Source organism: Schistocerca americana, chromosome 5 (genome assembly GCF_021461395.2).
Source record: "Schistocerca americana isolate TAMUIC-IGC-003095 chromosome 5, iqSchAmer2.1, whole genome shotgun sequence".
Classification (NCBI taxonomy): domain Eukaryota; kingdom Metazoa; phylum Arthropoda; class Insecta; order Orthoptera; family Acrididae; genus Schistocerca; species Schistocerca americana.
The window spans coordinates 158327265-158449160 of NC_060123.1; the positions used below are offsets into that span (position 1 = coordinate 158327265).

General features: G+C 41.3%; 1 protein-coding gene across 1 annotated transcript; it reads left to right on the forward strand.

Annotated features, from left to right (window-relative positions):
* The first annotated feature begins 28799 nt into the window (after positions 1 to 28799).
* LOC124615759 (E3 ubiquitin-protein ligase MIB1-like) lies at positions 28800 to 121434 on the forward strand. The gene is made up of 9 exons (XM_047143849.1): positions 28800 to 28924; positions 75872 to 76091; positions 85866 to 85994; positions 92614 to 92795; positions 95872 to 96067; positions 103339 to 103504; positions 106729 to 106782; positions 106888 to 107003; positions 119706 to 121434. The coding sequence occupies exons 2-9, from the start codon at positions 75876 to 75878 to the stop codon at positions 119844 to 119846; spliced, it is 1200 nt and encodes a 399-aa protein (XP_046999805.1). The 5' UTR covers positions 28800 to 28924; positions 75872 to 75875; the 3' UTR covers positions 119847 to 121434.
* Positions 121435 to 121896: the final 462 nt, after the last annotated feature.

The window sequence follows — 121896 nt, forward strand, 5'->3', positions numbered from 1 at the left end:
CCACGTACTAGTAGTTGAGTGTAATTTATTTCAAAGGACAAATGTGCAGATATGTGATGAAAAGAAAGTGAGGCAGATTTGGTCTTGATGAAGAGAACAGTGTCTAAAAAAAGCACCAGACAAATTGAATCACTAGAGCAATCTTTGGAATGGGCACTAATAAAAGGTTCCTCCTGCCATACGTGGGCATGATAACAGATCCCGTGTTCCTTTCTAGGTAGGCGACATAGACAACTGCAAAAAAGATTTGCGCAGAACTTCACATAAACGCCAAAAGCAGAAACGAGTTCTCTTATTTTACTCTTTTTTTAAGTTGATAAATGAATAGCTTCGTACCGAGACGCCAGTCAGAAAAATAGGAAGAGAGGTTAGGGTTTTCCGTATTGTCGTTCATAGCTTCATTAGAGACTGACCGCGAACCTGGATTAGACCAGAATTAATGAAGGTGTCGACCTAGCCTTTTTAAGGAATTCGACTAAGTGGTTTAGAAAAAGTACAAAATTTCGAAATTTGGATAGTCTGAAGCGAATAGGAACGCCGCTCCACCCGATGGATCCCTTGCCTCAATCACCTCGTCAACTCTCCCTCGGTGGACATCGCCACAGTGACGCAGTTCTTATAGCACAATGGACCCGCGCGCGGGAATACTGCACTACAAAATCCCAGTCTGGGCATTTAGATTTTACGATAAATTGTTTAGGGCAAGAATGGTTCCTTTGAAAAGCACACGAACGGTTTCCTTCTCTGTTATTCCCCAGCCCGAGCTTGTTGTCGCCTCTAATGACTCCTTTCATCCTTTCATATCTCCAAATGAGTAGCTGATAAATAAAATAATGTAATGTTGCTGGGGAGAGGTAATTGAAGTTAACAGATTACTTTTAGGTGAATGAGCAAAATCCAGCAGCATACACTGTACGACAAAAGCGGTTACAAATGCGTGAGCTATGTTCTTGAAGATTGAAGATCTTTTGCAACCGGGCAATTACTTTCATGTTTATAGTTCAAAAATCCTCACACACACACACACACACACACACACACACACACACACACAGAGAGAGAGAGAGAGAGAGAGAGAGAGAGAGAGAGAGAGAGAGAGGCAGACAGTAGCGTACGCGAATATTAACTGTTGAAAGATGTTGCTGTATTGATATCAAATAATGTGGATCATTTACATAGATCACTTCATCAATTTAATAAAACAGCTAAGCAGTACAACATGGGAACCTCATCTAAAAAGACTAAAAATATGCTAACATCAAAAACACTTGTACGATGTTAATGAAAGTAGATGGTGTATCAGTTGAACAAGTAATGAGCTTTAATTATCTAGAGACTCTTTTATCAGCAGCTATAAAGATTTAACTATGGAAGTTAAAAATTAAGGGACAAGGCAGTAAAGGTAGCCGCGTGCCTGCAAAATAAAACAAGTTTATAACAGATGAGAGGAAAATGAAAATATATAAAACGATGGTGCGTCTACTTAAACCGTTTAGGAGACAATCTGAGCACCCCTCGTAGATGGCAGATGATGCTGTCGTCTGCTGTCTTGTAAAGTTATCAGAAGATCAAAGCTAGTTGCAAAATGATTTCGACACGATATCTGTATGGTACAAGAAGTGGCAATTGATTCTAAAAACTAAAAAGTGGGAAGTCATCCACATGAGTACTAAAAGGAATGCTTTAAATTTTGGATGCATGATAAATCATACAAACTTAAAGGCTTTAAATACAACAAAATATCGAGGGATTGCCATTATGAACATCTTATGACAGCTTATGAGACGATCACATAGGTAATGTTGTGGGGGAAGACGAACCAATGACTGTGTTTTATTAAGAGAGCACTTAGAACAGACTTATTAGAGGGAATTCGGAAACTGTGCTTGGCCATCCTCTTCTGGAATATTGCTGCATGGTATGGAATCCTTACCAGATAAAATTGACAGAGGACTTAAATAAAATTCAGAGAAGTGCAGCTCGATTTGTGTTATTGCCACACAGGAGAGAACGATGTCAAGTTGGCGTGGCAGTCATTAAAGCAATGGGCTTTTTATTGCGGTGAAATTTCAGTCTCCAACTTCTTCCTCCAAATATGAAGATATTTTGTTAAGAGCAACCTATACAGGAAGAAATGATCGTTGTGATAAGAGAAATCGGAGCTCGTATGGAAAAATGTAAGTGTTCGTTTTTCCTGTGTGCCTTTTGGGCGTGGAGCGATAGAGAAATAGCGTCAAATTGGTTCGATGAACCCTCTGCCAGGCGCTTAAGTGTGAATTGCAGAGTATTCATGTAGATGTAGATGCGTTCTATTAGGGCATACGCAGTACAAACGGTAAAGATAAAATGAAAGTTACGGCAATGGGAATGAAGGTATCAAGACAGATCTGTAACCCTGTGGGACAAAAAATGTATGATAAGGTAATAGTGTGGAATACGAGATATAAATAAAAGGATGAAGACAAGAAAAAGAAACTGAAAGGATCCTGTCGAAAGGATGGGCCCCACAAGACTAGCTAAAATTTGTAGACATGGACGACCGATCGGAAAACTACTATCTTGACGACCACGGAAGAGATACGACTGCAGTTGCTCCAGTAATTACACTGAGTGAGGCAGACAAACAGGAGCAGCCCTAGTCAGCAGAAGGAGAAGAAGAAATATTTGGTCCTGGAGTAAATTGAGCTGTCAAATAGTAAAAATTTGTACTTGTTTTTTCAGTTGTTGTTGTTTGTTACCAGTTACATGTATTCCACTGTCAGACATGAAAGATGGTCAGGTATTTTTATCGCTGCGTAAATTCATTTTTTCTTTGCCGGGCTCAGGTTAAATAGCAAACAACGGAGATCATAAGTTTTGTCAGTGTAAGAACATAATTGTTTTCAGATATTGGAGGTTGCTGAATAGAAAATTAGTAATTGTGTCGTGAACCTGTTGTTAATATGCGTATTTGCGTAAATTATTGTCTACAGGAGGCTGAAGTGTGTGCCGCAGATTACGGTTGTAGCGTCTACTATACAGGGTGTTCGGAAATTACCGGTAGAAACGTCTAGGATTGTAGAGGGGAGTGAGTGAATAATATTTTGAATATGAACATATGTCCTGAAACGTCACCCAACGATGTTGCAGGCGCCGGCGCCTGTAAATGTATGTATATACAGGGTGATTTCGTGATGATGTTACAAATTCTCTCTAATGATGGAGAAGGATAGATGTATCAATTAAACGTAAGAATCCGTGGTTCGGTAACGAACGAGTCGAAAGTTACAAGCGATAATTATCCTGAAACCTCTGACAGTGGAACACATGTACCGGTACTGTTGTTGCTAAGAATGTAGGGTATGCAACTTTCAGAGACGCTAGTATGGACCAAAACAAGAAAAATGTCTAGTAAACAAGAGCTCTAAAATGCATACCTGAGGAGCTATGAGCCCTTGTTGAATAGAGGAGGTGTGTTTCACACTAGCGAAGATGAGGAAGTGCTCACAGCTCCTCAGGTATGCATTTTGGAACCCTTGTTTTAAAAAATGGCTCTGAGCACTATGTGACTTAACTGCTGTGGTCATTAGTCCCCTAGAACTTAGAACTACTTAAACCTAACTAACCTAAGGACATCACACACATCCATGCCCGAGGCAGGATTCGAACCTGCGATCGTAGCGGTTGCGCGGTACCAGACTGAAGCGCCTAGAACCGCTTGGCTACACCGACCGGCCACTGAACCAGGGACCCTTACTTCTAGTTTATACATTTATCATCTTGTATATACACACATTTACAGACGCCGGTGTCTGTAACTTCGACGCTCTGTCGCATCGTTGGATGACGTTTCCGCACATGTGTTCCTTTTCAAAAGTCCTAGAAGTCAATAACGTGAATTTCGGAACGCTAGGTATTTTTTGTCTGTCTGAACTGAACTGGAAAGAAAGGGAAGCAGACCACAGAAGGTAGCAGTCGTTCTATTTTCATTCTTCACTCTGGAAGACATTGTCCGCAAACTTTGGACTAGTTGCAGGGTATCCGTGCCCTGATACTGAACAGGACAGTACTTTTGGCCCTGTTCTTCAGCTCGAGTATTGTAACGTTATAGTCGAGCGAATAGGCTGGTTCCGGACGGACGTTCTTTGTGGAATTCATAAGGAACGCTGGAGCAGAGCATTGCGACGCAGGAGGGCTGGAGCGGTGATTGGTGGGAGACAGGTGCCAGATAGGAGGCGCGAGGGGGCAGGAAACGCGATCCGCGGCGGGGTGCCCGTGGATTCGCCAGCTGCCTGCCCGCCGCCCTCTCTTCCTCCTCCTCCTCCTCCGCACCTCCTCTCCCTCTCCCCAACCCCCACCCCTCCCCACCGCGGCGTTGGCCGGTCTATTTCTGCGCCGCATATGGCAGGCGCGTAAATAGCGCCACCTCCCGCGGCTGCCGCCCTCCGCCCACGCCGCACACCGCCGCAGCTAATTCACATCGGATATTCTCCAGCTGGCCGCAGGGGAGGCCAGGAATGCAGCTACAAGTCAGACCTCTTATATGTTACGGAGAGGTGACACACTGGCTTGCGTGTCAAATCCGAAGCACGATCGTACCATTTCTGTTCTGGCGGTTAACGATGCTTTGACTGGCGCGTATGGACAACTTGCGCCGTGGTGCTACAATGGTGTGATGTCCGCCTCTTGGCAGGACTTTTTCCACTTTTCCCCGGCGAAGACAACGTGACAGAGAGTTCATATTTTTGATTTAGGTTCCCTCCTTAATCTTACCGGGCCACCCTTTTTTGGGACTGTACATTGCTGAGTTTGTCTTGGGTAGGTCGGAGGACTGGTGATGGATAGAATGGAGGACTTGAAATCGCTAACATTGTTCACGACACCCAGAGGAATCGAATGCACCTCCTACAACCGGTAACTTTTACGAGGTACGGCCTAGCTGCCTGGGGCACCGTAACCTTCATTAACACAGCCTCCTGTATCCGCAGAGTTCCTGTGCCTGTGTCCATAAATCAGTATGTAAAATCATGTCTTGCGGATCTGAGAAATTAATTTTGCTTGAATCAAACGAAGCTGCATACGTTTCTGAAGTCAGTTTTCCAGATGACATTTTACTTTTTGCATAAGGATTAAAAGGTACTCTGTTTTTGGATTAGAGTGTTTTGTTTGCTTTTCATGTATCCTAATTTTAAGGAACTATTATTTCACTTATTACCGTATGAAATCACCGCTGGCTATATTTTCGTTATGGCCATAGTTATTACGAAGCTCCGAAATTAAACATTCTACCGCAAACGGCAACAAATACACGGCCGACTACCGATAACTTTCGCGAGAACAACCAACCAACAATAACTCTTATCTGCTCTCAAGGGCTGTTAACACGAGGTTTGATGAAGTACGGATTAAATAAAGAACACGTGTGCTGTTGGCCTTCCAACTTGTGGAAGGGCTATAGATTATAGTATAACGTTTCGCAGAAATACAGGTAATTAAGTTCGAAGAAATATGAACCAACGATCGGCCATTTCATTTTTAAAAGAACTGTTCTGTAATTAAACATTGGAAATGTTGAAGAGGTGGGTGACTTGAACGGCACTCTTAGGGGTGACGTGTTTAGAGCCTTAACAACTGTGACACCCCGTTCGCAATCAGTTTCCTCAGTTGGTAAATTGCACCAGAAACTCTGTGTTATGTGTCGTCCAGACGAGCGAAAGTGTTGGTGGAGATGAAATTTGACTCCTTCCTCTCTGTCAAGAGGTCTGAAAATCTACTTGCGATTAACAGACGATACCTGTTGTAGCAAGCCTAAGGTGGTGCTAAGGGTTTTTATTCCGGGAACGTCTGGAAGAATTCATTATTTTGTCGACCAAGGGGCAGTTGCAAATTACTGTCGTATGAGGTTGGATTTTTGTGTGCCCACAGAAAAAATAAACAACAACAAAGCGCTTAATGCGAAAGGTTGCCTACGAACCCTAACTTACGTCGTTTTAATTGGTATCAAATATCCGCTGAATTGTATTTCAGACCACGAAATGTTAGTAACTGACATAGCGTATATTCCAAAGACCGTAGCTAGTTCACTTTCTGCATGAAAATGACATATAGCATAACTTCTGTTTAATGCCCTCGGGCCCACATTTCGTCAAATCCAATTGTAATGCATCGTAAATTTACGGTAAACTGATCTAAGTTCTGTTGCAGATGCGCGTTGCTTACAAAGTCACTGACTCCTAAACGGGAGACAAGAGCGTGGTAACAGAAGACTTCGCCATTCGTTAGTTGGCCACCGTCCACGAACAGACAGCTAACTCAGTTTGCTGACATCATCGATGCCCACTCGATTACGAAACTGCGGTCTCTTAACAAATTTACGAACTCCGTCTTCTCGTTGGAAAGTAAACTTAAATGACTGCGCCTGTTAAAGACTAATAGGAATGTAATTTCAAAATTGCTTGGAACCACAAAATTATGTTTGACAAGAGACCACCGTGGAACTGTTTTATTGCTAGATGCTGTAATTGTATGAAAAGTAGGTTATCATTATATTTCCGTATAAAGACTACATTAAACAGAGCTAGACATAGACACACTCTCATGTGAGCATATCATCATTCAGTGATGTGTAACGTGTCGATGTGCAGTATGCGAAGTTGCCTCTTGCGGCTTTCATTTTCGATCTACATCGTCTTGATCTCTTGGCTAGTGCTTTGTGACGTATTTCAGAATCCTTCCATGGTTATTTTGCTAGCAAAACTGTTCCTTTTTGCCTTGTATTTTTTTCCTTGTTGCTGACGTACTTTGAAAGTACTTCCGGACATTATCACTGACAGTGAGGTGCCGCAGTGGTTTTGATTCTTCATGCTCACCGTACTGTTAACTTTACATTCTATCTCAGCTATTGAAACAAATACTATCGAGACTTCGCCTCTGATGCATTTCATGCTGCTGTATGAGTGACTGGTGATGCAGTAGAGAAATATTGCGGGGGACAGATTTTAAACATTGGATAGTCGAGGTTTCCAGAAATGACTAAAAGCGGTTGCGGAGACGATTTCTTCAGTAAGACCCCACCAAAGCATTGCCAGTGCTTCGTTTGAAATGAAATCGCCGCCCACATAACGCTCACTCCTGCCTTTAATAAACAAATAAACAAGTAAATTTTGTATCTGATGTAGTGTTGTTGGGTTTATATGAATAGCACGACAAAATACGTACGACAACCGAGAGATGTTCCACATCTAGCAATTATTTCGCACAGTTCTTTGAATGATCCACCAAGAAGGATTCGTACCTGGAGGTTAAACTGCCTGGTTGTTGCTCCACTGTAACGGGCATATTGAGCGTCCTAGTTTGTATCATATCTGCTGTTAGTAACTGTTACACACGAACAAAGCTCGTGGATACGAGGAGTCCGGGAAGACGATTCTTCCCAAAATTAGAACTAATACTGCACCAACACTTTAAGGGTCATATACTTTCCAGCTGTACCAAATTCCATTACACATTGCCGATATACGCTCATAACTGTCAATTTTAGCTTTGTGAGGGCACAGTACATTTTTACCTGTGTACGAACTGGAAGAAAAGAAGCATACTACAGCCTGAGCGACGACTACGTAGTGAATAGCACTTCAGTGAAACTACTTGATTCTGGTATCTGCAAAATACCGTATACATCGATCAGTTTTCTGCGGAACAATTGAGGACTGCATAGTCCTTTATTATTTCTTCTCTCTCTCTCTCTCTCTCTCTCTCTCTCTCTCTCACTCTCTGCAGCAAGTGATGCGCTGTACCGATACTACTGAGAGTGAAGGTCCAGTCAATCCTGCCCAGTCTGTTCTGGCACCCTATCTCTAATGACGTCGACGTAGGCAGAACATTCAATCTTCCTACTTTAATTTCGTAGGAATGCTATCAAGAAATTCCAAATACATAGGCTGGCAATCAGTTGACTCACATTCCCTTGTTAAGTAAAGAATCGTGAAAAATTGTCCACCTATTGTGGAAATGCAAGGTGAGGTACATACCTATACGCAAAACGTTTGCTATAAAGAACTATATAGATCTCTGACTTTAAAAATTTATAATGGTGTCATACGCACATGCCTCAATAAAGCGCCGAATCGGCGTAACGTGCAATCAAAGCCGGCCTGAATATGTTCCTAGGGAGTCTCCCTCCATACTGTTTGTACACGACTCCACAGAGCAGCATTTGTGTATGTTGCAAGGTCGTAGCGATCGAGTTACTGCATTTCTGGCATGTTCAACGGATGGCTAACGAAAGTGTAGGCGAGCGAAACAAATAGTACACATATTTCCTCCAAGAAATCTTTTACGTTTCACGTCACAAGGGGCTCGATTTGGCTGCTGGAGTATGGTATGCGCAGTTGTCTGAAAGCCTTCCCCATGCAGCGGCGCCCTTTTCGAAGCAATCAGCCCGCCATTTGCCTTAGGAAACTGCCGAGGTCATTTTATGCATGCTTGTTTGGCTGCTGTACAGTTTGGCCTCTAACGAATGAGTCGAGATTGTCTGTTGTATCCAGCGATACTTCCAAACACCACACTTTATGTTCGCCCACGATACCATTCCAGAATGCCGGCTGCCAGACAACAGTAGGGTCAGACACACATGCAGCTGAGTAGGACGCGCTGAGCCGGGGTTCATCTACTCAGCACGCCGCGGATGACTTTTAAGTGTTCAATGCAGTCTCTTGCGTCAATGCAGTCTCGTGCGTTTTGGGTTTCAGGATACGGAGAGCGGAGGCAGTGGCACACATGTCACGTGTGCCGTCCGTGGAAGGTGGCGCCGAAGTGTCGACGCGCTGCCACGTTCACATTTGTTGCAGAGCGTCGCTTCGTCCAGCCCAGGCTGTGGACGAATTGTGCAGTCCGTTGCGGCCACGCGGATGTGATCCATGGTGTGGTCACAGTACACTGGCCAGTACCCTCCAGTAATTTTGTACCACCCTCGTGTGTCCACTGGCTGCACACACTTCATCACTGCCGTAGCAGCACGAGCTGAAATATTTTTGTATGACAGACCGTTTCCTGGAGACCGATCATTCCACCTCCGTTTGAACTCACTGACGTGTTGACACCGAGCCTACCGGTATTTGCTTTCACACTCGACGGTTGTTCATTGAATGTCCTTGTCATTGCATGGACTTCAAAGAACTTACAAGTAACGTTAACGTCATGTGTTTGCAGTCTTAACCACTTAATGTTTGTATGCTGCTCTACACAAACTTACTGTTTGGTTTCATTCGGGCAACTGTTTCTGGATGATGAATCATTGTAAGTGCCCGACCACTACAAAATTTTTCGCCATTGAGCACAAAATGGTTCAAATGGCTCTGAGTACTATGGGACTCAACTGCTGTGGTCATCAGTCCCCTAGAACTTAGAACTACTTAAACCTAACTAACCTAAGGACATCACACACACCCATGCCCGAGGCAGGATTCGAACCTGCGACCGTAGCAGCAGCGCGGCTCCGGACTGGAGCGCCTAGAACCGCACGGCCACCGCGGCCGGCCATTGAGCACATTTCTGGCCGAATCATGCCAAATAAAAGGCCTCAATCAGGAGGAATACCAAGACAGACATTTTGCGCAAGGGTGATCATACATCACAATTTGAAAGCTATGGATCGAGACAAGTAAGTGGGTGCAGTATTTCTTGGTTTTCGAAAAGGTCTTGACTCATTGCCACATGAAATCTTACTAACAATAGCAAGATAATACGCGGTATCATACGAAATTTGTGACTAGATTTATGGTTTCTTGGAAGGACGCAGCACATTATCTTGGTTGGAGAATCATCAAGGGTGCCACAGGGAAGTGGTTTAAGACCCTTATTGTTGGTACTACACATTAGTGACCCAGAAAACACTACTTACTTTTTTAAGTGTCGCCGTTATCTATAATGAAGAATTATCTGAAAAAAGTTAGCTAAGTGTCCATTCAGATTTTGATAACATTTTCAAGTAGGTCAAGGATTAGCAATTTGCTTCAAATATTAAAAAATGTGAAATTGTGCACGTCACAAAATGCAAAAACATAAAATCCTCGGACTACAATATCACTGTAATATACTTGGAAAATACACGTAGTCTATAAAGTGGATTGCTTACAAACCATTCGTGCAATCCGTTCTACAACACTGATCAATTGTCTGGTACCCGTACAAGACAGAACCGACAGGGGATATTGAAGAGAAGGACAGCACAAATGGTCAGAGATTTGTTTGACTGACGGGAGGGCGTCACGCAAGTGAGGAAAGTCCTAAAGTAGCAAACGCTTAAAGGAGACGCCGAAAATCCCGCTAATGCTTACTTACCAGGCATTAAGTGAGAAACCAAGCAACACACTGTAGCCTCCCTGGTATCGCTGCGAAGACAAGATCAGATTAGTTACAGCGCTCACAGAGGTATTTGAGCAATGCAACGGTAACTAGAGCCCAGGGCAAACGTTGAATTTGCACCTCTTGTCTCTCCCCCACCACTTCCCTACCGACAGCTGCCCACGTTTTGTTTCATCCTCGTCGCTGCTTAGCGTGTTCCTTAGTTTATTGAGATCAACAGAACTTTACAGTGAAGTAATTCTTTTTTTGTATTATTCAAATTCAAATCGTGGAAAAAACACGATACATCGTCACAGTACTTGCGACAATAGCACGATTCCGTCTTCGTTGTTTCATTGCCGATCAATGGAAAGGCGCTGCAAAGAAAACACAGGCAAGCAAAATATAGTCTTAGCGCATAATGATTTCCTTTCATTCTTTTCCAACCCATTCTCATTTTACTGCCCCTCGAGTCCTTTCGCGTCTTCTTCTTCTTCTTCTTCTTCTTGCTTCGCCCTCCGTTTGTCCTTCCTCTTCTTTTTTTCGCCCACAGGGAAACCGTTCCCAGAGTACTTTAGTTACGGCACTACATTTTTAACAGTCATTCTTTCCACGCGAATGGAACGGGAAGAAACGTTAAAGCCGGATTTTGACATGCATCTAAAGTGGCCTAACGGCTGTCGGCAGTGGTGTCGCGCGCTGTTGTCTCCACGAACTCCTGTGAAACTTCTAGTGGGCCGCGCGGGATTAGCCGATCGGTCTCGGGCGCTGCAGTCATGGACTGTGCGGCTGGTCCCGGCGGAGGTTCGAGTCATCCCTCGGGCATGGTGTGTGTGTTTGTTCTTAGGATAATTTATGTTAAGTAGTGTGTAAGCTTAGGGACTGATGACCTTAGCAGTAAAGTCCCATAGGATTTCACACACATTTTTTGAACTTCTAGTGGCGCCGTTCTCAGTATAGCGTCAAATGAGGTTATTCAGTTATTGGTGTTATCATTCAGGTTATGGCGTTAGAATTGATCCAGCAGTCGAATAAGAAGAAAAGAAAGCCTAACTCTTGGATTTAGAAGTGGATTTTGCGCAATAATAACACGGGGGCATCAAACACACTTGAAGTAGTACTGGTAAACGAAGATCTATTCGTGAACCACTTTCGGATAACAAAAGCAAATTTTGAGTACTGATTGAGCTACGTATCTAGCTTTGTGCATTAGAGATGCAGTACTGGCTTGAGTGAAACATTAAGTGACACCTTGGTATTTGACATTTGGCGATCACGTCATCTTGCAAGTTTATATACCACGTCCCCAAAAGTAAAGTTTGAAAGTTCTTGTGTGATGTACTGGATGTTAGTTACGATGACCTGAGGACTCATTAGAAAACTAATATTTTCACTCTTGCACCCTTCATCAGTTAATTAAATAAGATACCACGGTATTGTATTATTCTGCCGTATACTAAGTTTTGGATCTAAGCCTTGTGCAAATGCAGTAAAAGGCACTGTAATGCAGTCGGTGATTGGATATTGATGTGCTTTTCGTAAAATGTACAGTCTAGCTGAAATTATACTGCCACCAGTAACAATGCTACTTCCTTTCTAAAATTGGCTTGACGGGTGTTTAACTGACACGGAAACAAGAATACAGTTATGCTGCTTCGAAATTCGACTACGAGATAGGAATAGAATGAGACTAATCGGTGGCGGATGAAGGAAAGTGACGTTAGTAAAACGACTTTAACCTTTAGTACTAGTGGATAACGCCACAGGAATATGCGTATTTCCAGATGCAACTTCCGTGGCGCCACTCGAGTGGCGGTCGAGAGGTGTCGCTTTAGTTGTTTGTGCAAACCCAGCTGTAATGGGTGGGCTGGTGGGAAGTCTCGTCTGCCATGCACATCGCGCTGGTTTTAAGGCGTTTAGAAGCAGATCGTCCGTAAAAACATTTGCGGTACTGGTAATTTTTCCCCAAAAGAAGATCGATTCCATTGATAAAAGTAGGGGGAAGACTACGTTTGAGAAAGGCACGGGAAGACCGTGGCGTGGCGCAGCGCGGCGGAGTGCGGAGGAGTCGGAGCTTCGCTAATGGGCGCCACGGGACACGCGAACCGACGGCGGGCGCAGGGCGCGGGGCGCTGGCCGCTGGCTTGCCAGATCGCCCGCGGCGCAGCGCTGCCCGCCGCCGCCGCTGTAATTGACGGAGTTTAACATTCGTCAGCCTCGGCCTCAGCAGCCGCGTCCGCCGGCCCGGCCTGCGCCTCCATTCACCCGCTGTGCCATTCCTGCCCTCCCTTCTCACCTCTGGTTCACTAAGCTGAAAAGTCTTCTCTGTATGCATTACGACAAAGCCGTCACTAAATGACGTGCTACTTATCACCGTCTGACTCTTGAGGGATAATTATTCGACCCGGCTTGTAGCCCAGAGAGTAATTTTAGGTGCTGTAATTGCAGTCCTCAGACTACTGCGATCTTTGAGACGGAAGAGCTTCGGCGGGGCTTTAGGAAGACGTTGCCAGCTGCATGGAAGCTGGAATTCTGCGTGTGTGGGCAGCCTTAGGGCTTTCGGGCAAGGGGAGGAGGGCAGAGGGATTTTCACCAAATCCGAGAATAATGTGACACCTGGGAATGCTTTCACTGCACAGAGTGGTTCTCTTGACGTAGCGGGAACTTTCCTGATCGGTAAGTTCCCAAATATGGTTACGAATTTAATGTTAATAGCTTAGAGAGAGCTGAACAAGTGATAAAGCCTCTGAACGAGACAGTCCGAGCACTGTGCAAGGATGGTGCTGATTGACTCAAAAGCCTAAATGTTTATCTTATATCGGGAATTGCTCTGATCTCGCGAAATAGAAGAGGCTGACGCGGTCCCTAGTGGACTGATAAAGCAGGTCAAACATGACCTCAACAAAAAGCATGAAAGGCGCTCCTGAGTTTCGCAGACCGTCTAAAACCATTTTAGCACAGGCACTAGTTTTAGGAGCAGCAACTTTTCTGTCGGTAGTAGTGGATGGGCACTTGTGATTATCAAAGTCGAGTTTACGGTGATGTATCTGTTGTTGTTCGCTGAGAGCTGTATGTAGATCAGGGAGTTTGCAGTTAGCTGGAGATGTACTGGACGACCAAACAAACTCGATAAGGTTTATTAAACAAAAGTAAACTTTTTTCTGGTGTGACTCTTTGTGATCTTGGCATCTTCGGAGTATATTCCGAAACTCCTCTTTTCTGAGATTGTCGAGGATTTGGCGAGGTGGTAGAGTTGGAGATTGAATGGAGATTGTTAGCGCTATTTTCCGAGTGGTCAGATATCGGAATTTATCTGAGAGCCGACACGTTGCCACAGGGCAGCGATACGTTTTGTAGAAGTTGTGCAATTTTAAGCTTGTCTCGCTGGTTAAGGAAATGATGGCTGCTTCAGCAGCGTAGAGAAGTGATTGGGGTCCGCTGGTTTAAGTTCCTCGGGCAACAGTGGTGCAATTTCGTCACGTAGCAGAGTTCCACGTGTCGTAAAGGGCTGCAAAGCGCGAGAGTGCTCTTTTTTTATTTTTGGGACTGTGCACTGCTAGCAAAGAGGAGAAGAGGTTCTCGCGGCGCGGTTGATTAAAAGTGTGCTTATGGGTGTTCCGAAGAGTTGTTGTTACCGTTTTATCCACAGTATTTCCACGATGAACCAAGCCGGAATCACGTTATTAAGGAGAAGACAATACTGCTACATTACTGCAATGTCGATGACAGCTTCGTTTCTTCACATTAGACGCTAGTGACGTGCTACCTGTAGAGAGATATTTCACAAGCCAAATTTAGAGTAAGACAAGTAATTTTGAACAAAGATAATGCTGTAAAGCTAGAAACGTTATCTTTTTTACTGTACACTGATTGTGGAAAGCATGTAGCTAGTTAAATAATTTTGATTCATTAATTCTTGGAAGACGAATCATACATTTGTTAGGAGCTGCAGAGTGAAGATTTCGTGTAGTGTTTTAATTATCTATTACTAAAGATGAATAAAATGGAAAAAAAAGAATTTGTAGTGTACAATTATTTATTCGTAAAGCCGGCCGCGGTGGTCTAGCGGTTCTAGGCGATCAGTCCGGTCGCAGGTTCGAATCCTGCCTCGGGCATGGATGTGTGTGATGTCCTTAGGTTAGTTAGGTTTAAGTAGTTCTAAGTTCTAGGGGACTGATGACCACAGATGTTAAGTCCCATAGTGCTCAGAGTCATTTGAACCATTTATTCGTAAAATGAATCCAAAACAACAGTTTCCTCAAATAAAATTCAATTACAAATAACGTCTACTTTTAGTGTAAGTAACGATACACATGAATTAGATGCAAATATAGAATCACAATATTTTTAAAGAGTTGCACGACTCTTCACGCTAGTCACACCCGAGTTGTAACCGTTCAGTCATTAACTCTAACAAGAGTTTCATCCATCCGAAATTGTGCAGCGAGTAAAACACTGGATTGCACATGCGACAAGCAAGATTGAAATCCTCATTCGACAGTCTAGGAATGTCGGGATTATTCCTTAAACAGATAGCGGCTACTTCCTTGTTCTCACCCTTCTCCGTCCGGGCCACAGATCCGTCATTAGTGGCCTTGAAATCGACGAGACGTTAAACTCTAACCTTCCTGCTTTCTGCGCATATCGGTATCATGGTAGAAAATATGTTTCCCCATTCATCTTAAAGTGGCTCTTTTCGTTCGTTTGTTAATTGGAATCGATCTTTTGGAGCTCTTAAATAATCCAGAAAATTCTGATTACTCCTAAATCAGTTGATAATAACGTATCTCCGTAAGTCTTGGGCAGTTGTGAAGAAAGACGCAGTAGACCTTTACTGAATCTTCAGCTTTTTTTGTGGGAAGGGGGTGGGGGATGGGGGTCTTTGGACATTATCCACTCAGCCACCCTCTAATACATGATATGTTATAATTTAAAAGGCACATACAGTCGTATTCATCACACATATACAGCCATTACTGACACAAAATATTTATATTGGTGTAGTCAAAATAGTTAAATCGTGATGCGTTAAGATGCCAAAAAGTAATATAAGCGAGTAGGCCTGTACAATACAATGATACATTTTTTGTCATTGTTTTCGAATCTTTTAAAATTTATGTTCGAACATGAATTTCCTCCACTTAACTATAGCAGTGCCATCACATTCATTATCTTTATGTTCCATTAATGGTACTTTGCTACCTACATCCCGGAGTTAACTGTGACGGCCTGCTACCTATTCATTTTCTATCGGACTGTGTGTAGAGCCAAATTTTACATTTTCTTCCGTCATTCAAACAGAATCTTCTTTTCTTCTTCATGAACAACAGTTCTGCCGCTTTTTGATATACGTCTGTGCAACAGTTCTGCCATCTTTATGAGACACATCAGATAGAAATAATGAGAATGATATAAGTAAGGTTAGCACTTCTCCTGAGGAACGTAGTTGTTTTTCCCTCCCATCACACACAAATGGGATAGGAAAGAAGGACGCAGTGTACTCCACAATGCTCTATACAGTTGTTTTTGCAGGAGATATACGTTATGTAGTTGACTGCCTACAATTTGTGAAATCACTGCAATACACTTCTATTCTCCCGAAATCCTGTATTTTATTTTCTTATAGTAAAGGAAATTCAGCACATCCATAATACTGTATTTACATTGAAGAGCGAAAGAAACTGGTACATCTGCCTAATATTGTGTACGGCCCCCGCGAGCACGCAGAAGTGCCGCAACACGACGTGGCATGGACTCGACTAACGTAGTGTTGGAGGGAATTGATACCATGAATCCTGCAGGGGTGCCCATAAATCCGTGAGAGTACGAGGGCGTGGAGATCTCTTTTGAACAACACGTTGCAAGGCATCAAAAATATTCTCAGTAATGTTCACATCTGGGTAGTTTGATGGCCAGCGGAAGTGTTTAACTCAGGAGTGTTCCTGGAGCCGCTCTGTTGCAATTCTGGACGTGTGGGGTGTCGCATTGTCGTGCTGGAATTGCCGAAGTCCATCGGAGTGCACAGTGGAATGAATGGATGCAGGTGATCAGATAGGATGCTTACCTACGTGTCAACTGGCAGAGCCGTATCTAGACGGATCAAGGATCCCATATCACTCCAACTGCACACGGCACCCGTCGTTAGAGCGCCTCCACCAGCTTGAAAATGCCCTGCTGACATGCAGGGTCCATGGATTTATGAGGTTATCTTCGTAACCGTACACGTCCATCCGGTCGATACAATTTGAAACGAGACTCCTCCGACCAGGCAACATGTTTCCATTCATCAACAGTTCATTGCCGGTGTTGACGAGCTCAGGCGAGGCCTAAAATGTTGTGTCGTGGAATCATCAAGGGTAGAGTGGGCCTTCGACTCCGAAAGCCCATATCGATGATGTTTCGTGGAATGGATCGCACGCTGACACTTGTTGATGGCCCAGCATTGAAATCTGCAGCAATTTGCACTTCTGTCACGTTGGACAATTCTCTTCAGTCGTCAGTGGTCCCGTTCTTGCAGGATCTTTTTCCAGTCGCAGCGAAGTCGGAGATTTGATGTTTTACCGGATTCCTGATATTGACGGTGCATTTGTGAAATGGTTACACGGGAAAAGCCCCACTTCATCGCTACCTTGGAGATGCTGTGTCCCATCGCTCATGCGCCGACTATAACACCATGTTCAAACTCACTTAAATCGTGATAACCTGCCATTGTAGCAGCAATAACCGATCTAACAACTGCGCCACACACTTTTTGTCTTTATAGGCGTTGCCGTCCGTAGCGCCGTATTCTGCCTGTTTACATATTTCTGTATTGAAATACGCATACCTATACCAGTTTCTTTGGCGCTTCAGTGTATTTTAGTCTTTATCCGAATACTTATTAAATATTAGTAAAAAAATCGTTGATGGAATGTATGTTTTTCGTGCTTTTACTTACCTCTAAAAGGAAATACCTTGTCTTATCTAAATGTAAGTTAATCCATTCGTCAACCACAAAATAGTGACTCTCAGACATTATTTTGAAACATCCGAATAGCTTTTGGTCACATTGTTTGGATTCCTCTGGCGTTCCAGAGTGAACGATGAGTTGTCGTTTTCGTGGATTTCGCTTTGTTTATTTTTTTTAATTTTAGTGAAAGATACCCGTAACTCAGGGTCACAAGTACGTAATTCCTGAGATTAATTGAAAAATTAAGTCAGCTGCTTGAAGTCAGATTTTGTCAGTAATAGTTCTGTTCCCTGTTAGATTCACTATTCTGATGTATTGGAAGGTTGAGAAACCACGTTCGCCAATAAGAGAAAAACAAGCAAATTTCATTAGGTACGCGACTTGAAACCAGTACCAGTATTCTAAAGTGAAAAGAAGTGTGTGCCTGACAAGTGGTGTACATTTCGGCAAATATGAGTTCTACGTCACTGAGCTGACCAGCGTCATAGTATTTACACCAACATATTTATTTCTCCAGTTATGTAACATACAGAAAATTGTAAAATTTGTCTCTCGAAGTACCTTGAAAATTACACATCGGAGGAAGCTCGATGTCACACCGTGCCGAACGAGAATCGTGTTTGATAACTGCTGCAGTCCGTTTACACCCAGATAAATGGTTCAAATGGCTCTGAGCACTATGGGACTTAACATCTATGGTCATCAGTCCCCTAGAACTTAGAACTACTTAAACCTAACTAACCTAAGGACAGCACACAACACCCAGCCATCACGAGGCAGAGAAAATCCCTGACCCCGCCGGGAATCGAACCCGGGAACCCGAGCGTGGGAAGCGAGAACGCTACCGCACGACCACGAGATGCGGGCACACCCAGAGAAGTATGTATGACTGCATATTGGAGGTATTGCAAATCCTGGGAGTGTGAGTTTATTTTTCTTTTGTATTCCTTTTACATGGAGGAGAACAGTATGGCCGGCAAACGTTTGAAGTTACTGTTGTATGGTGGAACTGTAAGTGCACCTGAACTTCAAATTAGTTGTATGTCCTGTTGTAGATAATGACTGTGGCCACGGTTTTGAAGCCCCAGCATTATAATTCAACTCAGATGACCCAACTACAAACATAACTGAAAAGTTTAAGACATTAACATACACCTGTGGAGTGTTTTGATGTATTTTAAGACATTTTTGTTACTCGTTGTACGAGTCCACAACACAAAGAAAACATTTTCTGTACATTGTCACTCGCAGGTATCGTACTACGTTTTGGTTGCGTCGTTCGTTTGGACCCCACACGAGGTCGTTACTGCGCTGCTCTTCAACCGTTGCAGAGCTTTTGCTCTCGTCTTCACGACGATGGGTGTGGCATAATAGCGCTTCGTGACTGCCTCGAGTTCAATGACCGGAAACGCGATGATACGGACACAGCCCCCGTTAGCTCAGCAGATAAAAGCACGCTACCAAACGGCCTTCCTCGCTCTGATGACACACACTGCCTCAACGATCCAAGTAATTGGCCTTCCCATTCGTTTCCGCTGCCACGGTGGGCGAAGTACTTTTTATCGCAACCGTAATGTAGCCACACGCCTTGTAGAGCACTCGACCAATCTCCACAGTGTGGAGACGACACGTAACGTTTTAGTTTTCGGCCCTTTTAGTAACGGCAAAGGACTTTGTTACGCATTTGAATAGAATGGACTGTGTTTGGAAGGAGGATATAAGATGAACACCAACAAAAACAAAACAAGGAAATGTAGTCAAATTAAATCAGCCGAAAGTGAGGGAATTATATTATAAAATGTGACATTAAAACTAGTAGATCAATTTTGCTATTTGAGCAATAAAATAACTGATTATGGCCGAAGCAGAGAGAGAGGATATAAAATGCACACTAGCATTGGCTAGAAAAGCGTTTCTGAAAAGAAGTAGAGTGGTGAAATGTGGACGGTAAGCAAGTTCAAACAAAAAGAGAACGCAAGTTTTGAAATGTGGCGCTACAGAAGGATACTGAAGTTTAGGTGGGTAGATCGCGTAAGTAATGAGGTGGTACTGAACAGAATAGGACAGAAAGGGAATCTGAGGCACAACTTGGTTAAAGGGATCGGTTGATAGGAGACATCCTGAGACGTCAAGGAACCATCAGTTTAGTTTTGGAGGGAAGTGTGTGGGATAAACATTGTAGATCGAGACCAAGAGATGAATATAGTAAGCATGTTTCAACGGATGTCGGATGCAGTATTTTTTCGGAGATGAAGAGGCTTGCACATAATGGAGTAGCATGAAGAGCTGTATTATGCCAGTCTTCGGACTGAAGACAATAACAACAACAACAGTATCAGCTGTAGTACGGCTCGTTCCCGTTACGTAAGTTTATTTTAAAGGTCACGTGATCTCTGGATAGTGCCGCTGGCTGGTAAAGCGAGGTCGCGGGTTCGAATTTCGCCTCGGCTGACGAGTGGGTTTTAAATGCTCCGTTACTTTATGCGTAATCTGTAGCTGCAGGGACGCGAACATAAGTGATGAATGGAAAATAAATAAGAAAAATGCTTTGATATCATTTAAAGTTACTGTGCGACGTGTAAATATGAGTGGAGGTCAGAGTTTTGTCGACTGGGGATCCCGAGTCGACTGCGCATTCTTAGATTCTCAGGAGGCCTCTGACACTGTTACCCACCAGCTGCTTCTAATCAAAATTTTAGAAAGCATTCTTTAATTGGAGCAAGGCATGCTAACTAAATCGTGTGCCTGTTAAATGAAGTATCAGTTATGTGAATGGATTCGTGATATGCTGTCAAAAAGGTCACACTGTGGAGTAAATTGCTGCAATAAACAATCTGAGCAGTTCTCGTGAATTATTGACAAATGATGCCGTTGTTTGCCTTCTTTCTAGCGGTGTCCAACAGAAAACAAAAACAATAAATTAGAGAATGATTCAGACGAGATATGTGAGTGTTTTAAGAAGTGGCACTAGAATTTGAACAACGAAAAAACGTGCGATCCTCCACTCAAGTACTAAGAAAATTCCATTAAATATCAGTTACATGATAAATAACACAGATTTAGAGGTTGTCGAGTGAAGTAAATAGAGTATATGCGTTACAGATACGAACAACTACATTGGAAAGACTACGTAGAAGATGTGGTAGAAAAGGCGAGCCAAAGACTGTGTTTCGTTGGCAAAACTCATAGAATGTGGAACAAAAGCAATAAACAAGTTACTTACACTATGCTTGTCCGCCGTGTATGAGAGTGTTGCTCTCATACCACAAGCAACCAAAATTTTGTTGTACGTCTTGAACCACCGTCTGCAGCCATACACTCAGTCTCACACATCCACAGGAAAATGTACTGAACATACGACAAGTAATCGAGAAATCGCGAGAGTTCTGTGTTCCTTGACTATAGAAAAGGCTTTGGCTGTGTTGTCTGGAAAATGTTGCGGTAGTTGTTTCCAGAGTTTGGTGTCCCACCAAACTTAACAGCACTGATCGGAAGTCTATACAGTAATTGCCTCGCAGCTATGACGACGAGTGCAGGCACCTCTGATATATCAAAAGATGTCAGACAGGGTTGTGTTCTATCCTCCCAGCTGTACAACATCTATACAGTACATGTCATTACGAACGTTCTTGATGTTTGGACTAAAGGCGTCTCAGTTAGTGGTGGAACTATTAAGAACCTCCGATTTGCTGATGACACCGTGCTTTTAGCCAGCAGCGAAGGTGAACTTGATGAGTTGTTAACAAAAGTAAAAGACATTAGTCTATCATATGGATTGGACCTCAATCTTAGTAAGTCCAAATTCATGATAATTAATGGAGGAGTACTGGTTCAACTCATATTTCGATTAAAGGAACTGGAAGTCGTACAGTCTTTCACCCATTTCAGATCAACTGTCTGTAACACGGAAAGCTATGAAGATGAGATAAGAAGACTGATCACGCCGTTTGAAAGTGGTATTTTGCGCCCTCTGCCAAGCACGTAAGTATATCTTTCATAGTAATTGCGTAGATTTAGCTGTAGAGAAAAAGATGGCTTCAAAATAAATGCGATAGATGTGTGGATTAGAGGACAAAGAAGAAGAAAGTATTAGTTCATCTGTAGACCCTCTCGTATAGGGTGCTGCACAGCGGGCTAAACTTGCGAGATAGGGAGAGGAGCCAGGCCCAGATGGAGGGAGGGTAGCCGGGCCCAGATGGAATCCGCCCAGCGTATTAACGACGAGGGCCGGTGTGCCAGACAGCCTGGATGAGGATTTCAGGCGGTTTCCCACATCCGACTAGGTGAAAGCCGGGCTGGTACCCACTTCCTGCCTCTGTTACACGATTCGCAAACATTTCGAAAATGAATGCACTTCTTTAGATGGGATAACAATGGGCGCAGACAGTTGGGGTACACAAATTCCTTCTCAAGGGGAGGGGAGGGGAAGGGATGGCAAAAGGCTGATGACAAGTGTCAGCATTCTAGATGCGGGATAAACGCTAGGGAAAAGAAAGATAGGTACTTGATATTGTATGGTATATGTAATGAGCGTACCATTTGGTCCTCGCTAACCCGATCTCGAATGGTCCGACTCCCCGCTTAGTCCAACCATCTCACTGCCAAAGATAGAATAACTGTTGCTGTCTGTAGTGACGCTAATGGTAGTCACAGTAGTGTTCTCATGTTACGGGTCAATAAAAGAGTTCCTCTGATAGTCCGACCTTTTTTGCATACCGACCATGCTTCCGGTCCCGTAGGTGGTGACTGACTAGCGAGGACCTACTTATCATCTGGCTAGAATATCACCTATCAATATCAGACGGAGAATAAACGATTCTCATCAAACAAAGGATATGTTTTGATTGAAGCTTGCCTTTCGGAGACAAAGTCTTATCAATTAACCTTCCTAATACGCCTCACACCCCAATGTGACTTGCTTGGACACTTTGCTAATGGTTTGGCAACTCTGAGAGTCAGCTTGACAATTAAAGAAAACCTGTTACCGTCACAGTCTGTGATGTGGCTGCTACGCACAGGACGTAGTACTTACTGCCAGGGTTTTTTGAATGATGGCATGACAGGTACGGTGCCAGCAGAAGAACTACTTGAGTGACCAGTAGCGGCTGCAAGGTATACAAAGCCGACAAGGCCGGAAGAAATGTTTGCTGATCCTACGCCCTTCCATAACGCATTCGAATGACGCCAGAACGCGGAGCTTTGCTTTAAATTGTGCAAGAAGAATCGACCCTATGTTTTGAGTCTGTAGTAAAATAGAAAAATCGTTGTTTAAACCAGCCATAAATGTGTTCACTTTAATTCTTAGTGTTCCTAAGGAATACAAGGTCTGAAACACCACTTGCTGTCGAGACTAGAAGGATTACACAATAATTAGGAAAGTTACCGGCTGTGGGATTATTTAAGGAACCATCTTGGCGTTTGTCTCAAATTGTATAGGAATACTACTGACAGGGCTCGAACCCCATTCCTGTAGAATGTGAGCCCATCATCTCACCCACATTATCGCTCCGTCTGGTGTATCCCTTGAAATTATGGGTGTCTAGTGGCATCTGGTCCTCTATTTAACATCTGTAAAGATGTGTTTGCTGCTGCGTATCAAGCACAGATTACCAGTACCGTATAACATGGCCTGTTGTTCCACAAGTGACCTTCAAGTCGGGAAACCCAGATTCTTACTTTGGTAAGACCGTTAATTCCCGGAGAAGGGAAAGTTACCTATCCGGCATATAGTTCTAATGTTCTCCGAAATATTATTTATTTGGTCATGAATGCCTTCATGTTCTTAGGCCATCATCGGGACACAACTGACAAAATACTTAAATAATAATTTTCAAAATGATATTTTGCAGAGTACCACTAATTTATATTGTTGTCTTGTTCTGTCAAGCGCCAACAGAAAAATCCAGTTTTAAATTGTCAGCAACTTTCATTACCGCAAAAAGCGAGATTCCTAAAGGGTAGCAACGACAGCGCAAAATCGGCGGTTTTGTCGACGTATCGCAAATCAGCAGTTCGACAAAATAAGGCAAAATGACGGTTTTTACGAAATGTGGCGTAATTTTGGCATTTCCGCTGTGCCCGTGTCTTAAATCCGAGGATAGCAGGTTTCTGGTGTTGTTAACTGATAGCTATTGAATGTTGAAAGTGGATTTTGACTTTTTCCTAAATAATCTAAAAATGTTAGTTCATTCTCCACCTAAAAAGCTATGGTTCTAGATGTGACGTCGAACGAAAATACCTTACTTTCAACGATCTCTATCCTTGGAACAATTTTAGTCGCCGACGGTTCTTCTTCCTACACTTTTGCACAAGTCCATGTTTTGTAGTTCATAAGTGTGAAAGCCACCAAATAATGCACCTTAGCTTTGGAAACACCTAAATCAACATGGCGTCTCTCAGTTTCTTTCCATCACTCAATCACAGTGTTCTGTTTGACAATCAGGAATTCATTTGTCTGATGGCGGGTGCCTTGTCCTGTGACTGGCCGATAAAAGCAAACCGTACAGACGCGTTAATAACGCTTAAGTGCCGAGGTGAGTTGTTTTCGTATTTGTAATTGCGTAAACAAAAATATGCAATTTAATTGATGCATCGCTTTAATAACCTTTCAAAAACACGTCGATACTGGTAAAATTTGTTGCCTAAAATGTGGTGAATTGTGACGTCGACGGATAAAACTGTTACTTCTGTTTAAAAAGTTTGAAGGGTACTTCGTTATTGAGGGAATAGGAACTTCTGGTGATGAAAGCCACCAAGCTTTTGAGATATACGAAAGGGAAACGTTTCAACCTTAACAGGAGAATGTTGTTGTTGATGATGATAATGATGATGAACTCTATTAATACTGACGAGTTAAATTGTTATGTATACCTGCGGCAGCCGTGTAGATATTCTGAAGGAATACCAATCCCTTCATGATTCAGTGGAAAAGCAATTTCTCCATGCCAGCAGGCAATGTAGACATTCACTATACCCACAGGGATGGCCTATTGCAACTGCCGTTTAAATTGGCAGTTTATGTGGCTATAATGTACAACCAGTTGTTTCTTATTGTTGTGTTAACTAAGTTTTCAAGTCACTGCAGGCTGACCATCAGATGAAGATGTAACAGGAACATTACCTGGTCCCTAGGATCGGAGTGCTGTCTTAAATAGCGGATACTTAATTAAAGAAAATTTTTTGAAACGAAAACATGGTTGCATTTTAGGGTACCTACTTTGCATTGCCTCGTGGTATCCGTGCACATGATCCAGATAATGTTCCTGTAACATCTCCATCTGATGATGAGGCAGCAATGGCTTCAGATCTAATTAACAGTGCAGAAAATATTCTTAGCAAAATTTAAAAAAGAGAACCACTGGTTCCGTATTATATCCAAATAAATCGCCAATTTAGACAATGTCAAATGTCTGTTGTTGCTTAGTAGTAAAAGCAGTAGTAGTGGTTGTAGTATATAGATTTATTTATCCGTAGATCACTTATACAAGGATATCGGACATGCCAGGGATTTACAATTCGAGAACAACAAAAATAATGCAATTCATATGTGCAGACATGTACATACTTCCAGGTGTAATTTGACAAGGATGGGGCAGGTAGTCGACCGTGGCCATACAGTAGGATCCATCACGGCATTTGCTTCACGTAATTTAGGGAAACCACAGGAAACCTAAATAACTATGGCTGAAGACAGTGTTACCTCATTCGACTTATCCGTAGTGTACTATACCGCTTTGCAAAGAAATTATTTAATAATGTGAAAGGCTAGTGCTACTCTGTTAATTCATTTCTCACACCCACTGCTCCACTCATTGCACACATTGTTTGATAATGTAACCCTACGCACACTGTCAGCTGACGTCAGAACGATAGTGACCTTGTTTTGTTTCCATTTTGTGCGCTTCATCTTCCCATCTGCTAGCGTGAGAAACTGACTCACCATCCATCTTTAGTGAGCGAGATGTTGAGTTCAAAAAGAGGAAAAGGTGTTAGTATTATACATTACGTATCTTGGGCAGTAAGTTTTTAGAGAAAATAAGAAAAAGGAGGAAAAAATATGACGTGAAAGAGTGATGTGGAAGGACAAGTGTTTTATTATTTATTTGAGTTACATTTTTATCAAACACCCACTCTGTGTTATCTAAATAATCATTCAATGTACAGAATGTTTGAGTTAACATATATTTTCTAACTGCCTTTTTAAATAAGTTTGTTCTAGCAGTTTCTTTACTCTCTTTGGGCAGTTTATTGTGCAATGTTATTACTTGGTAGAAAATACCGTTTTGTGTTACATGTTTATTCTTTCTTGGTAAATGTAAGTTCAGCCTAGATCATGTTCCATGGCCACGGACAGAGCTGTTTGTGAATAATTATCAATGTTATTTCTTATGTGTACAGCTAACTGGTAAATATACTCACATGGTGTAATTAAAATCGTCAGTGTTTTGAACAACTCTTTGTAATGGGAGCGACTGCTGTTTTTGGTTATTTTTCTTATGGCCCTTTTCTTTAGTTGGAAAACTGTGCTTTTCTTTCCTAGGAAAGAACTCCATAGCTAAGAGCTGAGTGTACAAATGAATGGTATGTAATGAAGTGACACTGGCTGTTACACGCTGATAACAGGACTAACAGCATGACATGCTGATTATGTTGAGTGTGTTCACACCACTTCAACTGAGAATCAATACTGATTCCTAGAAAATTTGTATTTCGTACACAGTCTATAAAGATGCTATCTATATTTAATTTAACACTGTCATTGTCCCTCTTCAAATTATAATACATAGTATTTGATTTCTTCGCTCAGTGTCGCTTTAATGCATATTTACCAGCTGTGTGCTTCCTTGAGGGCTTAATTTACTTTCTCTTCGAGGAGTTCTCTTGTTTTCTCAGTGACTATAATACTGCTGTCATTAGCAAAGAGGATTTTTTCCCCATGACTAATACTATTGGCAAAGTCACCGATGTATATCAGAACAGTATTGGTCCTAATATACCACCCTGAAAAAATCCTGTTTAATGTATTTTAGTTCTGGTAAGTGTTTTACTAAAATTTTAGATTTATTGAGGTATGTGTTATCTCTAATCTTTGTGCCCTGTCCGCTAGGGACCAGTTATTTAGTTGTTCCTCTTATTGCAAACGCTTCCAGCTTTTTCTCTGTCTTCTGCCTTACCTTTCTTTGGCAGAGGTACAACTCTATCGAATTTTCCATGATGTGACTGACTCTTTATGCATTGTTTCAGCACACACATTGGTACCTCATCTAAACTTACTGCCTTTTTATTTTTTACTGACGTCATGCTCTGCGGTTGGTAGTAACATCATTGTAATTAGTGCATATTTTTATATTTGTTTTTGGGATTTCTTTTTTTTGTTAATTCTCTGCAGTGCTTGAAAAAATCCTCATTTGCATAGTTTGCTAGGTGGTGTTGATCACTTATTACTGTATCCCTTCCCCTTATGGTCATGTAATTATGCTCTTGTTTGTCTCTCCCTGTATCCTTTTTAACGACATCCCTGTCTGCTTTACTTTTACTCTCTGCCTTGTATCTTATTTTGTCATTAAATGACTTTTTGTGGTAATGAGCACCTTTCTATGAATCTTTTTCTACCTATGATAGAAATTTGAGAACTCTGGTTCAATATGACTGTTTTTCATGGAAGTGACACGCTTTAGCGGACTTCCTAATACCTATTTTTGTGAAACGTCGATACTGATGTGGTTGCTTTTGTAAATGTCTTTTCAAAATTCAATTTATATAATGTTATGAATTTAGAGAATTTCTCATATTCAAGGATTTCTCTTCACATTTCATTCCAGCTATATTGTGCTAGTTATCTTTAAAAATATTTTAATTTTTCATTTTTGATAAATCTTCTTTGTAGGACTGCAGTTTAGGCATTTTTCCTTACCCAGTTTTACTGTTATTATTTATCAGAAATAGCCTGAGAGTCCAAGATCTTTAAACAGTCACATCACACCTTTCCTGTTCATATTTGTGGCCACTTGGTCGATTATTGATGGATCATTGTAGTAACCCTGGTTGCACTATTGACCGACAGGGACATGCCAAAACTCTGAAGAATATTTATGAGGATGCTACTACTTTCATGTGTGATATTTGTGTTTATATCTCCATACACAATTATGTTGCCTTTTGTGCTCGAGGCTTTATATAGAACTCCCGCTAATTTAATGAAAAAAGTGTCCGCACTGTCAGTGGGTGATCGATACACACAAAATGACTAGTTTCTTGATGATGTCAAGCCATCTTAATTCAGTAGCTGATATTTCAGAGTGTTTGTCCTCACTTACTGTGCCAAGTTCATGTTTTGATCTGAATTGTGTTCCTCTTCTGATATAAATGCATGATCCTCCACCCTTTGAGGTAGTCCTACAGTAAAAGTCTGTCGTTTCATACACAGATGTTACTGCATGTTGTACATCTGTGTGTCTGTGCCATTGCTCTGTGACACGAACTATTGTGCAGTTTAAAGATTGGAGCTCAGCTTCAGATTGCTGAATTTAATTTTTTATAGGCTACATAGTTTGGTGAAGGATTGTTCAGTGGTTTCTTTTACTTTATAACGTGTAATACGTGTGTCACGTGGTGTATTAGAATCTGTCTTGTGAGTGGTCATTGCCGTATTTTTAAATCTTCTAGAGATAATGTTTAGGTAGGGGAACCTATTGTGTGGATTTATTCTAGAAAAGACCCATCCCCTGTACTTCCACGAATTAGCTGTACTACTCATCCCTTTCCAATACTAATCAGGTGTAAGACATACCTATAGAGGTACCATCTATGAATAGACTCGACTGGTGGCAGAGAGACAATCGCAAAGTCGGCTGCCATCACCACCATCTGTATCCCCAGACGAACTCGCATCACAGGGTCATTAAAGCATGGCCAATCATGACGTCGGAACAGCACGACAAAGTGTATATCAGTGCCAAGATTCAGGGAAGCTATTTTGTCCAGGTCACCACCTATATGCCCTATCCCTGTCCAAAGTGTTTCCCGCTTCATCCACTATCCCTGCACGAACCTCTTTTGAAAAATCGTGACATAAAGACCCTTAGTAATTTTTCACTTAACTTACACTAGACTTCTTAAGTCAGGATATTGGCACAACTCGATGAGGACCCTTGGCAGCTTAACCTGATGATGTTCTTCTGAATGAAACTGATCGTGACACTTTAAATGTGTGTGAATGCAGCTGTAGTGGTTTCTTATTAATATTAACAAGAATCAGCTGTGGAGCTCGAGAAAGTCAGTATCATTGACGAAAGCTTGTCGCATGCATACGGAACTGAGACGACCGGTAGGACGCAGTGTGGCGTGACACGTTTTCGGCTGCCGCGGCATGCACGGCACGGCGGCAGGGTAGGGTGGTGGCTGCGGCCGTGCCGTCTGGCAATTGAGTCGACGCGGAGGCCGGGCCAGAAAAAGTCGAGCGAGGCGGGCCGCCCCTCCTCTCCCCTCCCCAGCTGCCGCCCACGCATGCCGCCAGACTCTGTGCCCATCTGCATCTCGGCGTGTGGTTCGGCACCGACGCGACTCAGCGTGTGCTGTACTCATTGCGGTAGGCTGCCCCCTGGCGTTAATCTCTCCTGCCATGCAACCAACGTAAAGGTTAATAAGTCGCCAGTAAGTAAGCAACTACGTACATCAACTACTTGCCTTAAAATACAACGTCTCAGGATGTTTTTTGTACAGTAACTGTCTGTTAACTGATAGGAATACTTGGAGAAATACAGCAACCAGACACTTTTTATATGGCTTTAGTTATGCCAAGACGCGTTTCGGGCTTTCACTCTTCTTCAGTTGGCGTAACATATTTGAAATGCTTCAAATGGCTCGTAGCACTATGGGCCTTAACATCTGAGGCCATCAGTCCCCTAGATCTTAAAACTACTTAAACCTAACTAACCTAAGGACATCACACACATCCATCCCCGAGGCAGGATTCGAACCTGCGACCGTAGCGGTTGCTCGGTTCCAGACTGAAGCGCTAGAACCGCTCGGCCACTCTGTCCGGCTAACACATTTATGTGTTCGTCTGTGTAATGTCTTTATCGACCATATTTTGAACACTGCAGCTGCTTTTTAATTCCTTTTCCCTCCACTGTATGCGATCGCAAATACTTCTAGGTTCATTGATGCATACTGACGAATTTACATATGTATTACGCTAACTGAAAGCGAGTGACAGCCCAAACTCGCCTTAGCATAACACGCAGTCGAAGTTTTTTCAACATTTCGCTATTTAAAACATCTGCAGAAAGATAAACAATTTCATTTGATGACGGAAGAGTTAGTAATTGCAGGGTGCGTTGTCAAGGCTGTTTTTTAAGATGAGGAGGACAGATGGTAGTTCGAAAACTGTCACCCGCATTTCGTATTCCGGATAGATAGGGGTGGGGGGGGGGGGGGCGGTGCATCGCATTATCTTGATTCAAGGAGTATTAGTAAATCTTACGTTTCCGTGTATCAGATCTAAATGGCACATCCTGCGCATACAGGTGCCAACGAGGAGAAGAAGTCCGGTGTGTGCTCTCTGTGTGCGTACCGGTGAGAGTCATCCCGGATGAGGGACGGGTCCTTCCGGAAGCCACGAAGAGCACAGGCAGCAGCCAGCTGCAGGCATCATGTCGGCACTAATGGCGTGTTTCTCCCTGGACCAGAAGAGATTCTCCCTGATTTCTGGCTACTGTGAGAAGTGGTAAAGACGATTTTCTTGCGGGATGAAGGCAGAGCTCAGCGTGGACAGGACCGATTACGGACTTTTGGTAGAGAGCTGGGGGACGGACTGAATCAGAGGCACAGACGGTTCTGCGACCGCGTATGCTGCAGATTCCTGACATGACAACCGAAATAAATTAATAATTGGTTCCTTTTTCCGATCCCCGACTCAGGTGATACAGTTGCTAAACAGTAAAAAGAAAACTTGTGTCTCGTAAAATTATAGTTGGCGGCGACTTCAGTCTTTCCTCGACATATTGGCGAAAATACATGTTTAAAGTCATTGGTAGGCATAAAATATCGTTCGAAATCGTACGAAATGCTTTCTCTGAAAATTATTTTCAGCAGTTAGCCTAAGAGCCCACTCGAAGTGTAAATGACAACGAAAGCATACTTGACCTGTTAGCAAAAACTAATGAACAAGTTGGGATGTACGTAAGGGTTGCATGGTCGTTTTAGGCTGACTGAATACCGTATCAACCGAACGCAGTAAATGTATATATTTAGAAAAGCAGAGTTAGATTCGCTTCACGCCTTTTTAAGAGGCAGTCTCCAATCCTCACAAACTAATTATGTAAGCGTAAAGCAGGTGTGGCTTGAATTCGAAGAAATAGTTTTTACGGTAATTGGGAGATTTATACCAAATAAATTAATAAAAGGCAGAACTGATGCCCCATGGTGCACAAAACAGAACGCTGTTGCAAAAGCAAGAAAAAAAGCATGCCAAACGTAAAAGAGGACAAAACTCCAAGATGTCGATATTTTTACTGAAGTTCGAAATTTAGTGCGGACTTCAACGCGAGGTACTTTTAATAGTTTTCACAACGGGGTCCCAAATGTTGCTAAGAGTTTCGACTAAGCTGTAGAAATTTCGATGAGAAGCCCTTAACACATTCTCCGTACAGTTCCGATCCCTCCCCATGAGATTTTCATATTTTTGGTGCCCTGGAGAAGGACATTCGTGGCCCTCGAATTGCTTTGGACGAAGAGGTGCACGCCAAGATACAATCATTGTTCCGTAGACAACCGTAAATATTTTTCCATGAAGGCTATGGCCGTCTTATCTCACAGACGGATAAATGTATACACAGTTATGGCAATTACTTTTGGAATAATAAGCCTATTTCTTACTTTTCCCCTTCTGTCTCGTTTTCATTTGGCTACCACCTAGAAATGTAGTCTCAGTTGGCAACCACTCTCTGTGTGTAGCAATTGTGTTCAAAGTCACTGCCTGTAAGGTCCATTGAAAAGAAAGTTGCATTTGTACATATTAAGGGGCTATAATGAAGTGCTCCTCTGTCGTGTCTGAAACTTCCTCCTAGATTATTTCTGCTGAACACAATTCTTAGCAACAGCCCACGATTAAACACGTCCGGTACATTAAATCTTTTGTATTCTGAAGTCCCCTTGCAGTACCGAAGTCACAGTAACGAAGAAATTAGTTACAAGCAGTGGTTTGGACATTCCTGATGCAAGGCTGTCAGAAGCAGACGAGTTCCAAGAACACAGTTGACTCCCTACAGTGATGCACGGACGCCGGTCGTATTGCCCGTGATTCACGCCTATTGTGGTATGCCAGCTATTTCATACAGCACGCGGTGCGATCCCACGCAGGATACTGTCAGTTCACTGCAGCGCTTTTTATAGAAAGTTTCTCGCCATGCCCGCATCTCGTGGTCGTGCGGTAGCGTTCTCGCTTCCCACGCCCGGGTTCCCGGGTTCGATTCCCGGCGGGGTCAGGGATTTTCTCTGCCTCGTGATGGCTGGGTGTTGTGTGCTGTCCTTAGGTTAGTTAGGTTTAAGTAGTTCTAAGTTCTAGGGGACTGATGACCATAGATGTTAAGTCCCATAGTGCTCAGAGCCATTTGAACCATTTTTTCTCGCCGTGTTCGCCGTCTTGTTGATGACTGTAATAATACATTCACAAGCCTGATCTTTATTAATTGCTTTCTGAAGAACGTTGTTATTTTCGCTTCACACATCACCGTTCACTCGCTGTTGTATATCAGTAATTGCAAAGTTGTTAGCAGCCGGGCTCGAGGATGGCTAGACTGATGAGCCTGACTGCCTTGAATGGGACAAGGGAGACGAGAACGACTCTTACCAGCGAGATACATGAAAGTGACTGTGCTCGAGAAAAAAAGAAAAGAAGGAAGATTAGGGTTTAACGTCCCGTCGACAGGATTGGTCATTAGAGACGGAGCACAAGCTCGGATTAGGAAAGTAATGGGAAGGAAACGAGCCGCACCCTTTTCGAAGGAAGCATCCCGGTATTTGCGTGAAGCGATTTAGGGAAATCACGGAAAACCTAAATCAGTAAGGCCGGACGGGGATTTCAACCGTCCTCCTCACGAATGCGAGTCTGGTGGACTACCCGCTGCGCCAACTCGCTCGGTAGCTGAATTTCAGGTAGATAATAAAACAACTAAAGAGATAAACGAAGCAACAAGCTCTGATTGATCGCAGCTGCAAATACTGCGCCAACTCGCTCGCTCTGAGGCTCGCTCTAATTTTCACAGAAATGTCGTTGCGCGGACGCTGGCGGCGGTGAGTCAGGGACGTGGTGTGGGCGGGGCGTGAGCAGTTCACAGTGAAGTGGCGCTGCCAGAGAGGCGCGGACCGGTCGTGCTGCGAATGGATTAGAAAATGATGCGCTGGAGATTTTGTAACTCACAAATGTTGAGCAGCGAAAAACATAAGCCTATTGTGCACATCCGTTATTATTGAAAAAAGAGGAAAGATATGGCATCTTAGATGTATTAAAAGAACTGAACATATATTCTGAACGTTTCCAGATTGACTAACATAATATGGAAGTACTTCTGACACAAAGTGAAGGACAGTATTTAGACAAAAAACAACGAAACTGGAATGTTTTGATCATAATCCTTATTTTTCATATGATTTCCATTTGAACGTAAGCCTAAACAATGCTGATTTTGTGAGATGTGTTCAAAATATTAGGATACTATTCCAAAATTTCATAATCCGTAAATATGTACTGCGGAAGACCAGATGTTCGTCATTACAGGGCATAGTTTACGACCATATGAAAGAGATTTTGCCCTTATAGAGAGAAACAAAATATTCTTTCATTCACACGCCAGGATTCCAGTCACTGTCAACGACAAAAACAACGGATGTCGTTTGCGCAGATGGAACCAGAGAATTTCAGGGATCTTAGCGCACTAGATCACGGTTGCACAGAGACTCATTCAAAATAACTGAGTATGTCTGGTTACAGATTTCATCTGACGACCGAACTACACTAAGGGGAAAGAAAACATCCAGCAACTGTGAATTTGTCAAAACATTGCAGGGAAGCCGAGAGGTACTGGGAAAAGAAACCTGCAGTCAGATAACATTACAGTTTTTCATATTCTGCAAGCAAAATGTGTTAAGAAGAAACCCTTACTTGATATGTGGCAGTGTTCCCAGCGGAAAAACGGAATTTCTATGAACAAGAACCAAGTGAACACAGGATTTGCACGTCTTGTCTGACAACACTCATGTTTAGTGTAACTGCAACAGGAACAGTGTTACGTTTTTCCCTTTCCTCTGCTGTTGCTTGCACAGATTTTGACCTTTTTTATTGTACTTCTTCAAAATAAGGTTTCTTTTTCTGCAGTTAGTAGCATATAAAAACCAGAGATTTTCAGCAGCACAACGTTGTAACTGCACAGCTTCAACATTGTCATGGAAAATAAATGGGATGGTACTATTTCTCATTAATTGTGTAATGCTATCAAGCTGCCATGTCGACTATAACATGTGGAAGATCTTTTTTTTTTCATTTTTTTCTGCCGAATAGTTTCCTCCAAACCGAATGAGGAAGGCTGTAGAGCGCAACATGCGCGGTTCCTAAAACAGTGGTTTTTAATTTTTTACGCGGAAAGGCCCAGTTCACACACCAATGACGTGGCGCAAAAGTCATGCGGGCACGTGGCGGTGCTTGGCGCTACTAACCCTTTCGGTCATGGGATCCTTATTATAAGGACATACACTCCTGGAAATGGAAAAAAGAACACATTGACACCGGTGTGTCAGACCCACCATACTTGCTCCGGACACTGCGAGAGGGCTGTACAAGCAATGATCACACGCACGGCACAGCGGACACACCAGGAACCGCGGTGTTGGCCGTCGAATGGCGCTAGCTGCGCAGCATTTGTGCACCGCCGCCGTCAGTGTCAGCCAGTTTGCCGTGGCATACGGAGCTCCATCGCAGTCTTTAACACTGGTAGCATGCCGCAACAGCGTGGACGTGAACCGTATGTGCAGTTGACGGACTTTGAGCGAGGGCGTATAGTGGGCATGCGGGAGGCCGGGTGGACGTACCGCCGAATTGCTCAACACGTGGGGCGTGAGGTCTCCACAGTACATCGATGTTGTCGCCAGTGGTCGGCGGAAGGTGCACGTGCCCGTCGACCTGGGACCGGACCGTAGCGACGCACGGATGCACGCCAAGACCGTAGGATCCTACGCAGTGCCGTAGGGGACCGCACCGCCACTTCCCAGCAAATTAGGGACATTGTTGCTCCTGGGGTATCGGCGAGGACCATTCGCAACCGTCTCCATGAAGCTGGGCTACGGTCCCGCACACCGTTAGGCCGTCTTCCGCTCACGCCCCAACATCGTGCAGCCCGCCTCCAGTGGTGTCGCGAGAGGCGTGAATGGAGGGACGAATAGAGACGTGTCGTCTTCAGCGATGAGAGTCGCTTCTGCCTTGGTGCCAATGATGGTCGTATGCGTGTTTGGCGCCGTGCAGGTGAGCGCCACAATCAGGACTGCATACGACCGAGGCACACAGGGCCAACACCCGGCATCATGGTGTGGGGAGCGATCTCCTACACTGGCCGTACACCACTGGTGATCGTCGAGGGGACACTGAATAGTGCACGGTACATCCAAACCGTCATCGAACCCATCGTTCTACCATTCCTAGACCGGCAAGGGAACTTGCTGTTCCAACAGGACAATGCACGTCCGCATGTATCCCGTGCCACCCAACGTGCTCTAGAAGGTGTAAGTCAACTACCCTGGCCAGCAAGATCTCCGAATCTGTCCCCCATTGAGCATGTTTGGGACTGGATGAAGCGTCGTCTCACGCGGTCTGCACGTCCAGCACGAACGCTGATCCAACTGAGGCGCCAGGTGGAAATGGCATGGCAAGCCGTTCCACAGGACTACATCCAGCATCTCTACGATCGTCTCCATGGGAGAATAGCAGCCTGCATTGCTGCGAAAGGTGGATATACACTGTACTAGTGCCGACATTGTGCATGCTCTGTTGCCTGTGTCTATGTGCCTGTGGTTCTGTCAGTGTGATCATGTGATGTATCTGACCGCAGGAATGTGTCAATAAAGTTTCCCCTTCCTGGGACAATGAATTCACGGTGTTCTTATTTCAATTTCCAGGAGTGTACTAAAGAAATGCTTAGTATATTAAAATTCGTTAAATTTTACCATTTGTGATTTTTGTCCTTATATTGTCACAAGCAGAGAGTTTATTTGATAACTGTGTCGACATCTCCAGTCAATCTGTGGTAGCACAAAACAAAACTGAATGTGCACAGTCACATGGATGCTTCCCAATAATCTTTGTACCTCCCATCAGCCTGTTAATATCTTCTGAGTTTACGTTAAACAAAATTATTTGTGCGTAGAAAGATGCATTCTTGAAGGTGAAAACTAAACGTGTCTTTCAGAACGAAACGCAAGTGGTATATTTATAACTTTATACATGACTCCAAATGAGAACATATTGATTGAAAGGCTGTAATAGCGTAGAAATTTAGGACATTATTTCGCTGTCTTTTTAGTCATCTTGCGGTGATTTCACATTGCCCCCCAGTCCAAGATAGACGAAGAAGTTATAGAGCTCCTTAATTCATCAGAAATTCACGGGCTACCAGATGATCCTGGCGACAGTTTTGAACAAGAGGATAATGATGGAGGTAATATTAGACGTTTTATATCATACGATTTATTGTAAGGTGAGTAACCTAGACGCAAGACCGTCAGTTACATGATGAGTGACAGTGAGATAATCACGAAACACTCGTCCCATTCAAACGACAATGCACTGGCAGCGAGAATGTTAGTGTTGCGTACGAATTTGTTACAGCGCAGCCAACCTAAAGCTCAATAAGAAAAAATCTATTCTAATAGTAACAGACTGATAGATAGCTTTGAATGTCCAGATTGGTAAGTCTGATGTCTGTTCACGTGCGTGGCAGGACGTGACAGGGCGACAGCCACGTCTATTGGGCATTTAGCGGGCTTTGCACCCGAAGACAATATGCAGTTAGCTCCTTTTGAAACCAAACACGGTTTACGACGACCATTTTCGACGGTTTATAGCCGGTTTTGCAACCTGAAACATATTCCACCATGTAAGCGCTGAAAAAACCCATACGGCCGTGAGCCCACCTCGAAATCGACATAAAATGAATTTTTCTATGTCAATAAACTTCACCAACAGCCGTACACTTTAAGATATTTTATTTTATTGTGAAAGCAACCAGTTTCGACAATTCATTTTGCCATCTTCAGGCCCCATACGTTTTTATCCAAATAAAGTAACATCGTATAGCGCTATAAAACACTGGATATCGTGAATTCCAATCGATATGCAAATGCTTCATTTGTGTAATTTAAGTATTTCGGTGAAATAAAATCAAATAAAATACTTTGGCTTTTAGACTTATTCTGCACCCACTTGAACACAATGTCCTCATTTGGGGATGCGTTGTATCTCCCCTTGGAGGCACCTCGGAATATTTTATACATCTGAAAAATCATAATTTAATTCGAATAACTGTATAGCAAAGGCTTGAATTTTTTAAAGAAAAAAATAATTCGTGACCGAAAGGGTTAACAAATGAAGCGATTCACACAGAGACTGCGTCGCTGGGACGCGTCGCTCCGTGGTCCGCGACACTTCCGTTTGTCATCATGAGTGGCGCACCGAAGGGACTGCTGCCATCATCGATTTGGAGTCATCCGATGTGCCTCAAAAAAGTGTTTTATTTACTCATTAACACTATAATTCGCGTAATTAATTACAAACCACTGTTTTTCGGATCCACACATGTGCTCAGCTATGCAGTCTTTGTCATTCGGTTTTTAGGAATCAATTCGCTGAAAAAATTGTTTTCCGCATCTTATAGTCTGATATTACAGCTTGATAATGAACTACTTTTGTCTTCTTTACTGTGATACTTCCCAAATAAGTAAAACTCCGGACATATTTTAAAAAGTTTGCTGTGAAGAATGTAGTCGCTGGCCAGTTTATGTTTGGTGGCTTTGAGGACATAGATTGCTACATATGAAATATAGCTAACATATTAAAATTATTTTTAACGGTGGAAGGAAAACGATACCCCTTCCCTGTCCCGAGTAAATAAGTGACAAACTCTGATGTTTGGTCGACTTTATGGCCGAGTTTATTCGATTGTGATTTATGAAGACAGTCACAATGACATTTTAAATTTACATTGCGTTAATATCTATTCTCATTTTAAAACTAGAGGCAGACAACCGCAGATCTAACGGCAGAGTTAGCTGTATACTGTGTACATAAATTTATCTTGTCTGCACTAAAAGTTTTGTTCAGCAAACACTGAATAACTGTTTTCGTTCACGTATTGTCGTACAAATGGCGTGTGTTACAGCGAGTAATGAATGAGAAATGGGATCTTGCTCTCTGTATAACTGAAGTATTCTGTGTTCTGGATGTTTTATGCTTACCTATTTTATTTATGCTTATACATTTGCGCTTCCTTGATGTAGACATTGTATGTGGTGTAAAACACCATTTTGCATATTTTTGCAACGGTTATTACACAATTACGGATGTTACTTTCAAAAAATGGCACTGTCTTTTTCACTTTCCAGGGCGGACAACGTTATGCTGTTGAACGCTCTGCTTTTCCTGTGTTATTTTTTGCAGAAATTATTTTAAGGAGGTGAAAACATTTACTGTAATACAAATGTGCACAGGCAGCAGCAGCAGAGGATACGAACGAATTTAACACTATTCCTCGTGCAATTAGGCTAAACACGTACGAATTCCAAAAAAATGATTCAAATGGCTCTAAGCACTACGGGACTTAACATCGGAGGTCATCAGTCCCCTAAACTTGTTGTTGTTGTGGTCTTCAGTCCTGAGACTGGTTTGCTGCAGCTCTCCATGCTACTCTATCCTGTGCAAGCTTCTTCATCTCCCAATACGTACTGCAGACTACATCCTTCTGAATCTGTTTAGTGTATTCATCTCTTGGTCTCCCTCTACGATTTTTACCCTCCACGCAGCCCTCTAATACTAAATTGGTGACCCCTTGATGCCTCAGAACAAAAAAATGGCTCTGAGCACTATGGGACTTCACATCTATGGTCATCAGTCCCCTAGAACTTAGAACTACTTAAACCTAACTAACCGAAGGACATCACACAACACCCAGCCATCACGAGGCAGAGAAAATCCCTGACCCCGCCGGGAATCGAACCCGGGAACCCGGGCGTGGGAAGCGAGAACGCTACCGCACGACCACGAGATGCGGGCGCCTCAGAACATGTCCTGCCAACCGATCCCTTCTTCTTGTCAAGCTGTGCCACAAACTCCTCTTCTCCCCAATCCTATTCAATACTTCCTCATTAGTTACGTGATCTACCCATCTATTCTTCAGCATTCTTCTGTAGCACCACATTTCAAAGGCTTCTATTCTCTTCTTGTCCAAACTATTTATCGTCCAAGTCTCACTCCCGTACATGGCTAGACTCCATACAAATACGTTCAGAAACTACTTCCTGACATTTAAATCTATACTCGATGTTAACAAATTTCTCTTCTTCAGAAACACTTTCCTTGCCATTGCCAGTCTGCATTTTATATCCTCTCTACTTCGACCATCATCAGTTACTTTGCTCCCCAAATAGCAAAATTCCTTTACTACTTTAAGTGTCTCATTTCCTAATCTAATTCCCTCAGCATCACCCGACTTAATTCCATTATCCTCGTTTTGCTCTTCTTGATGTTCATCTTATATCCTCCCTTCAAGACACTGTCCATTCCGTTCAACTGCTCTTGCAAGTCATCTGCTATCTCTGACAGAATTACAATGTCATCGGCGAACCTCAAAGTTTTTATTTCTTCTCCACGGATTTTAATACCTACTCAGAATTTTTCTTTTGTTTCTTTTACTGCTTGCTCAATATACAGACTGCATAACATCGGGGAGAGGCTACAACCCTGTCTCACTCCCTTACCAACCATGCTTCCCTTTCATGCCCCTCAACTCTTATAACTGCCATCTGGTTTCTGTAAAAATTGTAAATAGCCTTTCGCTCCCTGTATTTTAGCCCTGCCACCTTAAGAATTTGAAAGACATTATTCCAGTCAACATTGTCAAAAGCTTTCTCCAAGTCTACAAATGCTAGAAACGTAGGTTTGCCTTTTCTTATTCTAGCTTCTAAGATAAGTCGTAGGGTCAGTAATGCCTCACGTGTTCCCATATTTCTGCGGAATCCAAACTGATCTTCCCCGAGGTCGGCTTCTACCAGTTTTTCCATTCGTCTGTACAGAATTCGCGTTAGTATTTTGCAGCCGTGACTTATTAAACTGATAATTCGGTAATTTTCACATCTGTTAATGCCTGCTTTCTTTGGGATTGGAATTATTATATTCTTATTTCGCCTGTCTCAAAGATCTTGCTCACCAGATGGTAGAGTTTTGTCAGGACTTACTCTCCCAAGGCTGTCAGTAGTTCTAATGGAATGTTGTCTACTCCTGGGGCCTTGTTTCGACTTAGGTCTTTCAGTGCTCTATCAAATTCTTCACGCAGTATCATATCTCCCATTTCATCTTCGTCTAAATCCTCTTCCATTTCCATAATATTGTCCTCAAGAACATCGCCCTTGTATAGACCCTCTATATACTCCTTCCACCTTTCTGCTTTCCCTTCTTTGCTTAGAACTGGGTTTCCATCTGAGCCCTTGATATTCATACAAGTGGTTCTCTTTTCTCCAAAGGTCTCTTTAAATTTCCTGTAGGCAGTATCTATCTTACCCCTAGTGAAAAAAGCCTCTACATCCTTACTTTTGTCCTCTAGCCATCCCTGCTTAGCCATTTTGCACTTCCTGTCGATCTCATTTTTGAGACGTTTGTATTCCTTTTCGCCTGCTTCATTTACTGCATTTTTATATTTTCTCCTTTCATCAATTAAATTCAGTATTTCTTCTGTCACCCAAGGATTTCTACTAGCCCTCGTCTTTTTACCTACTTTATCCTCTGCTGCCTTCACCACTTCATCCCTCAAAGGTACCCATTCTTCTTCTACTGTATTTCTTTCCCCCCATTCTTGTCAATTGTTCCTTTATGCTCTTCCTGAAACTCTCTACCACCTCTGGTTCTTTCAGTTTATCCAGGTCCCATCTCCTCAAATTCGCACCTTTTTGCAGTTTCTTCAGTTTTAATCTACAGTTCATAACCAATAGATTGTGGTCAGAGTTCACATCTGCCCCTGGAAATGTCTTACAATGTAAAACCTGGTACCTAAATCTCTGTTTTACCATTATATAATCTATCTGAAACCTGTCAGTATCTCCAGGCTTCTTCCATGTATACAACTTCCTTTTGTGATTCTTGAACCAAGTGTTAGCTATGATTAAGTTGTGCTCTGTGCAAAATTCTACCAGGCGGCTTCCTCTTTCATTTTTTACCCCCAATCCATGTTCACCTACTACGTTTCCTCCTCTTCCTTTTCGTACTATCGAATTCCAGTCACCCATGACTATTAAATTTTCATCTCCCTTCACTATCTGAATAATTTCTTTTATCTCATCATACATTTCTTCAATTTCTTCGTCATCTGCAGAGCTAGTTGGCATATAGACTTATACTACTGTTGTAGGCGAGGGCTTCTTGTCTATCTTGGCCACAATAATGCGTTCACTATGTTGTTTGTAGTTGCTTACCCGAACTCCTATTTTTTTATTCATTATTAAACCTACTCCTGCATTACCCCTATTTGATTTTGTATTTATAACCCTGTATTCACCTGACCAAAAGTCTTGTTCCTCCTGCCACCGAACTTCGCTAATCCCACTATATCTAACTTTAACCTATCCATTACCCTTTTTAAATTTTCTAATCTACCTGCCCGATTAAGGGATCTGACATTCCACGCCCCTAAACTTAGAACTACTTAAACCTAACTAAGCTAAGGACATCACACACATCCATGCCCGAGGCAGGATTCGAACCTGCGACCGTAGCAGCAGCGCGGTTCCGGACGAAGCGCCTAGAACGCTCGGCCACAACGACCGGCAGTCAGTATTCCATTTTCTGTGCTCAGTCAATTGGTTTTGCCAGACAGACGTCCAAATTCACTATTCACGTTGTGCTAGCTCGATTGGAGCAAGCTGTCTGTGACGGACCAACATAATTATTTTACATAACACCCATGTTGCTGTCTATAATTCGTTGCCCTGTAGCAGTATAGGGTTGCAACTTGCATCAGCGAAGTTGGAAGTCTACCGAATAATATACATGACACATAATACCCCAACCGATAATGGGAACAGTATAAAAAAAATCTGAGGCGCTACTTTTCAGCACGCCTCCGTATTGCTTACCATAAACAGAAATTTGCCAGACTTTTTAGATGCATTGTACAACCTTCTGGGCGCACGACATCGAACTTCAGCACTCACACTGTAGTTTAGTGAGACGAATGTGTTAAAACATGTGAGAACGTTAAGAAATTACACACACACACACACACACACACACACACACACACACACACACACACACACACGAAATCATATTTTATAGCAATTTGAAACTACAGTACATTTCATTTGTTGTGCGACAAGGTAAATAAGTAACTGAATGACGTTTATATTCTGAAACCTAGATGTTAAGGGACCTTTTGGTAATGGAATGTAGTCGTGCGTGAAAGGATCTCTTGTTCCTCACTATAACGGCAAAATCTGTTCCACGTTGTAGGAAAATGTGTCCTGTAACGAGGAATTTTTGGTCAGTTACGACTAGATGTTACACTACTGCATCACAACTCTCAGATATTTAATATACAACTACAACTTTTTGGCTAAGCGAATGATGAGAGAAGTTTATTACGTTGCGAGTTGCAGTTACAGAGTTGTTTCATTCACACCGTCAAGTGACAATTTTGCAGCATCGGGACTATTTCCCCTCGATATATAAAGACATGCAGTGTCCCTCGGTGTCTGCGTTTATTGCCCTTCCACTCAAAACAAAGAATTTTGTGGTTGGACAGTGGTAGCGCGACGGTGCAGCTGCGTTCCTACTGCAGCTGCGCCCCCGCGTGCGTTGTTCACGTCCCGCCCGCGCCACGTCCCTGCCTCGTCTGCGTCACGCCACCCCATTTGTATGTGTACTGGGCCTAACGACTCCGTGTCGACGGGAGATTAAGCTCCACACTGCGCTTTGGCAGACTTCTTACAAACTGCTCCTTGTCACCTATACTGAAGTATTTCTGCGTCGTGTGGCATGTGTACTTGTTAGGTCATATAATGGATATTAGTCTTTCCATTTCATGTGGGAATGTTACAGAAATGTGGATGATTTGAACTGGGTAACACGCAAGGAACCTTCTTATTAGTTGCATAAAATTTATTTTCAAGTCCCTTACCGCCTCATATATACCAGTCTCGTACCAAACGAGGAATTGTGGCGAGTAGAATTACCGTCCATGTGCAGGCATGTAAAAAATTATTCCTGTGGCGTCACAACCTGCCACCCCTAGTGCGGTTTGTATTAAGAGTGACGACTTGCCGACCATGGTGGCCGAGCGGTTCTAGGCGCTTCAAATGGTTCAAATGGCTCTGAGCACTATGGGACTTAACTTCTGAGGTCATCTGGCCCCTAGAACTTAGAACTACTTAAACCGAACTAACCTAAGGACATCACACACATCCATGCCCGAGGTAGGATTCGAACCTGCGACCGTAGCGGTCGCGCGGTTCCAGACTGAAGCGCCTAGAACCGCTCGGTCACTTCGGCCGGCCTTAGGCGCTTCAGTCCGGAATCGCGCGACTGCTACGGTCGCAGGTTCGATTCCTGCCTCGGGCATGGATGTGTGTTATGTCCTTAGGTTAGTTAGGTTTAAGTAGTTCTAAGTTCTAGGGGAGTGATGGCCTCATATGTTAAGTCCCATAGTGCTCAGATCCATTTGTTACGACTTGTTAAAACAGCAGTTGAGACAACCACATTATTGATGTTCTAAATCTCAATTCGAATCACAGACAGCTCTGCATGTTTATTCACGCCATCAGCTGTACAAGCACAGACCTAATATAGTGTTGCGTGATACTGAAAAATATGTAGTCTGCTAACTGTGTGAGGAATAGTTTCTCTACTTGATTAATTAGGGAACAAATATCTAGCAAAGCATAAATTGTGTAGGCTTATCAGTATGTTATGTAGGATATTGATGAGGAAAAATGTGTCACATTTAGTCATATATAGTCCTGTATTGGAACATGCAATAACGTCAATTATGAACAGAACACTTTCAGAATAGTGGTAGACATCTTTCCAGCGATAACAGACGCCTTGACTGAGTGGCGTTTTGAGTTTACCCTGTCATCAGAAATAAACTCAAATTATAACAGTCGGGAGAACTGTGCGTCTTTGCATTTCACAAGACGTCAGCGATCCCTCTTGTCTTGCTCGTAATTGTTCGCAGAAAGATGTCAAATCAACGTTAGTTTGAGTGTAACAGCATGAACAGCTATACCTAGTTATATGTAACTTCAGAATAATTGTACATCGTCTACTGGGAATTTACAGCCGCCGGCCAGGGTGGCCGAGCGGTTCTAGGCGCTACAGTTTGGAACCGCGCAACCGCGACGGTGGCAGGTTCGAATCCTGCCTCGGGCATGGATGTGTGTGATGTCCTTAGGTTAGTTAGGTTTAAGTAGTTCTAAGTTTTAGGGGACTGATGACCTCAGAAGTTAAGTCCCATAGTGCTCAGAGCCATTTAAACCATTTTGAATTTACAGCCTTAGTCATCATTCACAAGAGAGCTAAAACAAAACGGTTACTGAGTCGAAGAAATCAGGAGAGAGTTTACATGAGAAAAAGTACGTGCGGCTTAATTTGTGACAGTGTATAACACGGAAAAATAGCGAAGTACGACCACTTTCAGTTTGTCCAAGAATTTCCATGGGTACAGTGCACTAACAGACGATTCACAGATGATGCGGTTATCCATGAGGAAGTGTTATCTAATGAAAATTGTAGTACTCTCCAGTAAGACAACAAAAAGTGCTAAACAAGTGTAAAGACTGGAAAGTAGCTATTAATATAAATAAATGTAAAACAGTGTATATTCTGAAGCGTTGAAATAGTTTTCTTCAACTAACCAACTGTTAAATCGCAGCTGGAATCAGCTATTTCATATAAATACCCTGACAGTGAGCGATAATAAATGCCGAGCTATTTGTAAAACATTAGGCTTACAACTTTGACAGTATTTTGGAACTCTGTTGTCTACGAGAGAGATCGCATATCAAATATTTACTCAGAACAAAGCTAAACTGCCTGAATGTGTGCCAGGTTGGACTAATAGGGACATTGAGATGAAAAACATGGAAGTCCCAAGTTTGACTGAGAGCGGCGTGTAATAGAAGTACTGAAAATTCTGAAATGACAAAAATATGAAGAGGGACGGCTACTATTTCGCGAAAAGCTACGTAGAGAAACCCAGGAATTGTTTTGGGGATAAAATCTTAAAGGTTTTGTAAACTTCTCACAGTTGGAGCGGACTGTAGCACGACGAAAAGTGAGACTAATGGAAGCTTGCAGAAAGATACACGAGCAGCTCTTCCCAAGGCCCATATGCACGAGCAGTTCTTCCCACGGCCCATCGTTGAATAAAGTGGAGAAGATTTAAATACGTGGTACAATGGTTTTTTTATATGAAAAAGTTACTGCAGACGTTGAGCGTTACCTACGGAACAATGGTTCCACTTGTCAGACTCGCACGACGGTTGCATACTTTACAGTCGGCGGAGTTATTTTTCGTGCCACATCGGACGGGAAGTATTATCGGTACTAGGAATGACGGGTAGTGTTTTAGCAGAATGCGCTTCGAGATCTGTGGGATGGCAGTCGCGATTGCGGAGGGCGTGTTTACAAACGCGGAGTGCCAAGTAACCCAAGGCGCAGTGTGTCGGCTACGCTTTTAGCCCGCTGGCCACGTGACGCCGTGGGCGCGGGCGCTGACGTCAGCGTAGGCGCGTGTCGCCATGTTTACACTGACCGGCTACCTGCCGACGTCCGCCGGCTCACGCCTTAAAGCCGAACTTCCTCTGCCGTGCCGCCTTCGCCAGTGCGTGTTTCCAATTTCTTTAGCGTTGTCAATTCGTATCCGGGAGATATCCTCTTTGATCACCCCGCAATTGTCGTCTAGGGAAAGCCGAGATGGTTGTTACAGTAAGACCCCTCCTTGTCTAAATCAGTTTTTGCTCTTTGTTTACTGACGTCGATATTGCATTTAAACTTTACAGATTACTGTAATGTGCGTTGCAATAGCCTCTTTCCATCACACCGTATACTACGAAGTTTTTATCGCCCATTTCCCGGGTGACGCTTGGTAACAAGTACGAGAAGTAATTCGCCTAATATTATTTATGCCGTCTTTAAAATGTAAAATATTATGTATTGTTTCTGGAGCCCTCGCTAGATACTGATTCCAGCAATTCGATTTCGCAGACTAGGCGCCTGTCGATTGATACTTTCGGCATTTCTGTTACTCCCACAAGTAAAGAAACTTGCGACATTTCACACCACACTTATTCACATACGCGTAGTGTCTGCTGTTCAACCAGCCTGGTACCGTCATTTATTATTGGCTTTTCCATCCTAAGCTTACTGCAATTTAATTGAAGAGAATTTTGCATCGGACGTCGTTTCGCTTTTATTTATTAAGCGGCTTCCGTGGTTATTCTGCAAAAGGAGAAACATACGTATCCAATTTGTAGTATAACCACGGAAGGTGCTTTGTAAATAAAAGCGTAACGCGTATAGTGTAAAATTTTCATCAGTTGAATTGCTGTAAGCGTAAGACGGAAAAACCAATAACGACTGATTTTAACAGCTGCTGCGGGGAAATGGTCGTGCAAACAAACATAGCCTGATACAGGCTCCACCGCGCTCGAACGGTATCCTAGTATGGGCCGAGCAGTTTATGTCTCCAACCGACGAACGGAAATTTGTCTACACGTTTCGCTTCTACTAACCGTGCGTGATCGATCCTTCGCGGTACGCAAAACGTCGAATTTCTTTTAAATTCTGGGTAGTTCGAGCCTTTAGTAAAATGAGCTACTGACTAAAAGTTGGTTGCCCTCGGGAAGAATCTCGAACAAAGCAAACTTCTCGGCTGTTTGCATCGCAATGTACTGATTAAGTGAATGCGATTCGTATTTAAAACGAAGCATACGGACGGTGACGCTTTTGCTGCTGGCAGTCGGAAATGTGGGTCGTGAATGCACCTCTAAAAACACGCACGACACCTGTTGTTTGCGGTGAGTGTCGGGAAGGGCGACTGTCGCTCGCCGCTTCCGGAAGTGGCTGCAGGTACTCACCGCGCGTGCGTCGGCGTCGGCGTCGGCGTCGCGGTCGCCGCTGCGTCGCCGGCGGCCGCCCGCGGGGAATGGCGGCGCTGGCGGCGGCCGCGTGGCGCCGCTGGCCCCGCCTCCCCCCACCACCGCGCCGGCCCGGCCCACATGTGCCGCACAAAAAGCCGCCGCCGCCGCTTCCGGGCAACGCCACCGCCTTGGCTCGCCTCCTAGGCAACGCCGCCGCGCCGGTACGTGCTGACACGTTCTGCCCGTAGGCGCAACATTCAGCTCTGGCCCTCACTAGGGGTCCGCGCGGATTATCCAGTTGGTCCGAGAAGTCCCCGTAGCACTGTATACTCCAGCATATAGGTACACATCGTGACCTTTGCCTACCGCCAGAATGTATGCCGCTCGGTGGTGTTGCGGCGACGTCACGCGGTAAAGAAAGTAGTATACAGCGTGATTCACCTAAAACTTGCACCGCAAACATTGCGGAAATCGAAAGTGCTATTGATGTGCGGTTTTCACACAGTTTTCATTACCACACACACACACACACACACACACACACACACACACACACACGGCTGTCTGTTATAAAATGCAGTTAAATGTATTTTTACCACTGTTGACTTCTAAATTATGGATCACATTTTTTTTTTTCTGATGATGAAACGTTCATATACGAAAATTATGTGAATACCTTACATCAGTGGCACCGCAATGTTTGCGGTGCAAGTTTTAGGTGAATCACCCTGTAAAAGCGGAGCAGAGGCGAATGGAGAATCATTCGAGCGACGATACGGGCACAAATGGAGAAGTTTACTGACCAAGGGTAATTTATCACGGTCCGGCGCATCTAGAAAATGGCAAAGCTGATCTGGTGTTCGCTTGCTACTGTTGTGAGCATCAGTGGAAAGTGGTCGAGGGACGGTGAACCCACGAAGAGGCAACGAGGTGATGGAAGACTGCGCCTCAAGTCGGAGGGTTGCCTACTCTAAACAGCTAGCCAGAGGGGCGATCCGTGGCAGATAGGGTGACAGCTAGTGCAGGTATTGGTGAAGCACCAGCTCGCCATTCGGCGCACATTGTAGAACAAGGGGTTCCGCAGCAGACGACAGTTACCGTGGTGACCCAACGATATCGCCATTTGCGATTGCAGTGGGCACGCGTCGATGATTGTGTGCAGTTTCTCCTTAAAATCAGCGGCGATAGCGGCTTCATCCCCGGGTAATGATTCGCCGCTGATGGCGATTTCACGAATGCCGTGCCGCTTATTGAACCGACCCTGCCCGCCATCACTTCCGAGGAATTCTTGCTCCTTTCCTTCAATCAGCTCATAAAAAGTCATCGCTTTTTGACGAAGTAGAGGATCTGAAACTGGCACACCTTTGGCTCTTATTTGTTCGTGCCACAAAAGTAAAGCCTCTTCTAACTGAGGATATGCACCTTTTCTCATTGTTTTTCGAGATTTCACTGCGCTGCCTGACGCTTGGATGGAACAACATTTTTCAATTTCTGATCTATTTGTCTCCCAATAATTAATCGTACTCCTACCGACGTTCAAATCCGCAACAACTTTCGCGGGTGGCTCTGCAAAGCGCGAAGCTTTTGCTCCATCGAGATTACACTCTTTTTTTCGTTTCGCCTCCGTAGTCACGTTCAGCGCTTTTCGTACCGACACTGAACTGATTCTTTTTTGGCTTTTCGCCACTTTTATCTCTGGACATTTTAAAGCAGGTAGCGCAAAAACGAAGCGTTTAATCGAAAACACATAGACGCACTAGACAAAGGTTTTGACTTTTGAAACCAGGCTGTGACAGCCATCGAATGAAAACATTCGACACATCTATCCCGCCTCCCCTGTCCTACCCAAGCACCCTCGGCAACACGACAGTGCGTTGTACGTTTACTGTTAAATTGCTTCGTCTGATGTACCGACAACAGGCGGAAAGTAGCGCCGCACTCCCATTGTCGGTTTCGACAGGGCTGAGTCGCGCAGCATAGAGCAATACTGTACGTTCTGTTCTTTCGAGGAGTTCCAATAGATAGCAGTGGCATGAAAGCACCCAATACGAACAAGAAAAACGCTAAAACTTCAACCAACACACACACAAATTGGCGACACTCTGACTTCTGACCGCACCAGTGCACTGATTAGCAGTAGACTGCCGAAAAAGACCAGCGAATGCATGGCTCTAGGCGCAGACAAGTTTCAAGTTGTCAAGTATCTAGCTACCCAAAAGCGTAGCTGCGCGGTACGTCAGACAGCTCCAATGTGAGCCGCGAAAATCGGAAACATTTGTTCGGATTAAGCGGATTTCGGATAAACGGGAGTTTATTGTACTCTTAAAAAAATTGCTCGAGCGGATATTGTGATGACATCCCTGCCGATATCATAAGATGAGGTGGATTCCGGCAGTTATTGAGAAAACTGGTGTAATCAAAAATGGTTCAAATGGCTCTGAGCACTATGGGACACAACATCTGGGGTCATCAGTCCCCCAGAACTTAGAACTACTTAAACCTAACTAACCTAAGGACATCACACACATCCATGCCCGAGGCAGGATTCGAACCTGCGACCGTAGCGGTCGCGCGGCTCCAGACTGAAGCGCCTAGAACCGCTCGGTCACTTCGGCCGGCACTGGTGTAATCCCCTGCCGATTTTGGGACGTGTTGGAACAAACTATGCTTGTCATCTAGCCTCTCAGGTCTGGTACATCATTCCAGAGACTGGCAGGAAAGGTTGAGAACACCAGCTTCGTTCACGGAGTTTCGACGAAACACACCATCTGCAGCAGAACAGATTGTGCCCCCCTGGTTCTTAGTCGAGTAGGACGCTTGTACAGAGACTGCGAAGGTTCTCTGAAAAACTCGGCCGTGACTTCTAGGGCTTAAGCCAAAAACTGTCGCGTCCCCCTAAATGGGTCAGGTGTTCACTACACATCAGGAAAAAAGTGTATCGATTACTACATTTTCGTTGTTCTCGCAGTAAAACTGCCACATCAGGTATGGCGTTTTAATGTATTGCTTCTTCACTACTAACTGTATTCGCAACGTATACCAATGAATGTCCCTGCAAAATTTATCATTCTGCGGCACATATTTAGGAGATACGACGTTATAAACATTGGGATGCGTTAAAGCTAGCTATTGCTTAAAACGGTGCGCGAATTACCTAAAGTATACTCAGGCAGTGTTCGATAGTGAGAGCACTCAGCGACTTAAAACAAACTTTAAACGTAATTTAGAATATTTTATAATTTTTTTCTCACTTACATGCTTAACGTCAAATATTTAACGCATTAACTCATTTGTAAAGTAATCAGAAGGTTTAAGCTGATTCATACATGGGAGTTCTAGTCATCAAAGAATCGGGTGTCTACTGATGTTGTAAGATTGTACAACAAATGGATGTCAAGAATATTGGAAGGTAGCGTTGTAGCCCACTGCTGCTACCCTTCTTCTACACGGGTGTCTTACAACTACTGGGCCGGTTTTTTATCCTACGGATCTGCGGTAGATTATTGTTAAAAGGGGCTAACTCAGCCGCAAATTCAGTAAACAATCTGATAATGATTCAGTCGGGCCCTTGAATTTTGTTCAGTTTTAAATATTTTAGCTATTTCTCAATGGCACTGAATTTAACTTTACTCACCTTTTCATTGGTAACTGGCGCAATACTCCTGGCTCGCCCTTTGTGAAAGAAAATTTGAAAATGGAGATAAGCGTTTCCGCTTTTGCTTTGCTACCCTCACTTTCAGTTCCCTTTCTCTTCCGTGCTTGTCTGGACACCAGCTTTGGTGCCGCAACAGCCTTTACATACGTCCAGAATTTTAGCAAAAGATCTTCCGCTACGGCAGTCGCTGAAGCCTTTGCGCATTGCTCTCTTGACAACCAGATGCGTCTCATCCAACATATGTCAGTCTACAACACTGTATTTGTTTCACACTTATTATGCAGTAGTCTCTGTTTCTTTAGGAATTTCCTTACCCTGACTTTACACCATGGAGCCTCCTCCCATCACGAACTGCCTTTTGCGCACACATGTATCCGGTGCAAGGTCAACTATTCTTTTAAACTTGAGCCAAAGTTCCCATTTTTTTTTTTTTTTTTTTTTTTTTTTTTTTTTTTTTTTTGCAGATTTGTGGTAAGGTCTTATGGGACCAAACTGCTGCGATCATCGGTCCCAAAGCTTACGCACTACTTAATCTAACTTAAACTAATTTACGCTAAGGACAACACACACTCCCATGCCCGAGGGAGGACGCGAACCTCCGATGTGGGGAGCCGCGAGAGCCGTGACAAGGCGCCTAAGACCGCGCGGCTATCCCGCGCGGCCGGAAGTTCCTATAACGCTCCTGTCATGCGCTAAGAGTTTCTAGTTCTAACGTCACCACCCTTTAATTAGCATTTAACTATTTTACTTGTAATTAATGTGAAAGGCAATAACGGGTTATGAACTATTTTTATATTAAAATGAAAAGCAGTGGCGGCAACGTTAAAGGAGATTGGAGCCTCTTTCACTTAAATGACTGACTTAATTCAGAACTTTTACGAAAGTTAATGCAATTTCTTCTGAACGTAGCAGCGGCCCACAGTTGTGGCTTGGAGAGCAAATCTTTTGGTAAAATTCGTTACTGACTGTGAATTTAAATGTTTCCATGCGGAAGTTAGTATTAAACTGATTATCGGATTTCGTAACATTAAAATAATTGCAGATTCTATCGTATTTAACAAGTAAAATACTACGGCGCATGAAATGGTGCACACAAACTATATAATCAAAAGAAATGCTTCCGTATTTAAGAAAGCACACAAAATGATGACTCTGTAAAAGAGGAACAGGTTTGTAAATGAAATATAGTTAAACTTTAAAAGTGTATTTTAAAGAAATAAAATTCAACTTACACTATTCCACACAGCTTAATATGCAAAACAAAAGATCCTCTACATTAAACGCGCGATATTCAAATGCATGCACTTGGTAGTCTGATTTGTAATAACAGTTACAGTTGCAAATAGTTAAGTAACAGTCCAGGAAAGATCTCCTATGACAATTTCATCGAATCGCAGAATTAATTGCGTAACATGAATCACGCTAACCGAGAGAGACAAACACAATGGCAAAAAGAAAAGAGCAAAACATAAAAGAAAAAAGGGTGGTGCCCTCGTTTCACAAGTATTTATACTAATTACACATCATGATCTTTGTATGCTTATCGTGCTTATCGATATATTATTCAGAGGTGCCTGACATAGTTACATTACTTTGGGTAAATTTCGTGTAAAAGTTTGGGACGTTATAAAGTTCCTCACTGAGATATGACACCACTTCTTGTCTATCTATTATATTGAGTATATGAATCTTTCCATTTGTTTTAGTTGCCCTTTTTACTTTGTTAATCATTGTTGCTACAACTGCCAAATAGTCACTGATATTAATTTCGATGTGGACATCCACAATGAGACCAGGTCTGTTTGTTTCGATTAGATCCAATATATTTCCATCGTGAGTGGGGTTCCGAACTATGTGTTCTAGGTAGTTTTCAGAGAAGATATTGAGGAATGTCTCACAGGATGTGTTGTCCCTCCCACCACTGACAAAAATATAACTATCCCAATTAGTTGTTGGACGATTTAAGTTTCTTCCAATGATTACACTGTGAATAGGAAACTTACATACAAGCGAAATGAGTTTTTCTCTCACGTTTTCGGTTGCATCAAGAAGTAAGACTGGCAGCAGCAGATAGAAGGGTCTAATTATAGTCATATGCCGGAATACTGTTTCTTGCCCAGACAATTTCACGTGAAGCTTCAATTAATATCTCGGTAGATGTCAGTTTTTTATCTACTGCGACACATACACCACCTCCATTTCCCATTAACCTGTCTTCAATTTTGCCCCAAAATCTCACTGCTGTCAGTTTCGGAATTCAATCAGGTGTCTTTTTTTTTTTTTTTTTTTTTTTTTTTTTTTTTTTTTTTTTTTTTTTTTTTTTTTTACATACTGCTATTATGAGTGCTTCACTGATTTTTAGGAGTGCTTCAAACTCTGCTAATTTGTAGCGCATGCTTCAGCAGTTAACTGCCAGGATTTTAATACTCTCGTATGTGGGGGGCAATTCTTTGGATCTTTGGGTCTCCTGCAGCTATTTTCTGCATTGGATAGATCGTCGCTAATCTAAAAAACCTTTGTCTGCACCCCACATACAATCAGCCATCTGGATAGCAGCCTCTGAAAGCAAAAATGTTTCAGCATGGCTTGCAATTATGTATAAAGTTGGCTGCAAGTCACTAAGTGCTTTCTCATTCTCAAATACTGGGTGAATACAGTCTGGATATTTGCACGCGGGGAGTTACGCTACCACATGACTTACAGTCAGCTAGTAACTTAACATTTTTGTTACTGTACTGAATCCGTCACAGCATTTAGGAAAAAAATGGTTCAAATGGCTCTGAGCACTATGGGACTTAACATCTATGGTCATCAGTCCCCTAGAACTTAGAACTACTTAAACCTAACTAACCTAAGGACATCAGAGAAAATCCCTGACCCCGCCGGGAATCGAACCCGGGAACCGGGGCGTGGGAAGCGAGAACGCTACCGCACGACCACGAGATGCGGGCAGCATTTAGAATCTTGTAGTTCAATGAACGAAGAAAAGTCACTGTTGAATGAAGTGGGTTAATAACAAACATGTGTACCACTTCTAAGTGCAGTAAAACCCCGTATTCAGGGATAAACTGTGTTCTGTGGGTGTGATGGGCTGGAGGTGATGGTGGAGAGAGGGAGGGGGGGGGGGGAGGAGGAGGAGTTCGAAGTTAGATTCCCTCATTCGTATGTCACAAACAGAACAGCGAGCAGGCGATTCCCCACATTCTCTACTACAGGCAAGAAGCAACTAAAGGCTGTTTCGCAATAATATACCGACCCTCTGCTTGAATACCTGGACAAGCAGTGCACAGACATGCCCTGAGGTGTGTTTATACAGATACAAGTTACTAACAATACTACTGCAAGTAGTATATCGTGGAAAGTGGATGTGAATATTCCAGACGAAATATAACTGATCATGCTCATGTCAAGAACAGTAATCTGCTGTAATGTATTGCTTATGTTGAAATATCTCAAGTTCTGTTGCAGAGGGCTTCAGTTTAAGTTTCTGACACTCTTCAGATGCTGGAAGAGCTGAGGGTGGGGTGAAGTATTTTGTATTCCTCATTCTGTGAAAAGTATTCCAGCCATTGATAATACATATTGGCAGCAACCTCTTCAGTGTGATAGACAGTTCACGGCTCCAGCAATTGAGCTTTGTTAGGTAACTCACTTAACAACTGCAAATAAGTACTCACTTAATAATCTTAAAATAACTCCACTATATAAACACGGGTTCAGTGAAGTCGTTTTGGCTACCCACGTAAGAAAAGTAGAGAACTGGATAGGAAATCTGGGGAGACATAGCCTGCAAACTGAAAAACCAGCAGCGCTCGTGGTGGAGGATGTTACCTTTCGAGGAAGAATGCTACAACTATCGTGCAGGGTGACTTACAGATGCACCCACACCCCACCTGTCAGGATTTCAGTATACTGTATTATCCATGGCATTCCCCCATACCGCTGTGTAAAAATTTGCCACTACATGAATTTCTTCACCTAGTTGACCTTTTTTGTTCTCCGTTGACTGGGTACTATCTGTATCATCTACATCTACATTGATACTCTGCAAGCCACCCAACGGTGTGTGGCGGAGGGCACTTTACGTGCCACTGTCATTACCTCCCTTTCCTGTTCCAGTCGCGTATGGTTCGCGGGAAGAACGACTGTCTGAAAGCCTCCGTGCGCGCTCTAATCTCTCTAATTTTACATTCGTGATCTCCTCGGGAGGTATAAGTAGGGGGAAGCAATATATTCGATACCTCATCCAGAAACGCACCCTCTCGAAACCTGGACAGCAAGCTACACCGCGATGCAGAGCGCCTCTCTTGCAGAGTCTGCCACTTGAGTTTATTAAACATCTCCGTAACGCTATCACGGTTACCAAATAACCCTGTGACGAAACGCGCCGCTCTTCTTTGGATCTTTTCTATCTCCTCCGTCAACCCGACCTGGTACGGATCCCACACTGATGAGCAACACTCAAGTATAGGTCGAACGAGTGTTTTGTAAGCCACCTCCTTTGTTGATGGACTACATTTTCTAAGCACTCTCCCAATGAATCTCAACCTGGTACCCGCCTTACCAACAATTAATTTTATATGATCATTCCACTTCAAATCGTTCCGTACGCATACTCCCAGATATTTTACAGAAGTAACTGCTACCAGTGTTTGTTCCGCTATCATATAATCATACAATAAAGGAGTGTATTACGTCAGTATTTTAAAGTTTTTAAATTCGATCACCATGTATATAGAAATATTGAAAATCAAATTTTTGTTGCCCATGGAAGCCGTTAGATAGTAGACAGTAGATACTCTGATCTCAAACGTAATGAGGTACCTGGAACAGAATGGGGATTCCGAAGACACAGATCATATGAAATTCAACTCGCATTTTTCAAGACATGACATACAAAAATCGTGGATGAAGGCAGTGAGGTAGATGCAGTATTTCTCAATTTCCTAAAAGCATTTGACTCAGTATCACGTCTACGCTTGTTATCAAAAGTACGGTCACAAGATGGGATATCAAGCGAAAATTGTGATGGGATTGAGGAGGCAGCAAGTTATCTTGGATGAAGAGTCATCGAAATATGTGAAATATGTCAAAGCAACTTCCAGTGTGCTCCAAGGAAGTGTGGTGGGACCTTTGCTGATACTGAACATATATTAATGACCTTGCGGACAACATTAATAGTAATCTTAAACTGTTTGCAGATGATGCAGTTATCTGTAATGAAGGACCGTCTAACAGAAGCTGCTGCACAAATATTCAGTAAGATCTTGATAACATTTCTACGTGGTGCAAAGATTGACAGCTTGTTTTAAATGTTCACAAATATAAAATAATGGACTCACAAAACGAAACCACGTAGTGTTGTATCTGTAATATCTATGAGTCACTGTTTTAATCTGTAAACACGTGCAAATACCTGGGTGTAACAGTATGTAGGGACGTGAAATGGAACGATCACGGTCTCACATGTAGGTAAAGTAGGTGGGAGACCGCGGTTCATTAGTAGAATTCTAGGGAAATGCAATTCGTCTACTGAGGGGACAGCATACAAAACACTCGTGCGACCGAGCCTAGAATATTGTTCAAGTGTGTAGGATCCGTACCATATACGACTAACACAGCATGCTGAACGGACACAAAGGAGAGAAGCACGAATGGTCACTGGTTTGTTCGGCCCATGGGAGGGCGTCACGGAGATGCTGCTTACTGAACTGGCGGAAGGTTGAAGACAGACGCAGGCTATCCTGTGAAAACCTACTTGGAAAATTTAACTGGTGAATCTGGGAATATATTACAGCATCCTCCGGATCGTTTTCAGAGATATCGCGAAAACAAGATGAGACTGATTATAGCATGCACAAAGACATTTAAACAATCAGTCTTTCCGCGCTCCGTACATAAATGGAATAGAAGAGACCCTGATAACTGGTGCAAAGATACGTACGCTATGCCATGCATTTCACAGTGATTTACGGAGTATGAATGTAGATGTAGATGATGAAAGTGGACAAACATGTTACTTATATATATTGCTAAAATGGCAGTAATAGGAAATTTAGGGAACAGTTTTTCCTGACTAGAACATTAAAAACGTTTTTTAAGTACATCCGTTGTTTTACAGACTTTCTGATGTACATTATTTATTTCGTTGACAGTGTTATCGATTCGGCTAAGAACTGTGTTCAACTTACTAGTTATGTACTGAAGCTGACTTCGCTTCCTTCCTTGTACAGCACATTCCAGGCAATGTGAGGTACTGTATGTCATTCAGTTCGTTCTTAGAGGTTCGCCTGCAATGAAATAAGGCTGTTGCGATTGGTACGTACAGACCCAAACGAACAATTCAAGACTAGCAGAAGAACCTTTTTAACTTCCATGCACTTTCTTTTGTGGTATTTTAGCCTACCACTCATTGCAGGACCGCAGCTCGTGGTCGTGCGGTAGCGTTCTCGCTTCCCACGCCCGGGATCCCGGGTTCGATTCCCGGCGGGGTCAGGGATTTTCTCTGCCTCGTGATGACTGGGTGTTGTGTGATGTCCTTAGGTTAGTTAGGTTTAAGTAGTTCTAAGTTCTAGGGGACTGATGACCATAGATGTTAAGTCCCATAGTGCTCAGAGCCATTTGAACTCATTGCAGTTAATACCTTCATAATCAGGCTATACATTTTTTTTCATTGTTTCCTATCTGCGAAGGAGACCGAATTTTTCACTCCGGCCGAAGTTGTTTGAAACTTCCGGATGAACATATGCTCCGATCATGGCTCGACCAGCTCTTCGCCTCAAAACCATCTGCGTTATACAGTCGCGGAACGGAAAAGTTCCCCCAGCGTTGGCAGACTCTTGTAAGTAGTGAAGTAGAATATGTTACTGATGACTGAAGTCTCTGTTATGTGCAGCTGTTGTGTTTATTAAACGTAAGGAAAAATTCTACGAACTTACGCGCCAACTCAATAAAAATGGGATATTGAAAACTTTGGTGGAACACCAGTTTCAAGTCCCACCAGCTGCCACTGGTATTTCAAAACAGTTTCTACAGCTACATCTACGTGATTATTCTGCTGTTCACAATAAAGTGCCTGGCAGCGGGTGAACCACCTTCAAGCTGTCTCTCTACTGTTCCACTCTCGAACGGCACGCAGGAAAAACGAGCACTTAAATTTTTCTGTGCGAGCCCTGATTTATCTTATCTTATTGTGATGATCATTTCTCCCTATGTAGGTGGGTGCCAACAGAATGTTTTCGCAATCGGAGGAAAAAACTGGCGATTGAAATTTCATAAGAAGATCCCGTCGCAACGAAAAACACCTTTGTTTTAATGATTGCCACTCCAATTCACGTATCATGTCCATGACACTATCTCCCCTATTTTGTGATAATACAAAACGAGCTACCCTTCTTTGTACTTTTTCGATGTCATCCGTCAGTCCCACTTGATGCCCCACACCGCACTGCATAGTTTCGTAATAGAATTACAAACAGTGCTTAATACACTACTGGCCATTAAAATTGCTATACCAAGAAGAAATGCAGATGATAAACGGGTATTCATTGCACAAATATATTATACTAGAACTGACATGTGATTACATTTTCACGCAATTTTGGTGCATAGATCCTGAGAAATCAGTACCAAGAACAACCACCTCTGGCCGTAATAACAGCCTTGATACGCCTGGGCATTGAGTCAAACAGAGCTTGGACGGCGTGTATAGGTACAGCTGCCCATGCAGCTTCAGCACGATACCACAGTTCATCAAGAGCAGTGACTGGCGTATTGTGACGCACCACTTGCTCGACCACCATTGACCAGACGTTTTCAATTGGTGAAAGATCTGGAGAATGAGGTGGCCAGGGCACCAATCGAACATTTTCTGTATCCAGAAAGGCCCGTACAGGACCTGCAACATGCGGCCGTTCATTATCCTGCTGAAATGTAGGGTTTCGCAGGGATCGAATGAAGGGTAGAGCCAGGGGTCGTAACACATCTGAAATGTAACATCCACTGTTCAAAGTGTCGTCAGTGCGAACAAGAGGTGACCGAGACGTGTAACCAATGGCACCGCATACCATCACGCCGGGTGATACGCCAGTACGGCGATGACGAATACACGCTTCCAATGTGCGTTCACCGCGATGTCGCCAAACACGGGTGCGACCATCATGACGCTGTAAACAGAACCTGGATTCACCCGAAAAAATGACGTTTTGCCATTCGTGCACCCAGGTTCGTCGTTGAGTACACCATCGCAGGCGCTCCTGTCTGTCAAGGGTAAAGGGTAAAGGCAGCCGTGGTCTCTGAGCTGATGGTCCATGCTGCTGCAAACGTCGTCGAACTGTCCGTACAGATGGTTGTTGTCTTGCAAACGTCCCCATCTGCTGACTCAGGGATCGAGTCGTGGCTGAACCCACCGATTCCATATTCTGCTAACAGTCATTGGATCTCGACCAATGCGAGGAGCAATGTCGCGATACGATAAACCGCAATCGCGATAGGCTACAACCCGACCTTTATCAAAGTCGGAAACATGATGGTACGCATTTCTCCTCCTTACACTAGTCATCACAACAACGTTTCACCAGGCGACGCCGGTCAACTGCTGTTTGTGTATGACAAATCGGTTGGAAACCGCATTCGCGATAGGCTACAATCCGACCTTTATCAAAGTCGGAAACGTGATGGTACGCATTTCTCCTCCTTACGCGAGGCATCACAACAACGTTTCACCAGGCAACGCCGGTCAACTGCTGTTTGTGTATGAGAAATCGGTTGGAAACTTTCCTCATGTCAGCAAGTTGTAGGTGTCGCCATCGGCGCCAACCTTGTGTGAATGCTCTGAAAAGCTAATCATTTGCATATCACAGTATCTTCTTCCTGTCTGTTAAATTTCGCGTCTGTAGCACGTCATCTTCGTGGTGTAGCAATTTTAATGGCCAGTAGTGTATTACTGCGACCCGTGGAGGCAGCATGGAGACGGGTAGAGCAATATCATCGGCGAACCTCAAAGTTTTAATTCTTCTACATGGATTTTAATTCCTACTACGATTTTTTCTTTTGTTTCCTTTACTGCTTGCTCAATATACAGATTGAATAACATATCGGGGGTAGGCTACAACCCCGTCTCACTCCCTTCTCAACCACTGCGCCGGCCGGAGTGGCCGTGCGGCTCTAGGCGCTACAGTCTGGACCTGAGCGACCGCTACGGTCGCAGGTTCGAATCCTGCCTCGGGCATGGATGTGTGTGATGTCATTAGGATAGTTAGGTTTAATTAGTTCTAAGTTCTAGGCGACTGATGACCTCAGACGTTAAGTCGCATAGTGCTCACAGCCATTTGAGCCATTCAACCACTGCTTCCCTTTCATGCCCCTCGACTCTTATAACTGCCATCTGGTTTCTGTACAAATTGTAAATAGCCTTTCGCTCCCTGTATGTTACACCTGCCACCTTCAGAATTTGAAAGAGAGTATTCCAGTCAACATTGTCAAAAACTTTCTCTAAGTCTACAAATGCTAGAAAGTACGTTTGCCATTCCTTAATCTATCTTCTAATATAAGTCGTATGGTCAGTATTGCCTCACCGTGTTCCAATATTTCTACGGAATCCAAACTGATCTTCCGCGAGGTCGGCTTCTACCAGTTTATCCATTCGTGTATTCGTCTGTAAAGAATTCGCGTTAGTATTTTGCAGCCGTGACTTATTAAGCTGCTAGTTTCGTAATTGTCACATCTGTCAACACCTGCTTTCTTAGGGATTGGAATTACTATATTCTTCTTGAAGTCTGAGGGTATTTTGCCTGTCTCATACATCTTGCTCACCAGATGGTAGAGTTTTGTCAGGGCTGTCTCTCCCAAGGCTATCAGTAGTTCTAATGGAATGTTGTCTACTCCCGGGGCCTTGTTTTGACTCAGGTCTTTCAGTGCTCTGTCAAAATCTTCACTCAGTATCGTATCTCCCATTTCATCTTCATGTACACGCTCTTCCATTTCCATAATATTGTCCTCAAATACATCGCCCTTGTATAGACCCTCTATATACTACTTCCACCTTTCTGCTTTTCCTTCTTTGCTTAGAACTGGGTTTCCATCTGAGCTCTTAATATTCATACAAGTGGTTCTCTCTTCTCCAAAGTTCTCTTTAATTTCCCTGTAGGCAGTATCTATCTTACCCCTATTGAGATATGCCTCTACTTCCTTACATTTGTCCTCTAGCCATCTCTGCTTAGCCATTTTGCACTTCCTGTCGATCTCATTTTTGAGACGTTTGAATTCCTCTTTGCCTGCTTCATTTACAAATCTCATTACCCCAGAAATCTTAACAAGATACTGGTGCCCTACCATAGGTCTGTTTGTGTGATGGTTTAAGTGTGGTGTGTGGTGTGTGCTCTGTACGTAGCAGATTCAGAGAGGGCGGCGTAATCTAAATTAGACACCACTCCAGCAACACTGGCTGGTGAACTTATTAGAATGACATAAATCCTAACATAAATATGGCTAGGGTCACTTTACGTTTTATTGACAAAAGCTGGAGTCAGACAGATCTTCAAAACATCCTGGAAAGTACCCCAGGGCATAATTCGCAGTAGGCGGTAGGAAAAAATCTCGTAATAACCTCAACAGGGCGCTCTGTGACCTCACGAAAGATAAAAACGATAAATATTCCCCTTGCCATACAGGAAAGTCACCTCTCACATCACAATACAATTGGCTACATCCTTCCAAACTCTTAATTTAAGTGATAGAAACTAATGGTTTCTCCAAAGAAGCATTTACGATCTCATAACATACACCACATGGCCGGATGTTCAAAGAAACTGAGGTGAGGCACCGGAAAATAATACACGTTCAAATGAATGACACATCACATTTTGCTACCTTACATGTCCTTGACGCTCTGAAGAGAACAGATAATACGTATCGTCAGGATCCACTGGCGCTTCATGCTGTTCATAGCTGCACTTCAGTATCTGAAACATTTGCGAAACACGCAGTACGCTCATGTAATAAGCGATTGTCGCGCCATATGATCGAGAGACCAGCAAACTTGGACTAGCAGACACTCATTTTCAACAACAAAAATATGATTTGCAAGGCGGATCTAGCTCCAGCGCTCTACGTAACATTCTACCCCAGACTCACGCTCAAAAGATGCAAACATGTGCAAACTGTAAGAACATCAAAATAATCTCGAAACAGAAATTATATGAAATCTTATTGCTAAATACCAAAAAATATCACAACCAGTTTCATAGGCTATGCGGAACACCCTGCTTCTTTGGTGTTACCCATTTTGGTCAACAGGTCGTCTCCGACCTAATCATACTTCAGGATGTGAAGGCTGTTGACTGCAGTCCGGCGCTGGGTTCCATATTTCAACTATTCCCACTGCTCCGTTTACCCGCTCCCTCGGCTGTCCTTGCATGCCATTTCATGGACAGGGTCTCTCCTCATAATGTCTGAGTCTCTGACGTCTCCAATTATTCCTCTGATTTTGAGACTGGCTGCCATTGCTGCTCTCACTTGCGTTGCCACTTGTACACTCATTCTGCTATGAATTTCCAAACTGGTTCATACAGTTACAGAACTCACTTTCCTATCTTCCCGTCGTACTCATCGAGGTCTATTATGATTAATCTAAATGTCTTCAGATTACTCTTTTAAAAACAGGGGAGAGATGTCTTGCATTTTGATGACATAGTATTAGCCATTTGACTGCTCTGTACGCGTTACATGTGCCTTTGATCCTTCCAACAGGTGCTCTATGCGCCGCGTGGGATTAGGCGAGTGGTCTTGGGCGCTGCAGTCATGGACTGTGAGGCTGGTCCCGGCTTCTTTATTTTTTTTTTTTTTTTTTTTTTTTTTTGCGCCCCCTTGCTGACGCCATTGTGCTCCCGACGTATTAACAAGGCCGGACTGCTCTGGACGTATTAACGCGCAAGCCACTTAGCGGGCAGGTAGAGCGCTCAAGCAGCTGCAGTTCTGCCCAGAGTGGTCAGCGACCTTTGTGTGTTTGCTGCTGTGAAAGTATTTGTGTTTTCATCTTCATCTTGGACTGTAATGGCATGCTATTGTGGTTTAGATCAAGAAATCATGAAGATGGTGACAGGCAATTACACCTGGTACTTGGCATCATATGATAAAAGAAACTGAAGTAGAGTATCAGACGCCTCCATTTATAGGCCATTGCAGTAGTATTGCTGGAAAAAATAGTTGGCAAGCTGATCTCATTACATGAAGCTATAGTGCATTCTAAAGGCCCCTATGCAAACAGAGATAATTAAACATTTAGTTACTTAGCGATTACTTCTTGTGGCGTAACAGCAAACAGGTTTCGATTAAAGTTGAGTATCCCACATAGAATATCGTAAATAATAATGTGTATAGTGCCACAGCATTCTTTTTTGATGAGATATTAAATGCTGTTAAAAGAAGTACATCATTCCATCGAAAAAAATTATAGGTACTTCTGTATCTTGATAGACAAAAAAAAGATTCAAATGTTAATCATATGGCAGTATACACATCTCTTTGCATGCTGTCAATTGCAAAAACCTCTTTTCTATATCTTGAACCATTTATGAAATACGGTATGTGTTATAACCACATGATTCACGTTGCGCATGGACGTAACACTGGGCGTAATAAATGCAACCCTCCCGTAGGAAATATATTGATGGCGAGAATAGCGATACATATCATTATCCTCTTAGCGTTAAATAAAATTTCGATAGGTTGCCTACATTTTGTTCTCAGCGATCAGTGGCCTAAAATGAACCATACACAATGCGTTTTTATCTCTTCAAAAATCTTAAAATTTCGTGCAAAGGTTTATTTAACTGGATGCAGTGCAGTAACTAAGACAAATAACGAAAATAAATTGTGTCGTTTATCGAGCGAAGGTATCATAGTGTAAGATGTGAAAGAATCAAATTTCCTTGCCAAATAGTTTCCTTAGAATTGGATGATATGTATTTTGTAGTGGCCGGCATGTTCACTCAAGGGCATTGCCGCCAATTCACGTAGCCCCCCTGTAGCTGTAAAAAAACTAGTATCTCAAAAAAGGTGATAGACATCGTTCTGCTATATATTTAAATACAATTTCGAAATGTTGACTACATTTCATACGCAGCAATCAACGTCCTAAAACGAACCGTACACAAAGTCTAAGCACTGTGCTTTTAGCGTTGCAAAAATCTTAAAATTTCGTGAAGTGTTGTATGCAACTCGAGCACAGTAACTAAGATGAATAACGAAAAGAAATTCGGTCCTTTATCGACAGAAGATATATTGTAAGATGTGAAAGAATCCAATTTTTTCACTAAATAATATTCTTAAAATCGTGTGACAGGTATTCCATCAGCAGCCCTCATGTCCGCTCAACTGAGTCACTGACAGTTCGTGAACGGAATCAACAAACGTGGAACCAAAAAAGTTATTACAAGCAGTCCTGTTGGGAGAATATCCGTAACTGAGTATTATAGCAGAGGTTGAAAATACCGCTTCAGTTGTAAATCTCTTTATTTTCACACGACCGGTTTCGGACTGTTATAAGCCCATCTTCAGGTATCGTAGCTGTTCTGTGGTCCCCGAGCGCCGCGTATACCAGGCGCGGTGTGCTGTCTGGTACACGCGGCGCTCGGGGACCACAGAACAGCTACGATACGTGAAGATGGGCTTATAACAGTCCGAAACCGGTCGTGTGAAAATAAAGAGATTTACAACTGAACCGGTATTTTCAACCTCTGCCAAAAAAGTTATTACTGTGGTTCCCAACGACTGCCACTGTATTAGAGCGATATTACTTATATATCCATTCTTTCTTTTGAGTCTCTACAGTTTTGAATATATGTGAGAGAACAGGTTTATGAAAAAGTAACTGTAAAAGAATACTAATTTACTGAGATGGATCCAAACTGACATGTCTCTTTCGTCATAGGCTTCTAACATCCTATTAAAATCAACAGGAAAGATGCAATTCTTAGGTGTGAAAGAATATTGACATATCCTTGTGTCTGTCTATGCAGTCATTTATTCCTAGAGGAGTTTCAAAGTGAAAAGCTTAAGTTGTTAGAATAACTGTATTTATTTTGTACTGAGAGCGGCGAAACCCAGAGCAGCAGATGAAATCGTCACGCCCAGCGCTCCAGAAATATTCAGCGCAGGCGAGCTGGACCGTACAATAAAGCCAGTGCACAGAATAGCGGTTTAGGGCGACGACAAAGCTGCGCTCACCACAGCGAGCGCGTCTGTAGCAGTCAAAGGCTTGGTGGACAATTGAATCATCTCATCACCACTGTGTGGATCGTCGACATGCTGATTCCATTTTAGGATCTCGTCGAAATACTTTGAGTGTGACTGAAAGCGCGTACCTGCCACTGGTAGAGTTTTTATGATACCTAGTCGCACCCTATTTCGTTCCACAGTGGACCAGTACAGCTTCTTAATTTCGGATACAGAATTTACGAAAGTTGTCCGGTTTCCTGTGGCTGATAGAATTTTCATTATTATATCTCCACTTATGTGGCAACGCATGAACACTCTCTTCAGATTGGCAGACAGACCAATCCACGTTTCAACATGCAGGTCTCCGCCTGCGGCATAAGTGATAAATTTCCTTAGGGATGAGTAGTCCTTGTCATCGAAGTCCTGTCCGTTGGCAGACGCAGACCTAGACGCCGCACGACTCCTTCGCAGTAGCTCTATTTTGCATCACTGACGGCAAGCCACTAGGCTCCGACGCTGCCAGTTATGCCACTCATTATTGACCCTTAGCCTACTCTCTGCTAGGGGCATTACTGGCTCTACGACTCACGGTCGCTTAGTCTTTCTCTTTCTTCTCTAGATCTCGTTTGACCGAGGCAAATTACTCAGTTTCCAAGAATTGAACGTCCTCCATAGCGTCAGATTCCGTTCGCTCCTCCAGAGTCTTCATTCTCTGGGATACTGACGTATTTGTTTCTTCTATAATCTGCATTCTTTGAGAAACTGAGGTGTTAATGTTACTCTCCCTTCATAAATTCGACTCAGCCTCGGCCAACCTGGAGACGTTGGTTTGTACTTCTATTGAAACCTCGTCCAGCTTTTCATCCATTGATTTCAATCGGGAAACGAATTTTTTGTGTGGCACTGTCGTCTCTTCCTATCTCTCTCCTCTGCTCGTTTCCTATCTACTTTGGCCTTTCTTGCTCTCTTCCGTGCTTCTTTCCTACCTGCCTCGGCTTTCCTGTCTCTCTCCTGCATTTCTTTCCTCTCAGTTTCTGCTTGGTTCCTATCTACATCGGAATGTCCATGCCATAACCCGGAATTTGGCGATCTGTGCCAAGGTCGACTTCATTTCACAAGTCGCGATGGTTTCACTCTGTTCAGTTTGTCAGTGTGGCTGGGTTTCGGGCAACACTATTGCTGCGGAGACTTCCCCATCATAGAATTCCAAATGACTTCATACGATTCCATTGATTCCTCGTGGCTAGAAATTATCCTTGTGTCTCTAGATCACACTCGACTAGTCCTATCCATGTATAAGAGAAACGAAGTCAAAATCTACTACACAGTAACTAACGCTATCAAAAATGTAATATGAGTGAATATCTTCATATATGATTGAAAAATCTTCACATGAAATGAAATTGTACTCGTTAAAATCTTCTAAAATACAGGTGGAGACGCAAGAATGAAATTATAGTAAAGCTTGATCAAAGCTGAACTTGTATAATTAGGAGATCTGGCCAAACTGCACAAATACACTCCTGGAAATGGAAAAAAGAACACATTGACACCGGTGTGTCAGACGCACCATACTTGCTCCGGACACTGCGAGAGGGCTGTACAAGCAATGATCACACGCACGGCACAGCGGAGACACCAGGAACCGCGGTGTTGGCCGTCGAATGGCGCTAGCTGCGCAGCATTTGTGCACCGCCGCCGTCAGTGTCAGCCCGTTTGCCGTGGCATACGGAGCTCCATCGCAGTCTTTAACACTGGTAGCATGCCGCGACAGCGTGGACGTGAACCGTATGTGTAGTTGACGGACTTTGAGCGAGGGCGTATAGTGGGCGTGCGGGAGGCCGGGTGGACGTACCGCCGAATTGCTCAACACGTGGGGCGTGAGGTCTCCACAGTACATCGATGTTGTCGCCAGTGGTCGGCGGAAGGTGCACGTGCCCGTCGACCTAGGACCGGACCGCAGCGACGCACGGATGCACGCCAAGACCGTAGGATCCTACGCAGTGCCGTAGGGGACCGCACCGCCACTTCCCAGCAAATTAGGGACACTGTTGCTCCTGGGGTATCGGCGAGGACCATTCGCAACCGTCTCCATGAAGCTGGGCTACGGTCCCGCACACCGTTAGGCCGTCTTCCGCTCACGCCCCAACATCGTGCAGCCCGCCTCCAGTGGTGTCGCGACAGGCGTGAATGGAGGGACGAATGGAGACGTGTCGTCTTCAGCGATGAGAGTCGCTTCTGCCTTGGTGCCAATGATGGTCGTATGCGTGTTTGGCGCCGTGCAGGTGAGCACCACAATCAGGACTGCATACGACCGAGGCGCACAGGGCCAACACCCGGCATCATGGTGTGGGGAGCGATCTCCTACACTGGCCGTACACCACTGGTGATCGTCGAGGGGACACTGAATAGCGCACGGTACATCCAAACCGTCATCGAACCCATCGTTCTACCATTCCTAGACCGGCAAGGGAACTTGCTGTTCCAACAGGACAATGCACGTCCGCATGTATCCCGTGCCACCCAACGTGTTCTAGAAGGTGTAAGTCAACTACCCTGGCCAGCAAGATCTCCGGATCTGTCCCCCATTGAGCATGTTTGGGACTGGATGAAGCGTCGTCTCACGCGGTCTGCACGTCCAGCACGAACGCTGGTCCAACTGAGGCGCCAGGTGGAAATGGCATGCCAAGCCGTTCCACAGGACTACATCCAGCATCTCTACGATCGTCTCCATGGGAGAATAGCAGCCTGCATTGCTGCGAAAGGTGGATATACACTGTACTAGTGCCGACATTGTGCATGCTCTGTTGCCTGTGTCTATGTGCCTGTGGTTCTGTCAGTGTGATCATGTGATGTATCTGACCCCAGGAATGTGTCAATAAAGTTTCCCCTTCCTGGGACAATGAATTCACGGTGTTCTTATTTCAATTTCCAGGAGTGTATTTCAGTTCCGACGCAGACAATACACTTCTGTATGCTAATTTTTGTGTAAAGCGGAGTGTGCCTGAGTGGAAACGGAATGCAGATTTTAAGATTAATTAATAATTCATTATATAACGCGGAATAAAAGCTTATACAGTACTACTGTATTAAAGTAAACACTATTTATTCACACACATACACACACACACACACATATATATATGTGTGTGTGTGTGTGTGTGTGTGTGTGTGTGTGTTTCAGTTGACTTGTAGTACTTGTCGCTAACAGTTAACGAAAAGATTAATGTAATCGAGAAGATTAACAAACACTCTGTGTGCAAAATGATGTTGCGTCTGAAATGCGGTAAAACACAAATAAATGAAACTTTCAGAAACAAGGCTAGGATACGGGATGAGTGGATGAAAGGGAATGGTCAAATGAAAAGAAAGTCGAAGAAGACGCGAAATGAAGAAACTAACGAGATAGTGTGGGAATAATTTATAAGTACGCGGGCAAAAACTTATCTTTGTCTGGATCCATGTTGCAGAGTGCGCTTCAGAAAGTCGCTGGAGGCTAGATAGGAGTATTGGAATAGCTGTTCTGGACGCTATGATAATAGTAAAATAGCCACCGGTATTTTTGTGACTACTCTTTTTAATGACGCGTTTCGAAAATATCATCGTCAGATTCAGTTAACGGAACAGACACCGTACAATGTACTGAGTCAGCTTAGCTTGCCATATCGAATAGGAGTTCCTGTTTCATATGACACAATGATGGACCAAAACATTGTGCACACTGCCCAGCGCGTGATTGAATGCTACCTCGTGGCGTTGCGACCACATGATGCGGTCAGTATAGAAGCGGGAAGGAACATTTGGAGAATTATTCAAGCGACGATACGCTGACATAAGCGACTCTGGCGAATGTCAGATTATTAAAGCTCAACGCCTGAGAACGAGCAGCTCGGAAACGGCGCCCTACTGCCGTGAGCATATATGGGAAGCGGAGGGAAGACAATGGAAGGAGGGCGATGCAGCCACGAGTAGACGTCAAGGTGTTGGACTCACAGAACATGAAGGCTGGAGCACTTGCTCTCTCTGTGAACCAGGGTACATGGCAACTCTGACAACGGAATACGATTCTGGTGCAGCACAAGTGTTTCAGAGCACACCGTCTAGTGCACATTGTTAAACATGGGTGTTAAACATGGGTTTCTGCAGCAGACGTCCCATGCGTGTTACCATTTGGTCCAACAACATCGTCAGTTACGATTGCAGTGGATCCCAGATCATTGGATCGTGAATCATTTGAAAAAACGTGTCAGTTGGTCGGATAAAACACATTTCTTGTTACACCAGGTCGACAACTGGCGAACGGCTCTGGAAGCATACACTGCTGCACAGACGCAGGTCGGTGGAGGCAGTATTACGCTGTGGGGGATATTCACCTGGCCTTTCGTGGGATCTGTGGTAGCAGTCAAAGGGACGATGACGGCTGTGAACAACAGAACATTATTGATCACGTGAATCCCTTCATTTCTTCTCCGAGGCCGTTGGGACCTTCCAGTAGGATAAATGTCTTGTGAGTCGTAAGGCCACAATCGGGCTGCTGTGGTTTCTGGAGCATGAGACTGAGCTCACGTTGATGTCTTTGCCACAACAAAGTTCGCCTAATCTGAATACGATGGAACAGGTTGGCAGCCGTGCACCAGGCGAGACTTCAGAGTTTTTGCGCTCTCGTAAAGATAAGTTTAGATTGTAATGACTATTAGTTTATTAAAAATTACTCATTGAATACGAGTATGAGTGCTTTTTCAAGGTTACGATTAAAGATATCACTGTCCTGTACATATTAGTCCAGAAAACGCTAAAAGAGCGCGAGGTCGGACTTTAATAGCATATTTGTTTAAGTTGTGGCACAATTAAGTTAGAGAATCTCATTTTAATTGTTCTGTTTTCCTTTCAAACAATTTAATTTGAGTGTGTCCATTCACTGTTAAGTTCGTATTTGCGGAAAGTAGCATAAATCTTAATTTGTTTGATTCTTTCGCACCTGTCGGTTCTTTACGTACTGTTTTGGTACAATAAAGTTACATTCTTTTGTGATTAAGATAATTCACCGAGAACTGCAGTTGAGTGAATGCTAGGTTCTTATAGTAAGCGGAAATAAATAACTTTTTACGTTTTATCATACATCCGAAGCGCTAACCTGTAGGCCTAATATTTGCTGCTCATAAGTAACGACAATTCTTGTAAAGTAAGGTGTGTTAAGTGATTTATTTCTATTTTTAAGCGTGTAATCTGTGTTGCAGTTCGTGATAAGTGTGGATGTTGCCGTAGGATGTAGTAGTGGAGAACTAAATGGGGAACTCAACAAGGCTCTCCCATGGGACTGTAGGCTTTGTAAAAAGACAAGAGAATCGTTGAGCAGGAGGCAAAGATTTGTGCCATTCAGGCAGAATTAGATCACGCGAAATTTGAAATAGATGAACTGAAGGAGGAAAAAGATCTCGGGAAGTGGGTAAAGGTAACAAGCAATGGGCAAAAGAGGAGCAGCTTTTCAACTTCGTCTGCACTTGGGCTAACAGTATCCGATAAATTTGACTTGTTACCTGAAGTAAGAGGGAAATAGCCTCTTCCAGCTATAGGTGACAGTAGCGTGCAACAGGCTTCTAGCAAAGAAAGTCAATATAGGTCGGTATCGAAGAAGAGTAGGAAGAAAAGGGTCTTGCTGCTAGGTAGCAGCCATGGGAAGGGTGTAGGCCAGTTGGTGCAGGACAAATTAGGGACAGGGCACCAGGCCACAAGTATTGCGAAGCACGGTACTAGCCTTAGCCAGGTGACAGAGGGTGTGGGAATTTGTGTAAAGGTTTTGGCGAGGGGGATGAGGTTATTATAGTTGGTGAAGCAGGGAACAGCCTGGCTAATACTAGTAATTACTACATTAGGGGTGGCACGGATGAAATAGCAATAGCAACAGCAACAGCACACACAAATGTGAAGGTCCTGCAGCCCCATGACCGGCCCTGGGTAAATGCTGCTCTGAGCCGTGTGAACACAGAGTTGAGCAGGATGCTGTTAACTGAAACAAAATCTCATATGAGTGCAGCGCCTGTTGTTACAATTAGGACATGGGGATATACTAGACATGGCCTACACCTGAATAGGAGAGGGAAAGATAGGTTGGCTGAGCTCCTTGGAGGTAACATACGAGAGCATCTATTTTAGGTTAGAATCAGGATTCAGGCACCCTGTTTCGAAAGAACTGAAAATAACAGAAGAGCCTGACAAAATTCTTAATAATGCACAGAAAAGTATCGTTAGCTCATTTCATCAAAGTATTAGAGGATTGACTTGTAAGGTAGAAGTGCTTCTTGTCTGTTTGGGAAATTTAGAGAGCTCTGAAAAGATAGACATATCGTGCCTGCCTGAGCACCACATAACTACAGGGTTAGATAAACTGCATTACACTGTTGCAGCTTACTTACACAGAAATAACATAGGAAAAGGAGGAGTTGTTGCATACATTAAGACAGAACACAAGTTCGAAAACAATGGGACAAGTGATCAGCACATAGAAGTGTGTGCATGCTGAAAAACAGTTCACTTTTAACGGCAACTGTATATACACCCCACTGGGAAATTTTGAGCTGTTTATGAGTAATCTTGATTCCTTACTGTGCTATCTGTCAGACAGCAGCAAGTATTTCATAGTCTGTGATGACTTCAGTGTAGATTTTCTAAAGAATTCTGATAGCAAAAATGATATGGAAACCTTATTTGGATCCTACAATTTGGTCTCAGTAAATAACTTTCCAAAACGGGTGGATAAAGACAGTTGGACTCTAATTGATAGTGTTTTCTTTGATGAAGCTCAAAGTAAGAAAATAACTGTTGATCCAGTAACAAATGGTCTCTCTGATAATCAGGCACAGTTAGTTAAGATAAATAACGTAGCATCCCTACAGTATGGATACTTCTTAGTGGAAATCAGTTAGAATAATTAATGACTCCAGGACAAATGTTTTTAGGAATACTTTACAAGCGATGACATGGGATGTAGTTTACAATGAACCAAATGCTAACAAAAAATTTAATCTACTCCATGATAAATTCATTTCATTATTTGAAAAAAGGTTTCCGCATAAGCTAGTCAGAAAGGACACTAAACTACCATTTAAAAAACCATGGATCACTGGAGGGTTTAAAGTATCTTGTGAAAGGAAAAGGGAAATTTATCTTTTGGCAAGAACAAGCAGGGATCCTGCAGTACTTGCACACTACAAAAAATACTTAAAATTACTAAGAAAGGTTATTAAAAAATCATAGAACTTACACCTAATGTCAGAAACCAGTACTTCCGACAACAGACTGAAGGCGATATGGAATGTAGTGAAGCGAGAGACAGGAGAACCAGCCACAGAACAAGACAACAGCACTATTGAACTGAATGGAAGGTACATTTAACAATCATTTCTTAAATATAGTAGAAAGTATAGGGACAATCAGCTCAAGAGCAAAATCACGGCATTACGTTGAAATGTAACAGCCATGAAATTCAATCATATGAGTGTATTACCAAGTTCTGCTTCAGAGATTAAGAAAATTATGCATTCTCTCAAAAATATCTCATGTGGCTTTGAGGGTGTTTTCAAGAGAGTACTAAATATTTTGTGCCATATAATAAGCCTAGTCTTATCTGAAATATGTAATGCATCACTATCTCAAGGCATTTTTCCAGAGTGACTGAAATATGCCGTTGTTAAGCCCCTCTTTAAGAAAGGTGATAAGAGAGATGTCAATAATTACTGACCTCTTTCACAGCTGACATCACTCTCCAAAATTTTTGAGAAGGTGATGTGTTCTTGAATAGTATCTCACCTTAACAACAATAGTACCCTTAGCAATCACAGTTAGGGTTTCAGAAGTGTTGCTCGACTGAGAATGCCATTTATGTATTCACTAACCAGATTTTAAAAGCATTAAGTAATAAAATAGCATCGATTGGTGTTTTCTGCGTCCTCTCTAAGGCATTTGAATGTGTGAATCACAGTATGCACTGATGGTATGGCCAACCAATGGATAATGTCATATTTGACAAAAAGATCACAGAAAGTTGTACTTAGTGATTCAAGGAATATAATCCAGGCACATAATTCTGACTGGGGAGAAATCACATATGGGGTAACACAAGGTTCAATCTTAGGTACACTACTGTTCCTCGCATATGTAAACGATCTTCCATCTAGTATACAACTAGCAGAATTAGTTCTTTTTGCAGATGACACTAGTATTCTAATCAATTCAAGTATACAAACAGAAACAGAAGAAATGTAAACAGAGTTCTTAAAAGTATCATTGACTGGTTCTCTGCATGTGGTCTCACCCTCAATTTTAAAAATAAGGCCTAGCAGTAATCCTTGGATACCACATGAGATATTAAATTTATTTGATCAAAGAAGAAAATATAAAAATGCAGCAAATGAAGTAGGCGAAAGGGAATGCAAAAGTTTAAAAAATGAGATTGACGAGAAGTGCAGAATGGCTAAGCAGGCAGAATATAGGACAAATATAAGAATTTAGGAACATATTTCATAGGGGAAAGATAGATGTCGCCTGCAGGAAAATTAAAGAGGCCCTTGGGGGAAAGAGAAGCAGTTATGGGATACCAAGAGCTCAGATATAAAACCAGCCTTAAGCAAAGAATTTCCAAGCTAAAAGGTGGAAGGACTATATAGACAGTTTATACAAGGGAAATAACTTGAGAGCAATATTATAGAAAGAGAAGAGGGCGTAGATGGAGATGAGATGAGGGAGATATGACACTGCGAGAACGATTCGACAGAGCACTGAAAGAGAACGATTCGACAGAACATTGAAAGACCTAAGTCGAAAAAAAAGGCCACTGGAGTAGACGACATGCAGCCGAACCACTGGTAGATCTGGCGTGTAATATGTGTGAGACAGACGAAATACTCTTACGGTTCAAGAAAAAAGTAATAATTCCAACAGAAAAATGCTGAAGATTAGATAGGTAGATCGCATAACCATGAGTAATGAGGATGTAGTGAATAGAACTGGGGAGAAAAGAAATTTTTGGCACAGCATGACTAAAAGAAGGGATTGGTTAGCCGGGCACATTCTGAGACATCAAAGGGTCATCTATCTGGTATTGGAGGTAAGTAGGGGTTGGGAGTAGGGGGGGGGGGGGGGGGGGGAGGGAGGGCTAGAAATCGTAGAGGGAGACCAAGAGGTGACTACAGTAAACAGGTTCAGAAGGATGTAGATTGCAGCAGTTATTCGGAGGCTTGTACGAGATAGAGTAGCATGGACAGCTGCATCAGACCAGTCTTCGGACTGATGACCACAACGAAAACAGCAACAGTAAGCCTACACGGAGAGTGCTGGATTCATTGCGTACGTTTTCTGTGCGGCCGTAGCTCACAGGGAAGCAAGGTAACTTGGTCTAGAGGTATTCTAATAGGCGCGTCCCACAGGGTGACAAGCAAACACGCCCTCCACAGAGAGAAGTGGCGCAGCCACACGAAATAAATTTTGACGTGTTATCTGACAAACTCACTGCCGATTATTTTCCTCGTGTGCATCTGCTATCTTATTGTACCAACTCTAATCGTGCCAATGCGTTAAGCTAAAGAATAATAATAATGAGGGATGTGAGTAACACGGATGGCATGAACTGCAGACACTGCTCTTTACGGCAAGCAGTGACAGTGGACTGTGCCGGTGGCGAGTCAAGGCCGGTGGCCCAGCTGGGCGCGCCCCTTATTTAGCACAGGCGGCGGGCACCGAAATACCGCCTCAGAAAATACAGGCGGCGCTGGCCGGGCCTAGTATGGCTGCGAGCCAAGTGTGACGAATTTAGTCCCGTCGCCTGCCGCCGGCTGACTAGGGCGCGCAGCATCACGTTACCCTGCGCTCCTGCCGGCCCTTCGCCGCTTCCGGGGTGCACTGAGCTGTTTCCCCTTACATATTGTAGACTGTATATCCGCAGTTACAAAGTCTTTCAATAAAACAAGGAAAAAAAGTACTGCGTATTTTCTGATTTCACACAAGTGGAAGTTTCCCTTAAACCGCTACGGTCAAAATAAAAATTTGGACAAAGACCTACCCGCACGAAAAAGAGAAACATCACAGTCGCAAGAAGCCAAACATAACGTTACTTGTAAATTCATGACAGAACTGACGCGTATTACGAAGAACATTACAGAAGCATGTATGATGTACCACACGCGACGAACAGTCGCAGGAAAAATCATCGAGGGCGCCGACACCGTTGAGCGCCCATAAAGCGGAAAACGCACGCACACACACACACACACACACACACACACACACACACACACACACAATTCCAGCTCTGCTGTTTGAATCAGTGACATACAAGTAACAGTTCTAATAATTTGCATTACAATTTAGCCAAGATTTAATGTAGGACATTTAGAGATCTATAATTCTGTATGGCACTTGACAATTCACTCTTAATTGAAAATGACAACTCTCTAGTCTTACGAAACTAAAAGCATCTTTCTTTACGTCGGTAGAATTTTTATTTATTTGTTGTTATAACTCCACCAGAACCATCGTTGTCTACAATTTTTTTAAAAATAAATGAAATGTTATCAATCCCACGAAAAAAACTTTGCTTTTAAGGGACATACTTTTCCTTCTTTCAAGGTAATCATAAAAAAGATTAACATAAAATTACATGATTGAATACTTGCGCTACTGATTCTCATGTATACGTTAAGGCTTTTTATTTTGAGATGACTGTACCAAGTTCCTTTGCTGCATTTAGGAATGAGGCTTATGTTTGTTGTCACCGACCATTTGGCTATAACCAATTACCAGATCGGCGTGATCCATTTTCGATATCACCAACCATCTCTCAATCCAATGTTGAACGAAAGTTCACATGTATCCTTATTCCTTTGGCCATTGCTTTCTCTTGGTTCAAAATGATGTATGGAGCTTCTCTCAAATTCAAACTTTGAATTTATTCATTTACCTTCTCTTATAACAATTGCTGTTTTCACATTAAAACGAATAACTTTCTTAAAACTAGTGTATTTTAGTTTTTTTGCTACCACAGTTTAACATTTTGAATAATGTATATATTTATGATGCATAATTTTGATTACAGTATGACGTGTCAAAACTGGTGTCATAAAATTCTGGATAACAGCTATTATGTTAATTAAAAATGCTAAAAAGGCTATTGTCTCCATAAATATGTATCATGACTGAAGTAAATGAATGATAAAAGAGAAGCTGACCTAACGTTTTTCTAACAGAAAAAGGCCAAGGGCATTCTAATACATTTTATTAAGATAAATAATTATTATTAAAAACAGTGTTTACCATTTCATTACTCAATTTATTTTTTTTTGTAACAGTGCAATGCGCATCTTGTTAATGAAACTTCCGAGACCGTGGATAGTGGATGAAAAGAAAGATGATGGATACACAGCACTACATCTCGCAGCTCTCAACAACCATGTGGAAGTTGCAGAACTGTTGGTCCACCAAGGACGTGCTAATATGGACTTACAAAATGTAAATCTCCAGACAGCACTGCATCTTGCTGTCGAACGTCAACATACCCAAATAGTCCGGGTAAGAACATTTCATTTAAGGTGTTGCAGTACTACTAGTAACATGACAGACCGCAATTTTTTAAAGAATCAAACTCCCACGGTGGGGAGTGAACAAGAAAAAGTTTTGAAATTGTGTGAAATGATGTGTAGAGTTTATTGGAAATTATTATCAGCTCTCATACTGAAATACTGGATGAACATATTCTGGGTAATTTGCATGCTGTGAGTTATGCTGCCTCAAGACATACATACAGTTTCTAACTTTAAAATATGACCTGTGTATAACATAATATTGTACCTCTTAATAAGTAGATTCTGACAGCATTTTAAATTCTTAAATTCAGTCATTAATTACATGAAGTACCGAAAATAAAATTTCCGTTGCCCCTGGAAGCTGTCAGATAGGCAGCCTGAAACTGGGATGGGGTGACTCTTTCAGTCATTTAATAATATAGATGTTTAAATAACATCCACGTTTAATTATCTTATTCATATCTATTGTTTTTCAGCAACTGTTGATTAGACACCGCAAAAAAAAAAAAAAAAAAAAAAAAAAAAGATTACAGCACCAAGAAGGAGTTTTGCGACAAAAACGAAAGTTGGTACGCATGTTTCTACATCTGAAACATGATGTCTGTTCAGATTTTGTGCCAATCGCATAAAAGTGTTGCTAGTAGCATTATTATAAGGATGCAGATCAGGTTTACATTAAACACATGCTGTAATGGTCATGAGCATTAGTTTTCCTTTGAGATTTTAGTCAGCTTTCTTAAATCAAAGTAATAAATCACTTCCTCCACTGACACTCAACAGTTTGCATCTCTTTGGCAAATCACTCTGCTTGTCTTTGTTGATGACAGCTTCCTCTGCCTCGACACCCCACTGACCGTGACATTGCCATCACTGAACACATTTCTTTGAATAACAATCTTACTCAAAATTCACTGCTGCCTTTCTTGTACTGATAACTGACTATATCCTTACTCATAACTACTTCTTATTCAAAAAACAGAACTCAAGAAAAAATCCACGATAGAGCTAGTCGGTCAGTCTTACTATACCAACAACGTTATGAGTCCTCTCTGACCACCCAGAAAGAGAGTGAGAACCTTGCAGTTTTCCCTTTGATCTCCAAACCAACCAACCAACCACCCGCCCACCAAGGACCTATATTACTAAGTGACTATGACAGTTCATGGTTCCAGCTGTAGGTAGCCTATCTAACGGCTTCCAGGGGCATCAAAAAATTTGATTTTCAATATTTCATACATTTACTGACCAAATTTAAAAGGTTACCATAACCTTGTGTTAAAAGTTTAATAAAGTAAGACAAGTATTACAGTTAGAAACTGTATGTATATCTTTAGGCAGGATAACTCGTGATGTGTCAGTTAGATTACAGTCATCCAATATTTGAGATTGAGAGCACTTAGTGACTTCCAACAAACCTTATGCGTAATGTCAAACAGCAAAACTTTACAAAACTTTGTTCATTCGCGGATATTGAATGTTCATTCTTGCATCAGGCAATACATGCTAAAGATAGTTATTTTAGACCTCTTACTTAGTTGTTTATTTCCTTCTACCCTGTTTTAGGGATGAGGAATATTTTGAACAGTTTGATAGCTATCATAAGTATATCACATTTAGTGGGCATATAGAATTCGGTTGAGTAGTTCAAAACATGATTTCTTTCATATAAGCGGTAATCATAAGTTAAGCAATGAATATGTTTAAAAATTGGCCTGTTGTTCCTTATTAATATACGTTTTGACCAACAGCGAAGTAATGCCACAGTACTTCAGAGCCTTACCTTTCAGTGCTATTAAGAAAGTGAACGTAAATCTTGTAATGAAAGTTGCGTGTTAGTGATTCTTAATCTGAGATATTCCCTCTCACTTCATATATTTCTAATATTTATGTAGTAATAAATTTTTGGCACTTCTGAAAAGACACTGTTAAATTATTCAAGTTGGTTTATGAGACCATGTAACAGGTACTATGGTGGAGAATACTTTTGTGTTGTGATCTGTATTGTATTTAGCTTGTGTTATGTACAATATGAACTGAGTCTAAAGATATTTCTCCATTCTGGATCGTGTAACCATATATATAAACCAAAAAAGTGTAGAGTTTCTGTTTAACTACCCTAATTTAGGTTTTCTTTAAATCACTATAAGCGAATAGTTCCTTCAGTAGGCCACATCTGCCACATTCATGTCCAATAGAAGTGATACAGTATTTATAATGGCACTAATCAATTAGATATCATGCTCTAATACTCTAAATTCCTTTCATACATAGTTTTTATGAATTTATTATTATTATTGTTATTATTACTGTTTTCTTTTATGACTTGCACCTTAGTGGCCATTATTCTGATGCTGAATTGTGGATATAACCAACTTGGTTCTCATCTTCCTGAGAAGCACACATTTATTTATTTATTTATTCATCCATGGAACAATATATATTGTATGGATGTCGTCAGTTTCATTTATTTCGTCCTGTTGATTACATATTATACAACCAGTGTACAAGCAATATAGGACAAGTCAATTGATACAATACAGTAGTACATAAATATTTATACATCACATTGCACAGACATTTGTTTATTTACAAAGAACAATTACTTGTATGCAGTATTAAAGCCTGCATTATGCCGAAAACAGTTTAAGTGGCTGTTTACAATAGGAGGATAAGTGATAGTGCATATTTTTATGCTACTACATGTATAAGCAGGTAAATTTGCTTCATGGTCATGGTTTGGATTGAATAGAAATTTTAACTGCATTCCTTAAGAAGAGGTTAAGTGAATGCTCAAGAGTATGGGATACATGGGAGTTCACATTTTCTCTTAATGACAGATAAATTTACATTTTATCACCACAATTTCAGTTAAACTACAAGTAACAGCATCACACTTCATCTTTAAGTGAGTGCTTTTCTTAGGTAGTATCCCCCACTCTTATACCTTATAACTCTAAGTATTCATTCATTTTATAGAAATTTTGTTCAATGAGGAATAATTTTATTTTCCTTTTGAAAACCTGTACATTATTTATTTCCTTTTTTATATTGACAGGTAGCTTATTGAAGACCTTTATACCTGATTCAGTAATTCCCTTATGTACTTTAGTGAGAGTTGCAGAGCCTCGGTGAAAATTTTTCACCTGTCTTGTGTTGTGGTTGTGGATGTCACAATTTTTCTAAAACAATTCCCTGTTGTTGGCTGCAAATAACATCAGTGAGTATATATAATGACCTGTGATGGATAGTATCGTGAGAGATTTGAAGAGACCTCTGTAAGATGCCCCATTAGGGACCCCACACATTAGTCTCACTGCTCGTTTTTGTATTCTGAAGACTTTTCCAACACCTGCAGCATTTCCCCAGAAGATAATGCCATAGGAGAGAACAGAATGGAAAGATGCAAAATATGACAACAACATTATTTCTCTGTCCACTAACTGATGGGAGAGCTCTTAATGCAAAGCATGATGAGCTAAGTTTCTTGACCAGCTGATCAACTTGTTCTTCCCATCTTAGGTGACTGTCTATCTGGATACCTAGGAATTTTGTATGTATGGTTTCATTAATTTTGTGATTGTTAACAGGAACTTTTTTTTCAGAAACTGTACCATATTGGTTTTTGAAAGATTTAAGGTTAGGCTATTTGCAGTGAACCATTTGTGTATTTGAGTATGGCTGTATCCTACATTGTGGAGTTAGGTCCTTTTACAAGGATACTTGTATCGTCGGCAAACATTACTGTTTTTGCTATGTTATTAATGTGATTGGTAGATCATTAATGTAGATCAGGAAAATTAGTGGACCAAGAACTGAGCCCTGTGGGACTCCATACTTTATATTTCCCCAGTCTGATTTTAATGCTGTACCTGTCCTCCTTAAGACAACCCTTTGCTTCCTGTTCTGTAAGTATGATTCTATCCAAGTCAAAGATTTGTCTTTAATGCCATAATGTGGAAGCTTTTTTAAGAGTGTGTTATGAATTTCATCTGTTAGGTTAAATATAGCTCTGTCTGTGAAGGAGCCCTTATGAAAGCCGAAATGTGTAAGAGCCAATAAGCCATTTTGTGTAGCGTGACTGTAAATCCTATCATACGATATTCTCTCAAATACCTTTGAGAACACTGGCAGCAGAGAGATGGGCCGATAGTTGGATATTTCATCCCTTGCTCCTGTTTTGTGGATTGCCATCACTACTGCATGTTTTAACCTATCTGGGAACACACCAGTTTCCATAGATTGGTTGCACAAATAGCACAATATATAACTGATTAAGTCTGCACATGATTTTAAAATCGTACTTGATATGCCATCGTATCCATAGAAATCTGAGTTTTTGAGTAATTTTATGGTTTTTTCAACTTCTTTAGGAGTTTTACTTCTGAAATGAAGTGCTACTTTAGATGTTGTTTGCATGTGGTTAAGTAGTTCAATAGCTTCTGTGTGAGACTGTTAATTACGGTGCACTGTTTTTTCAGCGATAGTGAGAAAAAAAATTGTTGAAATCTGAGGCTGCAACTTTGTGGTTATTATTGTCAGGTTTTATGTTCCTGTTAGTCTCGCTTTTTATGATGTGTCACATGGTTTTTATTTTATTGTTTGAGTTGCTAATTTTTTGTGCATAGTGCAACTGTTTGGCCTTCTTGATTACATTTGTTAGAATTTTACAGTATATCTTGTAATGTAACTTTACTGCTGGGTCTGTACTAGTCCTCTGTTGTACATACAGATCTCTCTTTTTGTTACATGATATTTTTATGCCAGTAGTTAGCCACTCTTTCCTTTTACTACAGGCTTGGTTTGATTTTAAAGAAGCTTCAAAATGTTTAAGGAATAAGTTCAGGAAAGAGTTGAACTTCTCATTCACGGTGTCAGCCTGGTATACTTCCTCCCATTGTTCATGGCATAAACTATTTCTGAATAAGCAAGTAGATTCAGCATTTATTGTTCTAACATGTTTAACTTGGCTACAATGGTCATGTGCTGTTTTTCTGCTGGCAAGTTTTAGGGTTGTCATTTGACTTAGACAGACCATTTGTTACTGCCCTTGTCACCACTTCATTGTAATTTGTGGGATATAGGAACAGATTATCACTCAGGGTCTTGCTGTGCCAATATACTCTTGTTGGGAATGAGATTGAAGGTTAACAGTAGTGATTCTAATAGTCTCTGATTGTTATTTTTTGTGAGTAAGTTTATGTTAAAGTCACCACATATGATGACATTACTATTGTTTCTATAAAGTTTAGTAAGAACTGTTTCTAGCTGAGAGAGAAATTTTTGAATGTTTCCGATAGGTGTCCTGTAAACTGTTACTATAATCAGGAACTGTGTTTCAAGCTCTAAATTTGACTGCACAACATTCAAAGTGCTGTTCAACACAGTATTTAGATATATCTAAAAACAAAGATGATGTGACTTACCAAACGAAAGCGCTGGCAGATCGATAGACACACAAACAAACACAAACATACACACAAAATTCAAGCTTTCACAACAAACTGTTGCCTCATCAGGAAAGAGGGAAGGAGAGGGAAAGATGAAAGGATGTGGGTTTTAAGGGAGAGGGTAGGGAGTCATTCCAATCCCGGGAGCGGAAAGACTTACCTTAGGGGGGAAAAAAGGACAGGTATACACTCGCACACACACACATATCCATCCACACATATACAGACACAAGCAGACATATTTAAAGACAAAGAGTTTGGGCAGAGATGTCAGTCGAAGCGGAAGTGCAGAGGCAAAGATGTTGTTGAATGACAGGTGAGGTATGAGTGGCAGCAACTTGAAATTAGCGGAGATTGAGGCCTGGTGGGTAACGGGAAGAGAAGATATATTGAAGAGCAAGTTCCCATCTCCGGAGTTCGGAAAGGTTGGTGTTGGTGGAAAGTATCCAGATAACCCGGACGGTGTAACACTGTGCCAAGATGTGCTGGCCGTGCACCAAGGCATGTTTAGCCACAGGGTGATCCTCATTACCAACAAACACTGTCTGCCTGTGTCCATTCATGCGAATGGACAGTTTGTTGCTGGTCATTCCCACATAGAATGCATCACAGTGTAGGCAGGTCAGTTGGTAAATCATGTGGGTGCTTTCACACGTGGCTCTGCCTTTGATCGTGTACACCTTCCGGGTTACAGGACTGGAGTAGGTGGTGGTGGGAGGGTGCATGGGATGGGTTTTACACTGGGGGCAGTTACAAGGATAGGAGCCAGAGGGTAGGGAAGGTGGTTTGGGGATTTCATAGGGATGAACTAACAGGTTACGAAGGTTAGGTGGATGGCGGAAAGACACTCTTGGTGGAGTGGGGAGGATTTCATGAAGGATGGATCTCATTTCAGGGCAGGATTTGAGGAAGTCGTATCCCTGCTGGAGAGCCACATTCAAGAGTCTGATCCAGTCCCGGAAAGTATCCTGTCACAAGTGGGGCACTTTTGTGGTTCTTCTGTGGGAGGTTCTGGGTTTGAGGGGATGAGGAAGTGGCTCTGGTTATTTGCTTCTGTACCAGGTCGGGAGGGTAGTTACAGGATGCGAAAGCTGTTGTCAGGTTGTTGGTGTAATGGTTCAGGGATTCCGGACTGGAGCAGATTCGTTTGCCACAAAGACCTAGGCTGTAGAGAAGGGACTGTTTGATGTGGAATGGGTGGCAGCTGTCATAATGGAGGTACTGTTGCTTGTTGGTGGGTTTGATGTGGACGGACGTGTGAAGCTGGCCATTGGACAGATGGAGGTCAACGTCAAGGAAAGTGGCGTGGGATTTGGAGTAGGACCAAGTGAATCTGATGGAACCAAAGGAGTTGAGGTTGGAGAGGAAATTCTGGAGTTCTTCTTCACTGTGAGTCCAGATCATGAAGATGTCATCAATAAATCTGTACCAAACTTTGGGTTGGCAGGCCTGGGTAACCAAGAAGGCTTCCTCTAGGCGACCCATGAATAGGTTGGCGTACGAGGGGGCCATCCTGGTACCCATGGCTGTTCCCTTTAATTGTTGGTATGTCTGGCCTTCAAAAGTGAAGAAGTTGTGGGTCAGGATGAAGCTGGCTAAGGTAATGAGGAAAGAGGTTTTAGGTAGGGTGGCAGGTGATCGGCGTGAAAGGAAATGCTCCATCGCAGCGAGGTCCTGGACGTGTGGAATATTTGTGTATAAGGAAGTGGCATCAATGGTTACAAGGATAGTTTCCGGGGGTAACAGATTGGGTAAGGATTCCAGGCGTTCGAGAAAGTGGTTGGTGTCTTTGATGAAGGATGGGAGACTGCATGTAATGGGTTGAAGGTGTTGATCTACGTAGGCAGAGATACGTTCTGTGGGGGCTTGGTAACCAGCTACAATGGGGCGGCCGGGATGATTGGGTTTGTGAATTTTAGGAAGAAGGTAGGGGTGCGGGGTGTCGGTGGGGTCAGGAGGTTGATGGAGTCAGGTGAAAGGTTTTGCAGGGGGCCTAAGGTTCTGAGGATTCCTTGAAGCTCCGCCTGGACATCAGGAATGGGATTACCTTGGCAAACTTTGTATGTGGTGTTGTCTGAAAGCTGACACAGTCCCTCAGCCACATACTCCCGACGATCAAGTACGACGGTCGTGGAAACCTTGTCCGCCGGAAGAATGACGATGGATCGGTCAGCCTTCAGATCACGGATAGCCTGGGCTTCAGCAGTGGTGATGTTGGGAGTAGGATTAAGGTTTTTTAAGAAGGATTGAGATGCAAGGCTGGAAGTCAGAAATTCCTGGAAGGTTTGGAGAGGGTGATTTTGAGGAAGAGGAGGTGGGTCCCGCTGCAACGGAGGACGGAACTGTTCAAGGCAGGGTTCAATTTGGATAGTGTCCTGGGGAGTTGATCGTTAGGAGTAGGATTAGGATCAATTTTCTTCGTGGCAAAGTGATATTTCCAGCAGAGGTACGAGAGTAGGACAGTAAACCTTTGACGAGGGCTGTTTGGTTGAATCTGGGAGTGGGGCTGAAGGTGAGGCCTTTGGATAGGACAGAGGTTTCGGATTGGGAGAGAGGTTTGGAGGAAAGGTTAACTACTGAATTAGGGTGTTGTGGTTCCAGATTGTGTTGATTGGAATTTTGAGGTTTTGGAGGGAGTGGAGCTGGAAGCGGGAGATTGAGTAGATGGGAGAGACTGGGTTTGTGTGCAATGAGAGGAGGTTGGGGTTTGCTGGGAAGGTTGTGAAGGGTGAGTGAGTTGCCTTTCCGGAGGTGGGAAACCAGGAGATTGGATAGTTTTTTGAGGTGGAGGGTGGCATGCTGTTCTAATTTGCGGTTGGCCTGTAGGAGGATGCTCTGAACAGTTGGTGTGGATGTGGGAGAGGAAAGATTAAGGACTTTTATTAAGGATAGGAGTTGACGGGTGTGTTCATTGGCTAAGTTGATGTGTAGGTGAAGGATTAGGTGGGTGAGGGCAATGGATTGTTCAGTTTGGAACTGGTATAGGGACCTCACCTGTCATTCAACAACATCTTTGCCTCTGCACTTCCGCTTCGACTGACATCTCTGCCCAAACTCTTTGTCTTTAAATATGTCTGCTTGTGTCTGTATATGTGTGGATGGATATGTGTGTGTGTGTGCGCTAGTGTATACCCGTCCTTTTTTCCCCCTAAGGTAAGTCTTCCCGCTCCCGGGATTGGAATGACTCCTTACCCTCTCCCTTAAAACCCACATCCTTTCGTCTTTCCCTCTCCTTCCCTCTTTCCTGATGAGGCAACAGTTTGTTGCGAAAGCTTGAATTTTGTGTGTATGTTTGTGTTTGTTTGTGTGTCTATCGACCTGCCAGCGCTTTCGTTTGGTAAGTCACATCATCTTTGTTTTTAGATATATTTTTCCCACGTGGAATGTTTCCCTCTATTATATTAACAGTATTTAGATACATCTATAACTTGTGACCTAATAGTATTGTGTGTGTAAATTGCCACTCCGCCTTGTCTTAAGTTGCTCCAACAGTAGGAGGAACCAATTTTATAACTATTTAAATGTAGCTGATTAATTTCTGTAGCTTCCAAGTGATGTTCATTTAAGCAGAGCACATCAGGAATAATTACGTCTGTGTCAGCTGTTTCTTACAGAGAAAGCAGCAGCTTTTCTTTTTTATTCAAAAGACTTTTTGTATTTTGATGAAATATTTTTAAACAATGTAGCTTATCAATTGTATTTTTAACTGGTTCCTTAATGTTAGTTTTCACATGAGTTAAATTATCAAATGGTAGATTATATTCATTCCTTCATATTCTGTGAATGCATTCAGGAATGGGTTTTCAGAGATAAGAAACAAATCAGTGTATAAATTTATAGCTGGAAACTACTTATGTGGAATATATTTACAATTTACTATGACCTATTTGTACTTCAAAAGGCTATAATGGCCATAATATAGTTAGTAAAAAAAAGTTGTACTTTGAAGAATGGGGCTGCCTGCCCAGTTATATCAAGTAATTGTTTTTATAATTGTATGCTTGCATGATGTTTCCACGTGGCCACAGCTAAATATCACAACCTTACAATTACTCCCATGCTGTAAAACTTGAGGCATGTATCCAATAAGCATTTGCTCTGTAGCTAAGTGGTCAGCATGTCTGACTGCCATATGAAGGATCTCAGTCCGATTCCCAGTATTGCCAAGGATTTTTTCTTGGTGGGAGGACTGGAACAGGGCACATACAACACCATGAGGAGTCACTTTATTGACAAGCAGTGGCTCCAAGGTCTGGAAAGCTGAGATTGACTGAAAACATTTCAAACTGCATATAACATGTTTTATTTTGTAGCTGTTGGTGCGTGAAGGTTCAAACCTAAATATACCAGATAAAGATGGGGACACACCTTTACATGAAGCTCTGCGACACCACACGCTGTCACAACTGCGACAGTTGCAGGATGTTCAAGATGTTGGAAAAGTAAGAAATGATTATTTATTACCTGTATTTCCTAAGTCAGCTATCAGTAGAGAATAAATAAATGATAACTCTTTGGTAAGTATCTATTGTTCCATACTGATGTGTGAACCATGACATACATAAACTGTCTTGTTCTGCCAATAAAATGTATTTCAACTTTAAGATCTCATAATTTATACATTTAACAAAGGAAATTTGTTCAAATATATGGTATGCAGGTAAAGTAGCATTTTCAGCAATGTGCACAGAGTTTTAAAGAAATGTGTCCCTTACTCATACAAGAGACCGTATTGCTCAAAACTAGAAAGAAAAAAGCTCCTGGTAAACATACGTCCAGGAATAAATACTTCGTAAGCAAAAATGCAGCAAGAGTGTGATATTAACACACAACCATGGATGGGTAAATGCAGATTCTAAAGCAATCATCAAAGCAAAATATCAGTTTGTTTTGTTGCGATGTGATTTGAAAATGAAGGCTTGACACATAATTAACGAACAACTGTATTTGTATCTAACAGTACGGAGAATAACACAGAACTAAGAAAGACATAAAAAAGTATGATGCATAGTGCTATCTGCTGACACCAAGATAGTAAATGGAGGTAAAATTTGTATCTCAACACACCACCTCAGTTTTCACAGATAGTTCTAAATTAAGAACTGAATCTTAAGTTTGTCGCTCTAGAATTGAAGTTCAAGTCCTTCAAAACATTTCTTGTACTTTTGTGCAGGAAGAGCCAACATCAGTACATCTGCCATCATATCTTCTGTTCGTTGATATTCCAGTTTTAGCAGGTAGTGCCAGAAAAATGCATTTAAAGGTTTGGGTTACATTTTTTGTAGTTAAGTTAAAAATACCTCCAATCAGTAATCCTTGGGCCATACAGCAATCCTTCCATATCCAAAAAGGGGTCCTCCTCCATCTTCTTCATGGCCATGGTGGTTCTGTCACTCTGGCAGCTTTCTGTTATCTTCTGCTCTGCTCCTCTGCTCATTTGATATGCTTTTCATCAGCTTTTGGGCAGAAGCTGTAACAGCTTGGTCCAATCTCAAGTTTGAGCATGTTCACCATTACTGTAATGCCTGTTAGGCTGTTGTTGAAATTACTTGCTGCCACATCGGCTGCAATGTCAACTATTTTCTTCCTGCTGTGAAAAGCTTGCGGAGACACTTTTTCACAATTCACCATGTTACTCTATAATGGGGTTTCTGGCAAACTTGAGAGGAAGACCACAAAAAAGTAGACATCCTAGAGAACATTTTAATCAAAATAAATAAATATAACAACAAAAATAATCAAATATTGATAATATAATGTAAATGGATAGATAAAAAAATCTACTCACCAAGCGGCAGCAGGATGACACACACACAAAAGGATTTAACTTTTACAGGAATCTGGAACCGGTGGTTCCTCCTTCTGGCAGAAGAGTTGAAGGGGCAGCAGGAGGGATGAAGGAAAAGGATGTTCAAATGTGTGTGAAATGTTATGGGACTTAACTGCTAAGGTCATCAGTCCCTAAGCTTACACACTACTTAACCTAAATTATCCTAAGGACAAACACACACACCCATGCCTGAGGGAGGACTCGAACCTCCGCCGGGACCAGCCGCAGAGTCCATGACTGCAGCACTTTAGATCGCTTGGCTAATCCCGCAAGACAAGGAAAGAGGCTAGAGAGGTTTAGTGAAAGGGGTATAGTTTAAAAAAGTCATCCAGAACCCCAGCTCAGAGGAGACTCCTTTTTTTCCATCAGTCTTCTGGCTGTTTTCTCGTGTGGCCTGCCACGAATTCCTCTCCTGCGCTTATCTCTTCATCTCAGAGTAGCAGCTGCAACCTACGTCCTCAATTATTTGCTGGATGTATTCCAATCTCTGTCTTCCTCTACAATTTTTGCCATCTACAGCTCCCTCAAATACCATGGAAGTCATTCCCTCATGTCGTAACAGATGTCCTAGCATCCTGTCCCTTCTACTTATCAGTGATTTCCACGTATTCCTCTCCTCTTCGATTCTGCTCAGAACCTCCTCATTCCTTACCTTATTGTTCCTCCGATTTTTCAGCATTTGTCTGTTGCACCATAACTAAAATGCTTTGATTCTCTTCTGTTCTGGTTTTCCCACAATCCATGTTTCACTACCATGCAATGCTGTACCTCAGAAGTACATTCTCAGAAATTTCAGCCTCAAATTAAGGCCAATATTTGATATTAGTAGCCAGAAATGCTCTTTTTGCCAGCGCTGGTCTGCTTTTGATGTCCTCCTTGCTCCCTACGTCAATGGTTATTTTACTGCCTAAGTAGCAGAATTCCTTAACTTCATCTACTTCGTGACCATCAGTCCTGATGTTAAGTTTCTTGCTGTTCTCATTTCTACTACTTCTCATTACCTTTGTCTTTCTTCGATTTACTCTCAACCCATACTCTGTACTCATTAGACTGTTCATTCCGTTCTGAAGATCATGTAATTCTTCTTCACATTCACTCAAGGTAGCAATGTCATCAGCGAATCATATCATTGACATCCTTTCACCTTGATTGGCTGTTGTACATATTGTATATGACCTGTCTCTCCCTACAACTTATCCCTATGTTTTTCAGAATTTTAAACATCTTGCATCTTTTTACATTGTCAAACGTTGTTTCGAGGTCGACAAAGCCTATGAACATGTCTTGATTTTTCTTTAGTCTTGCTTCCATTATTAACCGCAATGTCAGCATTGCCTCTCTTGTGCCTTTACCTTTCCTAAAGCCAAACTGATCATCATCTAGCACGTCCTCAATTTTCTTTTCCATTCTTCTGTAGATTATTCTTGCAAGCAACTTGGATGCATGAGCTGTTATGCTGATTGTACAATAATTCTTGCACTTGTCAGCTCTTGCCATCTTCGGAATTGTGTGGATGATGCTTTTCCAAAAGTCGGATGGTATGGCACCAGACTCATACATTCTACACACCAAATGAATAGTCATCTTGTTGCCATTTCCCCCAATGATTTTAGAAATTCTGATGGAGTGTTATCTATGCCTTCTGCCTTATTTGATCTTAAGTCCTCCAAAGCTCTTTTAAATTCTGATTCTAATACTGGATGGTGGGATTCGAACCCGGGACCAAAGACATGAGTCAAAGACGCTACCCCAAGACCACGGGTGAATTTACCGGACGGGATGAGAAGGAAAGACTGATTGTTGAGGACTGCACTGAACTAGATTTGAAAACTGAGGGCTTAAAGGTGGAAGGCAGGGTAATAGGCTAGACAGAGATTACTACTAAAACATTGTGCACGAGTTAATAAGAGTGAAAAACTGAGTGCATTGTCTGTAACAGAAGTGGGAATATTCTTTCTTCACTACGTTTCAGTTTTCTACATCTTTCATTTTGTAACTTATCTATTTTTCACCGTCCCCCCTCCCACCTCTGTTACATGCAATGCACTTAGTTTTTCACTCTTATTAACTTGTGCATTATCCTTGTCTTCCACCTTTAAGCTCTCAGGTTTTCAAATTTCATCCAGTGCAGTCCCTGACAATCAGTCTTTCCTTCTCATCCCATCACAACTGTACCCCTTTCCCTAAACCTCTCCAATCCTTTTCCTTCAACCCTCTTGCTTCCCCTTCAACTCTTCAGCCAGAAGAAGGAGCCACTAGCTCTGAAAGCTTGTAAAAGTTAAATTCTTTTGTGTGTGTATCCCCCTGAGTGGATTTTTTTGTCTATCCAAAATAAATAAATAAATTGCATGATAGACAGGCATAACAAAAAGATTTCTAAAAAAGTAAGGTTTCAGCAGCGAAAAGGCTTTCTTCTGACTTAAACAACATACACACACATATTCATGCAAACTAAACTTGTACACACAAGATCACTGCCTCTGGATTCCAGAATATGGACTCGACAGCCAGAGGCAGTGGTCTTGTGCATGTGAATTGCATTTCAGTGAATGTGTGTGTGTATTGTCTAATTCAGAAGGAGGTCTTTTGATCAAGAGCTTACTTGTTTAGCAGTCCTTTTGTTGTGCCTGTCTACAACTCAGCATCTCCACTATATGGTGAGTAGCAATGTATCCTTTTCATAATATTGTTGTCATTCCATTGATTTTCCTTTGCTTAAATAAATAAATTGATTGTTTGAAATTTTCAAAGAGGACAACCCCCTTAATTCACTTGTGTCTTTTTGTATGAATAGGTTGTTCATAATTCGTGAGATTCAATAGCACATCTAAAATTGTCATAGCTATGTGGAAGACTGTAGAGCAGCATTATTGACAACAGATCAATGTTTATATTGACATCCATTGGTTGAAGAATTCAGTAATGGATGTGTCACATTACCACTAGGTTGCATTTTGTGAAGCATGAGGCATTTGAGTAGTGTTGCTTTGCAACAAGTCCTCTGGATGCATTAAGTCTAGTTCAAGCCATACCTGATATGATGTAGTGCAGTTCTTTACTTGCTTCAGCTCAGTGAGAGAAATAGATATAGCCAAATCTGTGTTTTGCTTTTCTGTCAGCTGCTAGCCATTCTTTATATGCAGCTTCAGCAGCTGCAAGCATTTCACCTTCACCAGTCACTGCAGTCAGTATGTCTCCAGATATTGATCCCTATGTGTTGTTTTTGATGTATAATGCTTTCGCTCATGGCTTCTATGTGTTGTAATTATTGTGTGACGAGGAATCCAGATGAACTCTGTATCCAACAGTCACATGCACCATACTCATCATATTAACAATCTGACAGGTGGAGTTGGACACTAAAGTTTATATGATTATTTCCACACTTTTCAGCTTACAAATTTAAGTTTTTGAATGATGAGGAAATGTTGCTTTTGCTGCGTGACCTGGGCCAATAACCTGTTGGGGTGTGGTGTGAAAATACAGGCATGATATGTAATTACTGAACAGCTTCATTAATATTTGTAGAATAAGGTATTCACACAAGGTCTGATTCCACCCTTGTGCTTTGGCCGATGAAGTCATATTTAGAAAAAACAGCATAGGTACTAATACAACTACAGATAACATTTAATAACAGACAACTAGCTGAAATGAAGACATTGATACCAACCTTCCCCCCGCCCCTCCTCCTCCCCTCCAGCACCACCACCAAACACAAATAAAATTAATCAAACACTAGTTTGAAAATCATCATTTCAAAGAAATTTCTATTCCATTAAAAAGCTACAGTCTCACAATGAATAAAAAAGATAATAAAAATGTACTTAACAACCACACACAACTCAAAATTAACCAAGGATAAGCACAAAATATACTGCCCCCCCAAACACACAAACCATATCGCAAACAATAAAATATTCAAATACAATGCCAAGGCCAAACTCCATACAAACAGATGACAAACACACAACATTTAATCTAAAAAACCGACAAACTGAAACTGAAAACTAACAGCTTGAAAACCAAAATCAAATTAATAATCAGTAACTCAATCCCATTAAACTAAACCATTACTACAAACCAAATCATAAACACAAACATCCAGCACAAAAGCCTGCCACCGCTAACAACAACAATCCCCCTACAAAAACAATACATTTCAAATATGCTGCTCCTCCATGATGTCACATTCTAAAAGAACAGCCAAATATTTGTAAGAACAAAGTTTGTAAATATGATCACTACTCACTTCACTCAAACCAGTTTGAGCTAAGCCTTTAGGTTCCTGCCTAACCTCCACCTTGAAAAATGTGCCATATTTGAAAAACAACCAACATGTTTGTGAGAAACGAGATTGTAAATATGAACGCTACTCATTTCTCTGGCAACAGTTTAAACTGTGCTCTCACGTTTCTGTGTAAGCACGCTCTCCTAAATCATGACATATCTGGAATAAATAGCATAGTTTACACCAATTACTAAGATGACCACAAATTACATCCTTCACATCGTAAATTCATGACGTCACACAGGATGCACAGGATGTCACAGTCAGAGCTGACGAGTGGATTTGGTGCATGCACTTGACCTGAGAATAGCACAGAACTAAGAACAGCAGATTTGAAAAGCTGTACACATAGCAACATGTATGGACACCAAAAATATTACATGGCAGTAGAATTTGAGTCTCAGCATGTTTTAGTATCAATGTGTGGGCACAAAGTGACTGACAGACTCATTTGACCATAAACTTTACCAGACAAACTGACGGGTGCTGTTTACTGCCAATTTCTGTGTGATACATTACCTGCCCTATTGGAGAACATTACCCTTGTAGGAAGACAATGTACAGTATGTGATTTATGTACCAGTAACTTCTGCATTTACCTTAATGTCTACATCAGGACTAATAATGGCAGGGTCTACAGCAGTTTGCATTCCTCAAAACTCTGTGAGGGCCCACAGTGGTGTTAAGAGCCATGAATGGAAGCCTTTTCCGTTTTACAGTTTTCATGTCTGGTTTTTTCTCCACCCAGTGCAAATTTTGCTATGACATCTGTGTTAGGACCGTTGACAGAAAAGCAATATTATTTATGTGGTATTTTGTGTACTCATCTCTTTCTAATGGTGTGTGTGTGTGTGTGTGTGTGTGTGTGTGTGTGTGTGTGTGTGTGTGTGTGTGTGTGTGTGTATATTTAAATGTAGTTATTAAGTTCTGACATTTGCAGTTGTTGATGGGGCTTGGCAGTCAAGGAGCTGACAAAAAATCATCTGCGTCAATAGCATGCTTCCTTGCTGGCAATGGAGCTGATTTGACAATCAAGAATAAGAAAGGACAGACCCCGCTGGATCTCTGTCCAGACCCAAATCTTTGTAAAGCTCTTGCCAAGTGTCATAAGGATAAGGATACGTAAGTATAAGTAACATGCAAGCATGTATGTTATGTTTTAAGATAAATATAGCAACTCTATGCAGTTTTATCAACTTCAACTTCATGGATTTGATGGTCATGTCCATCACCATTTTTGAAAATTACCTTTCCTTTATAGTATTATTAGTTCTAGCTTTCTCATAAACAGTATAAATTTTATAGGAGACAAGGTGTATCTGACAGAGCATTAACTCCGAAGAAAGGTATTTTGCCCAGTGATTTTTGCCTGTTAAAATCCTGTATGGATCACTGACCTTTTGCTACTTTAATCCCCTGCCCATAACAGATTTCTCTTATCATGAGGTACATGCAGCCCCATTAAATTCATAGTACCCAGAATAATTTCTAGAAGCTGTTCAATTTTAATGGAACCAAGGTAATGGCAAAGCACGAGATTGTTGAAATTATTCATTAAATTTTCACACTTTACAGGAAATGTCTGGTGTAGGTCATGCTTCTCTATAAGAAAGTCAAAATAATAGAAGCACAGAATTACACATCAATTGCAAGATGATGAGTATCTTCAACACAACAATTTGTTCACTTGCAGAGAAGAACCATTTCTCAAATAATCAGCCTGGGTTTATAACAATGCCTCATTTTCTACGTACATGTTGTCTTGTAAGTGGTTGATACAAATGAACATGTAGCTTATTTCATCTTAGATTTCTGAAATCCATTCATCATTGTTGGCTGATAATAAAGACACCATCATTCCAATGCCTCCTCAAATATGTGATTGCTTCATAGAATTTTTAACTCTTAGTCCAGTATATTATACTGGATAATTAATGTTTAACAGAAATGAAAGTAACACAAGGTGTGCCAGTAGGAAGTATAACAGAACCATTAATGTCCTCAGTATCACAAACAGTTAATCAGATAAGTGAGCAGCACTTTCAGATAGTTCCATGGTGATGATGTCTACAGTGAAGCATAGTCACTGGAATAATGTAAATAAATGGACAGAATTTCTACTTGGTGTGCTGAATGGTAGCTCTCTTTTACATAGGAATCTCGGAAAGAAACATTATGTTCACACAAACTTTGCATATTTAGAGAAATTGTTTTTGGGGACACACTACAACAATTTTACTGCCACCATCATAAATCCAGTACAGGGATCACAAAAAAAGAGAAAAGGGTTTAGGGGACACATTGAGTTATATAGACAATAATTTTTCCTTCAGTTCTTAAGTGAATGGAGTATTACACCAGATCAAGAATGTAGGTAAGAAGTACCCTCTGCCATGCGGTATATGATAGAAATAGTGCACTGTTACAAAATGAAGATATTTTGAAAATAATATAATGTTTCATTACAACATTTGTCTTATAGCTTGTAGTAAGTACGTCATTTTTTTTAGCCTTAAACTTAACTTGAAGCACAAATTTTTCCATCATCAACAAATTATATGCTGTGGAATCAGTCTAGGAAACTGTAACATTCTTTCATCTTACACATATACACTCCTGGAAATGGAAAAAAGAACACATTGACACCGGTGTGTCAGACCCACCATACTTGCTCCGGACACTGCGAGAGGGCTGTACAAGCAATGATCACACGCACGGCACAGCGGACACACCAGGAACCGTGGTGTTGGCCGTCGAATGGCGCTAGCTGCGCAGCATTTGTGCACCGCCGCCGTCAGTGTCAGCCAGTTTGCTGTGGCATACGGAGCTCCATCGCAGTCTTTAACACTGGTAGCATGCCGCGACAGCATGGACGTGAACCGTATGTGCAGTTGACGGACTTTGAGCGAGGGCGTATAGTGGGCATGCGGGAGGCCGGGTGGACGTACCGCCGAATTGCTCAACATGTGGGGCGTGAGGTCTCCACAGTACATCGATGTTGTCGCCAGTGGTCGGCGGAAGGTGCACGTGCCCGTCGACCTGGGACCGGACCGCAGCGACGCACGGATGCACGCCAAGACCGTAGGATCCTACGCAGTGCCGTAGGGGACCGCACCGCCACTTCCCAGCAAATTAGGGACACTGTTGCTCCTGGGGTATCGGCGAGGACCATTCGCAACCGTCTCCATGAGGCTGGGCTACGGTCTCGCACACCGTTAGGCCGTCTTCCGCTCACGCCCCAACATCGTGCAGCCCGCCTCCAGTGGTGTCGCAACAGGCGTGAATGGAGGGACGAATGGAGATGTGTCGTCTTCAGCTATGAGAGTCGCTTCTGCCTTGGTGCCAATGATGGTCGTATGCATGTTTGGCGCCGTGCAGGTGAGCGCCACAATCAGGACTGTATACGACCGAGGCACACAGGGCCAACACCCGGCATCATGGTGTGGGGAGCGATCTCCTACACTGGCCGTACACCACTGGTGATCGTCGAGGGGACACTGAATAGCGCACGGTACATCCAAACCGTCATCGAACCCATCGTTCTACCATTCCTAGACCGGCAAGGGAACTTGCTGTTCCAACAGGACAATGCACGTCCGCATGTATCCCGTGCCACCCAACGTGCTCTAGAAGGTGTAAGTCAACTACCCTGGCCAGCAAGATCTCCGGATCTGTCCCCCATTGAGCATGTTTGGGAGTGGATGAAGCGTCATCTCACGCGGTCTGCACGTCCAGCACGAACGCTGGTCCAACTGAGGCGCCAGGTGGAAATGGCATGGCAAGCCGTTCCACAGGACTACATCCAGCATCTCTACGATCGTCTCCATGGGAGAATAGCAGCCTGCATTGCTGCGAAAGGTGGATATACACTGTACTAGTGCCGACATTGTGCATGCTCTGTTGCCTGTGTCCATGTGCCTGTGGTTCTGTCAGTGTGATCATGTGATGTATCTGACCCCAGGAATGTGTCAATAGAGTTTCCCCTTCCTGGGACAATGAATTCACGGTGTTCTTATTTCAATTTCCAGGAGTGTATATGACTCCCTGCCAGAACAATGTATAGGATATAGAAAACAGATTGCTAGGTTCGTATACATAGTAATGATAATAATACTTTTCATTTACAAAGCAATAAATAATTTTGTCATAGTTCATTCTGTTTGTCATATACAGCGTTAATTAATTTTTTTTCCTTTAGCGACCAGATTGAACCACGCCCTTCTGATGGAAGCAACGGTGATGACTGCGTAACACTGGATGAATGCTTGGTCTGTTCTGATCTGAAGAGAGATACACTCTTTAAGCCATGTGGTCATGTTGCATGTTGCTCAGTTTGCTCCCCAAGAGTCAAAAAATGCCTCGTGTGTCGGGAACCTGTCATTGCCCGCATTAAGGTACTGTTAGCATATACAGAATAAAAAGATATTTGAGCTTTCATTATAATACTACTACTACTACTACTACTGTAAATTTTCTCACTATAGTGCCTTGTAGCTTAGTAACAAATAAATAACCAATAAAATTTTAGATCCAGCCTCATCAGGCCATGAGAAAGGAATATATGCTGGCCACTATGTATTTCCATATTAATAATTAACATATGGTTTTATCTTACACCCAAACCTCCAGATGTCAGACACTCAAATTGATACCAAATGTTGTATGTTGATAGAGTATCAACCAAAACACCAATTTAGTTCATGCTGTGTGCGATGGTCCAGTAAAACTTGCATAAACTGTATTTAAAAATAACACCAGACCTACAGAGCACAGGAAAAGCATGTCTGTGAGCAATTGTTTCGAAGATCCAGCCTAGGTGAGTAGGTAGAGCATGAGTTTGGTGTATCAGAGGTCCTACTTTCAAACCCCACTGCAGTCAATTTTTTAAAACTGTTTACGCGTGAAACTGTTATATGAGAGAACATTTTTCCTGCCATGTAGACGAACTTTTTGGAGTTTGTAGCAATGTTCTTTTGACAGTCTGCTTTCGCATTGTTAGTTGAAAGTAGCAAACCTATAGAGTAACAATATTAGAGAAGGAAAGTTGCTATTCACCATATAGTAGAGATGCTGACTTGCGATAGGCACAACTAAAAGATTCATACAATTATAGCTTTCGCCCATTAAGGCCTTTGTCAACAACACACACACACGTCTGCAGTCTCAGACAACTGAAACCACCTTGTGAGCAGCAGCACCAGTGCATGATGGGAGTGATGACTGGGTGGGGAGTAAGGAGGAGGGTGGGGCGAGAGGGGGAGGGAAAGTATGGTGGGGGTGGTGAACAGTGAAGTGCTGCAGTTAGATGGAGGGCAGGAGAGAATGTGGGGAAGGGGGGCGGAGGGGAGTAAGTTGCGGAAAGGAGAGAAATAAAAAGAAATTAAAAGACTGGGTGTGGCGGTGAAGTGACGAGTGGTGACAGTGACTAACGAACGTTGAGGCCAGAAGAGTTATGGGAGCATAGGATGTATTGCAGGGAAAGTTCCCACCTGCGCAATTCAGAAAAGCTGGTGTTGGTGGGAAGGATCCATATAGAGTACATTTTTATAGATAAGTGTGGTGTTCTGTGGCACATGTCCAGCAGAACACCACACTTATATATACAAATAGTCTATAGGTGTGCTACTTTCAACAAACAAAGTGAAAGCCAAACATTGCTAAAAACTCCAAAAAGTCCTTTTACGTGTCAGAAACTGTTATACGCATAACAGTTATATGGGAGTATAACAGTTTCACATGTAAACAGTTAAAAAAGATTGTCATAAATGGTATCTGAATGCAGGACCTATGGTATGCCAACCTCACACTTTACCAACTCACCTATGTGCGATCTTTAGAGCAACTGCTCACAGAAACGATTTTCCTGTGCTCCGTAGTTCTAGTGTTAATTTTAATTACCATTTACACATGTTTCACTGGATTACAACACACAGCATGAACTAAATTGGTGTTTTGGTTGATACTCTATCAACATACAACATTTGGCACCAGTCTGAGTGTATGACATCTGGAGGTTTGGGTGTTAAATAAAAAAGGATGATCAATTTCCTGTCTCAATAAAAACTCCAAATCTACAAAGGAATTGGAGGAAATGAATTTAGTGTGTCCACCATATGTGCTTTGTAGAACATGGAAAGCTACAGAGTAGTAAAACAATATTATATGTGACCGAGCCACTGAATGTTTCCTGATGTAGTGGTTCCGGTTGGATGTATTTGGCATTTGGGGCTGCAGTGATAACCCATGTCAATGGTGAACAACATCACCCAAGACATTTGATCAGTATACTGCTGGAAATTATATATAGTGTTTCAAAAATAATCATTTGATATTACAAGGGATATCTTCTGTGTGAATGAAGGTAGAAACAGAGGATAAATCTTAATTAAACACAGAACTATTAGGTTTTAATTTTCAAAAGAACCGTTTTACAAGGGTATGTGTTTTACAAGCATGCTTATGTGACTTTGGGCTACTTTGTCCAATTACATTTAGAATCAAAGTTTTCATTTAGCTTTCACAAATAATCAGTGTGCCTTCAATCGAAGTCACAACATGTTCAGACAATAGTCAAAATCATCCCATACTTTTGTGAGTATGTCTGGACATACTGCAGTCACTGCTGTCACCATGTGGCATCCCATTTCACCCATAGTTGTGGGAAGTGAAGGCTTTCACAAAAATACACAAAAAACAACTCACAAACTGTGAGATCAAGCAACCTTGGGGGCAAGTGGTGCAAAGCAAAATTCGTATTTACACATGTTTCACTGGATTACAACACACAGCATGAACTAAATTGGTGTTTTGGTTGATACTCTATCAACATGCAACATTTGGCACCAATCTGAGTGTATGACATCTGGAGGTTTGGGTGTTAAATAAAAAAGGACGATCAATTTCCTGTCTCAATAAAAACTCCAAATCTACAAAGGAATTGGATGAAATGAATTTAGTGTGTTCACCATATGTGCTCCCTCGCAGAGGCAATTCACTGTCAAAAATGCTCTTACATGCAGGTGCAAGTACAGTAGCACTTCATTCTGTTGAAAAGTGGCATTTTTGGTTTGTTCTCACAATTGTGGAAAAGCAAGATTTCCAACATATGCAGGTTCACAATACCTGCAGTTGTCTTTTCCACAAAAAAGAATTGACCCTAAATCATTTTTTAAGGAAAGGTGCAATTCACATAACTCTGCAAATCATTGTTTATCAGGATCATGAAGGGCATTTTAGTAATTAAATACTATATGGTTTGAAACACAAAAGTCACTGCAAAACACACCAGACAGACATGTGAAGAATGGCTAACTCTCAGCTGTCACAATAAATAGATTTTTGTGGACCATGTGCAAAACTCAATTGAAAGCACTCTACATCTTGAACAAGCATATGGAGAAGGACCTGTGGATTTCCCATTATGTAAACAACCAATATCTTGGCATGTCCATCAAATGCTTTGAGCTGCAGAAAAGAGCAGTTCCATACTCCCAGCATAAATCAGTGACACAGAGAAATTGAGCAAGCTAGCTGCATCTGGGTACCCATACCGACAATCATGTGAATCAGAAAGTTACAACTGGTGCTGGGGTAAACTTTTAATTTCAATATATGGGTTCGTCTTCACTTATGTGGAAGATATAGTCTTATGAATTCGGATGAGTTGCACTGAAATTCCGTGTACTATGGAAGGTGGCATTCATCTCTGTAGCTTCTGACAAACACTTGTTCTTTATTTTGTTTATACCCAGGCAATTCTCATAGGAATAGTAATTTGTTGTTAATTTGTACTCAGTTATCAGACTGATATGCAAGCAGAGATACCAGACAAATGGCTGTATGTCATATCAAATTTGGTGGCCCACTGACTTGAGTTCACTACTTATTAGGATTTCTTTGGTTCTTATTTTGCATTCACACATTATCACCCTGGCATTATATCGTATGAGGAGTGTGATTGTATGATTCAAGGAAACACATTCTTGGATGCCAACCATAATATAGTACCTTTCAGCATGACTGACCCACCGTATTGAGCTCTCAGGCCACACTTAATGGTATCAGGCAAAACAATGTACAAATATCCCCTACAATACTTGATGTTGAGAGGGTACTAATCATCACCATTCATTTCCCATGTCCAAACTAATTGGCATTTCTCACTCTTCAAATGTAATCATCTCTTTCTACTGACAGTTGTGCACTTTTGTCATTCTGTAGTGTTAGGGTTGAAGGGTACTCTTAAAAACTTTATGGCCTGTTGCAGATTTTTAATTATGAACTGGAGCCATATTTTGATAAAAGATCCAGTTCTTTGGTTTTGGATAGCTAATGTAAATTTAGGCTGTCAGTGTTAATGTAACAAACTTTTATAATAGGCACTGAAATGATGAAGAAGTATCTTTGTATTGAAACTGACACCTGAAGAAAGATCCACAGTGCTTGAAATGCATCGTGCATTGGCAATAATGATATAGCGAAGCAAACTCGCATCTGTTTAATTTGTCTGACTAAAAGTATATATATGATATGACAATTTATTGACAGAAAGACTGATCTGGTTGTTGTTATTGTTGTTATCAGTTAACATGTGTCCCTTAGATAATGGATATCGAACAGTTGGTTCATAATTCTTTAGCTCCACCATCTTTAATGTTCTGGTGTTTAATTTAGTTTTTAATGGATCATATTTCACGATAATATCAGACATGTGATTTTGCAAGTTTTATATAGAATACACAAAATTTCTCACAAATTCATCATTGACACAGATAAAAATTAAGTAACAGATGATCAATATCACCTAGATACTGTAGGTTCAGCAAAAAACACTAAGAGAATAAAATTTTAAGTAGTAATAATAATGATAAATATTAGTATCCTGCATTAATTTACACAATAATTTTGTAGATATAAGGAAAGCAGACAAAGTTGTACAGGGTGATTCAAAATTCCTCTTACCGGCTTCTAGGGGCTGCAGAGGGCACTTAGTAGACATTTTGATGAGGATCTCATGTCTGGAAATATACCTTTAGAGTGTAAATTTCCCACTTCACTGTATGCAAGCAAGCTGAGAAGAGGAAGCCATCTTCAGTCCTCATTGTAATTATGACATTACGGAACACGTTCATCCGACTACAACAGTGGCACTGTAGTGGTCCACGGTCACGCGGCACACTTGACTGTGAGGAGGAATCCTTTGTCATGTAGAAGAGAACCCAAGGATGAGTACTCGAAATGTCACCCCTGCCATGTGCTTGTACAGCACACAGGTCACAGGTCATTGTCTTTGATGTCTGCATACCATGAAGTGGGAGATTTGAAAGTGATCTGATCCTCAAACTGATTGTACATCCAAATGGTACATTCCTGGACATAGGTGTCTTATCAAAACTTAATGTACTAATTCTCCTCTACGATCCTTAGAAGCTTGTAATACAAATTTTGAATAACCCGCTATATGTATGCCATGCTGCCAAACAATACTAAGATATTTATATAAACTGAAAAAGTATTTTTTAAACAATATTTGTATACCATAATTCAGAAAATATTAAGACATTTATACAAACTGAAAAACTGTTGTTTACCTCATATTTGCATTAATACACAGAATCATGAACCAATTTTCCACTTAGTCTATCTGTTCTTTTCTTCTTTACTTTCAGCATTTCACTTAGTCTTCATCTTTTTCCCTCCTCAGGAAGTTGATTTACACATGGAGAATTTTAAATTTACCTTTTGTTCTATGAATCTGTCTGCAAGTATTGCTTCATCTTATATCAACATCCTGAGATGAGGTGTTACTTCAGTTTTCTCTTGAAAGTTCCTTTATGCCCTTTACACTAAGTAGCAGTGATGAAATAATGTCGCTTCATTTCTAGGATGCCAATATGTCATTTTCATCATTTTGCTGCTGATATATTATTGACATGTTCCACATCATAACATTTATCATGAATTTGATCTACAAATGAATGAATGAATGACTGCAGGAAGGAAGGAAGATAGATAGGTAGATAGGTAGATAGATAGATAGATGAGGGATTAATGTCTTACTGATATCAAGGTGTTAGAGATGGAGCACTAGATCGTAATAGTTCAAGGATGTGCAAGGAAATCAGCCTTCCTCTTTCAGAGGAAACATTCTGTATTTTGTGTGGAGCGATTTAGGGATATCACAGAAAACCTAAATCTCGATGCCCAGATGTGGATTTGAACCATCATCCTCCAGACTGCAAGTTCAGTGTGCTAATCACTGTGACACCACAATTGATAATTTAATCTAAGGAACAAGTAACAGACTAATTATTGTAATTTTCTCTAGTTCTTATGTTATGATCATGAAAAACTGTTTAAAAGTGCTGTACAATTTAGTATTAAAATAAGTCTTGTCTGATACAAGTACAAACTTGGTACAGTTAATATTTTAAATTTATTTTTGCCAGATTTCCGTGGTGTTATTTTCCATATGCATCAGATGGCTTTCTCTTAAAGTTTTATAATTATCTGAATGTGTAAATCTGCTGCTCCTCACCCTTCTGGTATACAGCACACAATATGCGTGGGAAGATAAGCCCATGGTTTCTGTGTCCATCATATAGGTTTCCCCATGTCATAAATTTGTCGCTCTTTTCCCAGAAACCTAGTATAGTCCACTTCTACTATGTCTGCATCCCCAATGCTCACGATAAATCCCCTGAGGCATCAGTTCTGTTTGATTATTTTCTTTAAAATATCTTTCTGCCATTTGCATGTTCTCATTGGCTCTCCCTTCCATAACCTTTACTAAGTCGCCACATACTAGTTAAGTTGTATCATCAGTATACTTAATCACTTTTTTATATACTGCAGTGCATGTGCCAATTATATGCAAGATAAAGAGCAGAGGTCTTAATACTGAACTCCAAGTTACTGTACTCCATACCATACAGAAATTCGTAGTAGACTTTTTCTCTGTATGTATGTATGTTTTATTTCGACACAGTTGCTTTGTTTTCAATAAAGTTTTTTGTAAAATATGCAGTTATTCCTGTTACACCATAGCAGTGGAGTTTCTCTAGAAGAATTCTTTGACAGACATAATCAGAAGCTTCAGAAAGGTCTGACTGTATAGCAGACACTTTCCTTTGGTCATCCAGGGCCTCACACTGCAGTCTTTATGGATCTTTCATTTCTGAACCAGTGTTGCGTTTCATTTAAGATCTTTTGTTTCTCTACGAAGTTTACAAGTCTATCTTTAATCACTATTTTGGACAGAACAGTTATGGGTCTATAGTTTCCTGAATCTCTTTTAAATATTGGCACTACCTTGCTCTTTTTTAAACATTTTAGAAATAATCCTTTCTTCACGTCTAAAGTTATCAAGAGAGGCTTTGCAAGATATCTAGCACAGTGTTTTACCAGTTTTTTGACATGCCATCCAAGCCCGCTGTATTATTATTTTAGCCCTCCAGTAATTTTTTAAAATAAACTTCCCATTCCTCTGTAGGAGTAGGTACAGTAAAGAACAATATTCACTACACACACACACACACACACACACACACGCACACACACACATAATGTAATAAATAAATATTAGATTTGAAAAATAATTGAATTAAGTGTCTTACTTGCTACTCTTTCATTATATGAGTATGGTTTCTTATTGGTTTTGTTCTAGATTGAAGAGTGTGTAGTTTGTTCAGACAAGAAGGCATCCGTGCTCTTCAAGCCTTGTTGCCACATGTGTGCTTGTGAAGGTTGCGCAGCACTTATGAAGAAATGTGTTCAATGTCGAGCACAGATAGATCACATTGTGCCTTTTGTGATATGCTGTGGAGGTATTGGTAAGAAGCATTGCAATGATATTAATTCAGCTATACACTGTAGCATTCTTTTCTTCTCTTATGATTTGTTTACACATTTTTTGCACTTATGTGCAATGAGTTGGAGGAGTTTTATATGAGCTTCTGTTTCTACGATTATTTATGTGGAAGCCCTAATTTTATGACAACAGTAATAAGTAAGGACATCTTTTCATTTTCAAGGCATTGTTTACTTGCAAGTATGAGTTTTCAAAGTAAAAAAAAGGTTTTTGAGAAACAACGGGTGTAATATTATACGCAGACTCAAAAGACTCTTAGCAAGATAGCTGAATCAAAAGAAGTCAAGTGACTCTGGCCACTATTGACTCTTTCTGATCTCTGCCAACTTCAGCTAACAGATGATACTTTGTGTAATGCATATACATCCATGAAAACAGAAGTGATACATTGAATTAACGATTATGCAAATATCATGTGTAACTGAGTTTCTAATCATCTAATTTATTGGCATGTTACACACAGTTTTGGCCACTAGTATGAATTCTGTCAGTTTAATTACTATCTGCTACCTTGTCAAATGTTTTCTTGGAGTGTGTGGAGGAGTAGGTAAAGGTAGTTGCAGCTGCTGAAATCCATGTTTCATTATGTATCTGCAAAAATAACTCTTGAAAAGAGTATTGAAGCATAAGATTGCGGCTTCAGTTCATGAGCTGACATGCTCGACATATGATTTCTGTATCCTTAAAATTCCTCCGTACTGTTACTCAACTAGAACACTATTAAAAAAACCATGACAAATTAATTATTTATCCCCCTTATTTCTTTCGTTCTTATTTCCCCACTGTAAGTGCATAAACAAAATACTAATTTAATTAAATGTAATTCATTGTTTTTTTTACACAGTGTTGCAAAAGATCACACAGTTTGTATTATACTTGCAAATTTTTTAAAACAAAAAAGGGTATCATATTTCACAATTTCCTTCTATATACATTCTACCTGTATATCTAATCACATAATTTAACAGAAAATATGCAATAATTGTTGTTGTTGTGGTCTTCAGTCCTGAGACTGGTTTGATGCAGCTCTCCATGCTACTCTATCCTGTGCAAGCTTCATCATCTCCAGTACCTACTGCAACCTAGATCCTTCTGAATCTGCTTAGTGTATTCATCTCTTGGTCTCCCTCTATGATTTTTACCCTCCACGCTGCCCTCCAATACTAAATTGGTGATCCCTCGATGTCTCAGAACATGTCCTACCAACCGATCCCTTCTTCTAGTCAAGTTGTGCCACAAGCTCCTCCCCTCCCCAATTCTATTCAATACCTCCTCATTAGTTACGTGATCAACCCATCTAATCTTCAGCATTCTTCTGTAGCACCACATTTCGAAAGCGTCTATTCTCTTCTTGTCTAAGCTATTTATCGTCCATGTTTCACTTCCATACATGGCTACACTCCATACAAATACTTTGAGAAACGACTTCCTGGCACTTAAATCAATACTCGATGTTAACAAGTTTCTCTTCTTAAGAAATGCTTTCCTTGCCGCTGCCAGTCTACATTTTATATCCTCTCTACTTCGACCATCATCAGTTATTTTGCTCCCCAAATAGCAAAACTCCTTTACTACTTTAAGTGTCTCATTTCCTAATCTAATATCCTCAGCATCACCCGACTTAATTCGACTACATTCCATTATCCTCGTTTTGCAATAATTATGAAATATGAAATGAAAATATGAAATATTTTTTCTGGCTGTAACAGGGAAGCCATCAGAATTAAATTAAACAAGCAGTTACAGATGTACTGGATTTATCAAGTAAGCATTGCAGACACCACTTCTGAATTCCAGAATTCAACAATACATTAAAAAAGTCCTGTTTGTGTGTGTAATAAAACACATAAATCCTTGCTGATTTGATAGCACCTGTCTCTTGTCCGCAGCTCATGGTCTAGTGGCTAGCATTGTTGCCTCTGTATCAAGGGGTCCTGGGTTAGATTCCCGACCCGGTTGTGGATTTTCTCTGCCCAGGGACTGGGTGTTTTTGTTGTCCTCGTCATTTCATCATCATCATCATTTGTGACGGTGGCTAGATTGGATTGTGTGAACATTGGAATGTGTCAAAATTGAGACTTTGTACAGGCACTGATGACTGTGCAGTTTAGTGCCCAACCCAAATATCATCATCATCATCATAGCACCTGCCTCAAGCTATTTCTGAAACCAGTCAATGTCTCAAGCTATAGTTTATAATGGGACTGAAGAGTGCAATAGTAGTACTGATTTTGACAAGCAATTAATTTCTAACTGCAGATCAATCTCACGTCTACCTGTTTTCTCAAACGTATGTTATGACAGAGTGCTTACTGACCTTGCAATAAGTTGTTAAAGACCTCTCAGTTTGTCTTCATTGAAGATTTCTTCACACAGATTTATTTTTTTGATCTCAGAAATGAAGGTGTGACATAGTTAAGCTACAAAAATTGTCCTAAAGTTTAATAAGGGCTTTGATTGTCCACATCATAATATTTAGTTTGAAAACTTAAATCTTATGGTTTCAATGTGTCTCATTACATGATTGGTTTTTCTACCCCCATAATGGAAAGCAGAATATTATATTTACAAGCTCTACCATAAAAGCAAAGTAAAATGTGACATTCCTCAGGTGTACATGGCCTGCTGCCATTTTTTATTTTGATAAATGACTCACATGAGCCTCAAAAACATGTTCTAATATTGCAGTTTTTGCTGGTGAGGCAAATATATTAATGAAGGACACCATTTAAACCATACAGCACACATCTGATATAATACGTTAACAGCCTAATAAGTGTTTCAAAGCAAATTCCTGAACTTATTTTCTTACAAAAAACAATAATTTGCAGGCCCTAGGAATAGAAACATCTAGATGAAATTCTGGTGTCAACATGGACAAAACTTTAGGAATCTTACCGGAGAAAGAAAAAAAATTTCAGTCTAGTTTGTACGTGCAAGTATATTTCAGTGTCTAGACATTCATGGCAAGGTGTTACTATAATTTGCGTACTTCACCTATCAGCTAGCATCAGTAGAGTATTTATATAGACAACAAAAACTGACAACATACAACTGAATATCTTTCCTCTTGTTAAAACTTAGTGTTTCTCATTCATTAACTAACAACTAACTGCTTAAAACAGAAATGAAGCTATCTTCTTTAAATTTTAGTAAAAGAGTGCTTGTTTTCTTCATATGTTTCAGGAACCATATCTGACGTGCAACCTGAATGTGAGGAGACTCAAAATGCCACTTTAGGTATCATATCATCTAAAATATTTTGTCTTTGTAAATATGTATCTCACACACATCCTAGTTTTACAGTTTATAAAAATACATAAAATTATATATGTAATGTTTCAGCTACAGTTATAGAGCCAGTTTCGCTGACAGGAGCACTCATGAACAATGGTATCCGTGATACATCCAACTCAGACATACAGAAACTTCAACAGCAGCTTCAGGATATCAAGGAACAGGTAACCTGGCATCTGTTCATCTGTTGTACTTCCAACCATGTTATGTTAAACATTACTTTGAATGCACTAAGGGTTTGGAGGTGAAAGTGTAGGGGGGTTGGGTTGGGTTGGGTTGGGTTGTTTGGGGGAAGAGACCAAACAGCGAGGTCATCGGTCTCATCAGATCAGGGAAGGAAGTCGGCCGTGCCCTTTCAAAGGAACCATCCCGGCATTTGCCTGGATCGATTTAGGGAAATCACAGAAAACCTAAATCAGGATGGCCGGATGCGGGATTGAACCGTCATCCTCCCGAATGCGAGTCCAGTGTGCTAACCACTGCGCCACCTCGCTTGGTGTAGGGGGATTACATTCATAATTCTTATTAGATCACAAAATGACAGCTATACCTAGTCACCTACATCAATCAGAATGATGAATATGTGAAAATATTTTAACCATAAAATTTTTTGCCCATTACATATTCTACTGCCTGCAAAAGGAATTCACGATAGTCATTCACATCTTTCTAAGAAAATCTGATCTAATCCAGTATCATTTCAAACTTTGTACTGTTGTCAGAAATACTGCACTGATGCTTTGTTTTTGCATTGCTGATAACTGCCACTTCTCAATCCTCTGACTGCTCTAGATATGTTAAGGCACACCACCTTGACCATCCCCTATGTGTTCCCAATTTGTTGACAAGGGCTGCGGTGTGCTCTGGAGGTGTTAACATGCTAAGCTGTATTATTTTCCTGAATGATTCCTAACTTTTCTGTTAGGCCTTCTCAGTTAGTCCAAGGTCCACTCCACTTGTGGGTTTACAGAGGAAGATGCAGGGAGTGGATAAAAATATGGAAGCACAGTGAGAAATGCATACTTGAACATAAATGCAGATGGTAGTCAAGCCTGCAGGTTGTGCCATTGTATCTGATCACACATGACACTTTTATAATGTTCTCAATTCGTTGCAAGTGTCAGTCATGGTAAGCCAGTGTTCTGTGTAATTGTGACTGCATTATGGATGCTTTCATAACCAGGTAGCGAAACTGTTCAGTGTTTCAAGAGGCATCATATCGAAGATTTATATCGCATTCAGAGAAAGTGGGAAAAACATCATCCATTAAGTCACGACATGAATGAAAGTGTGTATTGAGTGGCTGTGATGGACAATCATTGAAGAGGATTGTGATGAAAAATAAGCGAACAACAGTCACAAAAATCACTGTAAAACTGAATGTCACACTTGCAAACCATGTGAGCACCAAAACAACACAAAGGGAGCTCCATAAGCGGGGAAATGCAGGGTGAGCTGGAATTCCAAAACCACTCATCAGTGATGCAAATGCCCATAACAGGAAAACATGATGCTGAAGCCATAAAACCTGGACTCTGGAGCATTTGTTGGATGAGTCCCATTTCACAGTGCTTCCAACTTCTGGCCAAGTTTATTTTCCAAGAGTGAAACATGATGGGGGTTCGGTGATGATTTGGCCAGCCATATCAGTGTATCCTATAGGCCCCATGGTTACTCAGTAAGCTCACAATACTTCCAAGGATTATGTGGCCATTGTGGCTGTCAGGTCAATTCCGTGGTGCAATGCTTGTTTCCAAATAGTTATGCTGTGTTCAAAGATGACAGTGCACCTGCTCACACAGCCTGCATAGTGAAAGACTGGTTTCGTGGGCGCGGAGGTGAATTGTCACATCTTTCCTGACCACCACATTCACCACATCTGAATATTTGCGGTCTACTTTGGAGAGAAGGATGCATGATCACTATCCACTTCCATCATCATTACCTGAACTTGCCACTATTTTGCCAAAAGAATGATATAAGATTCCCTTGAAAACCATACAGGACCTGGATTTATCCATTTCGAAACTTCGAAACAACTGGAAGCTGTTTTGGGTGCAAATACTTTTCCTATACCGTATTAGGTAGGATAAAGTGTTGTATTTTTGGTGTTCCCATATTTTTGCCTACCAGTGTTTTTATATTTTTGCCTACTCCTTGTATAATGGAGATTCTCATTAGAAGTGCCAGTGGAAATGGACTCTTTGATTGTGATGATAGTGATGACTCTTCAACAGAACCACAGCACAGCAGTCCAGATCCATGTCTGTTTCTACAGGAGATTGTAAGAAAATGAGAATAACACACTTCAGCAACTCATTAGATGAAAGGAAGTAATTTTCATCTTGTAGTGCATGAATTGATGATTCAGCTGTGAAGTGTGTATTAGGACAAGATACCAGTCTTCTATCATTTTTCCTGGTATTTGTAATTTTTTCTGGTATTTGTAATCGAAGGTCTGATGTTACCTATAGCAGATTAGACCAATAGATTTTATTTATAGACATAAGACAGAATCAGTGCAGTTTCATTTGTCAAGATGGAAAGAATTGGGATATGTGGAACTGTAGTCATTTGTTGTCTGCTTGTGGGAATTTGGGGAAAAGGGGCAAAACTCATAAAGTCATATTTGAACATCTTTATGATACAAATTGGTATTCGAGACCGGCCTTTTCTCTACTTTCACAATCCTGCAGTGCTGGAAAACTAGGAGCAAGGGGCAACATGCCAAAACTACAGGACAAACTAAAACAATGCAAAATCAAATATATTTACACTGGTATACCATTTGTCATGAAATTGTGCAATGAAAGAGAAGTGTCGACAACCTGTGACACCACAGAAATGTTTGGGGGAAAAAAAACTGACAAAGACTGATGAAACCACAATGTCTTGCAGGTTACAAGTTAAGTACAGGGGCAGTCAACCATACTGATGTGCTATTGAGATTAGTGAAATCAATGTGGAATACAGTGAAGTGTGTAACTCACCTGATCTGTAAATTCACCTTAAATGATCCCATAATCTGTTGTTTTAAATTACTCTCATGTAATTAATGGGTTTGACTGACAATTGACAAAGTACATACACTACACTGTAGCACATTCTTTTCAATTCCCTCATATTTATTGGAACACAATTATATTTTTATGGTGATCTGCTTTTTAACAGTCAAGGGTCTTAATACTTAAACCAGGTAGGCCAATTACACTTGTTAACAAAATCTCACATTTCACTGGTTGAGATTAGAGTACTGACATCCCAAATGATGTTAATGTAATGTTTGATACCCACAGACCAAGTACATGTTGTAAATTTGCAACAGATTTACAAGAGAGGTAACCATGGACTGACAGAGGTGTAAACATTTTAATAATTAAACAGGGATTGTAACATGAGATGTATTTTTGGATAACTAACCCAGGACTGACGTTGACAGTAAAACAAAGATGTAGACATTGCAGATGACTATTACCAACTGTCTGAAGCATTGTGCTACACAGTTACTTATAGATGAGCAAAAAAATCAAAATCAGAATTTGGTTTTACTTATTAATTAAGAACATGAAAAAGAGCAAAAGATAACACAATATCATAACAAGCAAGAGAATGTTGGTTCAACTTGAACCATAACTTTTATTGCCAGAAACAAGACAAATTTTTACTGTTTCATATAAATAATTTCTATTTCTGTAGGTATTCCAAGGCCCTGCCATAAATTATTAAACCATGAAATTTTCCAAACCAAATACTTAGCAAACTTACAAGGTGTTCTAATAGAAGTGGGCATTTTTGAAAATCAGAGCTAGAGAACTATGAGACTGAATTGTGGATATAGTCACAAGTTAAGACTGGAACATTCTAGAACACTAGAACTTTGGTTATGAGTATTTTTTTTAAACAGAAAGTGTTTTGAGCGTGGGAGGTGGAGGGAGCAAATACTTGTGGGGGAGAATGAGGGCATTGAAATGAACTGTACCAATTTAGCCAGAAACATGTATTAGCTCACTGTGGATCTAAATGTTTTTCTAATGAACCTTAAATTATGACTATTTTTATATGAAAAATAAAATTTACATTGATGTTAGGATTTTTCCAAGAACATCAATTTTTTTCTTGGGCCTGTACATTTAAAATGCTCTTGCTCTCCACATAGTAGTAACAGCACAAAAAATGTTGAGTTCCATCTGTCTCTGGTAAGTGAACTGGTTGAAGCTTATTTCACACAATGGTGAAGGCAGAGAAAGACGCTCTGATGATAGTGATCCTCTACTACATACTGGCAGAAATTTTCCAGACTCAAAGAAAGGTATGCCACCAGGGAATAGATGCACAGTCCACTAAAAACAAAGTGGGCTGAGAAACTAGTTACAAATACAGAACACGCACATATTACTACAGAACATGCACTGTATCACTACATTGTGCTATGTTTCGAAGCTTATGATACAAATAAAAATATAGATAGTTTTAGCTTTGCCAGTCCAAAGCCTTGGGGAAAAAATGATGGAATAATATACATAGTAGGTATAAAATGTATTCACTTAAAGAGTTCCCAACTTTTAAAACTCTCTCCAGGGGAAGTACTGCATTGACATACACAAAAACTTCACAGATTTCAGGTGCTGGAATATCTATTTTGTGTGTGGAGTACAAAAATTAAAAACACAACTTACAATGTTTCAGTGAAACAAGGATATACTTAAATGTCTATTTACAAACCACAAATATTATTGGGAGACCAACAAAAAGTAATACAACTCTTGATGATTTGGTATTAAAGATTGCCTGGAGACATTTTTTGGGTTTGTGCTCAAGAAATAATGGTAAGCTTGCAAAGAGCTTTGTGGCATACAGATGTCATCCCTTCCCAGCTGTTTGTAGTGGAGCTTTTTTTGTGGTACAGATGAACAGGAATGGTTAAACACTTCTGAAGTTATAGTCAAAAAAAGTTTACACCAAAGGAAGCTTAACTGGAGACAACCAACCATTTCAGTGTTGCAGAAAGTGATCTAAAATTAAAGCAACCTTTTGGTTATCTACTAGACAAGACAGTGTCTGTGCCTTACTAACACTCTTTATACAGTGTACTTATAAAAGGTAGACCATCTGTCTGCAATGGAGCACTCGTTTTTCTCTACAGAGTTTCCACAAGTTTCCCCAAGTGAGATTCTCTGATATTTCCCTGATTTTCAGACAAGTTTTAACATTTTTCTCTGACAAATAATGAGATCTCAAGAGAAAGTAAAGACATAAGTTGAGAAAAAAATGTAAGGACTTCTATATTTCTCCCCTGTGCGAGCAAAAATCTTAAGTACTAACATCAACATCTCTTTCTTTTTTATGGAGAAAGCAAGCCAAAATGGTATATGTGTTTTATTAAGACCACCATTGATATTTTATTTCAATAAAACGAAACACATCTTGAGACAAAAATACGCATTTCCTTGGAGTCACAAGGTAGATTTGAAATACCTTTGCACTTATTTCAGAAATAACCTCAGAAAAAGTAGGTCTCTTGAAAGAATTGTATAAGAAAGGTAAGAGTTGTGTAAGCCAACAGTATAGGTCACTGCCACAAAAATGTTGGTTGTACTACGTTCGTAATTGTTGGTTATTACCCACTGTTTTATGCCCATTATTTTACAGGTATTGTGTTGTTGGTGCCCCCCCCCCCCCATGGTTTGTCATAGGCTAATAAATTGTGTCAAAAACTACTGGAACAATAGTTGAGACAACACTTAATGACCTTGAAAGTATGTTGAGTAATTCAGCAGAAGAGAAGCTGTGAAGCTTTAAGTGTCAAATAACTTATTTGCTCATTGTATTTACATTTTACCACTACTGCATAGATTCGAGAGTGACAAATAGAATTGCCACTGTGCCCTCCAAAAAATATTCGGCACATGGTGATAAAGGCCAGGTGGGTAACTCAGCTGCAGGTACCAGCCCAAAGCAAGGCACATCTGCAAAGAGTTACACATAAGATTTATGTTTTTTGTGGCAGTAGTTGATAACTTTTTAAGTGATCCCTTCATGAGAAGAAGAGGGCAGATAACAAATCCAACAGGATCATTGGAAACAAAGAGAGGAAGTGCAAAAGCACATTGTTGGCAGAGTGAGAGGGAGTTCCAGAGGAACAATACCAGAGACCTGTACCAAGCTATCAGATTGCAGATAACTTCCTATTTAGCCAAGACACTTCACTTCCAAGAAATGAAGACAAAATCACTTGGCAACATAAGCAGAATATTTCAACGAACTCGCCAACTTGGAGGAACCAGAAGAGAAACTGCACATTGAATCTAGGCCTGTTACTAAGGCAGATAGTCTCACACCAATTAAAGACAAGATATAGATGATCATTTTTAACTTGAATCCAACAGAGAAGCAAGGGATAATGGTACCATCAGGAACCGTGGAAATATACAGATGAGGATTGAGCCCTGATTATTCATTTCATAGCCAATACCTGTGCAGCAGGAAGACTTCCATAGGACTGGATCTCTGCTGTCAACTGTCCACTACACAAGCAGGGACACTTGTCAGACCTTAACATTTATAAAGAGATGTGCCTCTTTATATCGCCATACAGAATCTTCTCCAAGGCACTACTTACTAGAATGGAGGGTCAACTAGACTCCTGCGTAGGAGACCATTAAGCCGGATGCAGGAAGTCAAGATGATGTGCAGAAAAGGTCCTGAACTTCAAAACCATTTTCACTTACAGTAACTTAGGAAGACTCATCTTAAGTAACAATGTTTGCCAACCTCCAAAAGCTCTGACTTAGTAAACAAAAGTTCCTCTTCCAGATGCTAACTGAACTGAGCCTAGACAACAAGATATAAAATAAAGTTTAGAGAGGAACTGTGCACAAGGGAAGAATTGGTGTTAGACAAAGAGATGGCCTGTTACTCTTCAACTGTTTACTGCACAAACTTATTCGTAAATAGATGAAACACTTACAGAGCACCCTGTATTGGGAATCTATTGCAAATAGGGCCAATTGGTAGCCCACTGCCTAACCTCGACAGATGACCTCACTTTCAGCATCCAGCATAGAACAAGCTGCTTACCAACTCTCTTCACTCAACCACATAGCAGCTAAGTAGAATTGAAGATTTCCATCAATAAGACAGTGTTCATTACCAACATCAGAGATGTACCCAATGTCGTCCCATTGGCCAACACATAGATGCACCAGAGAATGGATAATCCTGAAAATAAATGAGGATTTGCATATTGACTGTCGGCACACCAAACTGGAGAGATTAACAGATCTAAATCCCTTTTCCTCGACCTAAAACTCCAACACTATAACACCATAGTGAGTCCTTCAGCATGCATGCCTCAGAATGACTGAACATGGTAAGAAAGAGATAATGCAGGAAATGAGAACTAAAGGATAGAAAGATTCTGACAAAAGTAATGACCCCCCCCAGTTGGTTGGTTGGGAGAATAAAGGGTCTGTCTGAACTACAGGGTCATCAGTCCCTCATCAATGAAGATGATGGTACATTTATCAAGCACACTAAGGAATTCTACCAACATCTAGAGTGCATTAAAACAACAATGAGAAAGAGGTTAATACAGACATACTGTGTTGCAGGACAAATGGAGAATCATGTCATAGGTGTCTTTGTATACAGAGAAAGTGACAAATGCCATGTGGACAAGATTAGTAAGCTAATACTTTGGGCACCTAGAAATTGACCACAATGACATTCACAAGAGAGATAAGTACAGATGCTCATCAGAACATCAGAGTCTCTCCATTCACTCACAGCAATAACAGTGTGTCTGGGATCTGGAGTGAAATTTACTCAAGAACAGAAAAACACCCACAGCTCCAGGAGCAGAGAGTAATGGGCTAAGAGGAAAGCTCACCACAGTTGAGAACTACATGGCCCACCATAGTCCTAAACAAAATATAATAATAAAGGAAAGATGTACAGATACAGCAAAAGTCAATTCTTATCATGCCCTAGAAATGAACTAAAACTTAAAAGTGATAATTCAAGATAAGGCAGGATATAGGCAGCGAAGGTTAAGGCAAACAGGAAAGGAAGAAGGAAAAAAGGTAATATAAGTGAAAATTATGTGAATAATAAAAATTTCTTCGCACCCAGCCCCACGTCACCTCCTAGAATTCATTTAGTTACACGATGTTGAGAATTGTAAAGTACAGAAAAATCTTTTGTAAATTTTGTCAAATTGTAAGTATATCCTATATTGACAAAATAAACAGCTTGGTTAAAAGCACACGAGACTTTTAAAAGACCATTCTTTTCCAGGACATATTTAACTGTTATGCAATAGGCATGAGTATGGCTTTATTGAGGACAGCTTCTTCATCTCCCAGTACCTACTGCAACCTACATCCTTCTGAATCTGCTTGGTGTATTCATCTCTTGGTCTCCCTCTACGATTTTTACCCTCCACGCTGCTCTCCAATACTAAATTGGTGATCCCTTGATGCCTCAGATCATGTCCTACCAACCGATCCCTTCTTCTAGTCAAGTTGTGCCACTAATTTCTCTTCTCCCCAGTTCTATTCAATACCTCCTCATTAGTTATGTGATCTACCGATATAATTTTTAGCATTCTTCTGTAGCACCAGATTTCGCAATCTTCTATTCTCTTCTTGTCCAAACTATTTATCATCCATGTTTCATTTCCATACATGGCTACACTCCATACAAATACTTTCAGAAACGACTTCCTGACACTTAAATCTATACTCGATGTTAACAAATTTCTCTCCTTCAGAAACGTTTTCCTTCCCATTGCCAGTCTACATTTTATATCCTCTATAATTCGACCATCATCAGTTATTTTGCTCCCCAAATAGCAAAACTCCTTTACTACTTTAAGTAATCTAATTCCTAATCTAATTCCCTCAGCATCACCTGGCTTAAGTCGACTACATTCCATTATCGTCGTTTTGCTTTTGTTGATGTAATCTAATTCCTAATCTAATTCCCTCAGCATCACCTGGCTTAAGTCGACTACATTCCATTATCGTCGTTTTGCTTTTGTTGATGTTCATCTTATATCCTCCTTTCAAGACACTATCCATTCCATTCAACTGTTCTTCCAAGTCCTTTGCTGTCTCTGACAGAATTACAATGTCATCGGTGAACCTCAAAGTTTTTATTTCTTCTCCATGGATTGTAATACCTACTCCGAACTTTTCTTTTGTTTCCTTTATTGCTTGCTCAATATACAGATTTAATAACATCGGGGAGAGGCTACAACCCTGTCTCACTCCCTTCCAAACCACCGCTTCCATTTCATGCCCCTCAACTCTTATAACTGCCATTTGGTTTCTATACAAATTGTAAATAGCCTTTTGCTCCCTATATTTTATCCTTGCCACCTTCAGGATTTGAAAGAGAGTATTCCAGACAACATTGTCAAAAGCTTTCTCTAAGTCTACAAATGCTAGAAACGTAGGTTTGCCTTTCCTTACTCTAGCTTCTAAGATAAGTCGTAGGGTCAGTATTGCCTCACGTGTTCCAATACTTCTACGGAATTCAAACTGATCTTCCCCTAGGTCGGCTTCTACTAGTTTTTCCATTCGTCTGTAAAGAATTCGCGTCAGTATTTTGCAGCCGTGACTTATTAAACTGATAGTTTGGTAATTTTCACATCTGTCAACACCTGCTTTCTTTGGGATTGTAATTATTATATTCTTCTTGAAGTCTGAGGCTATTTCGCCTGTCTCATACATCTTGCTCACCAGATGGTAGAGTTTTGTCAGGACTGGCTCTCCCAAGGCCGTCAGTAGTTCTAATGGAATGTTGTCTACTCCCGGGGCCTTGTTTCGACTCCGGTCTTCCAGTGCTCTGTCAAACTCTTCACACAGTAGCATATCTCCCATTTCATCTTCATCTACATCCTCTTCCATTTCTGGAATATTGTCCTCAAGTACATCGCCCTTGTATAGACCCTCTATATACTCCTTCCATTTTTCTGCTTTCCCTTCTTTGCTTAGAACTGGGTTTCCATCTGAGCTCTTAATATTCATACAAGTGGTTCTCTTTTCTCTAAAGGTCTCTTTAATTTTCCTGTAGGCAGTATCTATCTTACCCCTACTGAGATAAGCCTCTACATCCTTACATTTATCCTCTAGCCATCCCTGCTTAGCCATTTTGCACTTCCTGTCGATCTCATTTTTGAGACATTTGTATTCCTTTTTGCCTGCTTCATTTACTGCATTTTTATATTTTCTCCTTTCATCAATTAAATTCAATATTTCTTCTGTTACCCAAGGATTTCTAGTAGCCCTCATCTTTTTACCTACTTGATCCTCTGCTGCCCTCACTACTTCATCCCTCAAAGGTACCCATTCTTCTTCTACTGTATTTCTTTTCCCCATTCCTGCCATTTCTTCCCTTACGCTCTCCCTGAAACTCTGTACAACCTCTGGTTTAGTCAGTTTATCCAGATCCCACCTCCTTAAATTCCCACCCTTTTGCAGTTTCTTCAGTTTTAATCTACAGTTCATAACCAATAGAATGTGGTCAGAGACCACATCTGCCCCTGGAAATGTCTTACAATTTAAAACCTCGTTCCTAAATCTCTGTCTTACCATTATATAATCTATCTGAAATCTGTCAGTATCTCCAGGCTTCTTCCATGTATACAACCTTCTTTTATGATTCTTGAACCAAGTGTTAGCTATGATTAAGTTGTGCTCTGTGCAAAATTCTGCCAGGCAGCTTCCTCTTTCATTTTTTACCCCCAATCCATATTCACCTACTATGTTTTCTTCTCTCCCTTTTCCTACTACCGAATTCCAGTCACCCATGACTATTAAATTTTCGTCTCCCTTCACTATCTGAATAATTTCTTTTATTTCGTCATACATTTCTTCGTCATCTGCAGAGCTGGTTGGCATATAAACTTGTACTACTGTAGTAGGCGTGGGCTTCGTGTCTATCTTGGCCACAATAATGCGTTCACTATGCTGGTTGTAGTAGCTTACCTGCATTCCTATTTTTTTTATTCATTATTAAACCTACTCCTGCATTACCCCTATTTGACTTTGTATTTATAACCCTGTATTTGCCTGACCAAAAGTCTTGTTCCTCCTGCCACCAAACTTCACTAATTCCCACTATATCTAACTTCAACCTATCCATTACCCTTTTTAAATTTTCTAACCTACCTTCTCGATTAAGGGATCTGACATTCCACGCTTCGATCTGTAGAACGCCAGTTTTCTTTCTCCAGATAACGACGTCCTCTTGAGTAGCCCCCACCCGGAGATCCGAATGGGGGACTATTTTACCTCCGGAATATTTTACCCAAGAGGACGCCATCATCATTAACCATACAGTAAAGCTGCATGCCCTCGGGAAAAATTACGGCTGTAGTTTCCCCTTGCTTTCAACCGTTCGCAGTACCAGAACACCAAGGCTGTTTTGGTTAGTGTTACAAGCCCAGATCAGTCAATCATCCAGACTGTTGCCCCTGCAACTACTGAAAAGGTTGCTGCCCCTCTTCAGGAACCACACGTTTGTTTGGCCTCTCAACAGATACCCCTCAGTTGTGGTTGCACCTACGGTACGGCTATCTGTATTGCTGAGGCACGCAAGCCTCCCCACTAACGGCAAGGCCCATGGTTCATTGGGGGGGGGGGGGGGGATTCATATCCTGCCATTCAATTTAGGTTTTCCATGATCTACTCTTAAATTACTCAGTTCAAAGGACACAGCTGATTTCATTTCCATGACACTGTCATCTACGAAAATTTTGTTAGAGCAGGTATTATGGTACAATGTTTACAAAAGCCTGATTGGCATACATCTTGTTGTAGGTTATTTGTAATTGAATAGCTATTAACAAGATCAAGAATTATTTATGACTTCCTTAATAAATTAAATTGCAGTGTAAGGTTTTACTATGCAATATGAGTATTGCTATTCTCATATTTTTGGGTTGAGATGTTACAAATACTATAATTGAGCTATTAGTGGAATTCCTTGTTTTGATGCATATTGTATGGCAGTAAACTTTAAGTTAATGTCACATCAATGTATAACTTCCATATATGGCACCTATAAACATCATTCATAATTTTTAAAATTTTACTATTGGTAAAGTAACAATACATTAACGTTGCCTTCATTTCACATCAGAAACTTTCATTCTTCTTTATTTACATTCTACAAATAATGTGGAAACTGAACTTGACTGCCTTGTCTGCTGCTGACCGCTACACAGTAATTGTCCAAAAAGTGAAAACATCTGCACTTATACACTACAAATGAGATTTACACCTCCAGAAATAATCTAGGCCTGATAAAAACAATGACACCGACCAAAGTTTTATGCTACGAAACCAATCGTAGAACAAAGCAGGTATTGCATTTTCCACCTCTGAATCACCAATAAATTTTGATGCGAGTAGGGAAGGTGGGAGAATTTAAGTTTTTTTAGTATCATCAGTAAAATGTAGAGTCTGCAAAAATGGGAACACATTGTAATTTAGTACTTTTTGATATGCCCCTCTCCCTCTCCCTCTCCCTCTCCCTCTCCCTCTCTCTCTCTCTCTCTCTCTCTCTCTCTCCCTCTCTCTCTCTCTCTCTCTCTCTCTCTCTCTCTCTCTCTCTCTCTCTCTCTCCCCCCCCCCCTCTCCCCTCCCCTGGGGAGAAGGATCAATTAATACAGAAATGTCTTGAAACAAATAACAGACTTTCTTGACAGTTCACATACACTATTTGCATGCTAGTCCTGTAATTTTATATACTGTAATCTGTTTTGTACTCCATGCTTCCTGATACTGTGTTAGCTGACGTAAGTACCTGCAAAGGATATTTATGACTAATTCTGGATAAACTTTTGTTTCAAATTTCAGACCATGTGCCCAGTATGCTTGGATCGTTTAAAAAACATGATATTCCTCTGTGGTCATGGTACATGTCAAATGTGTGGTGACCGCATGTCAGAATGTCCAATTTGCCGTAAACAGGTTGAGAAACGGATTCTGCTGTATTGAAAATCACATCACAATTCAAGCCAGTAACTGCAGTATATGGTAATTTAGTTATTAAACTACATCTAACAGGAAAGAGAAGACCATCACTTGCATAGTATGTAGATCCTTGCATTTATTTACTTCTCGGCATGCAGCAAGATATGTTTGTGGTGTATGTTCCAACCAACATATGAGTCTCAACTTAGGAAAAAAAAGGAAAGAAAAGATAAAAAAAGGGAATCTGTTGAAGGTCCCCAGACAATAACAGCTAAATGCTCAATGTAGGTTGATTCTTAAAAAGAGTCAACCTACATTAATTGTACACAGCCACAGCCTCACCATGTTAGTTTTAGACAAAATAGCATAGAGCTAAATGCTTGCTCACATACATACAGGTAATAAGTGTGTCTTGTCTCTCCTGTTACGTAATATTTAAAAAGTGTGATGTGATAATTGATTTCAATTTGAGTATGCAAAATGATCTAATTATGAAGCATGTAATTTGTCCCAACATTTGGACTTTTAGTAAAATGATGCCATTAATATGAAGGATTTTCTGGCCTTCCGGCAGTATTCTTCTTCAACAGTGACATTTGTTATGTGTCCAGTTAAATTAAGGTCTTTCAAAAGATGTTTGTTGTTACAAAAAACCCAGCTTAATTACTCACTTTTCACTTAAAGGTTGAAAAGGTTTTCAGTAAGTAGAGAGAAATAACTGTTCACATTTGTTTCCAGTTATATAGGTCCTGTCTATTCAGGATAAACTAAAATGATTATTCTTACAGCTAAGTGATATTTATGGTTTACCATGGACATAAATATAGCAATAACAACAATAGGATGTGTAATTCAATCAAACAAAATATGATTATCAACAAAATTTTGCAATAATGTGGCTTAAGTGAAAGAATAATATCACAACCACAACCAAAATAGCTACAGTCTAGAAGCAGAATCAAAAGCTACTCATCCTTAGTTCCTCATGAGAACTGTTAAATTATATATATATTCTTCATGGTGGTAACTCATACCTCATTGTTGTACTGAAGTGATTATTCCATTACTTTGTTCTAAAAAATATCCAATTTTTCTGTGGAATGTATTATTCCAGTTAGAAAGAGATGTTTTTGCATTTCAGGCAATGCAAAAAAATTTGCAACCTCCAACAGGCACTTTAAAAGTTTATGGCCGTAAAATTACTTATTTTAATTCTGTGACAGCTGAATCTTGTTTCACTTAAGTTAGCAGTGATATGTCACAAGCTTTGAAATGATCTTTTCCATAGTCAAGAAACTAAGAATTACAGAATGATTGATAAAATAATCATTAGAGTTGATTATTATTGCAATGTCTAAAGTTTTGTGAATGAATTCTGTAATTTATATTGTTCATTTGCTGCAAACAGTTCAGACAGAAGTTATTCTGTCACTTAATAGTGTCTTAATAATAAAATTTTTCTTTATAAGAGTAAGTAGCAAAATTAAAACAAAAAAAAAACATCACTCTAATTTGTCATGTATGACTATCAGATCTGAAGACTAACTTTTTTTTAACTCACTGTAAGCATTTTGTGTTAATTTAACAAATATATTTGAATTTCATCTGGTAACTACATTGGTTTTTATCTGTCCTTTCCTAATACTGTCCCAGTCAGAATGTTCTCACTCACTTTTGTTTTTATCTCTCCTTTCCTAACACTGTCCCATTCAGAATGTTCCCACCCATTTTAAATGACTTGTATGGCAACTGTGCACTTATTCTATTAAGGCTCTCACAGATGTAACTCCTGCAACATACTGTTAACAAATACGACACAGCTTAGTCATTAGGTTGGGGGAACAACCGTCCACATCAGTCTTGAGCAACCATTTTTTAGTTGTATTTTACTTCTATATTCATTATCACTCTCTCTTCAGTTTTAATTACTAATCACATGAAAACACAAGTATTCACAATACATTCAAATTTGCTAATAAAAAAGTGTGAAACATTTCTGTTTATAATGATTGAACAATAATTTTTCATTTAACAGTCAGGTATTTTGCTATTCTGTATCACATTTTAACATACT

Excerpts from the sequence above, each read along its gene's own strand:
- LOC124615759 (XM_047143849.1), top strand. The coding sequence starts at position 75,876 with ATGCGCATCTTGTTAATGAAACTTCCGAGACCGTGGATAGTGGATGAA. Across the intron at positions 103,505-106,728 it reads GATATGCTGTGGAGGTATTG|GAACCATATCTGACGTGCAA; the intron begins GTAAGAAGCATT and ends CATATGTTTCAG. Across the intron at positions 106,783-106,887 it reads GACTCAAAATGCCACTTTAG|CTACAGTTATAGAGCCAGTT; the intron begins GTATCATATCAT and ends GTAATGTTTCAG.